At 38.4% G+C, this 144,179-nt stretch overlaps 5 protein-coding genes and 1 pseudogene across 6 annotated transcripts in view; 4 read left to right on the top strand and 2 right to left on the bottom strand.

The window, feature by feature from the left end:
* LOC146456265 (stimulated by retinoic acid gene 6 protein-like) overlaps nucleotides 1-6,948 on the top strand; it is a 16,938-nt gene extending 9,990 nt beyond the window's left edge. Inside the window, exons 12-20 of the mRNA XM_085093423.1 lie at nucleotides 486-600; nucleotides 1,049-1,124; nucleotides 1,669-1,750; nucleotides 2,555-2,603; nucleotides 2,877-2,997; nucleotides 4,102-4,203; nucleotides 4,436-4,599; nucleotides 6,022-6,186; nucleotides 6,698-6,948. Coding sequence (XP_084949549.1) covers nucleotides 486-600; nucleotides 1,049-1,124; nucleotides 1,669-1,750; nucleotides 2,555-2,603; nucleotides 2,877-2,997; nucleotides 4,102-4,203; nucleotides 4,436-4,599; nucleotides 6,022-6,186; nucleotides 6,698-6,948 — 1,125 coding nt within the window. The remainder of the gene's footprint in view (nucleotides 1-485; nucleotides 601-1,048; nucleotides 1,125-1,668; nucleotides 1,751-2,554; nucleotides 2,604-2,876; nucleotides 2,998-4,101; nucleotides 4,204-4,435; nucleotides 4,600-6,021; nucleotides 6,187-6,697) is intronic.
* Nucleotides 6,949-8,294: 1,346 nt separating this feature from the next.
* On the bottom strand, nucleotides 8,295-13,973 carry LOC146456264 (uncharacterized). The gene is made up of 2 exons (XM_085093393.1): nucleotides 13,791-13,973; nucleotides 8,295-11,408 (listed from the first exon to the last, which is right to left on the bottom strand). The coding sequence occupies exons 1-2, from the start codon at nucleotides 13,930-13,932 to the stop codon at nucleotides 8,692-8,694; spliced, it is 2,859 nt and encodes a 952-aa protein (XP_084949519.1). The 5' UTR covers nucleotides 13,933-13,973; the 3' UTR covers nucleotides 8,295-8,691.
* Nucleotides 13,974-31,118: 17,145 nt separating this feature from the next.
* On the top strand, nucleotides 31,119-108,648 carry LOC146456261 (MAM and LDL-receptor class A domain-containing protein 2-like). The gene is made up of 61 exons (XM_085093288.1): nucleotides 31,119-31,211; nucleotides 35,121-35,182; nucleotides 37,576-37,691; nucleotides 40,426-40,554; nucleotides 41,331-41,587; nucleotides 43,234-43,357; nucleotides 44,438-44,566; nucleotides 45,014-45,285; nucleotides 46,797-46,911; nucleotides 47,008-47,139; nucleotides 47,964-48,223; nucleotides 48,824-48,914; nucleotides 50,187-50,579; nucleotides 51,939-52,367; nucleotides 53,158-53,799; nucleotides 55,138-55,530; nucleotides 56,470-56,579; nucleotides 57,841-58,129; nucleotides 59,740-59,933; nucleotides 60,428-60,603; nucleotides 61,281-61,453; nucleotides 62,230-62,310; nucleotides 62,665-62,840; nucleotides 72,973-73,045; nucleotides 73,422-73,535; nucleotides 74,195-74,451; nucleotides 75,091-75,199; nucleotides 75,737-75,958; nucleotides 76,537-76,647; nucleotides 76,745-76,828; nucleotides 77,453-77,590; nucleotides 79,121-79,371; nucleotides 80,800-80,899; nucleotides 81,857-81,952; nucleotides 82,564-82,835; nucleotides 83,717-83,825; nucleotides 84,698-85,204; nucleotides 86,324-86,467; nucleotides 87,693-87,933; nucleotides 90,152-90,306; nucleotides 90,924-91,157; nucleotides 91,886-92,148; nucleotides 93,066-93,180; nucleotides 94,635-94,979; nucleotides 95,946-95,984; nucleotides 96,517-96,634; nucleotides 97,325-97,396; nucleotides 97,494-97,565; nucleotides 98,104-98,175; nucleotides 98,312-98,383; nucleotides 98,509-98,580; nucleotides 99,156-99,227; nucleotides 99,579-99,650; nucleotides 100,745-100,816; nucleotides 100,904-101,949; nucleotides 102,896-103,101; nucleotides 103,860-104,031; nucleotides 104,442-104,502; nucleotides 106,142-106,334; nucleotides 106,780-106,959; nucleotides 107,933-108,648. The coding sequence occupies exons 3-61, from the start codon at nucleotides 37,607-37,609 to the stop codon at nucleotides 108,053-108,055; spliced, it is 11,304 nt and encodes a 3,767-aa protein (XP_084949414.1). The 5' UTR covers nucleotides 31,119-31,211; nucleotides 35,121-35,182; nucleotides 37,576-37,606; the 3' UTR covers nucleotides 108,056-108,648.
* On the bottom strand, nucleotides 63,365-66,278 carry LOC146456263 (failed axon connections homolog; annotated as a pseudogene).
* On the top strand, nucleotides 66,946-71,711 carry LOC146456262 (failed axon connections homolog). The gene is made up of 2 exons (XM_085093287.1): nucleotides 66,946-67,415; nucleotides 69,442-71,711. The coding sequence occupies exons 1-2, from the start codon at nucleotides 67,003-67,005 to the stop codon at nucleotides 69,881-69,883; spliced, it is 855 nt and encodes a 284-aa protein (XP_084949413.1). The 5' UTR covers nucleotides 66,946-67,002; the 3' UTR covers nucleotides 69,884-71,711.
* A 35,009-nt stretch (nucleotides 108,649-143,657) lies between the features above and the next one.
* LOC146456260 (uncharacterized) overlaps nucleotides 143,658-144,179 on the top strand; it is a 23,353-nt gene continuing 22,831 nt past the window's right edge. Inside the window, exon 1 of one of the 2 annotated variants that reach the window (XM_085093321.1) lies at nucleotides 143,658-143,827. The gene's annotated coding sequence lies outside the window, so the exon portion shown is untranslated. The remainder of the gene's footprint in view (nucleotides 143,828-144,179) is intronic. The other variant, XM_085093320.1, reaches the window with a different exon arrangement.

Raw genomic sequence — 144,179 nt, 5'->3', positions numbered from 1 at the left:
TTTCAAAATAAAGCAAACCGTACTAAACGTTGCGGCTTTTCCTAAACTTTAACTGGGAACTATTTGGTGTAATAATTGATCACCCTTTTTTATGAGAAATTTCAAGCTTATTCTCAGAATTTTTACATTTTGACACCATTCTAATTCTGCGGTTTTGGAGATCGAAGATGGGACCTATATTGATGCCGATGTAGTTGAAGTTCAAAAGATTAAAAAAATGACAATAGAAGCAGGCTCTGCTTGTGATATTCTTACTATTTAAGAAAGTGAGGGGGAGGTGAGGTGAGTAACCCTTAATTGCTGTTTTGGCCGCCGGAGAGGTTGGTCGCATTCCAGGGTGGCCGCTTATAAGAGCGCGGGCACTTATTCGAGGAAATAAGGTACATCAGCAATTAGAGGTACAACCTTTTCTTGCTGAAAGTCTTGTATTCTTCCACTATCGAGACTGTGCTCAAAAGATCTCTTGTCATTCGTATCTTTTCCAGATTCTTATCCTGTTTTTCATCCTTGGAGGTGTGTTTCTAAAACTCCGTGAGTCCATTCCTGAAAACCCTTTTGCTGATGTAACTGAAGTCAAGCAGTGGATTCTTATCGGAGCAGGTCTGAATAAAGCTAATGATATGTTTTTTGATCAACCTAATTAAAAGGATGGTATCTTTGTAGTCACTCCACGTACACTGAACTAACAGTCAACATATAGAATAACACAAAGTAGCGTTCTTTATTCAAAGGAAAAATACACGCACGGCGCCTGTCGTGGGTATATACATTGATCAATCGCCATGTGCTCATTTTTATCCAATATGAAAAAGCGAGCAAGTTTCTTAGAGCAAATTCGAACACCTTTTAGATGTCAAAGCTTGCATAATTATTAACTAGAGACAATATGGCTGCAGCGCCTTCCTCCCTTAAAATATCAGAAGCAGATTTTCATCCGTCGACTCTAAGATCGTATATGGCATTGTCACCCCTTCTTCCCAGATCGCCCTCTGAATTTTCTACTTTGTTTGGTATGTCATTTACCTGTCTTTTTTCAACATGTCTGCAGTGTCCATTTTTGTGGCTGCTGTAATCTCTGGAATTTATAGTATAGTGCTGGTGGCAAACATGCTCTCTTGGTACAGGTGAAGAGGCTTTTTCAATACATGTAGATAATATCTCTGTATTCGTTATTAGATAAATGCCGTGCCTTTTTGTTTTGTTTTGTTTTGTTTTGTTTTTGTTGTCGCTGTTGTTTTTGGTGTTGTTGTTGTTGTTTTACAATTAAGATATTCAATTCTAAAACGAATGTGGTTACCCCATTTTTTTGCTGTTCTATTTTAGTTCAGTTCAGTTCAGTTTATTTTTTTGCCATAAGTTGTACCGTGAAAGCAAGAAAAAAAAACTAATTATTTAAAAACTAGTGGTGAGGAAGCCCAAGGGAAGCCACCGGGCTTATAAGGAATGGGCTCCCTCAAGTAACTCATCTAACTCAAGTACAGTAACTCATCTAACTGTACTAACAATTAAAAACGATCAGTAGTCAAATATTTTCACAATGTCACAATGCAGGAGATGATGAGATAACGTTAGTTTTTTGATCATGACAGCATCTGGTTGTAAGCTCTATTCTAGTAGTTTATGGAGTAATTGTCAGTCGTAGTATGCCATATGTTTTTCTATCCCTAGGGGCCATTTGCTACGCATTCAGCGGGGTGAAAAACAGTTTTTACCAATCGAGGTCTTCAAGCTTAACCCATCGTCTGTCACGGTAAGACATGTTGATCGATTATTTATAAATTGGAAAGAATCTATAGCACTAAAAAGGGGTTTGTTGCACCCATTGGACATAAAAGAAGCTTACTACCTAATCGAATTGTCCGCCTATTGTGGATGTGAACTAGTTTTGGGGTGTCCAGATAAACTCTGTATGATAAAATGATAAACCCAGAGGCAATCGTTAACGTTGTCTTGGCAATCTTTGTACTACTGGCTAAAACGTGTTATCAAAAATTGCTCATAATACTCGCATTAGAAATTTCCGTAAGGAAAACGTCATCTCTAACAAGCTGGTAAACAAATAATGCGTAAATAAAATTGAGAAAGTAAGACAGGAAGAAAAGAAGGAAGGAAGGAAGGAAGGAAGGAAGGAAAGAAGGAAGGAAGGAAGGAAGGAAGGAAGGAAGGAAGGAAGGAAGGAAGGAAGGAAGGAAGGAAGGGAGGGAGGAATGAGGAAGGGAGGGAGGGAAGGAGGTTGGTTGGTAGGTAGGTAGGTAGGTAGGTAGGTAGGTAGGTAGGTAGGTAGGTAGGTAGGTAGGTAGGTAGGTAGGTAGGTAAGGAGGGAGGGAGGGACGGACGGACGGACGCATGAACAAACGGAGCGACGGACGGGTTGACGAACTGGCGAACTTTGCACGGTCTTGTACGACTGAAGCAACTATAAAAATATCTTTTCGACATGTTGAAATAACCCTTGCTCGTAACGATAACTATACTCTTAGCCAGGTATATTTACTGTCGCATTTGAATGTTTCTTTATTTGCACTATTTTTTAATCAGATTGTATTTTTTTTAGGCTGCAACACTTAAATACTCAGGTTTCCAAGTGGCTTATCTGTGTTGGGGTAAGATTTTTCCTTTTCTATTTCGGAAAGGGATCCCGTGATGATGCGTAATTAAGGAGCTTGCCAAATCTGAATCTGATCGCCAATTCCAAACATTTGGCAAGAGTGTCTAGTGCCTTTAGAGTACATGTATTTTTTCCCCAAAAGTTCTATATAACCGTTGGTGTGTTGGGTTTCCACCGGCGTTCGTATCTAGTTAAATGTCTAAATCGTAATTCCTCAACATGAATTCTAGTGCTTAATTGGTACAGTAAAATTTTGTCTTCCTCAAAGGTTACACGATCACTGTTTTCATGTTGAGCTTGGTGGGATTCGTGGTCGGACAGCAGCTTATTTTGCCAATGGCGGATGGAAGTTTTGACTCCTTTTTTTGGTCAAAGCTCCAAGCTCTATGGTATGTCTTTGCGTACCGCAGAATAATGTAATGTGTACTATGATTTCAATTGTAGAAATAATTCAAATTAATTACCAATTTGGATATGACAGGAGGGAAAATTAGCAGCTAATACTATATGGTTGCCTCAATGAAATTTAAACTTAACAATATAACATAAAACTACAGTATGTTGCCCCTGTTCTTTGACCACATACTCTAAGCTTGATTTTCGTTGTTGCTTACTGGTTCATGGCTCCTCGAATTACTTGCATATCTTACATATCTGCTCAGAAAGCTAATTTTGGGGATGAAGATCTGTAATAAATGTTCTTTCTACCAGCGTAAAATATATTGGATTACAATTTGAATGTCGAACTAAAATTATGACTCGATAAATCAATGTTTATTCTTTCAAAAGTTCTCTAGCGTTTTCCATACTTACCTCGAGCAGCATGGCAGCAAAAGCGAATTTAATTTACTTAGAATGTAAAGAAGGAAAGGAGGATTTTCCTTTCTAAATCGAGTAGAAGACTGAGAAAATGAGTAACTGAGTAACTTGAGTAACTTGAGTAACTTGTCTGAGTGACTGAGTAACTTAGTGTTCCTTTCGCAGACAAAAGACACTTTCTTGATTTCACTCAAGGGCGATAAACGTTGTACTCAGAACAAAGTTTTGTTCGCTACTGAATTTTCATTTTCAAGTATGGAAAACACTATAATAGAATAAGAAATAAAAGAAACGAACGCAAATTGGTCTTGGAGCTAGTCACTTTTTTTTACACAAAGTAGCACTCAACCGCCCTTTTCGGTATTACAAGATTAGTAAACACAGTACAGAAGCTTCTGGCCTCCCACATGTAAGTTGAGGGATGCAGTAAGTTACAGACCAAATTTCAGCTCTTAGGTTAAATTAAAGACATATTCTCTGCTTTCTTTTCGTCCGGACTAGGGGACACATACTGTATACGTTTGTACAACACTGAATTTGTCGTGCCGCATTTCATACAATACGTTCTCTTTTGAGGCCTGGGGAAAGGTTTTCAAGCTCGAAATGCCATGAATGTTCTCTTTCAGCAGTTTAAAATTTGTTAACAAAATACACTGGATTTTTTTTTTTTTCAGGCCCGCTGTAGTGATTTCCCTTGTTTTCTATTGGATCCAATTACTGTTGGCCAAGTATGCATTTTTAATAGACAGGGAAACGACAATGGCCCTGGATAACAGGTACGGCAAAGTAACGCGGACAATTTTGGTTTGTGAAATTCTCGTCACCAGAGCTCCGCGGGTTTTTAAATGCTCTCTCAACCACTGACCAAAAAATAATGGGCACCGGAAAATTCTTCATTTTCGTATGCCCAGTTGTTTTTGTTGTTCTTTATTGAGCTGTTGTTGTTGTTGTTGTTATTGTTTTTGTTTATTTTTGTGTATTACCTTACCGAGCGTCTTCCCTCAACAGACGGCTCTTCCATATTTGCACTTTCTTCCTGTTTTTCTTCAACATCTTCCTGGGTGTTATCTCCTGCCTCAAGCGTGTCATCATCGGTGCTGTTCTTGGCGTGATGTTTCTGGGAAGGACGCAGAAAAGCGTCTTATCACGTGACTTTGAGCTCATGGATCCAGGTTTGACCATCAATTTTTGTTTGAAAAGCCATGAGGGGAAAAAAAGACTAAGTGAAAAGTCTGTACTCTGATGAAATTGTAACTAGGCCTCTACATTCAGAGCTTTTGCAAAGGTGACATTAGGGCATAGACATTGAAAAAAAAAAACAGAAAGAACCTCTAAGATTGCCACGTACAGTGTACTAGAAATTACTTTCCGAGCTGAATGCATTCATTTTTAATTAGAATAGAATTACTTAAACCGTTAAGAAAGATCATAACTGACATATAGGCTAATAGTTCGACAGCATATCTTCCCCCCCCCCCTCCCTCCCCGCCCTCCTTTTTATCCGCCCTCTTCCTAGATAGTGGTGTTAAACGAGCTACCTACAATAACTACAGAGCCGATACAAAGTTAACTTTTATCTCTTGTGTGCAGTAGCGAGAATGAAATTATGGGGTTAGGCTGGTCGTGTGATTATCAATGTGCTTCAGACATAACACGTCTATTACATTGTCAAGTAATTCTGCTATCAGTCTCTTAAGTTAATGCAAGTGATTTTTGTCTGCCTGTGCTACACTGTTCCAGACAGTAACCCGTAAAGCAAATTCTTTACTGTCCGTAGAAGAAATGGCATGTCATTAATTTAACAATTTAAAATGATATGGCGAAGTAGTCGAGGTTTCCACGGCATTACGTCCGGTGTTTTAACAAGTTATAGTTACTGCTGATAGTTAATGACGTGATACCCAACCCTGTGGTATATATTATCAAACTCAGAGGTAATCGTTGTAATTTTAAGAGGCGATAACAAGGTTATTACACCACGCTTCAGCACATACACTCAAACAGTTACAGAGGAGTGGTACGCTGGAACATTGCGTGCAACTACAACAACCACAATTTCAAATCTATTTCTTTGAAGGGGCAAAGAACGATGTTCTACTGAAGGAACTTAAATTTTGCGTCACGTCTGCCCAATCTTTACTAAGGACTATGACATCAGATTTTAAATTCCATTGGCTGCAGTTTTGATTTCAAATTTATGATAAGGAAATACTTAAGTTTTAAATTGGTGTATGCAGACTCGGCTGTACTTCTACAGATGTAGACCCACAAGTATATTTATATGCTTTAACTTGAACTTAAATTTATATGCTTTAACTTGATTGATTGATTGATCGATCGATCGATCGATCGATCGATCGATCGATCGATTGATTGATTGATTGATTGATTGATTGATTGATTGATTGATTGATTGATTGATTGATTGATTCGGACAAGTACCTAATCTGTTGCTAAATTGGTGCTTATAGACTACTCTACTATTATGGAAAGTAAGATACTAAAGATCTTCCATCATGTACATGTAGAATACGTTAATGATATTCATTTGCGCACCTGTCGAAAAAACAACGTTCGTTTCAATTTCTGGTCAGGTTTTAACGCGTACGTAGGTTACCTGCTTCTGGAACATGCCCACGCCAATCCAGTTCTGGTGACATTCTGCCGGCTTCTCATCAAGACGATGACTGACAGACAAATTGATCTTGCCGACGAAGAGTCCATTGTTGAAGCAAATAACCACGTTGTCGAGTGTGCCAGTAAGTTATTCTAAATACGCTTCATTTACATAAATATGTGTTTTATGCTTAGATTTACCAATGCCTCCATTTGATCATCACTATTGTCTTTACAATCAACACTATCACTGACGTACTCATCGACGACCTTGCCACTATTATCGTCATCGATAGCACCAATCCAATCTTGTTGCCACGGAAACATCAGGTCACATGAACAATGAAGTGTTATTATAGTACCAAATTAGGAAAAGTTACAAATTAACGTTTAATGTCTTTTTTTAATACTGTAAAAGAATGTTAAAACAAGCACGGGTACTTTGTGCGCTTATCCCGACGTCCCAATTTCAAAGATCGCTTTGCACTGCATTAGTTGTAATCGTCTTCTCTGTTGTATACCCATTGCTATTGGTGAGCATCTGCTTCCATTTTTGATCAGCACATTCTCCTTTTTTTTTTTTTTTTACTACGGTTTTTTAGTCAATTTGAATTATCGGGAATTATCTACAAAAATCGTTTGTTCTGTTTTTAGACAATCAAGTCAGCGTCGAGCTCAATAAGAGAACTTTACAACATCGTTATTCAAGACTAATTCGTAACCGATGGCTGCTACTTCTTACATTGCACAACAATCCGTCTCTTCAAGAGTACCGGCGACCAGAGATGTTCGTCGAGCGATCGCCATTTGCAGCTGTTGGTGTCATGATACAGAGAGGCGCGGATCAGTTAAACCAAACCGTGGAAAACGAACGCGATGACTATGACTACAACATAAAGCTGTGATTGAAGTTCACTTGTTTACTAGACTAAACAACTTGTAGGTTGCTACACAAGATTCCACAGGTCTGCGCTGAGTTTCTGGGTGACATAAGCGAAGAGAAATTTACAGACATAGCAGAAGAGAGAAGTCAGAGGAGGACTAGGCGAGGTTGTGCCAAATAACAATAAAACGATGAAGTTGCAATCCAGGATTTAGGGTTTTCTTTTATCAGAAACAGTAAAAACTTGTGGTAATCACAGATTATAAGAGTGCGTTCGATACCTTACATAGAACAAATTTAGCTATGGTGGCCCCTTTCCTATTCGTTTCAATTTGAGTTACTTCGTATTATGCAGCTTTTGTTTATAGCAAAAAAAATCATCACCATTATCATTGTCACCATCTTTACAAAATATTCGAAGTTTCCATATTAAAGGGGAAGTATCACGAAAATTTGCTGTAATTTCAAAACCCAAAAATGTTTGACTGTCAGCAGAAACAACGAAATAATTGTCAAGTTTGTTAAAAATTATCACCCCAGTGCAATAGAACTGTCGATTAGTGCCTCTGGCCAAAGACAGAGTAGGCCGGTTTGGATTGAGACTTGAAAAATATTAGGCTAATGTTTTTCAAGTTCTCGCATTTTTGTTTCCAAAATGCGCTAGACAGATCACGAGTTGTTTCTTTCAAGAATTGAGTTGATTTCGTTCCTCTCGTCAATCTAGAATTATTTGGCAGCTGATTGAAGGTCTTGTTTCATCATTTCTAACAAAAGATACCAAAAACCCCATGATACTTCCCCTTTAAGGAGCGCAGTTCTACTGCAGCTGCTTGCCTACCCTGTACACTCGAAAGAGTGTTTCATGCTATTTCCAAACGCCTTCTCGGTGTATGGAAATCGGATGAAACACTCTTTCGAGTGTTTGATATATTACGTTCAGGTTGCTAGCCCTTGAAGTTTGACTTTTGTTGACTTTTAAGTTTAACTACCGAAGCTAGTCCATTTGGAACAAATAAGTAAGTGCACAAATAAATGTTAGCTCATATATTACAATCTTTGTATTCAGGATTGGCTGTTGCAAGGATTGTTCAATAAATCCGGTGTTTGTTTGCATTTATTAATCAATCTTTTGGTGTTTTTTTTTTTTTTTTTTTTGCTATCATGACAGCGGTAGTCAATGCAATAAAGGTGAAATTGGGTAATAAGCTGTACAGAGCGCACAGCTTTCTGAAAGCAGGGCAAAACTGTTTCCTTATAATGTAACAAGAATGCAATAATATTGATAACTGTACCAGATAAAGTAAGAGGAAGCGCACATATATTTCCCATTATCTTCTTTATTTCGATTTTGTTTATGAGTGGCCGTAACAGTGAAATTCGACAAAACCTATTGTTGTCTGAGTACGATTTTTTATGATATGGTGGTTCACAATGTAACAGAAGTCTTACCAATACAGTCATGGTGATATCTTCTGACTTCACGCACTCACCATTCATCCAAGGTCAACGCTAAATTGCACACTGTATTCAAACTGTACACCGCGGTCTGTACGCGGGATCCGGATGGAAAAATCTGAACCACAGGAGCGTGCGTTATTAGCCAATCAGGTTCAAGAGAAAAAAGAGAAAAAAACATTACAAGTAACATATGAGAGTCACACTGAAGCTCCAGTGTGCTCCCGGCACTAAAATCAGTAATACAAGTACGTATATACAGATATATCGGTTATTATTCGAAGTTTTGTCCGTGCTTCTGTTGCAGCTGCTAAGCATTAACTTTCCAGTTCTGCCGTTCATGTTGCTTCAAATAGTTACCAAGGACCACACGTTGAGTAGACTCGGGTTTTGGCTGTGTGGCCGTATTTCCGTTTTCATTGTTCCTGTATCTCTCGACTCCTCCATTACAAAACAAAACGAGGTACATTTGCTTGACTCGCCCTGTAAACACAAACGCCAGAGCTACGTACACACCTTGAAGAGTCGTAAAGATGATAAAAGGGTATTCAAAATATTGTGAAACTAGGATCTTCAAAAATCCGAATATCCAGGTAAAGCCCATCAAAATGAAGATCTTGAGATACACGGTTGCAGTTTGCCGGTTCTGTGATTGATGCATCGCTCTTCTTGTCTGATTGTTTGTTTGTCTGATGGACTTTACAGTTAAAACAAAAAATACTGAATTAAACAATAAGAAAACGGCAACTGGCAGGATAAAAAAATACAAATTTGCATAAGTGCTGTTAATCCAACAGCCCTTGGCACCGCCATAGTGAAAAGCAACCACGTTAGACTGGTCAAGAGAGACACACACCACAACAAAAACTAAGGCCCCAAACCAACCCAATGCAATCCGGCGCGACAAATGGACACATTTCTCTCTTCTGGATGGATTTCCGCGTGGGACACGGATTTTGGAAAATACTTTCCAAGTTTCAAAAGCGATGATCGACATCCATGTGAAAGAAACTAAAAAGAAATAATGCAACAAAATGGCGACAACTGTACATGCTACTTTAGTTGCAACGTTCCCGGTTTGGAGATAAAACACATTCATTATTAACTGCGCCAAACACAGATTCAGTAGATAAAATCCTGGTAAAGTCCGAAGTTCCTTGAGTAGTGTGTATGTCCCTAAAACTAACACAAAGGAAAAAATGGACAAGGAAAGTCCAACATATGTGAGTATAACTAATACAAGGTCATGATCAGTTTTGCCATCGGGAGCATCTGTAACACTTTCTTCGTGAAATGGGGAGAAATTTGTGCACACCCAAATCGTACCGTTCATGGACTGGAACCTCGTAGGTTCGAATAGTTCCATCGAAATGTTTCGATATAATGACCCGTTTGAAAAAATAGCATACTCTTCCTTTGTTAAACCAATGAATATCCCAGAACAGTTTAGCAGTGGTTGTTTGCATACTGATAAAATACCGATGGGCACCAAAGAACCATTTATCCATTCCGTTTCGTTTGTGAAGAAGTCATCGTTTTGAAGCAACTCTCCTGTAGGGGTGACTTTTATCGCTTTTCCTTCAAAAGTATACTCGTTTGGGTAATAAGTTTCAATACGACTGCAACGAAAAGGCTTCACAACAACTTTAAACACGGTGAATTCGGCACCATTTAGTACTAATGAAAGATAGTTCATTGTTAAATTTAGCGTTCTCAACGTGGAGACGTTCGTCTGGTCGGCTGTACTGAAATTGATGTTGAAGACTACAGACGTTACCGGACCCAAAGGATTTCCAATAGCAATGCCAGAAACCATTGTTTCGTTTATCTTTAACTTTTTCGAAATGGCGTTTTTAAAGTTTTTTACAGTCACCAAGGGATTCCATGGGTAGCCTGCAAACAAGGAACGCATCCAAACATTGACGCTGAAGATTATGGAACGTTCCGAGGTTAGGTCAGTTGGTTTAAGTCCAGGACGACAAACTTGAAGGTGAAAGTCATAAACATGGTCTTTTCGGCAAGAAATCTTAAGCGTCCGAACTTTTGACTTTTCCATGGGGACCTCATTATCTGAAAAGTCGAGATCCATGACTAACGAAAACGGCGGTGCCACAGAAGTATCGCTGCCAATCTTGAACGGGCCTGGTCCACAACTGACGTTATTTGCAAAACTACAAAGAGCGCAATATGGATTGAAGAAATTGTTAGGTACCGCACCGCCTTTGTATACGATTCGTAAAGAGCCGTTCAGACACTTTTGTTTGACTTTTGTGGAAAGGGAGTCATCGAGACAATATTGCCTTGAGGATACATAATGGCAGTACCGGCGTGCTTTATCTTCCGGAGGAAGCCAGTGAGGTGCTCCACAAGAATAAAACAGGAATTTCAAAATCTCTGTCTTGGAATATCCATTCGGAATTAGTGTATCACAGTCAAATTTTAGGTTATAAAATGTTAGTTCACTCAGCGTTCTGCCGTGACATTGTGCACAATAAAAGTTGTTGTAAGTAGTTCCATTTTGATCAACAACTGGCAGGTGATCTTTGTAATCGATTTCGGAAAGGGTTACTCCAGTTTTACCACAGCGTTCTTTGATGATAGCATCAGTCCAGATTGTGGGACAAGAAGAAATCATCCATACGCCATAAGCTTTGTTCCGCGTCTGACCTCCGATACATTTCCACTGTTTTTTGTCCGGGGTTTCTAGTTCTGTTGATTTCCCGGATAAGGAACAATAATGGTCAAAGTCTGCACAGCAGTCTTGAAAAAACTCACAGCTGACATCACAGAAACACTGTAACCTCGCCACCGTTATTCCCAATTCTCTTTCTGGGGTGCATCGCCCTCTGCAAGAAAGCCAGTAATCTTCGCAGTTCATTGTGATGTTTATATCTGCATCATCAAAACCTTGGGAAGACGATTGTTGAGGAGTGGGTAAGGTGTCATATACATTGGAGCTCACAGTAGATCCTCTTTGTCTTGATTGTGATGGTGCGATATCTCGTCGCCTCCTGTTGTTTCTGTGACCTAAAGGAACACAAGTGCTAAGTCTTAAGGACGGTGCCTCATTTTGCAATTGCGAATACGTTATGAGCATCTCGGGAGTCCCTAACAATACAAGGGTATTTTTGCCTGGCTTATAACTACGCGAGAAAAGTAGATCTTAACAAGCGGTATTGGAATTCAAGAAGGAAACTTAGTCTAGGGAAAACTCTGCATTTGCCTCAATAATTAACATTTAATTTGAAAAAAGGAGCCTTTATTTAAAACTTGTTAGAATTATTGTTGCTTGAATATTCCTGAAAAATGCCTTTTTGCCCCAAATTCTGATTTTGGATTTCCATAGTTCTTGCTGAGATTTGCTTTTTTCCACTTAGTTAGAAGGGCGCAAAATACGTTTGTATTAGGAGGCACCGTTCTTAGGTACCGTTTCTAAATCCAGAACATTCGATATTTAAGGCGAATGAACATAGTTTTGAATTACCTGTGCCCTATTTGCTAAAGGACTAAAACCGTACATGAAGGTAATCTGCAGCTCTGCATTAAGTCAATTTCAAAATGACACATCAGGCTCACCAGCCCATCCTGAAGCCCAACTGCACAAGGCTGTTGCTGATATCACTGCCTCCATTCAGGTTTACAAGAGCTTTCCCAGTCATGGATTACCTCATAAATTTCAATCGAACTGTCATCAGGGTGATTCAGCGTACTCATCCAAAGTTAAAATCAAGTTGTTTAGTCATTCCTGGCGACGATAAAATGGCGAGAAACCCAATGCGGCCTCTCATAAATACAATTACCTCAAGGCAGCCAATTCTGGTCGTCAACAGTGACGTCAAGAAAGTCATTCTCGTTTCCACTCCCTTTAGTCGATTTAGCGCTCGACAATTTTAAGATCGCCCTCAGATTACGTTCGGATTCTCATCCTTACTCACTCATTAATTAGGGCTTGTCGTCCAAAAGTATTTTGCTAATTTTGGTTTTTAACGTTTCCTTTTACCGATTAGGAGTTTAAATGAATAAACAAAACAAAGCCATATTTTTGGCTCATTTGACCCGTAATTTTCTTTTTCAGGGTCAGGAACCTTGTTCTCAAGGTGTATGTATTTATTTTACGAGCGTGCACGAAAATTGGCAACTAATTCCGTCATTGCGCGGAATATAATATGAACAGATGTTTCCCGTTCTTTATAATTTATGCAGTGTATTCTATTTTGTAATGACGGTCTACTGTTTGTTAATGCTTTCAATCACAGTTCAAATACATCAATTTCATGTATCTGTGTTTCACTTAGCTTGTATTAAAATTCGACTGGGAAAAAAATATTATAGAGTAGAAAACCGAAACGTTCCATTTCCACCGAAAAGTTTCACGAGTTTTTAATTAACTAGGTCGCGCCTCTGGCGCCAATTTATAACAGCGTTTTCTGCTAGGACTGCCGGATGTTTTTCTTGAAGGCTTGGTAATAAGCTATAGTACAGTTCCATAGTATTTCAGCTCTAAAAAATATGACATTTAACTTCCCAAGCCGTTCCCTATGTGCGACAAACGTTTCTTTTAGTTTATAGCGGTTTCAGCTGGAACAATAGCATTATGACAAAAAGGATGCGCTGTTTATTTTAAGTGATGTACAATGTAAGGAATAATCTCTCCAGTTTGTTGATAAAACACTATATTGAGGAGAAAGTTCAAATCAAATTGAATAAGGCTGGACGAAATCAAACCGAAATATATGACAATCAGTTTCTGCCAACAGAATAAACATATATTTAAGCGTCTAAAATTTACGAAGTAAGGTTGAAAATTGCCTAAAACGCACTGCAGCATGTTTAATGTAAGGCCTCCTGAGTCATATCATTTCTATGTACACAGACATTTTCGCTTATATGATGAAGAGTCAAGGTGTTAAATTAAGCTATCTGAATCGGGTAATTTTAAAAGAGACACGGCAAAATTAAAGAAAAAAAATTCTACAAAATGGCCCGTTTACACAGCTTAAAAGGAGTTTTTTCGGAGGGATCGAGGCTATCAGAAGATCTCATGATCCTGGTCTTAAGTACTCAATATGGCGTTGTGTATGTAAGTGGTATGAATTATTAAATATGGCATTGCGAAATCAAATTTCAATTTAAGGCAAATCAGCTGAGGCACTTGCTGCAGGAAGAACTTCAAAAACAATCTCCTTTACTGCATTAGGCGATATATTCTACTCATGAATATAAGTGTCACCGATCTTTCTGTAGATTTCGTTAGTTCCTTATAATTGTTTTTATAAACCTACTAAAATAAAACCGGATTTAGTCAATTTTTTCCTCAATTCTGTAGATTAAAGGAAACGGAAGAAATACATAGAGAAGAGCAAGCTAAATTTATGGACAAAAAAGAAAATACATGCCATGAAAACGTACCATCAACTGCATGATTTTGCAAGACATGCAACTGTTGATTCCTTTGACTTGGGTCGGAAACACTGTTTTCATTATTTTGTAGCTTGGGTTGGCAAGTGGAAATATGACTTTGAAGCCTGGAGTTCAAACGGGTGTTTCCCATCGTAAAACCCTGCCAACCTTTATCTCTAGCATCTTTGCTAGTTTCTCTCGGGCTAGGGGAACAGTAGACAAAATCTGCGAGCGATGTCATGAATAATACCAAGCTCAAGGCGACAAAATAGGTAGACCTTTTCTTCATCCACATGTTGCCGAGGAGCTATAGCCAATCAATGTTACTACTGCGTTGTGTGGGGTATGGCAGTTTATATAAATGCTAGCTGTCACGATTCCCTGAGGCAGTAGTCAAGGAGAGGCGGGTCATAATTAATTCAGTAATTAACTCTTTGGGCTTTTAATGTAAAATATATTAAGGTGCTTTTAACGTTGCATCAAAACATGTCAAAATAATTTCAAAACCAAACAGGAAGGAAATCGTCATGTTAAAGCTAAATATTCTATCGTAACTCTCACGGAAATTTAATTTTCGTAGTTTTTTTATTTTATATTATTTTATTTTTTAGAAAATTAAATACCTTGAATTGTTTCCATACAGAAACAAGTGTTTCGCTCGCGGAATGCTCATGCGAGAATTGGAGAAGAGAAATCAAACAACACGGATAATAAGGATAACCGCTTCTCAATAGCTTGGACTGAATATAAAGGTCAAGCAAACAGCTGAAATAAATAACCTTTGCAATTGGCGAAAGGTTTCAGTTTTCCTATTTTCTTCTTTGTTTTATTAATTTTCAAGAAAAATAATATCGAATACTTAAAATTTAAAAAAAAAAAAAAAAAAAAAAAAGAATCCCAAGTACTATGTATCACGGCGTTTGTTCAAAAGGTATAAGAGGACTGTCATATCAGGATGCCGGCCATATTTAATAACTGAGTAGAGTTCCGCAAGGCGTGAACTAATGTGATACCATCGCTAAATTAAATGGCCGTATTCGCGGCGGCTTACCGGAGATAAATGGGCTCTTAACTTGTTTCTGAGCTTTCGGATTTTGTTTTTTTCTCCAAGGGTAATAGCTGGGTATAGTTAATGTGGGCTTCCACTAAACAATTATTTCAAACAACAGCTGGTTCACAGAACTACGAAAGAAACCAAGCACGTACAATGTATCTACGCCTGTGGGTGGTAAAAACTAAGTTAAATATAGCGGTTGGGAAAGAAAGTATACGACAGACTGAAAAAAAACTTCGTATTCTTGGTTCTAGTAATATATTCATGGGGTTCTTCCCCATCCCTGATACTTGCGCTGACAATTTTCACATTAAGCAAGCTATGGTAACTATCAATTATTCATGCACCAACGCCACAATACCTACACCTCGCCAAGCTTTTCACTTGCAAGACTGAAGAAACTGAAGAAATCTCAGTGTCACTATGAAAAAAATAAATTAAATTAAAGCGGAAAGAAAAAAAGAACGATTATCGAGTTTTGCAAGTAGCTTAATTCGAACGCCCATACTTTTGTCCGCACACTGATCAAACGATATATGTGACTAAGAAAACAGATAAAAGAATGACGTATGGCAATTGTAGGCTACAATTTATGGAAATTATATGGCAATGAACGCTTTCTTTCTACCCAAGCTTTAAAAGCCATATTGTCAAATGAAAAGAGTACGCGTCTAATTGACAGGGTGCACTCAAACTTGGCACAAGTCGACCTTCGACGCCAGTCTGTCGTCAGTTTCCTCGAGTGAATTAATTTGGATGGGGCCCCCCGACGAGCTTGCGATCGGTAAGGGATTTAATTCTTTTGCAGCGATCTGAATCGGATTCCTCCAATTTGAAGCATACAAATTACTCAATAATACTGTGTCAATTTCACGCGCCCACGCGTAATGGCCCAAGTCAAACGCGGCAGCTCATCTTCTTCCAAAGCATTTTGTAGAAATTTTCCTTCTCCAATTTCAAGAAAAATAATCATTTCCTGGGCGGAAAAATTTAGAACTCACAGAAATGGGGGAAACTTTTCATAACCCCAATTAAAATAAATATAAGCGTGTTAGATCATAGAAAGAGTGAATATTCACAGTCACTTCATATTGTTTACACTGCTCTTGAAGAAAACACCCTGCAGCAAGCTGGTAAAAAGTGTTTTAGCCTAATGATTTTTCCGTCAATTCACTAAATTAGCAGTTGTTGTTGACAAACTAATCCTATTTTGTGCGAGACGAAGGGGAAAATCACAGGCTTGGAAAAGCAATACCTTAAGGTGTTTGCATGTTTCGATTTTATAGCCTGTTCCAGGCTCCTAGAGAGACGCGCGAAGGAGAGGGCGAGGGGACGAAAGCGAGGGGGGAATGGGGCTCTCTAGGAGCATGGAGCAGGCTACGATTTTATAATTAGTTTCTTGGTGATCATTCCTAACGTTTTAAAACTCATTTTAAGCATTCTTCTCTTAGTCGGAGCAACCTGAAATTTACGTAAGTTATTGATTTTAGACTGCAGCTTTCAGGATTGACTTTTTTGATGAACAAAAACCATGTAATCAGTAAAACTTCAGTTCAAGCCATATTTCATTTAGAAAAGTCTAGGTACCAGCATTTTAAACTATAGTGTATGACAAATAATCTACAAAATCAACAGCATTGTGTTGTAAATTACATGGAAAGAAAATACACACCGCTTCAATGACATGCCTTCATAATATTGCCAAAAAGTCCTGAAGGTTTTGTTCAAGGCCACAAAATTTTTGTGGACCGTCGACAAAAATTTTCATGTGATCGTTTCTCTCTGACATAGTTCACATATGAGTTTTCTCGTAATTTTGGAATTTGCTCGCTTTTGCAAAAATATCAGGAACGACCGGCAATGGATTTTCCTCAGACTTTCACCACGCAAATAAACAGTTTTGTAAATAGTTATGTCAGAAATAGAGTTTATGGAACGCTTTTAAACTGAAGGATCAAGAGAATATATGGAACCAACTGAAGCGTTTCCGTTACAAATTCACCGTTGATAGCATATATGGTATTTCAATTGAAATCGAATACGACATTCTTGGATAATTTTTAGTTTTCACTTACACATTATAAAATCACATCGTATTAGAGCATGACCACACCCACACAGCCTAGCAGTGTCCAGTATTTTTATGCTCTATATATTCCATAGCCAGTATAAAGTCTGCAAAGTGGCGTGAGCTTTGGCGCAGAGGGAAATTGTAAGGTTAAAAGGTGCTAATTAGTAATCTATACTGAAAGAACGAATGGATTAATAGGAAACAGACAACAAGGAATATTCGCACTAAGCGAATCAGCCATTTTTTTTCTCACTTTTCACTTCCAGAGAGCAATTCTCCATATTTAGAGAGCGAGCCTGTGATCTTAACGCGATGTAATAAGAACAAACTGTGCTATTTCGTCCGCTGTCACTATATGATCGCCTGTGGTCCGGTGTAGCGGTTATCACGTCTGCCTTGAATGCAGGAGACCAGGGACCATATTTTCACATAGTACGTTATATCGTTATATTGAATGAATGAACGAACGAACGAACTAACGAACGAACGAAAGAAGGAAGGAATGGCTCTATCAATCGATCGCTTGATTGATTGATTGATTGATTGATTGATTGATTGATTGGTTGATTGATTGATTGATTTGGTTGATTGATTGATTGCCTCAACTCACGTCATGCTGCACATAGAAGTAAGAGCACAAATGTACATCGATGTCATCAGTGTGCACTCTTTTTCCATTTTCTACTGACAAAAACTATAAAATTTAAATGTGAAATCTGAAAATTCTTACCGGACTTAGCGTTCTGTTCAACAGGCTGAATTGTTTTGGTGCGAACTAGTTGCCCATATATCCACCCTGCTCCCTCCAAGAGACCGCCATTAAAACGTTCAGCAGTGCCACTCGACAGTTCACAGAGTCCTTTGGTGTAGGATGAGAGTTTGTAATTAAAAGACAAACATCTATCTTTCCGCAAACAAAGGTGTATGCATGAAAGCTGGCTGGTTGTCCACTGCCTTTGTATTACGTGGCCCTTTAGAAGCACATTTTTCCTGGTTGTCACAAGGGAATCCATATGCATACAAGAAGTGGTAGCCGCCAAAAACCCAATGGTAAACACGGAGGTTAAATGAACGTGGAAGGAGTTCATGTCTTGTTCTTTGCTGATAATAAATTAAGCAAGAAATGAATCATCACATTTAATAACGCTTTCCACTTTAATTTCAGACTAGATAAGATTTAGACCCTTCTATTTAACACATGGGCTCCGAATATATACAATATATAATTTTGTGAAAGAATACCTGTCGAGATAAACTAAACACACAGAGCATAAAAGATACAACAGTTTCAAAGTACAACCGACTCAATTCGACATTATATTTTCAAAGTTCTCCGCAAATGCACTTTATTTGCTGACTTAATTTGACTTTTCGCACGGATTTACTATCAGTGGCCAAATATTGAAAAAAAAATCGTAACGAACTAGAGCGAGTGTAAGTACAATCAAAGTCTATTTTGGCCTCAGATTCACTTTCAAAGTTTCAATGACTTGCGCAATCGTTTGGCCAGGGCGTAGCTGACAAGTTTTTGCAAAATTGACACAGAAGTAATAAAACACTTGAAAATTGTAGTTGTTTTGGGTCATTCTTTTAGTAAAAATATAAACAAACATTTTAGCGGCGGGCAAAATACAATTCGCAGTAAAATCCCAAAAATTTGACACGTAGAATCTCAGAAATTTGTTCAGAATCACTCAATTTCTCTCCAAACGGAAAACAGTTAAAAAAAAACAGTGTTTTGTTCTCATATACGGTTTGAGGTACAGAGAATTTGCTGTAAAGGCGAGGAGACCCGTCTCACGCACATTGACGCAATCGAGCTATGATCCGAACAACGAAAAATGCATTGCTAAACTTCGGTGTCTACAATCTTCACTTTTTACGCGCAAAATGATACTTTTCAATTGTCCCTTTCCATGTTCAACTTATTTACGGTGATATTAGTACATCTTAGACTTTCTTTTCCCGAGTGTGTTTTTTTTTTTTTTTTTTTTATAATCGAATATGCTTTTCCTTCCATTTCAGCTCTCTCACGGAACTAACAGGAACACGACAAATTTAGTTCAAAAAATGAACGGTAACATTGCGCAACTTACCGCATTTAAACGATTCCCCAAACCACAGATGCCGCAGACTGTTAATTCCTCTCTTTTAATTCCTCTCTCGAGTCGTTCCCCTCCCTTCGCTTTGACACAAAGCACTCTCTTGATTGATATTGCTTATATGTTTAAGGTAAAAGCTTTCTCCAAATTGATGCAAAGTGTACTGCTATTACTTTGTACATTTTGCCAGCAATGACAATTGGCGTTCTGTCGCTCTTAACGGCAATTGTCTTTTCTTATATGTACATGCTAAAAAACATATTGCAGTAAAGCAAACAGATCTGACGCAAGTACTCAATAGTTTTATGAACTTATGAAGTGACTGACAGAACCGTATGTATACCAAAAAACAAAATTGAATGCGAAGTGAGGCAGGTGTTTAATGTTAATTTAGATAAACAACTGCCAGAGGAACATTTCAATTAACTCATTCACCTCATTGTGAGAGTTTTGTTTTATAGAAAACGTTCATGTTTTTCAAAAGGTTCCTGTTGTCGTTTCCCATGCCTTTTTCAACGTAGCCAAACAGGAAACGTTTGAAAAATGCTCTGTCGTGATCGGGTGGTAGCTGGACAACATCAAATGCTGTTGCTGTAGTATGAAGTGATTAAGACCTGAGTCTAATTACTTGCCCTCAGATGGAATGTAAGTCCATCACATGGATACCCTTAACAATGATTAAACTTGACCCATAAAAAATTTGATTTGTTAATGCCCATTTACACAAAGAAACTTTCGCCCATTAAGCTATGTTGTCTGTTTGAAATTCTGGAAACTTTCAAGCCATGTCAAATGAAAAAACTTTTACTGTTCAGGTAAAGAGCCTTAGTTTGAAACTTGTCATCTCCTTGCATGTTGTTAGGTCAAGAAATTAACGCGTGATGCAAATCATGATGTAAATCCAAGAGAAATGTTTGTTTTAGATTGGTCATCTATCACATCTGATAGTACTGTAAGTAAGCGAGCTTCCCTGCTCGCTTGGTGCATAATCCCATCTTAATGATGTAGTCATATTTACTGATTTAGCGAGTACAGAATAATTGGGATTCTACAAGAAAGGAAGCTAAAGCGTTTTATGCCTTTCACAAACAATTTGGACAAATCACGACCTGCTAAGGCTAGTTTTACGATCATTTTACGACATTGTTTGTATTTAAAAGGTTTTCTTCCGTATTATACTTTCAAGCCGTTCATTACTTGCGCTTCATACGTTGTAATTCGTTGTCAATTTTGCAACAATGGCGTGCACGTTGGAGGGAATGTCAGACACCATCCGCCGTAAATCCGAAGATATCATGATGTAAGGCGACCGCCAAAAACCAAATTATAAGCCACAAACACTCCTTTATGTCGTAAATTGCTGTTTTTAACCTACACCGAGCTTTCCTTGATATAGGGTTTATATTTTTAGTCCTTTCATACTATTTATCGTTTCGTTCTCTAGTTTTGATTCACTTTCGGGTTTTGTCCTATCAAATGGGTCAATAAAACCTACAGTAGACATCGACGAGTCACAACTATCGCTGGGGGATTTTCTACCGGGCGTCGCAAGATCCTTCAGCCCAAACAAGCTTTCGCTGTCAGCGGTCGTAACGGTCATTTATTTTTAACGGTTTTTTTTAATATTTTTTTAAACAATCTCTTTACAGGTGTAACACACACGGGATCATTTATCATTTTATTTCAACAGCGATTTATTCAATACTGCTAATTTGGGGTGACTGTACTGTTCACAAAAAAATTTTAAGCTTTTTGCAATTTTTTTTTTCCGGAGCACAATTAAGACGACTTTGGCGTTAAGCATCAGCAAAAAGTTGGAAGTCCTAACGAAACAAATCGATGGTGATATCAAACGATTATGCTTGGGCTTCCTATGGACAGAGTAGTTCTAGCAAGATTGGAATGCAATTTCCCCACGCAGCTTCTTCAAAGCCTTTCTCCCGGAGGGAGAAATCCTACCCTGATCAATCGGTGGTAAACGGATAGATGACAGCGGGCATGGGCACATGGGAGAAGTATCTTGAGCGTTCAAATTCTCCAAGGGAACACGCCATACTTCTTCACTGCAACTGCCGCCACCAGCAACGTTACGTGAAGGCATCATCTTGGGAAAATGCTGGAAATGGCATTCACGGTGGGTATCTTGGATAAAGATCAATGGTTCTTCCCCTGGTATTTCAGAGGCAGGTTCAGACTGTTTGCAGTTGAACGGTTGGAAATAGTCTACCACCTGGGTTTCTTGGAGGTGGGTTGATGGTGGTAGGTAGGCCAATTCAGGGTGCAAAGTTAGCATTCGCCCATAGATGCGCTGCCAGATCTGTTCCGACGATGGTCGCACAAATTGCTCGTTGGAAATGGAAGATAAGGCAATTGACAAGTTTACGTTTGCCATTGGAATCGGGTGGTCAACCACTGCAATAAAACCATCGAATCATATGTTAACCTTAGAACACTCAGGTAAGCTATTTCCGAATTCGATTAAGCCTTCATGCTTATTATTATCCTAGCTATTGTTATCTCTTAATCATTGTTAATTAGGATTTAAAATACTGCTAATGTTAATTATTTGTGATAAGTTATTACATGTGTTGTAATTTAGGCTTATTTTAACTTTATGGTAACTTATATTATATCGAGGCATGTGCCCATTTAACACTGATGAAGTGCAGTTATAAGCGCGAGCGTTGTTGAAAACACAGTTACGAGCTGATTTCCCTGAAGCGAGAATAACAGACATCTTTGTTGGAATAAATTTGGCCACGGGTGTGGCAAGTTTAAATTTAAAATATCAAAATCATAACATAGCAATAAAAGTTAAAGTACTGTTCATAAATGGGGCGACAAAATCCTAACCAGTCAACAGGGAAAACGTTGATAGGTGGTGAAAATCAGGGGCGGAGGTGGGAAAGAGATATCTTGGGATCTGTTCAATTTGATGGCAAGATGAACAAGGAACACTACCTCGGCAAAATTTCTATTTTCTAACCACTAAAACCAAGCAGCTATTATTTCATTAAAAATAATAGGAAATGCTTAACATGTCGGTCCAAAGGCCCAAGGCAGGGAGAGGCTTTAGTTCAAGAAAGAAAAGCGACAGACATAATTATAAAGAGGTTTGGCTGGCTACTATAATGAACAGGAAGAAACACCACCCTAAACTCAGTAAAATAATTTTCTATCAGGTAAACAAAAGCACGAGTTTGCCAAGAGGTTAACCTATATTATTTGGCCCTATCTCAAATGCGCGTTTTTACGCTTTCATAACGAATCAAGATTTTGAAAAGCAATTTGCAGCTCAAAGAAAGGTTATTAAGGTATAGAAATGGCAAGAACATAAAATTGAGTTGTTGCTTTTCTTAGTCAAGAAACTCAGAAATTTGATTTTGTTGTTCGAAGATTCATTGAAATTCTATAAAACGAGTCAAACTATTTGTGTGTAGTACAGCTAAAAATATGTTTTGGCCGTGACATTAGCAATTTTTTAGCAAACTTCGTTTGTTCAGAGCATGATGATTTCAGAATGAAAGCGAAATTAAGGACATTTAAATTCTCCCATTACATCAAATGTGTTTATTTTTTTCTTAATTGTTTTGTTTCTTTAGTTTTTGAAATGACGAAAATCGGTTACGTAACATTTTTCCAATCAGTCCATTTTCATCGTTGCCAAGTGCGTTTGAGATGGATCACAATGATGACATTAATGGGTAAAACTAAGCAAAACATATTACAGCGAATAATTAAACCGACATTCAGGATGTTCATTGTATTACCTTGTGACTTACCGACATCCAAGTCACGGCTGGGTTTTGTTCCTCGCTTCAGTGAAATTGCCATCGTGAAAGAGCTAACAGTCAAACTGTGCGAACAAGATTCCTGTACCACCAAAAGGCCAGACTATGGACGTCTTCAGACTAAAAATTCACTTCTAAATTTATTAACTTAACATCTAGTTAAGACAGTGGTATTAATTCTTAAGTTTCTGAATGGTTATATCCTGTGACGTAAATAAAGTAGTTTTTAGGTTTGCTAGTTTGCTCTTTTCAAGTTCACAACCTAGACCGACTGAAGTCACAACATATATTTTGGTGTTTTTTTTTGTGTGTGTTTTTGTTTATTTTAGTATATTTTTGTCGCACCAGCTTGATGATTGTACTTATACTTGAAATGTATAACTTGCGGATCCAAAAAGAAATCATTTCAAATTTAAGCTTGAAGAAAAGTAATAAAAAGATTAATATTATTTAACCAATCACAAGAATGAGTGCAAGTAACTAAATTAAATTTGCATCTACCTGGAAACGGAAACGGGTAGAAATTTAATTGCGATTTCGCGAACCCATGACCTCACCGACTGAGCTATCAAGCCAATTAACTGGAGCTAACTGGGAGCTGGTAGAATACTCGTTTACAATAAAAAGAATAATCAAAGGCTCTTGCGAGCCTTATTTCTTGTTACAAGAGGATTGTTGAATACAAAATGATAATTGTTAGAAGTCTGGTTATCAATACACGGATGCAACCAGTTGATAGCTGTAGGTACAAGGACTGTTTAACTATGCAATTTTTTTTTTTTATTAAATGGTCTTTAAGTTAAAGGACAATGTTCATTATGTATATTGCGAGACTTGAAAAAAAGAAGGGCAACATATCTGGCTGAAAAAGAACAAATATAGAATTGTTACATTTTTTTATGATTAACATGTGCCGAATGTAAATCCAGGTCGCCGGCCGTAACTCAATATTTACGTGTGCTTAGATTAAATTATTTAACTTTTTTGCTCTAAAAAGGTGTTTCCAACCAAACATATTGAGCTCTACACTACCAGACATGATTTCGAAGATTTATTTCATGAAGCAATCACGGTTTTGAACGTGACAAGCCTCTGTAAATAGTATTTAATCGCATTTCAAGACGACGTATGTGTGAAAGTTTCACTGCTTGCTTGGCCTCGATTCTCCGCTCTCATTTTGGAGCTGACGGTCCAAATCACTCTCTCCACTATTCATTCCGTCTGGATCATTTTTGCTCTTCCAAAATCACGTTAACAAGCTCCTCTGGATCACTACACGGCTCACGCTCTCTTGAATACGGACCCATGAACGGAAAGTGATAATGTCCCCGTTGAAATTGTGGTCATTAAAGCTTCCAAGCCGTACCAGTAAAACATACCCACTAACCAACGAATAGAGTGTGAGCTCATAATGTAAAAAGAATGCCATCCAGCGTCTCAAAAGTTCTCATGCATAGCAGGGAAACAATACCCGCTAAAGTAAGTAATAATTCCGTGAGTGTGTCGGACATCATCGTGTTCATTCGAGCCCGCTGTCATTTATCACTAGCTGAGTGACCAAGTGAAAGTAGTGAATCCACGTCCATTCCTCCATTCGTTTTTTCGCATTCACTCGTAAAGCGCACATACGGACAAAATTTGTCCGCAAAATTTTGGACAGAAATAGGCCATTTTACAGTTGTGTGCTTAGTGACCTGGCCTTGGAATGGAAGCGAGGCTGGGGTGACCTTTTTGTTTTGATACAAACCTCACTGCTTTTCAAATGTAGATGCAAACTAGTTAGCGTAATAACAGCATGATCTACATATGAAAAGCAGTGAGGTTTGTATCAAAACAAGGTCACCCCCAGCCTCGCTTCCAATCCAAGGCTAGGTCACTAACCACGCAACTGCAAAATGGGCTATTCACGCACAAAGCTATCAGAGACAACTTGTTTATTCCTATACTAACATTTCCAAGATAATTCCGAAGTTGTATTGTTCCATTGTTGGTCAGCAAAACGCGCAACGAAGAATTTTGCCTCGTTTGCGGTACCCGTTGGATTGTAGTTCATGATAAACACTTATTATCACTTGACTGCTCCATAAAAAAAGGATGAAAAAACTCGTTGTTACAGATCTGGTTCTCTATGTTTTTCTGAGAGCACCTGCAAAGGAAACATTTTTCAAGACATTATTTCCTAAGAAAACGACGGAATTAGAATATGTATTTCCAAGCATAATATGCCCTTCAAGGCTTCAACTCATAGAATATGCTTTGCTATTTTTAAGACGTCAATATGATTCAAACTTTGGTTCAAGAAATTTGCCTGGTCGAATAATACAATAGATACGACATAAGGCGGTTGGAAGCGTATAATTTAACCTTTATTCGCCAAAGGCGAAGTAAATATTGGTGAATATTCCCGAGACGAATTCGAAGTCGAGGGGGATATTCACCAATATTTACTGAGCCTCAGGCGAATCATTGTTTTAGTAAAAGCACTTAGGTGATTATCAGAGAACAACAAAGAGCCTTCCAAAAAATGTCAATTTTATTTGTTTGTTTCAAATTGTCATGCGTCAGAAACGCGCAGTCTGTCAATCACATGGTCAATCGAAATCAGATGGTCAATAGATAAATTGCACACGCCTCAAGCAGAAAGTAAGTATTATCAATGGCCTTGACTTCTTTGCCGTTTTGAGAATATAAGGCACTGACTTCTTCAGTAAATGAGTGTTGGGTTTCTCCGACCTATTTACCAATTGAAAATACATGGAGATGAACCTGGCTGTTTGGTGTAAAACTTAAAGATCACACGCGTTAGCTATAGCACCTTGTCGCACAATTTCTTGTTGAAGGCTTCACCGGCCTGTTAGCGGACGTTTGAATTGCTCTCGGGGATAAGCTGTTTCAGGTAGGAATTAAGTGCCTTATTGTTCACGTTTGTCTAGTAGTTTTCTTATCATAAAAACTGCCGTCTTTTCTCTTCACCGAAACGTAAAACTTAAAGAAACAATTATTCATCTCGTTTACTTCCATACTTTTATGTCTTAAATTCGTTTTGTTGTTGCAACCATTCTATTAAATAAAGAACATATTGCACGAATTTAAGTTGTTGTTTTCATTTTAAGCTTATATTCGTCATTTCCAACTCAATTTGTTTCAGGTTTTTCAACTACAATTAACAAAACTTTCATATCTTGCCTTCAAAAAGTGTCACTCCGTACTTAGCTGTACTTTAAGTGCCTTTCGGAGTTGCAGTTTCTTTCTTCGTATTGATTTCTTCCACGGAAACATCAGCAAAAAACGAAGCGGCCACTTTGAAAATTAGTCTTCCGCTAAAGTCACCTCTCGCCAGGTGATTCATGCAGCATATGACGCAATCCTCGATTAACCAATGAGATCAATAGAATTTCTATATTCACCTGAGTAATTATACTAAAGGCCAGAAAATGCTATATTTAAATGTGAATGAAGAAATGCAAATTTCCAATTCTCAAGGAAGGCGCGATAGTTAATAATAATAAAAAAAGTATTGTCTACTCGTGGGCAGGATCATGGCTCTTTTGAAGTTTCACCTGTATTAACAAAACTTTTTCGACCCGCCAGAAGGCGATCGTACCTGTCTCTGAGGGCACAGTTTTTCCCTACCTAGGGACCTATCTAGGCCGGTCAATAACATGCTTTTTTTTAGTTTTTAAGATTATCGAGGCGAATTGGTTTGTCGACAGTCTACGCGAGCTTAATTAACGTTGCATTATCACTACTATTTATTGAAATTTTGCCTTTCAATAAAGCTGTGCGTAAGCCTCAGAGAAAAAGGCTAGACTAACCGATAAAGCAGACTTCAAATTTAAATACAACAACAACAAAGCGCGATGTTTTGTGGAAAGCAGTATAGAAATGAAATAAACGATTTTTGAAAATTTGGCACAAACAGGCGAATAAATGTTCTGCATAAGCTTTTTTTTAAAAAATGAAATCACACTTGTAATATTACATTCGCTTTTACCGAAAGTTCTTAAAAAAGGCTTCCTGTAAAAAATACTCGCACATCTTACTCTCTGCCTCTCTACCTTTCTTCTCTGTCAAAATTGTCACAAATAAATGCTAAAATTAAAAATGCATGCGAGAAAAACTTGTCAGTAGTTTAAGAGACAGAAAAATTCTTCTTCCTTCCGGAGCCAATCAGATTGTGGGATTTTCAGGATGCCACCCGCTCACGAGCGGATAAATAAATAATACAATAATATTGTCCCAATATACGAAAATCATTAAGTAGCCTTATTATTTGCAAAAGCTAGTGACTAATGCAGCCAGTTGTAATATGAAAACGAATCATGATTTTTACCATAAAATTGTCACAACGCGTCCACAGCAGCATTCATCACTTCATACAAATTGTAGTTGGAAACGTTTGACCGTAATTTTGTCTCAGATTATTTTAAAGACTCTTGTAGTTTTAAGCAATTTCACAGAAAGGTGCAATCTGATCCCACATTTAGGGAATTCAGATTTACTAGTGCATAAAAGTTACAAAAGTACATTTTGCAGCGTCATACTTTTACCTTTTTAACTCTAATTATCCATTCGATGTATTTTATGCATTTCTTTTTGTAGGTTAATTAGGCATTCGTTAGCTACACACGACCCCTCAAGCATGTAATGCTCATCGTGTTTAAATAAAGGATCATACTTACTTTCTACTAAGGTTCGATTGAATATACAGATTTTAATCTAGAACATTCTTTACACAGTGGAAGTTATTATTATTCGTAACTTCTTGCCATTGCCGTTCCCCATTCTTTATTACCTATTGGCCGCAGTCATGAACCTTTGTAGCAGTTGGAAGATTCTCCTCAATGTTCAGTCAACGCATACAAACTCCGAAAGATCTACAGCAGTACGATCGCCGACTGATGTACCCTCGACGAGGACGTCTTCGTCTCCAGCGCCGATGGCAAACGCTTTACGGCCTATGTTCGATAGCTCGTCAACCTGGTCCTTCATTATTGGCACCAATGGCGTGGAAATTACAACCGTGGAACGTTCTATGAAGTTCCACATTTCTTTTGGTATCCAATACAGCAACTGGGGGATCAAACTTTCTTCGAAACCAGTCGGTAAAAATTCCAAAACTATCTTGCTTTTCCGGCTACGGATTGTAGGCCAACCCCTTCTTTTTCCGCCTCTCCAAATTGGAAGCCAAAGGCTCAGTGTCATTGACAAATTATTTTAAAAACTTGCACCGCGAGACATTCAAATGATTCAATGTGTCAATTTGCTTTGCAAAGCTGTCAACAGCCATCTATCTGACCAATCAGATTATGATGCCAGAGTCTGGTACCATGGAACGGCGACATCAAAAGAATAGGGAGCTTAAGCAGCGACGACAGCAACGGCAACGCAAACGTCACCTGAAAATATAAATTTATCTCATTTGTGCTACTTCGCGATTTTTTCAACTCGCACAAATTCTACAGACATGGCGAACTATCCAGGAACCAAATTGGTGGGAGTGGCGTTCAAGTTAAGAAAGAAAATGAAAAAAATCACCTTCGTGTGCTCACGTTCTCCAAAAAACTTTTGGTCATTTCACGTTGTTATTTTGCACAGGACAGCAATGAAATGTACCAAGATGTAAAACGCGCGTGCAGAGCGATTGTTTTTGGTCATTAAACCTATTGTTTTGTGGCGTTGTCGTTGTCGTCACCGTTGTCGTTGCTTATTCAAGCTCTCTAATGTCCACAGGCTCCTACTCTTTCTTTCTCGCCCCAGACCGAGCTGGATGCGCTCCGCTCGCCGATTTTTCTCTTCACCCTATAACTCACTTGGGAGCCTGTTCGCAGGCTTTTAAAAATCCTGTTACATGTAATATAAAGTGAAATCGGCTGTGAAAAAAATCACCGTCGGATACCGTTTCTTCCATGTTTTACTCGCCATTGCATCCAGCAGAAGATTATTGAAATTTACTTTATTTAGGACAAACATTCAACTTTTGAAGGTACATAAATTGCTAAACAAGTCTTCACTGTGATTGGGTCATCATGGTTTACCTTTTTGTGAAAACAATGACCCTGGATTAATAGCTAGCACAGGATAATGATTCAATCAAAAGTTTATTCATAATCGTCCCCAATATTGACTCTAAAATTATTCAGAATTCATCGGCAATCAACCTTTTCGATAATAACTATTGTAGGTTTAGCATAGAGCATAAGTTTGTGTTTTTCTTGCTGCCCGATATCTGACATGGAGGGAGCGCTGAATCGCACAGCCTTAACTCAGTTCCTCTAATCAAACTGTATCGGCAAAGGACAGTAACTAAAGGTACGATTTTAATATATGAAGTTAATAACAAAAGACGTTTTAAACCATGAATCTTAATGAAAGATTTTTAATATATAAACTCAGTCACAAAAGACGTTTTTAAACCATGTAAACTCGGCATAAATCTTAACTGGCCAATTTTATCTTCCGCTGAAAGAAAAACTTTCCATTCAGAAACTTTATTATATTTTTTTTTGTTCGAGATTTGTGGGTGTAATGGTGCTTTTCATTCAACTTATGGTTCGGGAAAATTTTAAAAAAACATTGTAATTCGCTCCTATGATTTTCAGTCTAGCCCTTTGGGCACACATTTACAATCTAAAATTCCCTGTCGTATAGTGATGTCCAAAACTTTATTATCGTATAGAGTTAAAGTTTACTGAGTCATATTATAAAAACAGTAAACAGCCAGCCAGTTTGTCTATATAACCGACTAACATTCATTGGCGTTCATGGGAGGGCAAAATCCTCAATAAGGCTGGATCTATTTTCAGTGTCAGGATTTGTGGCACTTGCAAATAAATCTTAGCAGTGTTGTCAGATCTACCGTCGGCGAAAAATCTATTTTCAGCTGTGTTGATAAAAGCAATACCTCGCACGACCAATTGTGTCAACAATAAAACGCGTACATGCTGCAATTAAAAAAATGACCTTAAATTGTAAACGATGCGCCAGCTTCTCAAGGTGGGAAAAATTTGCACGGTTTGTTTTCCTACCGTTGTTCATTTAAAACCGCGTTATGAGAGATATATCTCAACTCACAAAATTCGCAAATAAGCCCTTAATTTTTTATTCCTCCCAAAACAGGCTTTTAAAGATAAACTCGTAGCTATTGTTTATACAGTAAGTAGATTGCGATTTGTTTCAAACTCTTTACCTGACAAAATAAGAAAATGAATCATTTTGTTGTATTGTAGCTTCTCTACAAATTGCTGCGTGTTCAACACCATTCCCACTTGAAATTAATAAAGAATAGGTTTTTAGTTAGTTAATGACAATGTTTTTGCAGCTTTGATTTTCCATTCATCTGGTGAATGAAAATACAAGAACTAAAAGTAGTACCCTTCTCTAAGGAAAGCTTTTTCCTCTATCGTTTCTGTACTGTTTTCTTCTAGCGTGGTATATGTGAAGATGAGAAGTTTAAATTTCGCGTTTACGCTCACGACTGAACCAACAACCGTTCTCTGAACCACCGTTATTTGACTGGCCACGTGAAACCGAATTGCAATTGTCAACAACTAATCTCAATAGAAGCTGAAAGTCACAACGTTGCATCTTCCAAGATGACAAGAGGCGAATGTTTCAAGAAATTAGAGGGCGTTAGTCATCAATATTTAACTAATTGCACTAAAAGCTCGTCCTCACTTGACTTCAATTTTAATTGTGATTTATGAATTAAATAATGAATTTTTTTAGTGGACCACAAACGGTGACAGTTGGCGTTAACTGAGAGAGTAAGTTGATGGAGATCATTGTTTCTGGAACGATATTTAGAACGGATGCTCATTTTTTAAATTGCTTAACGTCCTTCCAGAGAAAACGACAGCAATTCGCTGAGCATAGGATAATTATATAAGAATGAGCATAACAGGAACAAATGCACTCATTCTTATCTCAACAGAAGTATGAGGCAAGCCATGAAAAAGCACATTTTCTTTTTTTCTTTTATTTATTTATTTATTTATTTTATTTTTATTTTTATTTTTGTGTGTGTTTAATTTTGGTCCATTTATCCTGTCGTACGTTGACTTCAAATTATAATAAAACTTACTATGACGCAGGGAAGAAGGTTAAATCCGTGTCCAATCCAACGTAATGAACATCAGACAGGTGAAAGAATATCTTGAATTACAAATAAGTGCATGACTTATTTAAAATGTTAATTCGTGCCATTTTTGCGTGAAACAGGCGCAGCTTTGTTGAACTAACTTATTCACATCAGACGGAGCACCTCCGTAAAAATTTGTTCTGGAGACATTTGTTCACAATTTCGATTTTGTTACTCAGGCGTACCTGCTTCGCTATTGAGGACAACTTTAAAGCACCCTTCGATTGCATCAGAGGACCTACTTTGTTTCTCGTGCCGGCTGGAGCTTCTCGGTAAATGATTTCTTAATTTTGTTCTTATTTAGACTGAACACATTTCGTCTTGGTATATCTGAGCTTTTTTCACGGTTACCAAGGCTTCAACACAAATATTATTCTGTCATCTGAATTCTCCACTTTTTAATCGTGTATTTAGTCTTTAGATAGTTGCCGTTAGTATGTGCGATGGACTTGGTTTTTAAATCGTTGGGCAAGATTTTCGCACAGCCCCATACATTAATTATGTATACATTTTGCGACTTAAACGCTATTCACGTTCGCCAGTTTTGGAAGGAGGTTAGTCTGACAGTGGTGCACGTATCAGTAATGCATGGGGCTGTGCGCAAATCTTTCCCACTGTTTGTATATGACAGTGCTGCAATATAAATGTAAGAGGCTGTGCAGACACCTTTTAAAAGAAACCGTCAGATAACTGAATCCCCCTATACATTTTTATATAGATTTACGTGTTGCGTGCTCAGCAGTGTACGATTGCAAAATAAACACTTAGTTAACATCTTTCTCTTTCGCTGTATTTTGACGTGGTCATAGTGCTACTGACAACAAAGCAGGGAACGAGTTTCTATTTATCATGATTAGCGAATCAAGGCAACTGAGGAAACTAGAATAATTAAACCGCCGTTGCCGTCACGAATGGTTGTGCGCTTACTGCTTCTCTAGTAATTATGGTCCCATGAGAAATTTGTTTGTTTGTTCGCTCGTTTTGTGTGTGTTGTTTTTTGTTATTTTTCATAACGTTTTTCCCAACTAATTGACCCACACAACGTTGTTTTCTGAGAACAATATAATCATTCTGTTCTTTACCAATTTTTTATACTTTGCACAATTAAGCACCTGTACTATTGGCGAGATGGGCAAGCTTCGCTAATTTCCAATATATGTAGACGTAGATGTAAGAGATTACGCGTACGCTTTTTTATGAGGTTCCAACTTGTTTCCGTTTTTTAAAAGTTAAAACTTTGAAACATTTTTATTTAATAAATAAATAAATAGATATGCCGTCAAAGCAGGTTCCAAAAGAGGCTGGAGTAAAACAGGTCTCGTGGATTAAAATTCTACTACAAAGCCCAGATTAATTTATGAGCCAACTAGAGCCAACAGAGGTGTCCATCGCTCATAATAAACACGGAAGAGTAATCTGGCCAGGTTTTTTTAATTTACCAGAGAGCAGGAGGGAAACAGCAAAGTTAATATAGGAGAATGGTTATGAAGCCAAACAGGTTTCTTTGTTATATGTTTTTGTAACATTTTTGGCCTTCTTGACCGTGCACAAACCAAAATAGATTTTGAAATGCGTTGGAGCAACTGGCCAATAGAAACGTTCCTGTTAAAATATTCAGTTGCAGTGGGAACGTTAAAACACAGGATTGTGCACAGCCGCGGCCCATAAAACCTAAATTGCAGCACCATTGTTAACAACTTTGAACATGGCAAGGTTTCATAACCAGTCCCTCAATTAACTATGGAAACAGGAATGTATATTTAAGTGGTGTTTATGAAACAAATCAAAATACATTTTCTCTCCTGGCAAAATTAGGAATGGGCTATCAAGCCCAAGCAGATTGGTGAATTATTGTAATTAATAAAACCATCAGAACATTATAAAACTATTAAACAAAAACATGATGGGCTTCATAACTTCTAAGCTTTGCGCAGAGGCAGAAAGGCCCATCTCTTCACGTGATAATAATAGAGAATCTAATCATTCTAATCAATAAAAAACAAGTTTTCCATAAAACGTCGGAAATGATAAAAGGGGTCAGATTTCGGATCATAATTATCTCTCTTTTACCGTTGTTTTAGGCAAGACTTTGGAACACAAAAATTTTTTTTTTATTATTTGCAAAACGATGGAGATATTGTTTAACAAAAGTTCGACATGAAATGGCCAAAATGTAACTAATGATAAATTTGCAGTGAACATCTTTATCTTCAAATGAGAAACTGTACATCTGCAAGCCAATATCATGCAAATCCTCGCTGTTGCTGCAAATAGCGTACATTTCCGTGACATCAGCAAGATCTAATATTCTGTTGTCAGTCATTTCATAGTCTAGCTATCGTCAAGAAATATGACACCTTACAAACAGCATTGATTTTCATATAGGTAAGTCCTCCGGCCATATCGGCCATTTTTTTCTTTCGTTTTTCTTACCCAATTTTTCTAAAGAGAGATATTTCTTTTCTTTCTATTCGGAGCTTTTTCACTCATTAACTAGGTTTTGAACGTATATATTTTGGTGACATTAGTGAACATTTGAGGGATAACAGTGAGCAACTGGTTATGGAACGAATAACTATAATTGCAATCTTTCTCACACATCAGATCAGAAATATTATTTAAAGATGCTTTTTGTTGGTTCGTGTAGAATCGAAGCTAAATCGTAAATGAGAAAAAAAAAGTGAAAGAAGATTTACTTTTGACCGTAGCTAATATCAAGTAGAAAGCCTGAGAAACGGTGCATTAACTAATTTTATATCTCAAGTTGTTTAACGTAACAAGGACTTTTAAGTATATTAAGAGGTAGCGTGGTGAGAAACAACTGGGGCGCTTAGATGGATAACATGAAAATGTACTAACATCAACTGCAAATCCCAAAAGGAGCTGTAAAAGTGCATCACTTCAACAGGGAGCCAATAATTTATGAAGTGACTCAAATGAAACGACGCGCACCATTTGATTTCCGTGTAAATGATAAGCGCCCCTGGTCACGTGTATATCATCAAATTACCTGAAATTTAAATCAGCCTCGTCCCAGGGACTTCGCGATATTCAAAAGGGCAAACTTTCCGGCCGGCCGACATTTTGAATACCGCGAAGATCCTGGGGACGAGGTTGAATTCAAAGCTATGGCACATCGCCTAATGAGGCATTTTGTAAAAAGGATAACTAGCCAAAAATTAAACAACACGTTGCCTCGATTACCAGATGTTGAAGAGCAGCAAGCCATACACCCTTTCCTTTAGAACTGATTCTCATTCAAATACCACAACGTTTAATGAAATTAAAAAAAAGCTCGAATTTCTTTTGAGAAACATAATTTCACACGGCCCAAAATTTTTCACTCAAGGCGTTCTCGGCCGATCGTAGTTTTCGCAACGAGATAGTTTGATCCTATACGAACTCTTCAGCCAACCGAAATTTCTTTCGTTCTCTCAGAGAGAGGAAAACAAGAGCTAAAAGGGTTCATCCAAGCACTGAGGGCCTCTTTCCTCTTTCCAACAAGGACGGCTCTCCGTCTCCCTTATCAGGCACTTCCTACGCCGCCTACTAACTAGGTGATAGGGCAACTGTTAACTTCCAAAATAAAGTTAGCGTTTATAAGAACGCCACTTTAGAAGCTTATATTTAATTATGAATGCACAGAATCTGACTGACTTGAGATAGTGATTGTACCGGCAAAGAAAAGATTAACAGCGTGAATCGGACGGAAAATTGCTTTACAGCCAGTTGGGGGTATTCAAGAAGAACACATTTAACTTGCTAAGCATATTATCTTATTTTCTTTAACTCGTTTATTCTAATCATACCCTGTTGAGGACGGCAATTGGTAGCAAGATTTCCGCACAGCCCCATACGTTAATTATGTTTACATTTTTACACTCAAACTCTATTCGTGCTCGCTGTTTGTGTAAGAGGGCCAGTAACATGCATGACAGTGGTGCAATATAATTAATGTATGAAGCTGTGGACAGATCTTTCCAAAGAAACCGCAAGGCAGCTAACAACAATGTACGTAATTAACGTTTACTTTGCCGGCAAAATGTCTGTCTGCAAATTAGAAATTGTGCATCTGCAAGTCAGAGAGTATCACGCAAATCCTCGCTTTTTGCAAATAGCCTTCATTTTCGAGAGATCAGCATTGCCAAGCTTTAATAATGTGTTGTTTTTCATTGTTATAGGCTAGCTATCTTCAGGGAATATGCCACCTTACAGACAACTTGGAACTTGGATTTTGAGATAGGTAAGACCTGCGGTCAATGACGGGTTGTCGTTCCTTTTTTTTTTCTTTTTTTTCTTTTTTTTCCTCACTCATTCTTTCTGAAGATATCTATATCGGGCAATATTTAGAGCTTTTACTCAGTAACTATGTTTTGAACAAACTAACGTGCATACTTTGCTGACATTAAAACGCTATTTTGGTCTTCTTTTTGTAATTAAGAAGCAGAGGACATTTCCTGTGTTTCCACAGACTAATTATGGCTGCACATGCATGAGGGGCAACTATCAGACCGATTGTCCTGAATATTGTTTTTACTGTTCAGCATTAAATATTCTTTTGGACGAAAGTCAATAAGAATGGCTTTTCGAGTTGACTTGACCAATTTGAGCTTTTAGGCGAAAAGTTGAAATAAAAAAAGACGAATTTACAACGTACAGGGTAAAATACAATAGCAGCAACCTGTTTGTTAATGAGATGGAAGAAAAAATGGGAGTTTTTCTTATCGGGCGAGTCCTATGGCCATCCAGGAATTTTCGCCGGGTGGACGCTACGCGGTGTTAGTGTCTCCACGCGGATGAACACTATCTCTTCACATGATCAATTTATACCAATCAGACTCGAGGAAAATATAGTGAGGATTTTGAATATAATATCCAGGAATTTGTCTTCAATTTAAGCCTGAAATCGCCGTTGAAATTTCGAAATATGATAGTTATATATTATAAACTACGCTTTACGTAATAAAAAAATACTTTGTTCCTTTACTATAAATTGAACAGAAAGGGTGTTTACCGTCTTCAGGAAAAATCTGGAAAGTTCTGAGATTAATTGAATCTGGGAAACTAATTTCTGGAAAAATAAAGAACTGTTTAAGACTTCCCCTATTGCAGCAAGTATTCAGGTTTCAGTATTCCCCATTTCCCATTCATTTGTCCTGTTTACAGTCTCCTATCAAGGTAACGAATGACTGTTTGTTTTAATCAACAGAGTTGATATGGCGATTTGGCCACCATAAAGAGATTCGAGTGCAGACAGATTAGGCCTTCGTCAGAGCGAATCCTCTGACGAAGACCTAACGCTTGAAATTTCACTGAGCACTTGAATCTCTTTAAGTGGGCCAAATTAAACTCTGTTGATAAACTAAAACATTCGTTTCCACTCCCCACTGACGAAGCACCACAGTTTCTTTAGAAACTAACCCACTTATCCTATCAAGTAAGTCACGTGACATTGGAAATGGCAGGCACTATCATCTCTATCGGTTATCCTAACCGGGGTTGTCTGCAAATGTTAATGGTCACCCCATGGGAATATCCCCATAACATTCACTGATGAGTATAGGGAAAGGAGAACCCCCTTATCGAGACACGATTTGGCATTTCATATCTTTTCGTTGCTGTTGTTGTTTTTACTGTTATTATGATTGTGCTGTTTTCACAACAACACTTTCTCTGATTGTTGTTTGTGCTTGGAACAATTGCGGCGGAGGATCTCGAGTACTTCCCCCATTCCCCATTTCCTGCTATTTACCTGGTCAGAGTTCCTTTTGTTGGGCTGAAGAAAGCCGGAGTGTTCGACAATCTGTCAATTTTGTATGCTCGATCAGCCATTATTGTTCGTTACAGCATTAACAAGTTTTTAGAAATGTCAACTTTTGTAAAGCTGACAACACAGTTTCACTGACACATACAAAAGCTGGCTAATTTGAATTATAATGATAGGCGATAAAGTTTCGTAATAGTGGTTCCACAAACTAAATTGCATCTTTTACTTTCGTTGGCGTATGGCGTCAGCTGATGAGACAGTTTTCGTGATTTATGACAGAAGAATGCAGCAACTTTACTTTTGATAATTCAAGTAAAGGTTTTGCTTCGTGAAAAAGTGTTTCTATTGCAGTATATCTCCAACATACCGGCTTTTCAATATTACACATGTCAGAAACGATTATGTTACATTACTTAACATGGTAATTATTTTAAGTCTTTAATGAAAGCACCAGTAAAAAGCACTGCATGTAAAATTAAAGTGCTGGTACATATAATTATTTCAATATTGTTAACGGCCGTACCACTTATATTTCTCCTTGTTATGTACGCGGTTTTGTTCGTACTGATGAAACCACAAAGTGGTAATATTTAATATACCGCTTTCAGATGGTTTTGTTTGGTTCTGTTTGTTTTTGAATTATGGTAAATCGATTAGCTTTTACGACAGCCATGGCAATATATACACAGTACAAATTGGAAGTATAGCGTGCTTTGAGAAGAACGGAGACATCCTTCTTGTCTGAGTATAATTTTGAACCACTCTAGAAGATACTAAAAAGTGCTTCAGAATTCCTCTTAACGGGCTCTCGTCAATACCAAAAATAGTTTGTTTTCCATGATTGTCTTAAACCGGCATTGACTTTTCAGGCTGCGCGTCATCCAACACACAGGCAACGTGATGATATTTCACTGGCAAGCATTACTATTCTTCCTAACGTATGAATTATTGGAAATAAGAAGTTCTTCATCGCAAGTCCTTACCGGTAAGTTTTTTCTCAGTTAACGAACATTCGCCTGTTTAACGGTGAGTTATGACTAATTCATTTTCACACCCAAGGGGAAATTTTTCAAAATAGCATGTGTTGTAGTTCTTTCCTTTCGCACTTTCTTAATAATAAATAATGTTTATTATCGCAAAATATACGCTAGCACTTACTGGTGTGGTTTTCAATTTCATGATTCCACTTCTACAGCGGAAAGTCCCCGCAATTATCTGTGTTAGTAAAAAAAAAGCAATTTTATCATTTCAAATTTACAATTGTTCTTCATTATCCAAGAAATATAATATCGTAAATTCCATTTAATTTTAATAAAAAAATCTAGATAAAGGCAAACAGTTTTGCCTTTAAGCTTCTGGAAGGCGGTTTTTTTAATCTGACTTTTACCACGATAAGATAACCAGATTTAACGAAAGGTTGAATTTTAATTTTTTTTTTTATTTATTTTTTTTTTTTGCCTAAAAAAATAAATCGAGTGTATTTAATTAATTTTTGTTTGAGAAGCAAGGGCGATGCTAATTTTCGACTGCGATGGTAAATAAATGAAATGGTTAAATGATGAAATTCAAAAGCACGAATGCAGAGGCCATGGTTAAAAGAGTTTTTTATTTTACTTTTTTTTTCAGTTCCTTTCTACGCTGAAAATCACACCGGCGCCGAACCCCTTTCTTGATTCGGTCAAATTGCAAAATGTGTCATTTGATACTTGCTTTTGTTAAACCCAGCTGCCGTTTCTTTACACCTTGATAAACGGCTTAGATTTGTTTTCTGGTGAGCTGGGTTAATAACATGTTCGGCGCAAATACATCATAATTGAGATTGGGCTACTCAATTCACATATGCTCGTGGAAAGTTTTGGTCACTTCTCAGCCGTTAATAAACATATTCATCTACAATTTCTCGATTTGGGCGAACAGTTATTCTTTTATCTCAGCTAGCCCTTGCACGTTGCTTCACCGAACCAATAACACTTTTGGCCGGCGTGCTTCAGCCTCATTCTCAGGCGATTTCTGTGGTGAGGTCTCTAAACTTGAAAGACTAAGCACAAACTTATCAGTTATCTAGTTAACAGGCGAAGGAAGTCTAATCAGAAATGTATTAAACAGATGAATTGTCATGCAAAGTAAGTGACCTAAATTTGGTTCATCTGTAACCAACTTGTCTCCGGCGAAGCAAAAGGATACAGGGGGACGAACTCCCAGATGAAGAAAGTATACTAAACAAGTTCATTTTACTAATTAAAAGAGGTCATCTCCAAAAACCCTCAGATCGATCTCCATGGCAAGCAATTTTGAAAGCAAGATCGCTCGATCGCGTTGTGAGTTGCTCCATAGGAACACGACGGCGAGAACAAAAGAGAGAAATCATTAAAAAAAAGATGGAACAAGTGGTTCGGTATTATGACAGCACAGCCGGTCATCTGCACAGACATGAATCTCAATTCCCCGCTGAAAGTTTCTGGTTATTTCAAACACGTATTATTGAGAGCTTTGAATATATTCAGCATGGGAATCTACAGCAATTATTGGTGATCCGAGCATACATGTAATTCGTTTCCTGTATAATAGCCTGCTTTTGGAAGCTCCAAGACGGCGGTGAAGTCAGGAGAGCAAATGACAAAACGGTACTAACCTCGTTCCCAAGAGGACCAGGCAACGAAGTTATTTGTGAGCGGTCCTTCACAACTGCGCACTTTGATTAAAATATACTTATTTATTATTTGTTCGCTTATCGTAGTTCAGAAGGCCTGCATCTTCTCTAAGCTCTATTTTCACTGGACGCATAACTTGCAGCTCCATTGTTTTGTCTTTCGTTCTTTTGTCCCCTCGACCAATATTGTGTTACAATCAGCGGCCAGTCTGAAAGCAACATTATTCTTTCAAGTAAATCTAAATCGGGATTACAGTGTGTTACAGTGTATTACAGTGTACTAAACATAAATGCTGTTTTATATACATTACATGTAGTTATTGTTTCGATTTCTTAGGCTTCTAAAGCTGTTAAAGTTGTTCCGTTATTTTGTTCCAATGTACCTTTACATTTACAAGGATGATTTGAGTTCTGATAATCAATGTAGATATTAGAAGCTGGTCGCGAACAGTAATTGCAATTTAGGTAAATCACTTATTTTTCAGGGGGAGGAGGTCGTCTTATTTTACATTCTACGCGGCCGTGACTTAAGCGCATGGATAACATTCTTTCCATTTAGGCGGGGAATATGAGAACTCTCCGCGTTGAATCATAATTGCCAAGTCGAGATAAATGCGGCTTACAAATAAGGCTTTAAAGGCTGCACCTTTCAAAACATACGGACTCAGAACTTGAAAAACGCAACTAACGATGTGCGTGTATCCCTGTTATCAATGACAATTAGACGGTGACAACCGACTGACATCAAAAATGCCCACCCTCAGAAACCTACAAAGTGGGTCGAATTTCGCCAATCAAAGCGCGCGAACTTGACCTTCTGATCCCAATAAGCCAATAACCTTTGTTTTTTAACCATTTCAATGATTGACGCCAGTGAAAAACATTAACGGAATGGTCGAGTCTTGAACTTCAGAGTTCGCATGTAACCAAAAGACGCAGTAAAGCGCTGTACATTTTAAAATACTACTCCTGCAATTCAAACGCCCACAACATTTACATTAAGGAGTGAAGAACCATTCCTATTTCTCAAATTATTCTTCAACTGATTGGTTTGTATTTTTTATGTTAGGGGACTGCAACTTTGACCGTCAAACACTTTGCAACTGGCAGAATGAAAAATTCTTGGACCATTTTGACTGGCGAGTCTGGAAAGGAAGCACTGCAAGCCACGATACAGGACCTTCAAGTGATAACTCAGGTGAGAAGTTGTAAAGCTTTGATTACATTGCATCGCATTACATTTAATTGCATTGTATTGCTAGGCCTTGCTAATGATTATCTTGTCGACTGGAACAGTAACACATATTTCTAACTTTACTGATCAATTCATCAATTGTGCGGGTCGCGTTTAAAAGAGGAGGTTAATTGTCTTCCAAATATTAAGTTGCACTGCAAGACAATTGCTAGTCAAGTCAATCGTATAACAACGGCTTCTCTTTGTAACTGAACACAACACTTGTTTTCTTATAATTGATATGATTATTGTGTCTGTTTTATCGGGAAATGCTTTAGTTTCAATAAATATATAAAGGGTTCTCTTATTTTGTATTCGTTCTACCATCTATAAGCTATGAATGCTGTCTCTATGCTGTGCCCTGGTCTACAGAATGTGTCCAGCAGTGGTGATGTTTTGCAACTTCTGTGAAGAATTGCCTCGTGGAGAAAAACGTCTAATGAGTTAATCCCATCATTTCATTTCATTTTCTCGCAAAGCAAACACAAGCATGTTCTTTTTAGTCGGCGATGACACCTTTCTTTACGATACGAGGCTCATTTTCACACTGCAGCAAAACAAATCAAACAACCAAGCAAAAACAATGTAATAACTCATCTAGATGACCACTTACTAAAAAGAGTGAGTGAGTTTGAAGGCACTCCCATCCGGTTTGAGCATGCACAAATAGCGTTTGCTTTAAAACTGTGAGTCATTGCGAACTTCATTAAAACGTTACAATATATTAAACTTTTTTGTAGGAAATGGCTCATATATCTACATTGAGACATCCAGTCCTCGTAAATACAACGAGAAAGCCAGGCTACTCAGTCCTTGGATGGTAGGCCCAAAGCGGATGACTTTCTTCTACTCCATGTATGGCAGCTATATTGAGTCTCTCTCAGTCTATGCTAGAGTCAACGGCAGTGACTCCAGAGTCTGGAGTCGCCATGGAAACCGAAGGACAAGCAATTGGACACAGGGATGCACGGCTGTTAATTATTATGGGATATATCAGGTAAAAGTGTTTAAAAGGCAGCAACATCTTGCATTTAGGGGAAATTTGACTTCATGAATGTTAACTTGTAGAAAATCTTATTATTATATAAAATTTAGTGGTATACCGAGTGATAGCAAATCGATAAAAGCGCTATCCCGCCAGTGGCGATATCACTTTTATCCACACATGTGTGATATCATTTTTGACCAATCAGCTCGCAGTATTTTCGCGCGCTGTCAAGCACTTGTGGTTTTCCGAAGGGTTTTCCGCCGTTTCGCTGTCGTTTGGTCTTTTGGGAGTTTTGAGTTGGTCTTTTCGCGAGTCGAAGTTAAGTTTATTCCAAAATGGAGACAAGCACAAGCCGATTTGTCGAGATGACAGATAGGAAACTGATCGAATTCGTAGAAGAACAAGAAAATCCGAATACAAGGAGGAAAACTGCGTACGACGTCGCGTTGTGTGAGAGTAGTTGAGAGCAGCGATGAAAGACCAATGAAAGTCAGTATGTTCAGATTTACTTGTTACTGTAAGGCAAATTTCTAACCATATTTAATATGCTATTAGTTTATACCAGGGTCCTACCTGTTTATACGTTTTCTATTTTTATTTATTTTCTTTGTGGCCTTTTCGCTAAAGTCTTACTTTGTATTGACATAAATCGGCCTGGTTTACGATTGATACAAATAAACAACTGACTGTAAGCTTTTGTACTCAATTTCAAACCTTAGTTTTTGAAATAAAGAACAAAGCATATTTTGTTGTATTGTGAGGATTTTATATAAGAAAAAGAAAATTACATGGTCGCTTGGAGATGCGAAATTTCTCTTCTCATGTTGAAAAATATTTCACTCGTTCGCTGCGCTCACTCGTGAAATATTTTTCAACACTCGAAGAGAAATTTCGTATCTCCGTGCGGCCATGTAATATCCTCTATATATCCAGTCGGCAACCCGATGTCACTTTTGCCGGATAATAAGCTGTGGTGCATGGGAATTTTCATTTCGACTGGCCTATTATTCCTTATTATGCCAACAAAAGAGATTGGTAGGTGAAGCCATCCAAGTTATAGAAAATGTGTTTGCATGCCTTGAGACGGGGTCTTTTTAGATCATGTGCGACCCATGGTGATGAATCAAAGTACGAAGTAATTGTCCATCCTTATAAGAAAGAGAAGGCAACGTGGTCGAACAGTTACAGGGACGAGCTTGTAATCTCAAGTGCCCTTTTTGACTACTATCTGGATTTGTTCAGTTCCTGGCAGTCCCGTTTCAAATCCTTGGCCAGGCTTTGTGAATGCCAAGCCGGTAAACCTCCCTACCAGTTGCGACTTTTAAAGATTTTTTGGTTTAGTTCAATATTTTAGATGCTCTTCAATGCGTTCGACTCCCGTTGCGAGAACTCAGATTTTCTTTTTTCTAGTACACCTGAAAAAACTTTAAAAAAAATGCACCTAACATTTATTTATTTAATTTATTTATAGTATCCCCATTACCTTGTAATTTCCTTGTTAAATTGAGACATCGACTTCTATCTTTGAAAACAGATTTCTGAACTCTTGATTGTGGTGTATGCTTATAACAATATCAACGAAATTAGGTGTTTTTTTATACTATGGATTTCCTACTCCTGATCTTGCTGTTATCTCTTCTTTTTCTTTTTTGTAGATTATAATTGAAGGAGTGGCTGGCTTGTCCTACACCGCCGACATTGCTGTTGACGACATCCATTTTAGCAACAACTTGACTTGTCCTTCAGATGAAAATACAATGCCACTTCACATGTTTGGAGGTGAATAGTTCTAGATGATAGCTGGCTTGTCCAATGCTCCAGTAAAAAGGTTTCCCACCTTACCGATGGCAACTTGAGAACAGCTGAAAATTGTATTACGTTTGCCCCACATTTCGGGCAGGAAAACCTTCATCGGGACAATGGAAATAAAGGGTTTAATCTTCAACATATTTATCATGTTCATATTGATATGCCGGTTATGGTCGTTGTTGTTGGTTTTTCCTTTTTTTCTTTTTTTTTCTTTTTTTCTTTAATTTTTGTTTTGTTTATGATTATCGATTCCTTTTAGCTTACCAAGTTAAGTGTTAGTATTTCATTTCCTATAGCTTTTTTAGCTCTTGATAAAGGCTATTTTTGTCTCAGAAATATTGAACAAACTTAAAACTATTTTCAGCTTTTCTCAGAGCAACAATGCTTTTTTTTATTCGTTTTATTAGCATTATATCTGATCCTGATCTACACTGTACTTAGATCGATCCACATTTAACTATCCCGTGTTTGTTCAATATTGTTTTTACTTTTTGTTGTTGTTTTGTTTTATGTTTGTTTGTTTATTTGTGTGTTTTAGTTAATTATTCGTCGTTTAAATTTTCGATTAGTGAAATTCTCTACCCAATAGAGGGTGTCAAGGCCTGCATATTATATAACTGTATCTAATAGCTTTTTTCCCGTCATGTTTGTGAACATCCTCATCATCTTGTGACGAGAAACGAGCTTGCGTAACTGATCTTGATCCTGTATAGTAGATACCTACTTTGATGTCCATTGTCTATACAATGAAAAGCAACAATTTATTTATTTATTTATTTGTTTATTTATTTATTTATTTATTTATTTATGTACTTACTTACTTATTATTTCTGGTAAATTCCCTTTAAATGCTTCTGTCTGTATGTAATCATTTTGAACTCTAATAAATAGATTACCTATCCGTGTGTTTTTTTTTATGAGCTTATAATCAATTTGGTTATGCTTCTCTGATCCATAGTCTTATTTCATTATAGACGATTTCTTATCTTTTCATTTTTTTTTTCTTATTTTATTTTTTTCAATTGCATTTATTTCTTTATTCTTTACTAGCAAACTGTACCTTCGATCAGAGCTTTTGCGGATGGCGTAATGTTGCACCTCCTTGGGACCAATTTAACTGGTACGCGAGAAAGAGTGGAACTCCAAGCCAAGGAACAGGACCGAGTTCGGATCATACTGGTAACTAAGTAAAAAGTCTCATTTTCCCTCGTTTTACATGATAGTTTATTGCAGGTACTAAATTTTTTGCACTTCATCCAGTATCCAATGCTTAACAACTTCAATCAACGCTGATCGGCAATCATACAAAATGTTAATGGTTTGAGAAACTACATCAAACATTCGAAAGGGTTTGCCTCTCCTTTTTTCTTGCTGAGGTCATTTGCAACGGTCGTTGTCTGAATTTTCAGCGGACAGTTTTACTTTTCTGCGAATTTTTGCCACTCGCCAAAACAGTTTTCAAAACTTTGTTGACCAGTCACTCTGGTTGTACTCCGGACTCTGATCACGTGCGCCGGTCATACCACTGACTCAATGACTGACATCCGTGCGTCTGCCCCCCAATCCCAAACTCCGCTACACCAATGAAACGAGAGTTTAACGCCGTATAATCTTTTACTGTTTCAGGAGGTGGAAAATACATCTATATCGAGGCATCGTATCCGAGAATAGAAAATCAAACATCGAAGCTACTGAGTCCTTTCATACGTGGTCCTGTATGCTTTGGCTTCTATTACCACATGTATGGAAGTCATATAGGAAGTCTTGATGTCTCTCTTCAAACGTTAGAAGCACTGAAGATAAATCAAGCGGTCATGCTATGGAGAATTAAAGGGCAACGGGGAAACAGATGGAGAAAAGCTAGCATTAATATTGGTTACGCCGGTGGTGAATTTCAGGTAGGCTAAGTTTTATTTATATGGGGAATTTCTCTGCAAAAATGTTATAAAACGTGGCACATCTCTGTTGGCGATGGGGGATGGAGCTGCACCCCGGACACTAACAAAGACTTCAAGTTTAAATCCGGGATCCCAGATCACGCGTCTTGGAATCCAACCCTAAATTACTTTCTGGATGCATCAATAACGAGGAAGGACGTGTCGTGTGGGAGGTTTCTTGGGGGTCTTCTTGAAGAAGACAGTTATATGGTTCTCGTTGTGTGAACTGAAAACAAAATTTTCTTGGGATAGTAGAACAACCTTCAGTTCATTATAAAACTACTATCATGTTTGGCAAGATTCCTGATTAAAGGGAACTAAGAACCACGAAGAAATGACGACGACGGAATCTACGGCTAATTGTACTAAATGAATATCTAACGTAGTTGCTAAATAATTGTTGGACGTTTGAGGATACTTCCTATTTTCGCCGGTGTCCTTTAGCAGAAAATTGATTCGCGCGGATTTGAGAAAATTTAAATAAAATAAATATATCCATGGACTTCTAAATGAATGTAGTTTCTAACAAAAATGTAATTTTAGCGATATTATTACACTATAAAATACCACCCTTAAACTCCCAAACTACCGAGTCCTGTTCGATTGAATTTTTCGAGTATCGAACGTCATGGCAGGACTAAGGTAAGGGTGTCAGGCTCGGAGTAGTAAGTCATTAGTGAGATTGTGACACCTATGTGATTTCTTCTGTTGCATTTATTTTCCATTTTCGTGTAAAGAGCTGTATTAAATTAAGTTTTCAAGTTTTGTTTTCTCGAAATTTTTTATTTAACACTAAACTTTTTTTTGATCGAATGAAAATATTCTCTCGTTCATAGGAAACAACCTTAATCGGCGGGGCGGATTCTGCCGCAGCAACTTTAAACCTAAATAACTCTTTTCAATATTTGAGCAAACGGCCTGAAACTTTAGGAACTTTTAAAAACTTTATCTGGGAATAAGTTGATGCCATCGGTTAGTGTTCATTGACTTTATGTTGCCATGGCAATCACCTTTTGACGGGCCGTTTTTAAGAAAATGGAAAATCCTTATTTAAAATGAAGGAAACTTGCTTTTCTTTCTGTAACTTGTATGCTTTTAGCTCATATTAGTGTTACTTTATTGGTTCTGATTACGTGTCGCTCAGTTTTGGCGCTTTCCTGAAGTTTTGGAGAAATCCAGAAATCCAATTTGGCCGCCATTTGACAATCATGATACCGTTACAGCGTCATATGACGTCATCACTTCACGTTGCGGACGTCAAAGGAGACATCTTTGGACGTACTATCTCTCCTCCAAGTGTCATTGTCATAGCTTTTTATGCTTACGAAGCTATGGAGGGGGGGGGGGGGGGGGGGCGTGGGAGCGGAATCCAAAAAAACAAAACAGGGGCAAGGTTTAGATAGGGTTAATAGGGATTTTGGCTTGGCCCCTGAAAACCCGTATTGTTTATATAATATCAAATGCCATTGTAGATCGTGTTGACAGCAACTGTTGGCAAAAGCTTTGCGGGCGATATAGCTGTGGACGATGTAACATTCACTGATGGGATGTGTGTGGAACAAACGGAAAATGGACTGACTCCTCAAGGTGGGTGACACACTTTGTGTTTTGTGAAACGAAGAAAATTAAACCATCAAGTTTGCTGTATCGAGCTCTTTATTAAATTGCTGGGTTTCTTTCAAGGCAATTGCGACTTTGACCTGCACTTGTGTCTGTGGACGCACAGTTCTTCTATCGATTTCACTTTTAACTGGATGAGAAAGCAATACAGCACACCAAGCTGGAATACTGGACCAACCGGTGATCATACATCAGGTAGTGACACATTAACTGCTGTTGTTATTGTTGTTGTTGTTATTGATGTTTTATCCTACCTGACACATTATATTTTCACAATTTTTCTTATGATGTTACATTTTGTAGCAGTTGCTTGAATTTTCACATCAAGTAACGACCATTTTTTAAATCTTATAATATAAAGCTATCGCATTTGGTTAAGTCCTTGCATTTTATTTACAACGTTGCATATAATTCTTGTTGGTTGTGTTTTTTTAACAATGGTTTAATGCTTGTGTTATCTTGTAAAAGCAAACGCCGTAGTTTAAAATGCTAGACGCATTTTCAATGATGTCAGGTACAGAGTCCTTTTTCTACCCACCAAACCGTGTGTCAGTATTGTTTGCTTTGTTATCTTGGTATACTCCGGGCGGCACTACCCCAGGACTAGCCTGGGGGAAGGGGTGCCCAATAAAACTTCATATGGAGTGTCTCCGCTAGCTTTTAACTGGAATGGTACCCCATTGGTGTACAAAAAAAAGTACTTATTTTATTTACACTCAATTTTCTATTACTTGAGGATAATCCAGGGACAGAAGAAGATTCCCTGCCTTACCGATGCAGTTATTCACACTAATCTTTGCCTTATTTTATTTTCGTCCAAGAATTTCTCTTTAGTTTTTACTAGTAGCTAAATATTGAAATGGGTACCAAAAATTGTAGATACTACGAGGTTGAATGAGGCTCCTCGTTCGGGAGTAGCCTCGTGGAACTGCCTATTATAGCAATTCTAAAGCTAAACTTTCGTTGGCTTGGGGTTTCGTCTACCAGCCAATGCTTATAGCATTCCGTTTAACTCCTAGGACTTGGAATGTACATTTATATCGAGACTTCTAGTCCACGAAAACTGAAAGACACTGCCCGACTGTTGAGTCCATGGATGCGTGGACCACAATGCATGACGTTCTACTACCATATGTATGGCGCTACCATGAGTTGTGTTGTTATATACATAAGAAGTCAAGACTCAAACAAGTTGAAACCGGTTTGGCTTAAGTCTGAGAATCATGGTAATCGGTGGCTGCAAGGGCAAATAAGCATCAATGAGACTGGCATCTATCAAGTGAGTTAAATAGTTTTTGTTTATGTAAACTGTTCATATGAGTTACTGGTATCACGTTGTTAGTCCTTTGGCGGCAAAAGTTGAATGTTTTCATTTGTTAAACCTGCGTTTTGTGAAATTCTATGCAGTAGGTATTCTGGATTTACCAAAATAAAAATAATTTGTTAAAGACGTAGATGATTTACATCCAGAGCAATGCTATTTTTCTAAACCTAAATATTTTTCACGCTATACTTAGCATTAGTAAAGCAAACAGGATGATCGAGTGATTAGGACGTCCGAGATTCGGGCTCAAGTCTTTCTCTGACCGTTTGTTGAGGTTACTCCCTGTAGCCCCGGAGATTCCTCGGCCACGTTTGTAAACAGCCACCTGGTCTGCCTCCTGCCAGTTGAGATTTTACCCATGTTATGATACACTAATTTGAAATATCATTATCGGACCATTCCAATTCAAGTTTTTAAATGTTTAGTCTGGGGGTACAATTTGAGATTACGATCGTTCAAATCCCTATTCAAAATAGCTGACCACATATTTGATCTTAGCAAAGCTTCATGTTGGTCTGTCCCATTTTTGATTATTGATTTTTATAAATTTTTAAGGTAATTATAGATGGTGTTAGAGGCAACAGTTTTCTTGGAGATGCTGCATTGGACGACTTTTCATTCCAAAAAGGACCTTGTCATCAAACAGGTATCGGAATGACAACCAATTTAGGACAGCGCCTCCTTTTGCTACTGCTCATACGTTCTGCGCATTAAGGGATGGTCCGAGAAATAAGCGTTTTGTTAAAAGAACGGTGACTAGTATCACAAATGTATTTTTGCTCCGTTTATGAGTATGCGGGAAAAACAGAGCTCAGCAAGTGTTAATTGAATATAACATGGAAGTTAGGGGTAGCCTGTACACGCATTTCCCAGAAATAATTAAGCTTTAATTTGGAAAAAAAAAATAATATCACATATCGTTTTGTATTCGCTTTTTAGAATTGCTGTTGAAAAGTGCGAGATTACCCCCCCCCCCCCCCCCAAATTTTCTTGTTGGGTTTTAATAGTCCTTGCTAAGGCTTGCTTTTCTCACAGAGTCATAAAAAGAGCAAAAGTACCACTGTATTAGAAGATACCGTCCTTAATCTGAGCAAGGGAACTTTAATTGAGTCAATCGGTACGTCGGTTTAATCCCATTACACATACTGCATGCTTTTCTTAACGGTATTCATACAATGATTTAGCAACATATCAAGATCATTCCATATCAACTTTGACGTTAGTACTGAGTTGTATGCATCCAAACTCCTACAATTGGTAGATATGTTCCAGAGATTTGACTGCGATGCAATGAATAGGAAAATCCTCCAGCCCTTTGCTGCTACATTGCTCAAGTAACCAACTTGTTATTAGCGTTAGATATCAAGTTTTCCCCTAACTCTTGTAAAATTTAACATTTCTTCCCCTTTTGTTTCAAGGTTGTTGGGTTCAAAGCACAACATCGTTAATAACACCTGTCATGACTATCATTTTAGATGTCTTCTCATTGTAATGTGTTAATGTACACAGATTAAGCAAAATTTAGTTTCTAATCTGCTGTTTATATATCAATGCCATCTAACTTAGTAAAACCTGTTTCCCGTATTATTTTCATATAGATATTTCTTAGTGTCTAAGTTCCACCTTGACAATTTCCTAAATTAGGATTTACATCACGTTTCCTACATATCCAAATATGGAATTGTACAAGTATGATACCCTGAACTGGAATTCAACAATTCCTTACTGTCCTTACTTTACCTAGCTAATTTACCAAATAACACATCTTGCGATGTGAGTTCCACCTATTTACAAGAAGGAAAAAAATCAAAACGATTTAGATTCAATTCTTTAGAAGTTTGGTTGTAAAGAACATTCATAAAGTATGTGATACACAGAAGCCATTATGAAAACTCCAACATAGTTCTTTAATTTGCAGAAAGAACAAGTTACTACGTATCCTCTTTGAAGGGCCTATTCTTCCAAATAAGCTCGCGGCCCTTCGACCACAGTCAGTTCGTCGAGGAATTCCGGTTCAGTCTTGATCATCCAAAAGGAAATCCGAAGGAGGCAGCGCATTTCATCTACTCTAGAGATTACAGCAGACCGGGGTTTATAACATCGACGTTGGATCTTTATCGTTATGCAAACTTCCCGATTGGTATTGTTGCTCTAAGCAATGAAAAGAATCCGACACGGGAAACCAGGAAGATTTATGTGATCGGCAGGGATCGTTATGGGGCCATGATCAGCTTGAATGACCATTCGAATATGAATTGCTGCAGGAGAGATGCTATTTACGCCTTTGATGCCTTCAATGTAAGCCAGTCAGGTGAGAGGAATCAGTTAAACCTCCATAATGATATTGAAAGGAAATTTGGAAACCGAAAAAGCGCAGCCCGATATCCGTATTATGGTTGGTTGGTTGGTTGGTTGGTTGACTGACTGACTGACTGAGTTCAAGTAATAGAGTACTCGACTGCCACGTTGCCTCAAACATTAACTGATACAGACACTACATATTGATCAGCAGGTTACGCACTAGCGAGCCAGGGGACATTGTTGAGTTTCACACACTTCACAGTCCGCATTAGGGTGTGTGAGAGGCGACGTGCATTGTGCACAGGAATTCCTAGACAAACCCAAATACCATCACGTTGCTTTTAACGCACGTAAATTATCTTGTTATTGTTCACTGCTGTTTATTCTATGATGACAAGGACGTAAAGTCGAAAGGCAAAACTTTACAATGTCAACGAGCGCTTGGAAAAATGTGACAAGAAACTTTTCAATAAAATTAGCAGCGACAGTTCTCACCCGTTGTACCCTATGTTGCCCCAAGCTAAAGCGTCCTCCCTTAGATTAAGACAAAGTACTAGTCAGTTACCTAAGATAAACACCGAACGTTTTAAAAATAGCTTTTTTAATAGGCTTAGGTTTAGATACAATTTAGTATTATGAATTTCTTATTGTAAGCGCCTCGACTAACGTTTGATATGTATTGTATCGAATGAATAGACATTATTATTATTATTATTATTATTATTATTATTATTATTATTATTATTATTATTATTTAATATTTTTAACGATTATCTTTGACCGTTGCAGACTGATTTTCAGCTATACTGGTTGTGTTGGGAGAATTTACTAATTTTATTAGTTATGCCACTCAACCTAATTGAGGTCCGTTTTTCTTGTCTTGATTTATTGAGGTTTCATCAGGGCTTCGTCAGTGAAGTAAAAGATTGATTAGTTTTCAAAATCGTACTATAGTGTAGTAAGACATTGCTTAGTTTTCATTTAAGACAGCTGAAGAATAATGGTCAAGCTTGCTTTCAAAATACTATTCTACAGATTCTAGGTGGCGGGAACCATTGAAAAACGTTGTCAGCTACAGATGACCAAGATGTAAATGTGTAGTAGCTTAACAAGAAGTAGGGCCGACGGTTTTAAGCTCTTCTGTTGTGTCTCAGACCAATTTGGAGATAACTTATTGAAGTTAATTTTGTATTCCAAAATTTACTGGATTTCGTCTCATTGGCCACGTAGAAGGAATTCATGTATGAACAATTGAAAGCATTTTACTCCAAACCAAGCACATATGCCGAGGATAATCAAAAGACAGGATCCTTATGACATTGTCCCGGTATTAAAGTTGCCTATAACTCTGATTGATTCTATTTTGTAGGAAATCGCTCCACCTCTGACTGTGCACCCGGCTGGTACAAAGTAAACCAAGCGTGTTTCCTGTTTAATTTCCAGCTAGAGGCCAAGTGGGGCGACGCGCGGTCGTCCTGTCACAGATTGGGCGCTGACCTGGCTGTGGTCAATAACGCCACGACGTTGGAAGCCATCGCCAGTCAGAGAAAACAACTGAAGCTTGATGATCACGAAATGTTTCTTGGGTTGAGTGGCCAGCTAAAATGGGTCTGGTCGGACAGGTCAAACCTGTCGGCAACGCTAAAGCTGTGGGGCCCAGGCGAACCTAGCGGTGATGGAAAATGCGGTTCGTTATTGAATGCTATAAGTTGGGATTCTGCCTGGCAGGGGTATGGATGGCGTTGGAATGATCAAAAATGTACTAACCGTCAGGGCTTCATCTGTGAAGAGCCGCTAGGTGGGTTAAGTTTGCGGACAACTTAACATAATGAAAGAATCAAGCTCGCTGTTTCCCGTGAAACCAGTCGCTATCAGTCATTACTTGTTAAACGTTCTGGTGTCAGTGCAAGACCCGTACATAGATTTGAGAGACAGATAATAGGCAAGCAAATAGGCCATTTCAGAGTTGCTGTGAATCTCATTATGAAAGCGAGGCTCAGTGCAAAGTTTTTATAATTATGAAAATTAGTTTTCATTCATATGCAAACAAAACTAATTTTCATATGAAAAGCTTTTGCACTAAGCCTCGCTTTCATAATGAGGTTCACAGCAACTCGGAAATGGATTATTAGTCCAAAGTACAAGCCATCCTTTTGTTTTCCTAGGTCGTGGTACAGATGCACTAAGTAACCGTTGTCGCTTAGTTGAAAAGGATATTAGACGGGTGATGATTTATTATTATTATTATTATTATTATTATTATTATTATTATTATTATTATTATTATTATTATTATTATTTCAAGACGATTGATTTTAATTGTGTTCACGGCTCGGGTAGATTGATAAACTCGGTTAAATGTTAAACACAAAACAATGTTTTGAAAGATATGCCAAATAAACTTCTGCAAGCTCATGAGTATCCCATGTAGCATTGGTAATATCTTTAATGACGAAAGTGGAATCAGTTAAAATTAATTCTTCTGTTCCATTGTTCCATAAACGTATCTTGAGGAGATTTTTGCTTTTAACATAGTTGACCACATTCATAGTGAAAGTATTTTTCGACATTGTTCTTTCTCTTCCCAGATTTACCCCATCCCTTGGCCCTCTTTACCTTCAATGGTGCCAATGGAACCATAGACGAGAGTCCTCGTGGTCTCACACCCGCTGTCTCTAGGGGCATCACATTTGCACCAGGTCCGTTTGGAAATCCAAACGGCTCGTTCTTCTTCATTGGTAACAAGAACAGCTTTGTAAAAATGAAAAACATTGGGGAAATCGACGCCAGGTTTTCGATCAGTATTTTTGCATGGGTGTTTCTTGACAACTCTAGCGGCATAATTTATAAGTACGAAAAATCAAATTATTTTGGTTGTTTGATGAAAGTAATACCTACTAACTTGGCTATCCAAGTGCGGTATATGAATAGGAGAGGCTCTGCAAGCTCTGTACTTTATAAAAGCAACGTGCTGAAGGCAAATGCTTGGAATTTTGTTGGGACCACTTACGACTTCAACACGGGTTTAGCGACTGTTTTTGTCAACAGTAGCACCGTTGAACAGAGTAAAATTAAAAGGATGGAGTTAGCAACGCATTATAATCTAAGAGTTGGTGCTGCAAAGATCCATAACGCGTATTTCCGTGGAAGAATCGCGTGCTTGCAAGTTTATGATCAGGCATTATCGGAGGATCAAATTATGAAGATCAAAACAAGGTGTAACCAGACCAGTGAGTATAATAATTAGCAGCTGTCTTGATCCTGATACACCAGTCAATGGAGGGGTAAGGCGGGAGGATGGGAGCATTTCGGTATTTCGTTTTCTTATCATTTATATGGAAAGCCCTGGAATTCTGTTTGGGAACTAGTACACGAGAATGAAACTTTCTCGTTTATTTACCAGGCTTAAAATGTACCATCACAGTCATTTCGTTGCTCCAGTTTTCGTTGCTCCATTTGGAACGTTTCTAAAATTATGGACTACGATTTAAGAGGATGCACTTCTAATGCTGTTTTTCTGCGTTCCAGTCGGATGCACTTCTCAAATTTTTCAGTTTTGTCTGTTCCAGTTAATGCTGGTTCATTTTGTACGGCGTTGTATATCATCTATCAGGACAACCATTTAATGTACCAAACTGGGTGGTTTGTTCTCCCGCCTCCATAACGAAGTGTAGCCAAGATGTTGGCCCGATAAACGTATGGTCTCAAGATCTTTAGTTCAAGTACTTTTCTCCTATTACTTGTTACATTTGCTTCGCAACGGCCCTCTATCAGCCCAGTTTGAAGGACTGTATTTTTTCCATTCTGGTCGAGTACATTTGACATTCTAGAAAACTGACACAAATTGCATAACTCAGCGTGTGTGTGTACTATACGTACATTCAACAAGTAATATGATTTAATACAGGAAGTAAATGGCAATTTCATTGTGGCGTCACCAGAATCCTTTACTTGTTTTTTTCTCGTGTTAATTACAGCTATTGTTATTTTCCTCCCACTGGGATTACAAAATTTTAATTTGAAAAGGAAAACGAAATGAATACTGGTAGTTGTAGTCAATGACGCGAACATGGAAATGATCTTTACACTTTGATTCTAGAGTTGAAAGGTCTTCATAAGGGTCGAACAGAGGGCATATTCGATTCTTTTTTGGAATTTGAGTTGTACTGGATGCGATTGAAAGGCAACGTGTGAATAAGTGTAGGCCGCGGAGTTTCCCTGTAAACATCCAAAGAAAGACAGGCCCTAGCTACCAGTTGGAATTGCTGCAGGTTTTTCTTTCATTCACAAGAAAATGTATAGTCGTACTTGGTGAGTGACCGCCTCCAGCAAGCGGCCACTTTACCGAATTATTTCTTTTTTCTTTTGTTTTGTTTTCTTTGTCGTTTTCGGGAGCAAATGCCTCTTCGTGGCCATTTAATAGAGGTTATTAGGCCGTTGTATTTGTTCAACTATTTATTCACGTTCAGAACCTACAAACCAAGTTTATAGGCTGGGTATAAACAGTGCTTCAGCTTACTGAGCATCCATATCTAATTTCCTAACATCTTTCTATTCGCTGTTTACAGAGCCTATTGCGTGCAGTCCCAACTTCTCACCTTTTCGTGGTGGTTGTTATTCAGTCCAAACCAATTACCCACGCGTATGGAAGGATGCGTTGATACATTGCAATATCAAAGGGGGTACCCTGGCCAGGATATCTCGTGAAGGCCTCAGGTTTGCTTTCTCAAACATGCTTGATCAAAGGAGACCCAAGCCAAACAACTTGTTCTTTGGACTCCATACCGTGGACGACTGGGTCTGGATAGACGGCACCCCACTGAACGGTTCTTTGTGGATGTCGGGATATCCTACTGGTTACCATGGCGTCCAAAGCTGTGCTGTTATGTCAGCAGCTTCGTCAATGATCAAGAACGTTAATTGTGCGCTAAGGGAAAACATGTTGTGCCAAAAACAGCATGGTAAGTAGTCTGTACGAGGTGACCGTGCGGGTGAGATTAGTTCTCCGGCAAACAGAGTGTTTTGGTGACAGTTGATTTCGACAATGCGCGCAGAAAACATTTTCTAGATTGTGAATATCACTTCCTCTCAGGTTGTCGAAAGATCATTACGTGTTACTAACAACAGTCCTTGTCAGGATTACTCTCGCCCGGGAGATCTCATTAAACACATTACCGGAATCGTAGGTTCTGCAACCATTTAATATAAGTTTGTTAAGCAATTTCTCGAAATACTCTTTAAGTTGAGTTTGGTCATTTTGAAGTAATAACCGTAGAAAAACCCCTTTGACCCACCTAGTGAGGATGTACCATTTTGTAAACTGCATCTGTGGACCACTGGGAACGATCAAGCGCTTGAGGATCAAGGTTCTATTAACATCGATCTCAGTCAACTTAAGTACGCGTTATCGTTAATGCAAGGTTCTTCTTAAAGAAACTATGGATACCTAGAATCGGTTGTTTCGATATTGTTCGACCCTTATCACGTGACCATTTTGCTTCTGCGCTTATGGCGTACCTATGCTTATGTTAGTCCTTCCACGTTCTAACTTAGAAGCCCAATACACACTCTGTACGCTATTTATTTTCTCGTCCATTAAAGCAAAATGTCAGTGAATCAATGTTCGTGTGTCATATAGGTATATTAGGAGTCTTGAGCTCCCCTGGATGTATTTGTGGGTTGTTTTGACAGGGTTTGTTTTCTCAAAATGTTGGCCAGGGGGGTACTCCTCGCAGAATCGAATGTTATAGCTGAAGCTTAATTCAGAGGAATAGACATAGACTTTGCTCGAGTCGTCTTCAGTTTAGGAAAATTTAGCGTAACGCTAAATCTTTCTTTCAGTAAGTTAGTCATAAGTGATTAACATAAACGTCAACTTCATTTTTTTTTCTTTTTGTCAGTTAACACATTGACGCCCAGGAGTGTGACGCTGAGTTCAAGCGTTCTCTGGCCTGATCACCCCTCTCTCGCCATTGATAGATCATACACAACCTGTTTTCGTTCACAGAAGGTGAGAAATGCTACATTGTTGTCTATTGAGCTACTTGTACTGAAGCAAAAATAATTATTTGTCGAAAGACCACAAAAGTAAAAAAAAAAAAGTCGCTAACTTTACAATACCTCCCGATTATCGACGCCGCTTTTAGTTTGCGTTAAACAAGGCAGAACGTTCCAGGAGCAGTGAGGAGGGGGGTGAATAGGTCTACGGATCGGCGGATTTGGTGAATATTTTAGCCCGGATTCTGGATTCAGAGCGAAATTTTAACGGATCTGCGGATCCTATGATCAGAGCGGATCGCGGTTTTATCCAGTTTTTGGGCCCGGATTTTGGATTTTGGTTGTTAGGAAGTTCAAGTTTGTTCTTTTTTCTCTTATCTACAAGATTTTGTTTCGATACAGACGTTGGTTACATAAACATTTCGTTGATAGTCATCCTCAATGCTAAAACACAATGTCACGCAAGGCAACTCCAACAACTGAAGTCCCTTTGTGTCTCGCGTATCATCTAACGCGGCAAACAATTTGCGGATTCGGATTTAGTTGATTTTTTGAGCGGATCGACGGATTCAGTCATTACTTTTAGCGTATCGGCGGATTTACATAACCTTATTCACCCCCCTCAGTGAGCGGTGTAAGGATGGTGTTCAAGCTCAAGAAGGGGAAGAGATTTTCATCACTCCATAAAACCCTGAATTTGGCCATGTTTTGCAGACGATGACAAAGGAATGTATCTCGATAAATAGCGAACGTCTAGAGCCTTCGTTTTTTCTCATTAGACCGACTATGTTATGGCATTCCTGTTGCCGACACGTCGCCTTCGTCGTCGTTGCTCAAGTTCCCAGATAGAACCATTCAATCCCTGGAATGTTCATAAGGATGCAAACGATGTAATTAGCACTATATATTTCAGCTCAAGTAATTACGCTTGTGTCTTCAACAAGTTCATAAACTGGAAAGATGGCCCTCCTAACACTATTTTATAGTTTACTCTCGGTTTTACTTGACGGGTTTTACTGGTCTGTGTTGGCTATCTCTCATGTCAAAAAATGTAAATAAGATAGGGACTCTACATTTGTAAACATAGATCAGAACTCGGTCTCACTGTTTTTAGTTGTTTGTTTTTCATATTTGACTCAGTTTACTTGTTTCGGTACCTATTTTTCTATCTGATTGTTCGCTGCTAGGTCTGTTTATGTAAGTTATGAACGTCTATTTGCATGTTTATATTTTATTTTATATATTCAGTTCTCAATCTTTACATTTTCCGTTAGGAGACCAACCCTTGGTGGCAAGTAACCCTTGAAAAACCAATGTATGTCGAATCTGTCGAAATCACCGATATCGTCGATTGTTGCCCGCGTGACCGTGGAACGATAACTGTCACTGTTTCTTCCAGTCAAATCGGCTCCAACTCAACGTGTTCAACTTCCACAGAATATGGAAGGTCTGTTGAATACAAACTACATTGTTCTCCATCGAAACGAGGCAGTTACGTGACAATAACGTTCATTGGGAAGAATGTCACGCTCGTTCTCTGCCAGGTTGTTATCCGTACAATTGGTAAGTCGTATTGTAATCTATGATAGACTCCCCACAGGAAATTCCAGAAATCTGATTGGTTCTCTACTCAAGAGATTTGCCTGCGGTTGGTTAAAACGCATCACGTGACGCAATATGTCCCAACTAAAACTAAAACCTCAAGAGTTATCCCCACCTTTCAAATCTTGTGTCACTACAATGTCATGACATTCATTGGTTAGAAATTTAGAACATTAACTATTCAAGTAGAAAGTGGTGCAGAAATGAACTAAATTTTCAATTTTAGCAAGTATCCTGAGTGTGCCTTCAAGAAAAACATTTGGAGAATAATAAAACAATAACCGTATTTGGTGTTAGAAATTGGACATTTGTTCCGGAAATTATCTGTTACTCGGACCTCAAACTATTCCTCGAGCTTGCCTTTCAGAAATCTTTCTGAATTTCTGTTCCCGGAACAAATCATGCAATGTCTACACCGACAAATATCTGTAAATATTTCGCGCCAAATAAGTGTTGCTGTCACGACTTCTTTGGAAAGCTCACAAAAATAGAAAAAGACAATTTTATCTATTTGTCCTTTAACTCATTTTTTTTCTTTCGTAACTTGTGGATAGATTCGACATTTTCACAATAGAAGAAGTATCTCCTACTCAAAGAAACGCTTCTTAAAAACCCTTTCATTTTCACTGATTTGTGTGCGCCTTTGTGTGAATGAAATTCATTTTTACATAAAAAGCTGATAAAAGACACACTTAGGTTTAAAAATGCGGGACAAAGCTGAAGTCTCTGCCTACCCATACCCATGAAACTTCAGGAATTTGTTCTGATACAAATTTGTGAAAAATTGTCACTCCACGTCATTGCTAGGGCTCAAGTATCGCTTACTCGAAACAGATTAGGCTAACTGAATAAGTCCACCATAAATTCAATACAAATTGGAGAGTATAAATGGGGATTCATCTCAGATTGAAAGTCACCCATTTCAAATAAGTTATTTGAACTGGGTGACTTTCAACCTGACACTTGAGACTATTATTTGTTGAAGAATTCACGAGGAAGGAAAATTGTTACAGTAGTAACAATTTAGACCAATTCTTTTAAGACAGTATTGTTTGTTCTTTTAAAACGAGCCTCATTATTTTTTTTTTATTGTTTCATTGTTTTATGTCCTTTTTTTAACTTTATAAATACATATCATTGACATGCTTTATCATATTTTAGCGTTCATGACATTCTTCCCGATTTTAAATGTTTGTAATATAGAGCGTTTCATTCACGTGACTACTGGTCATATTGGTTTACTGACACAAAAGAAAGTATTTGCATAAAAATAGAATTCAGTTTCCAGAAGTTTAGTTTAGGACACCAACATGGCCGCCATTTCTTTGTTTTGGAACACCAACATGGCCGTTGTGACGTCATGTGAAAACACTCTATATATATTTATGCTAAGTTTTGTATTTTTTAGTCGCCTTTGAAAATTACCTCGAAGAGGTCGAAACGTCGCGACTTTTTGGCGTTAACTTTTATCACAAAATCTAATAACAAATTACTTAGGAATAACTACCAGGTAGTTAATTCATGTTTCTGATCTTTTCAATTCATTAACGATCTATTTCCGACCCTTCCAGAGTTCTCCAAAGATGCGCAAGGAGTATTACGAGAAACGTGGTATAACGTAAATTACGACTCCAAAAAAGCACCAACAATGCGCGAAAATCCCGCTTTTGATCCCCCATCTCAAAGCCAGATTATCCTGCGAGATTTTGATGCACCAATCAATGTTGGAGAGAAGTATGTTCAACGATTAACAAGCTACTTACAGGTAGGAAGTGCTTTAATTTTACGCGTTCGGATTTAGAAAAGTTTCACAAAAACTGAAATTTACGTTATTTATTTGTTACTTTCTCGCTTACATCAGGGCTTGCTTTGATAAAAGATGCTGAAGTCATTTCAGTATTAGGCCGCGATTGCCTTGGTGTTTTATTGTGAATGTCGTGAAGCAAAATGAAGGCGTTTAGCTCTCTGGTGAATGAACATGTTCTATGCATTGTCCTTCCGTTATAAGTCCCTGTACTTGACGAATTTGTTTGACTTTGTTTAATTTGATTTCTTAACCCGATTTCTTTTAAGAAATAAATAAATTAAAATTTATTTACAGTACACATCTGCATAATCGGCGCGGGGAATCCTGTCCTAGAACTAGTCAATCACTGTGTTATAATAATATGCTACAAAATCTAATAAGTATAACGTAAAAACTGTATTTATGCCAATCACACACTCTTGGTTATTTCATGTTTTACTATATTGTAATAGGTTCCCGAAAGCGGCAATTACACATTCTATTTGTCGTGCGATGACGCATGTGAGCTGTGGAAACATGACATTTTTGAGAGGGGCATTGAAGAGGAGAAAAAGAAGGCAGAGGAGAGTGCAGCGAAACAACCAATCGTCACCCTAAAACGATTGACTGGGCGTTATGAGTGGGACAGGTGAGATGATGAGTAAAGGTGGTTGTAAGAGAGAAATTTTACATTTGTCAAACTTAATTTTCTCGCGTATGGTATTTGTCAAGTTCTTTTCTTAACAACGTTTTAGATAACAGGTTTTCTATTCTCGTTTGCACGTGCATGACCACGTTTTACATCTCTTCTTTGACAAGTATCGTAGCCAAGCTTCTTAATAGTTCACATGAGCAAATACTACTGGTCAAAGATAACTCGGCACGGAGATGCTGTTCTAAAATTCCCCTTTGCAAATAAAACAACGCAAGACAACAGAATTTGTAGTCCATGAATATAACATTGTCAACAAGAACTCTGCTAATATTTTTCTTAGTAGTATTAAGATCATCGAAACAAGGTGTTTTTGTTGTCGCTGGCGTTGTTGTTGTTGTTGTTACGGCTTTGCTTATTTCTTGGGGTAAACTGGTACACAAGCATTTATTTTGAATTGAGATCACAACCATTGAACATTGCACTGCTGAAAATGTTTTTACCATTTTCTCCTAAAAATCGTTTCCAAGAAACTTTTTTTCGATAAAGAAGTCAACATAACGCCCTGCCTTTCAGGGCGTATTTCCAAATGAATTGTAAAAAATTATGTTGCTTAATTGTGCACTTTGGTATGCGTAATAGATAATTTATACACTGTTTTAAAACTTTTACAGGTACAATGAACAGATTTCGCAACCGATTTTTCTGGATAAATGTCGCCTTTATCGCGTGGAGGCTTTTATGAGGGAAGAAACGAGCATTGACCACATATCCCTGGGCATGCGCACACCGACTTTTGAATATGAACGCCCTATTCCTGGAAAGAGACTGTTTTGGACGCAACCAGGTAAGTTCAATGTGAACTGAAAGAAACGACGCACACTCGTTCCTAGTACCTTTCAATGATAACAGTGGTGATGGGGGTCTGAACTCTATACTTAGGTCGCTGTTTCTTGTGGAAAGTCCGGTAGGTGACTAAGCTTCATGACTCCCCGGAAGTTCCACTGTACCCCACTCCCACAGCATAGACAAGATATCATGACCTAGAATAGTACTGCAAATGAGGAGTTCCAATTAAGTTACGTCAAATTGTATTCCATCCAAATGCCACTGCTGCCTTTTTGCTGTTGGATGACTGGTCTTCATTAAGTACATTCGCGTTAACGCCGGGATTTATAGTGGATGAAACTGTTCAAACCAACCTCTTATAGATTGCGATAAGTCTCTTTCTTCTCCTAGCGCGCTTTGGATTGATCTGAAAGATACGAGCCATCGACCCATTACAGAGAAAACTTCGATTTCTTTCACCAACTTAGGTTTAGGCTTCCTTTCTTCCTTCGTCGGTAAGTCCATTTGTACCGTTACTCTCCCTTCATTTCATAAGTGCGTGGGTTTCCTTTGCTTATCCCTGTGGAGAGGACAGATATGTCGCCTGGAGTCGTTCGGTTGTAAAATAACACACCCCAACCGATCACCCAATACTTTAGGGGGTTTCCCCACCCCCTTTCCCTGGCCTTCATTGCGCAGGTCAAACAATCATTACTGTCGGTGGTCATGTTTTGCGTCAAAATCGTAATGTTTTCAAGAGTCATGCATGATTCAACACTTTTTATTTGTCTACAGGAACACGAAGATTGGAGGTAAAACTTCAGAATAACCAAACGTTGCTATCTGCCTTCGTTGGTTCAAATCTCCGAATATCAGGTTGGTCCCACAAGTCGTATTTTGATTGTTGTGTAGATCTAGGAGAGTACATGGATCGCACGGATACTGATACTTGTACAATACGGCGTGAGCACCTTTCTATATTTAAGGGTAAAATAAATATATGGTATAACCATCTAACTTTTTTTGTTATGGATCCAAATTTAACCAGCAGTATAGGTCGGTTCCGTATGCTTTTGTGCCGGTACAATACAATTTTACAGCGTAACCTAATTCAAGCTTCCAGCTTAAAATCTAACCGTGTATAAATAAATTTGAATGACTTCACTTTACTTTTACTTCAGCATGAAAATTTTAGTTGTCGAAACAATTCTTTCTTTTGTTGTTTAACAGGTTTTTATCAGTTTTGTTGTGACGGAGTCTACTGCCCGGATTGCCCAATGGAACTGAATATCTCAACTCTTAAACAGAACGTTTCAGTGAATTCTGCGCTCAACTTGTCCTGTGTGAACACATCATTTACGGCCACGTTTGAAACCAACAAACAACCTGGGAATTTTACCGTAAAGGTAAGCTGAGTCAGGCAGTTTTAGACATCGCTAACAATGTCTCATTGATTGGAAAGTGAATTTTCAGTGGACTGCGTTTCAAGCTTCGTCTGCGCTGGTGCATTTTTTTTTTTTACAATTAAAAGCCATTGATACGTTGTCAGTGCGTTATTATGGTTTTGCGTTTCGTCGACTGGAGAACGTTTTCGTCTTTGAAAACGTATAAATGCATTATTGCGTTTTTGCATTTCTTCCAATGGAAAAAGCCACTTGTTTTGAAAACGGGTAAACCTTGCTGCGTTTCCGCATTTCATCCACTCGAACGCGTTTTCGTTTTGGCAACGCATGTTGGTTTCACCATTTCGTTCAATGGAAAGCATTTTCGTTTCATTTAGCTGTAAAATGCATATATAATACAACGCTGTCCAATTCCATCCACAGGCATGCAAAATGCATATACCCGTCAACATTGTCCATTTGAAAACGCAGACGTGTCTAAGTGGATTGCGTATTCAAGTTACTTCAGACTTTTAGGAATAAGATTAGAGGAGAAAGAAGAAATCTTTCTCTTTAATATTGCAGCCATAAGTATTAAAACATGAAGTAACTTCTTCGAAATGTATTAATACAGCTTTTAATTGCTTAACGATCAATCTGTCTATACCGAGCGCTCACCGGTGAAAACAAGGCGATCAAACGAAAAACCGAGTGAACAAACTCGCGAAACCAGATGAACAGCTGAACGAACGAGTGGACAGTTGTTTTGTTTGCAGCCATAAGCGTTTAAAAAGGATCGATTTTCTGATTTTTTAATGGAAACTTATAATCATATATCGTTTCAGAATGAGTGAAAAACGAGGTGGCTTTACTGAGTTCTTTATATGCTTTAATGTAAACAGCCTTTCCTGGTTTTTAAGGGTGTCTGGTTTTTATTCAGATTTAGGTTTCCCTGACATGATTTCATCCCAGTCCGGATAATACAACTCTTTCATTCTCCGAGCGTGCTCCTCAAGATTCTTTGCTTTAGACTTGGTGACCCCAGCAATAGGGCATTCTGGGTATTCCCAAGTCGCGCCCACGATAAAGCCAAACAGAGCAGCGTCAGCTAGACAAGGCTTGTCGCCAAAGAGGAATTTCTTGTCCCCCAAAATTCTCGACACTGCTAGCAGGTCTCGTTCAGCTATTGCATACATCTCTTCTTCCGTGTGTCGCCCGATGCCATGCAACCATAAATAATTCCTTGTCTTTCTCTGACCTTTGTAAAGAACCAGATAATTCAGTGGTTGGAATATGTTACGGAGCATAACGTTCATTCGTACGGATGAGCCATAGTCGGATAACCAACGTGTGTAAACCAGTACCTAGGCTCGATTACCAGCCGCTGTTCGGGAAAATGAGCCCGGGAGACGGCGGAAATCGAGCCTAACCAGTACCCTGTATACAAATTGTAAAACAGGAATTATATTAACTATAAAGATTTGTTTAAATGCACGTTGCATTAACACAAATGACACCTTTACCAGCTTGCCCCCAGGTATTTAAAACCTCCCCAAACAACCTTAATGAATGCATCTATTAGTGTAATCAAATAATTTATAACTTCAGCGTGATCATTGATCATTTTAGGATGATCAAGTACATTTGAATCACGAGGTTTTCGTGTCTAAATAAGGTGATGATGGTGATAATGGTACGGTGACGATCACGATCGAGAGATATTACCAAATACAAGGCCACAATGTTGTATGTTACTGCAAATAGGGAACAGTTTTCTTTATAGATACTGTCTCTCAAACGTTTGTTTGTCTGTTTTCGTTGTTGTTGTGTTCGGTTTTACCGTTTTGGATTAAAATTGACTATATCTTTTAACACCGTTTTTCACCGAATAGGATTATGGACTTCAGGGAACTGGCAAAAATCACATTTTCTCTGGCATGAAGTCCACACTCCCAACCGAAATAACGCCCTGTACAGTACGTTGCTTCTTTTAAACCATTCATTCCTTTAATTTTTACACGGAAGGCAATGCCAGTGTTCGTGTTTAGGCATTTTTTAGTTGTGTGACACACTCTAAAGAGCGAATTTTCTTTGAATATATTTATTTTTACTGTCAGAAGAAAGTTCCGAAATTGCTCACGTTGCTACTCAAACTTGAGCAAAATAAAAGCCGAGTGTCGGGGAAATTTACATGTGAACTACAGTAAACTGAAACTCTAAATCGGCAGGGTAGCCATCCATTGGGGTCATCAAAAGTTTCCAAAATAATTAATTATTCACGGAAAACAACCCAGACAATTTCACTGTGGCTATATATGAAGAATCCTTTGGCAATGAAGCCACAAAATTCACTGCACCCATGAGTATTTTTTTGCACGACGTAACTTTGCCAACGTTTTTGTTACGATTTGATCGTCTTTCTCTATTTATCACCACACAGAAAGTTCTCGACTATTCTAGCCGGTTAATGCGGGACGATTGTCACACGGCAGATAAATAATATGAACCCAGTAAAACGTCTTACTCGTGACGAGTCTCAGTTACCGGCTTGGTGATTTAAGTATCTCACCAGTGTTACGAAAGCTGGTCATGGATTCAATGCTCGTCCTTCGTTCGACCACGTTCGTGACGTTACGTATGTTACAGCTTCTCATTTCATTATTGTAATTACGGTATTGCTATCGTGACCTCTAAGAAATAAGGAGGCTTCATGCAAAGTTAATTGCCCTGAGCTTGAAATAACCCTGTTCTTCCCTCCTTTTCTTTGGCTTTGGCAACACGACTGTAATATTTCGGCGAATTCCTTTTTTCGGCACTCAGTCATTTACATGTAACTGACGAATTCGCTATTCGCTTATTCCTTGAACCAGTGGAAAGCGTCCAGCAATGGAGCTTTGATAAGTCAACGAAATCAAAGGAGAAAAAATACTAACAAAATACAATAAGTACTGTATGTACAGACTAAAATCAATTCACCTACCAGTAAGTATTTTCCTCCAACATGGTGAGGATACCGTGACCAATGGCTCTTTCTGTGACGCTCAGATGTGAATCAACATCCACTTGAAATTCTTTCTCCAGAAACCGAATACAAAAATTCGAACCGGCGATTTCTTGCCCGTTGAACTCGATCCACGGCATTTTCCTCTTCTTGGAAAGCTTCGCCGAGCTGTAGTCATTTTCGTACGGGATTTTTGCCATACGAAGAAACGTTTGTAGTTTTAAACATGGTGGACAACCGCTCACCACGGTGAAGAAATATGGAGCGAGCTGATGTAGAACGACTGTGCCAGGCTCGGTAGATCCCTTGCCCTTTTTCCTTTGCAATTTCGTTGCTATGAGGTAAATGACTTTAAATAACAAAGCGGCAATGCCAAAATAGGCTAATACCTCATCTAGCATGGTCGGTTACCTGGGACAGTGTTGTGAAGCTGGGCAATCGACAGCCGTCTCCGTCTCCTGAGTGTGAGTACTATAAAGTTGGGGGTATCAAGCAATGGCAGTTGATAATGTACCCCCCCAAGAACGCGGAACTATTCATTTGCAACAACAGGGACATGAATATTACCACTCTCTCGTTGAGGATGTTTAAACGTCCTTGAGACGACTGAATTACAAATCTATAGCGACGGTTTAGATATGTTCCAAAAGTGCACTTATTTTAAGATTCGATTCATCATCTTGATCTGTGTGGTTCAATAAAAACTGAGTAAAAATCACCATTTGTCGTTTAATATTCATTTCAAACTTTATCGAACACGCAGTCCAAAAGACTCTTAAAAATCTGCTCAAGTGGAACAAATCTCAAATACCGCAATAAGCCAGTGCAGTTTGATTGAGCGACAAATTAAAGCCTTACATTGTTAAAACAACAATATAAAAAGCAAAGTACGTATTACGAGCACTGAGTAAGACTAATGTTGAATGCTCTCATAAGGAGTCTTTTTGGCTTAAACGAAGTCAAAGGGAGCCTTTGCCGTCGCTCAAGAAGGTTATTTGATTCAATCGACATGTTTCAGATGTTAGTTCCCTCTATAAACAATTCAGTCGATTCAGGGCCCTCCCGGGAAGGCCCTGAAGTAAAAAGTCACGCAATCCTATGTAAATATTTAATTTCTTGACATTGAATATTAAATGGCCAACTGCAAACAATTCTGCTAGGCCTGAACGACTCCAGTTATAAACCATGGAGATAACAGCGTATGTAGGCATCGCTGCCGTCACATTCGTTGCAGTTTACCTCTTCTCAACGAAATTACGTCGAAAAAAGAGCGAAAGATACACGAAGACCGGCACAGTTCTCTTACACCAGTTCAGTCCATATGCCTTCACTGTTGTGAACGGATCTCCGCCATGTTTGAAGTTAGAAACCTTCCTTCGCATGGTAAAAATCCCGTACGAAAATGACTACCGTTTTATAAATTCCAAGCAGGGTAAAATGCCGTGGATCGAGTTCAACGGACAAGAAATCCCGGATTCGAACTTTTGCATTCGGTTTCTGCAGAGAGAATTTCAAGTGGATATTGATTCACATCTGAGCGCCACAGAAAGAGCCATTGGTCACAGTATCCGCACCATGTTAGAGGAAAACACTTACTGGTAGGTGAAATAAGGTCTGAGCCTCTTTCTGCTCGAAAACGGACTTTGAGAAAGTCTAAATGTGAACTTAAACGGGGTAACTCTCTGCGTTGGACACTTCAGTAATCGGAATTAATTTTCCTTCTCCTCATAGAAAAATATTTCATGTCAATAACAACCTTTCAGCAAAATTCTGCTTCAGCCCGGGTCTGACCAACGTAGCTAATAGGTCAGTCGAGCTTCAGATGAGACGAAATAAATTGCAATTTGAGTCGAGCCAAATTATAGACTAATTGGGTTAAACGGCGAACTTAGTCGCGATCTTTAATTGCGTCGGTCATGTGAAGTTTGACGTTTGTCCCGGGCGTTTGTTACACAAGGCCGTCGTTGTTGTTGTTGTTGTTTTTGTTTTAATTTGGCGACCAACACTCCTTTGAAACCTGCTAAGAACTTGAACGGCTTGTCGGATTAAGGTTTGTTGGCTTGGGAAGTGATTTGGAAAGATTTATTTGCCCAAATAACTTCAACCTAAGCGTCAAAAATCAATTAATTTTCCGCTGCAAAATTCAGTTATCAGGTTAACTACATAAATAGGTCTTATCACGGTTTTTCGACGCCATTTTGACGGGTAGGCAAACAGGCTTGAAATAGCAGTGTTTGTATGGAAATCCGATGTCAAATAATTTTCATAAAACATCGCTTCAGAAAAATTCATGAATTGGAAACTTTTGGCACTAGGAAAAGGATTTTAAGAACAAAATTGGAGGGGTGTAGCTGTGACAGAAAATGTCCAGTCGTGTTTTGAACTTTCCATACATTTGTCTGTATAGCGAACCAGCCGTGAACTGTAAAACATAGTTCGCGGGAAAAAATACAGGAAAATGTATGGAAACTTTAAAACACGACTGGACGCTGTCTGGCACAGCTACATCCCTCCAATTTTGTTCTTAAAATCCTTTTCCCAGTACCAAAAGTTTCCAACTCATGAATTTTTCGGATTTCCATACAAGCACTGTTATTTCAAGCCTGTTTGCTTACCCGTCAAAATGGCGTCGAAAACCGTGATAAGGCCTATAATCGTGACGGTTGGGTTGTCCCGGCTAGAGCTATGTCCCGGATTTACAAGCAAATGGTTACCCCGCCAACTAAGGGAACCTCCTTGCAAACAGGCGGCCTTAACTTGTTTCTAGGTTGCCGAAACATTTTCTGGCGTATTTACATCACGCTTCAATAGATATTAACCTCCAATTAATCAAAATTATGTAAATTTTGGCTTATTTTCTAATATATTTTGGTCGTGAAAGAAATGTGATGTTATACATTTTACGCTTGGTGAATAAATGTAGATGTATTTTTTATCTTTTCTTCACAGGGTTCGACTCCTGTTGGGAGCCGAACTCGAATTTTCTTTTTCCGAGTGTCCATTCAACAGGCTGGGCTTAAAAATATAACATCACATTTCTTTCACGTATTCCACTCATTGACATTAAAATTCAAGTAGTATACAGGATGTTTCTCACACGACCCTAGTTTAATACCCTGAGCTCCCACGAGTCTCCTGTCGCTCAGCGGAAGAGCATCTAACTACTAATCGGAAGATAATAGGTTCGTCTTCTGTTGGGAGAATTCGGATTTTTTTATTTCCTTTTTCCGAGCGGAGTGTGTCACTTACTGAGAAAGTACATCTATATTTTGGTTATGTGTGATGAAAACGATCAACCAAAGCTCTTTCCCGTATCAAGATTTGAAAGCGCCTGTCTTACACCCCCTCTCCACCCTCCAAAAAAACATAATTGTTTAAGGGGGGTGGAGGCTAATTTTCGGCTGCTTAATTTAAAGAAAGTTAAAGGATGGATATTACTAGAAGCGGCGGTGACCATATCGATGGTCCCTTAAAAAGATACTCATCTTGCACCCAGACATTCGTTACTCTGGTAGGGCTCCCACAACCTCCCCACCCCCCGTCCAAAAAAAGGTCGGATATCAGTGAGATGACTACTAAGATGTTAATAACAGTCTGTTAAGTCTTTATTGTGAACGCCAACAGGACGCTTGTTCACACACGCTGGTTCAGTGCCTATGGCGCAGGCTCGCGAGAGAGGATTTCCGCCACTATACTTGGCCATCTTATCTGGCCACTGAGGTACTTAGTGGTTACCTCCTTAAAGAGGACGTTGAAGAACTATCTGTGGTCGCACGGGATTGGCCGACACACGGAGGAAGAGCTGTATGGAATAGCTGAGAGAGATTTGCTCGCAGTGTCGGAAATTTTGGGTGAGAAGAAGTTCCTGTTTGGGGACAAGCCTTGCTTGGCCGACGCTGCAGTTTTTGCCTTCGTTGCAGCCTGCGCTTGGGATATGCCAGAAAGTCCTATTGCTGAGGTCACTAAGTCCAAAGCAAAGAATCTTGACAAACACGCTCAGAGAATGAAAGAGTTGTATTACCCGGACTGGGATGAAATCATTTCAGGGAAACCTAAATCTGAATAAAACTATTGTGTCTCTTGTTCTCACCATTTTGGTACAATACAAGCCAAACTTTGCTTTTGTTAGGAGTTACTGTCCATTTGGAAATGGTATCGTACTTTGTAATATAAGGGCTTAGGTGAATGATTGATTTAGTTCATATATATTTCACTCGGAGAGTAATTTGTGTGTTTTAATGGATGTAACTTTATTTCTCTACCTCTGTAGCGTCCCTCCAGGATCTATCTTGGAGACTTGATCATTCCTACAATGCATTTAATTTCCACAATTTCGAGTTTAATTAATCCTCTTAGTCCCAAATAGCACAAGAAGTCATTACTTATCAATATTGGGTTAAATCGTATTCAATTTGGACGCCAACCAGATCTTGTAAACATCGGTACATTGGAAACACAAGAATAGTACCCCTCCCATACATGATTAACATGATTAACATGATTACATGATTAACCACCCCTCTTACAGTTTTAACAGTCAACATTTGACAGGAAAGTATGTACTGCGATGTTCAAATTAAGCTGTAGTTTAGGGGTATACCCAACAAATACGAGAAATGAGATATCGTTTAAGACAAAACCTTGGTATAGGGGTTGACAGTTGCCGTTTTACAAGAAAAAAAAAGGTATTTCTCCGTGGGACTGAAAGGGCTAAAATAGATTTCATCCGTTTGCTGATGGCACAAACTTGTACGTCTCTAGTAAGAGTTTACTGAAGTCTCTTAAAACAAACTTTTAATGAGGTGCTTTGAGCACCCAAAAGATAACTCCATGTTCAGTCTACTCAAAAAGGTTGAAACCCAGTGAGTGATTTAATAGTAAGCTGGATGTTGTACATATTGAACTGTCAGGAGGGAAAATCAATATCTCACTGAGTGTGTCTAGTTTTGAGTCTTTGGTTATAAGACAGCGAATTGAATTTTGGATCGTTTTTGCACATTTCAAAAACAAACCATATTTAGCTGTATACTCCATATTTGGCCGAATTTGGTCTGTGTGTATGCTTCCCCTTCCCGCTTTCATGCAACACCTCAGGTGTTCATTATTTTTCTCGACGGAGAACGTCGAAATTTCAGGTGGAAGGGCACGAAAATATATCAAACATTTCACTGTTTTAGCTAAAAAAGGGACTATATCAAAAAGTGGTTGCAGCCGACAGTAGTTATTCAAGGTAACAACTCAACCGCTTTACACCCGGACTTGAATATGATCAACCACCGGTCACTTAAGAATGTGTTACGTAAGGTTAATAGTTTGTTTTCGTTTCATTTAACTTCCGTAATGAGTTCCGCTCAAAATTGCGGGTTCCTGAGTAACTCAGTAGGAATTTAATTAACAGTCTGTAAATTTATCGATTCAGTATTGAGTTATTAGAGTTCTGCTGCCTACTTGTGGTTCAGTTATGAATAGTTTAGCTGCCTTGATAATCTTCAGTGGTATGACTAACTTTAAGTACTTAGAAGTAGTTTCTTTATTTAGTTACCATAAAGCGGTACGAGCTAACTTTAGGTTAACAACTTACAAATCTTTAACTATCTGCTCTGTGTTTTGTAATTTAGCTTAATTAAAGACATTTCCTGCTAAATAACGAATAATTTCGATAATAAGCATCCGCATGAGATGTATTTCGCTATCTTTAAAGGACGTTCGGTTCCGTTATGATTACTGTTCACATCCTTATGTCAACGTATAACAATAGCCGCATGTACAAATCGTGTATAAGCGACTCAGAATGTAACACTTCTTGATTACATTCTCGGCTTCAAGACGATTCTATTTTCTATCACACGCTCAGGTTGGATTACAAGCATGAATAAAATGCTGTTGGAACCAAAGTCGAGTTGTCGTTGTTAATTCTGCTGTCCAGTTGTGGTTAGATCTTGGTACCTCAAAGGAGTGACGGCCCTTTCCCGCGAGCCGGTCACCCGTTCGACTTAATCTTCCTCAACTATTTCATGGAAGTTTTAATTGAAGTCCAGTAGAGCTCGTAACGTCCCGTTTGTTTAGAGTGAAAAAATATTCCGTCCAAGAACAAATCACCTCCACCAAATATCAAGGAATTACATTTGATTGTAACCTGACTGAGAAAAAGCAAATCCATGAACTTTGTGAACATCTGTTAATGAGTCTTGGTGTTCTATCCAAAATTGTGAATGAATACTTCCGACTGACGTTATAGTGTTATCACTGTGAGCGCACAGTGTCTTTTTGGAGAAAATGCTCGGGTGGGTGTAGTACTCGTCCGCGAGAAAAATTGTTACTTGTTGTTTTAATTCCTCTTATCGTGTCTCATGATCAAATAAATATTCTACGTTGACAATGGTGTCGTGTACCTTGACAAATACAGTTGTTGACTTATTTCAGTCATAAAGCCTTCTATTTTTCTAGTGATTAACTTCATTGTAGCCTGGAAAAGCTTACCGCCTAAACTCCCGACGTTTTGCTCATTATTTTGAATAAAAGACGCCCCCGGTCCCCTGCTCGACTGTCTCGTTAATCAGCCGTTCGAGAACTGAAGGACCTTTTGGCGTGAACAAAGGCGAAATTTAAGATGGAAAGACTCAACTTCGAACTGAGAGGAAAGAACCAACAGCAGCATTCATTTCTTCCATCATCGAAGTGTCTTATAACAGATAACCGTGCATGTACGCAAGATTTGATTTATAAGCAGATTTATGACTCGTATAACAACTTCCGAGAGACTCAGTAACGTCCAGATTCTTTCAAATTAATGCTGGATTGTTCGTACCTGTCAACGTTTAGTAGTTTAAAACAGAATCAGTTGTTGCCATCACTATATATCGTCTGGCCAACAATTAATCGATCAGAACTTAGAACAAACATGTGCAACCGGTGTGAAACTCGGCAAAAAAGCTAACTCGCGAGTGCCTGATTTTTGATATGCACTATTTGGATAAAGTGGCTTTGAAGTTCTCTGACAGCCTATCTCGCATAATATTGAAGCAATCAGAAAACGCGTAACAAATTCATTTGATTCTTTTTTTCAGTTTTTGTTGTTGTAGTTTGCTTGTTTGTTTGGTTGTTGTGCTTTTGCAAACGTCGTCCTTTTTTTTCTCTTTTACTTTCTCACTTCAGATCAGCTATTCCTTTGTCAACAACTCGGAGCAACTCGTGGATGAGAGAAAGTTAGGAGATCTGCATCTTCAAGGTAGTTTTGTTCTTCGTCCACGTTTCCCCTTTTTTGAGAGGGAGGTGGAGGGGAGGAACGAACCACTCCGGAATTTAGACAAAATGTCTACAATTTGTTTGTTAGATATGTAGGTCCAAATTACAGAGTTAACCGTTTGCCCTACTGTATTTCGTTACTATCTTGGTCACTATTGGTACTGTACATGTATTCCTTACTAGCTAGTGCCGTGGGATATCTATAATATGCCTTGTTCTTGCAGCTGCTCTTTGGACTAGGATTTTGTTGGAAGGCTTGAGAACTAAAAGTTAATTGCAATCAGTTCTTTAACAGTGATCTTCAGTTGACAAAAAAAAAAACAATAGCGACTATCGCGGGCTGACTTATTTCTTTACAGCGGTGGTAATAAAGAGCTGCAATTTCCAATCTGTATATTGTGACTGGATGACTTCTGGAGACGAAGAAGCCAAGTGGAAATTGTCAACTGAGAAAAGCTTCATAGAATATCCAGGTACGGAGGAAAATATAAAAAAAAAAAAACGTGTTAACGACCAGTTGCTTTGATTTCATATCTTAAAGAAATTGGCGCAACCATGCTTTCATTTTTACGTCGTCACCATCATGTGTTTAAAGAAATTTCGCAACCCTCGCGCGTGCAAAGTTCTTTCATGTTTCCTCTTCAAGATGGCGATTTTCATCACATGAAATAGTCGCAGATATGTTAAGGTCAATTAACGTAGACGGGTTGTCTGCGCCACAGTATGGTTTATAATAGCTGGATCCAAAAGCTTCATATTGGTGATGAAGTTTAAGGAAAATTGCATAGAGTAGGTTGGGATCCTTTTACCGTTTGAATTGTTTAAACAAGACATTTCTAGTGAAATAAATGCGACGTTATGTTTTAAGCCTTGTGAATATATGATTTATATATCCTTTTTCAGTCAGTGACACTGGCTAACTCGGATAAAGGCATTACTCGTTCGTCATCTTGAAATGAATGAAAACTATCGACCCCCACCCCCTTACTCACTCTCATGCAACTAATGCCATGCTTTAACGCACCCTTATCCATTCTTGTCCTCGACTGTTCCAACACGGCTATGCAGGCTTTCAATGAAAAAAAAGGGAAGTACACTTTTTCTTTATTGAATAAAACAACTCTGCTTGCAGGTTATTTTGCCTTCATTGATGGGTCCTACAAAGCTCAAATGAAAAGTCCTATGTTACCGTGGAAACCATTCCATCAGATAGTGGGCTTGTGTTTGCGCTTTAGATATCTCCTGCTCGCTAATTCCAAGTCAACTCTCAAGGTATTCCTCAAAGAACAAAACCAAGAAAAGCAAGTGTTGGTATGGCAGTTAAGTGGTTACCACGGTGCGAAATGGTCGGCGGCTCAAGTGACTTTGTCAGGCGCAGTAGCAGTTCAGGTGGGCGGAATAGCTTGCTAGTCGTATCCTTTTAATTTGTATTTCACGAAAAGCGCGGGTGTAATAGCCATAGGGAAGCAGCTCTTTCCCACTATCCCCTGCTCACCTCGTTCTCCCGTTCTTTCGAAGTAATACGCATCATTTTAGGAATTTTACGGTTTCGAAATTGATCTGTATTGCGTTCGGAATGTCCCCTTCGCCGTCTTGAAGTCTAACCCTTTGTGAGATCTACTCAGTGGCTAGAATTAGTTTACCACATGCACCGGAATCGTCCGTTTCCAACAGCCTTCATATTTTCTGTCCCCCATTAATGATTTTGTCAGCTAAACCACCTCTGATAGAATAACTGCCCATATTATACTTTGGATTGAACGTTTCGGAAAATTAGACTGAAATACCACCTTAATCAGCATATTAAACCGAAAGGAAAAAAGTAAGATGGGCACTTGTGCTCGGCTATCCAGATTTGAGACTTAAATAAAGTTGTTGTTGTTATTATTATTATTATTATTATTATTATTATTATTATTATTATTATTATTATTATTATTATTATTATTATTATTATTATTATTATTATTAATAGCAAACACAGTATGAACCTGACATACATGCGTGTTCTTTTTGTTTTCCTTGTAGGTTGTTTTCGAGGGAGAAGGTTTTGTTGATAAGCAACTCAATATAGCAATCGACGATGTCGTTATAACCACAGAGACCTGCTCCTTAAGCCCTTATTTTGCCAAGCCAGGTGACTTGTAATATTTATTGTTATTGTTGTGTTTCTATGAACGAAAAGCTAGATTTTTTGTCTAGTTGCTGTGCTGCCTTTGCCATTGTTATACAATGACCACAGTTGGGACTTCAATGAACTCAAGACATGAACGTTTCCCTCCCTGCAGCCATTTTACTCTTAGTCTGAGGAGAAACGATATATTATGATTCAAATTGAATACTACGCAGCTAGCAGTACTTTACTGTAATCTGTTTGATTGTAACGTCAAACGTCTGTGGTTTATGGATCAAAATTCTAAAGTACTAACGATCAACTGAAAGCTATCGGACAGTTCTTTCTTGTTTCTTCTTTGCCAACATCTTACTAAATTACAGCCCCCCCCTCCCCCCCCCCCCCCCCCCTTCAACCTTTCTTTGAGCTAGTTATGAAAAATGGCCTTTTGCATCTATCATGATTACTTTTCATTTTGGTGACCTTATACGAAACCTAATCGAAGATACTGGGGGGAGGCTTTAACGGATTCTTCAAACTAAGTACCATTGTTTAATTCAGGTTTCAGGTGCAGTGATAACCAGTTTAGATGTGCCAATGGCGAATGTGTGAAGAAAAATCTCCTTTGTGACGGCGATCTTGCCTGTATAGATGGCTCCGACGAAGAGAACTGCGCATGTCCTTCCAGCAAGTTTGCCTGCCAGGGTGGAGGCTGCCTGCTGGCGACTTCTTTGTGTGATGGCACCAAAGATTGTTCTGAAGGAGATGATGAAACAAACTGCCGTATGTTGGCATTTTGAATACGTTACCTTACCTAAACTACTCGCGTATCCAGTGTGATTGCAATATTATCTTATTCTTAAAATGATGTTTTCTGTACGCCGCAATATAGATGTCTTTAGCTTTGGGCGAATTTCTGTATTACCGGAAAAATTTCTCTTGTTTCCGGACGAAATACCAACAAATTTCGCGCGTTAACTGTAAACTACTGAATACAGTTCTTTGAAAAACGTCCCAAGAGGTCGAGGTACCTCAACCTACACAAAAAGGAACAGTAAATTATTTCGCCTTACATCAGAGTAACGCTGTATTCAGTTCATGTCACGCTTTCCCTGCTGTTAAAATGATGGTAACGACAGTAAAAGCTCACTCTGCCATACAAAAATACATCGGAGTGCAGTGCGTGGCATGTATATCTGTTGTAATAAGAACAAAAGTTAATTGATGCTGGTTTCTTGTGTAATGTATTTTCTTGCTGATAGTATGTCATTGTTGTAATGGAATGTTGTTGCTAAATAGAGAACCGATGTTTAAAAAACCCACTGGATATGTCATTCTATTGAAATAACTATTTTTTTCAGGAAATCCTTGTCGGGATCATCAATGTCTGGATGGCTCATGCATTGCCTGGTCAAAAACATGCAGCCAAACGTCGTTCTGCCAAGATGGAACGAACACACCGTCTATATGCGGTAGGACAATTTACTCACGTTCTGCCAACTGGAGTAAGTAAATATGTTCCGCTTCTGTCGGATTTCTTCACTCATTTATTTGTTAATATATTTGTAGGATCTGGCAAGTGTCATTTGAATGATTTGGCGTGTTCCTCCAATAATCAATCATCCGGCAATAAAAGATGCAGATCATTCAGAGGTAAGACGAGATTAGAAGAGATCAGTGAGCTAGGACGTCACGTGACTTACTTTTCGCCTTGTTATGGGATGTGCTTTAAAAGTATGAAAATCTGAAATGATATTTCAAAAACAAGTGTGAGGTTTTATGATGGTTTGAATGTTAGCAAAAATTAAAGGATTTGTGCGGAAGAAGTCGCCAGAAATTAAGAACTTGCTCTTCAGCACCTTTCTCGCAACAAATTCCAAATCATTAATGCCCTCAAACTTGGCCGTTTTGTTTTAGTTTATGGCGCTTTTGTATAGTTTTGTGTTCTTTAAGTTATGGTCAACATTGTACAGATGTTGGTTAGAAATATGTCACATTATAACCCTAGCTACCGTGTTCTGTTTGTTTCACTCCAACGATGCAAGTAAACGCAGAGCTAATCTGGTAAACTTAACCATTCTTAGGACATAAAAATGAGGATGCCTGTCCTTTTTATGGACGATGTTAAAACATATTTACTGCTTAGTTCTACAACAATCGTTCTTAGTTTCGGGAAATGGAGACCAAACATCTCTTGTGGCAAGGAATTTCAAACCTTGGATAACTGATCATTCTTTAAAAATGCACATGGACGAAATATTTTGCTCTTTTTCTCAGGTTACTGTAATTTCCAAAATGGTAATTGTGGATTGAAACGTGATAAGGATGCCACGTTTCATTGGACCGTGGGCTCGGGCCAGACACCAACGGAAAGTACTGGACCGAGTTACGATCACACCTCGTTCAGAAAGGATGGTAAGAAAACAAAGGAACGCTAGACTAGACAAATTAAACTGATAATAATTGATCTATTTTTTTTTTTAATTTCCCCTATGTCTTAAACCCTCTAACCCCTAAGGCAAAACGACATTTTCTCCAGGTCCAGTACTACAAACTCAATATCCATGTATGATACACCACTTTAAAGCTACTCATGAGTGTATTTCATGACTGATAAGTTATAAATAAGAAAGGTTATGGCTTTGAAAAAATTCAAAAGTTCAAAAACGTCCCAGTCCTTGTGTATATATTAGGTGTACCCCTAAACTATAGCTTATTTTGTAATTCTTTACTGAGAGAGATGTCTTAAGACCCACAACTGCGAGGAGGAAAAAGTTGAAAAGTTATAGGGGTGGTCAACCATATCACATAAGGGAGGGGGTTAAGTTTTCATCCTTTCAATGAGTAGATCCTCACAAGACCATCTTGATGTCAAAATTCATAGAAATCTGTCAAATATTGACAGAGTTATGGCATTATGTGCCAATTGGCACTCTTGGGGATTAAAGGGTTAACCCCCAGTATCAAAATGCTTCTTCTCTTCACTTTTCTCCATGTATTTTTTGATCATGAAGTAATATATCACACACGAGCTTGAAGGGTGTTTCATCCGATTTCTAAATACTGAGAAGCGTTTTCTAAAGCTACTTCGAGGTGTTTGGAAATCGGATGAAACATGAGTGTTTGATAAAGCTTCTCAAATCATAATAATTCTTGGAGAAATTTAAAGCAAAAGTTCACAACATTGTCCATACTTCCCTCACGGTAGTGATTTCTTTATATGTTTTCTCTTCATAAATTGTTAATGAGTTTGAGAACATCCAATCATTTTCTTCATTCTCGTGACTTCCATGTTTGATCAAGCAGTAAGGACGTAAGGAGAAATTATTTCCTGGTCACTATCAGGGCTTAAAGGGTTAATAACCAAAAAGTACTGATTTGGTAGCTCTTTTGGGTAACAAAAAATGTACTGCTTATCGGCCAGTCCTAAATAAAACAGTACTGCACAAGTAACATGAAAATTACAACGACAAGTACTATCTAGCACATGTCTTGTACGTTCCGCCATGATGCAGTGTTTTTTAATGTAGTTGCTGTTGTCGTTGCTGTTGCTGTTGTATTCATTTATTGGTTGTCTGCACGTTTGCCCTTCGACTTAATTGCGAAGCGTAAAATAACCAGTTGATAGTTTGCATGTGACGTTATGGCGGTCATGTTGGTGGACAGGAACAAGGAGATTTTTCTCCTCTGGGAGTTACCTGCCATTTTTATACAAGCTTTGTGAACAAATTTTCTTTAGTTTTGTCCACCAACATGGCGGCGACGCAAACCACCTATTAAGCCAAAGCTGACCTACTTCAATAACTGGCGTAAACGTGGAGGAGAGAGGAAGCAGAGAGAGGAAAAACAAGAGAAGAGGCTTCCTTTTGTTTCATCACTTCTCCTTTCCCTTTCTTACTAATCGTACAGGCTACACACGACCCACTCCTTTTTTACTTTTATCAGGCGCATACATCTTCATTGAAGCATCTCAAAGGAAACGCGGAGAGCAGGCGAGGCTCCTGAGTGGCTGGATAGAACCCAGTGAGACAGTTTGTGTACAGTTCTGGTATCACATGCATGGGGCAGATATCGGTAACCTGAGCGTGTACCTAAAAACCAACCAATCAGAGTACCTTGTATGGAGACTGTCTGGAGATAAAGGAAACCGCTGGAGATTTGGACAGACGGCTCTAAGTAGTCCAAGTTTTTATAAAGTAAGGTTTTCAGTGAATGAAAGTCTCACTGATTCGATGAAGATTTCCTGATGTTCTCAGCCAAGTCGTTATAGCTATATCTGACGGCGTTCCGGCCTTAATTATTAAATGTTGTTCCTATCAATCTCAGTTTCTGTGAAGGGGAACTACATTTTACGAGTTGAGCGAGTTGGAGTAATTATTACGCAGTAGATTAAATGTTGTGAATTTCTATTTTAATTAGAGTGTCGTCGTGGTTCTTAAAAGTCTCTACTTAATTATAAGAGACTTGAGCGGTGAAACACCAGACGGTTGTGCTTTTGCTTACTTGCTTTTGCTCCTAATTGGCATTTTAATAAAACGTTGTCTTAACTTGTTCAACTGAAGGTGTTTTCAAGGTAGCCGTACGGTTACGGTTGACGTTTGATGAGAGAAAAAAGTTTCTCTCTAGGTGTGCTGTAAAGCATATTTTTTGCATTCTACGCGGACCGTATACACAGCAAAAGCACAAAATTACCAAACCTGCAGTTTTATATAGAACTTCATCACAGGACAGTGAATTTCCTTTTATTTATTATGTACTTGAATGCCTTGCGTTTGAATTCAGCTCGTTGGATAGTTCAGCCACATAACACTCATTAATCGACGAACGTTCATTTTAATTCTCCGAGACACGTTTTCGTCGGCGCTGTAGCCGTGGTTGCGAAAGATATTTAGGCACCTACATAAGCAGCTACGATGGAGACGAAAACGTCCTAAAAAATAGGTTTGATGATGCAAAAAGTGACTCTATATATGGTACATTTCTTGGCATTTGATTTAAGGAGCTGTTTACATGGAGGGAGGAAGATCCTAGTACCAGGAAGATCCGAGAAGGCGGATAATTTTTTCTTTGCTTTAGATGCAGAAATTTCGGCCGAAGTGGTTACCAAGTGGACAAGGAAAAGAAGAGTGACTGTCGGCCTTGAGCAGCTGAACACCCGGCTACCGCCATGTTCTTTTTGTCCCTAGTACTAGGATCTTCCGAGCGAAAGTAGTTTACATGGTGCTACGATTTTCCTATCTCTCAGCTAGGAAGTTCCTATCTCTAGGAAGATCCTAGCGCTAGGGCCAAGTACAACTTTTTGCACGTAAACTGAATAGAGAAAACATATGGCGATAGGATTTTCCGCCCTCTAGAATCTTCCTAGTGCTAGGATCTTCCTCCCTCCATGTAAACAGCCCCTTAATTCAGCGTCTCATGGGGAAAGTGAATATAGGTTTGTTACTTTCTGGTTTGCTTTGTGAGATTAAACGCCGCCCCTGAGAATTACGTTTGTGGATATTTCAACCACTAGTACTCATTTAAACTGAATGTTATTGAGTTGCCGTAGCCGTCGTTCTTCGTTAAGGTCGCTTCGGCCCGGAGATAACATAACTTTATGCATGTGTTGTTTATTTTTAATCCAGTTTGTACTGGAAGGAACAGTTGGTGGCGGAAATCAGGGTGACATTGCAGTAGACGACTTAACTGTGTTAGATGGAACCTGCGACACAATTCTAGAACAAAGTACGTATACAAGAAATAACTTAACTTGTTAGAATGCGAATTTAAAATGATGGAAGAATGAGTGACGGTGGGTTTTTACAAGTTTAATTTTTTTGCACCTTAGTGAAATTGTAAGCTATTTAAAACTTGATTTTACTTGTATGGCCTTGTTGCAAGTTTAAACGTAAGCTGTCGTAGGAGTAAAGGTTATCTTCATTTGCCCATCCAACCATCCCTGCCTTCACTCATTCCTTCATTCCTTCATTCATTCAATCATTCATTCATTCATTCATTCATTCATTCATTCATTCATTCATTCATTCATTCATTCATTCATTCATTCATTCATTCATTCATTCATTCATTCTTCCTTCCTTTTATTCATTTCTTTCTTTTTAAGTATTTATCCATGGGTTAGTTCATTCTTTCATTTTTCTCTGCATGCACCCTGTCGTTTATTTATGCACACAATCAACCATTCAGTCATCCCTTTATCCATTCATTTACTTTGTGTTTCTTTCTTTCTTTCATCGAAGTCTGCATGATTGTTATCAAAATTTCAATGAGTGTATCATTCTAACGGAAACCTCATTTCTTAATGGAAATTGACATTAAATTGTTCGAAATAGTATATCGTCCAATTTCAAATTCAATAGGAAAACATTGAAGAGATATATTAGTGTGAGACAAAACAGCATTTGATTATTGCCATGCGATTGCTTTTAAATTTCCGCGGACCGCTATAGGGGATTTCCATGTAGTCATTTGGTCGCTCAAATGTTTCATACAGACGAACTTCTGCTTCAACGGAATGACATCATAAAATCGTAATGACGGCAAGCAGACAATTTGAAGGCGAAATAGGGGATAATCATATCCATTTTTGTCGACTTCCAAAAGTTTAAAGTCAATTTGTTGTAAGAGCAAAAGTTCCCTTTAAGTGTGGAAATTCTTTTCCTTCTGTTCCATTATAATTAGCGAGTCCAGACTGTCATTTTGAAGAAAGCATGTGCGATTGGCGAGCCCAAAAGGGATGGAGGCTTGGCACATTCCTGGAAGGATTGGAGAAGTCGGGTAAGACGCGTTTATATTAAAATTATAGCTTGGGTTGGGGGTAGCCAAGTTAAAAAAGTTTTTTCACTCGTTCGTTTGTTGTTGCTTTTGTTTGTCTCTCCTTTCTGTTTGTCTGTTTGTTTCTTTATTGGTTTGATTCATACAGACAGACATCGTTCATTGAAAAAATTACTTTCTTTGAGTATAATGATCTCCAGTCAACAAATGATGAATGTCAACAAATTGAATGAAATAGAAATGAAAAAACGCTGGTTCTTATTTCACTCATATCAACGCATCTCTTATAATTGTTTTGTCAATCGATAAACCAACATGAACAAAACAAAAGTGCACCTTTTCGAAGTTTCTCGTAGACTTTAAAAGACTGCGCGTGGAGCGAGAAGTCTCGAACGAGGAAATGGAGATTAGTTTGTGCGCGAGAATCTCTGTTTTCAGCGATCACGTTTTGCGCCGTGAATTTGAGAGCAAAACCAACTGTTCTGCCTTCTATATTTTCGATCTATTAGATCTTCTCTATTACTCCGTTTAGGAGAGCCAGGAGATGTGGCCTCTTTGTATTACACAGAGCTTTGAATAATCGATATCTATTGACCCTTCTTTTCTGGTGTCAGGTGGATTCGTCTCACTTTCCGGTGGAGCCTCGAAGCTGCCCACTTCTCTCTTATCTCCGATCATCAACACGCATGCTCATGAATGGAAGTGCTTCCGTTTCCGGTTCATGATTGGCAATGATCTTGTGCACAGTTGGCACGCAGTGTCGTTCATGGTGTTACTGCGGGAAATAACATCTAATAAAACCAAGCAGCTTTTCTTCGAGGATAAAGTGACAAATAAGGCGCGGTATATACAAACACCTTTGACCAGTAACTACTCCAATGCGAAGGTAGGTGCGCTCCAAAAACTAGGAAGATGTGTGTGCGTGAAGTTATAATGTAACAATGAGGCGCGGTATACGGTTTAAAATAATAGAGAAATTTAAAATCGCGTTTACGGCAAACGACAAACGTGAGATTCACGTTTGTGTATTCTTGATAAAATAAGTACATAGATGCGAATCGTTTAAATTAATTCTGGCCCTTAATGCGAACTCAAATCTACTCAATTTTACTGAGAAGCTGAAACAGCCCAATTAGACTTCAATACAGCTTCGATTCAAACGCAAAGAAAGAGCTAAACGGGTTTTAAGTTTTATTAACGTGTAAGATTATGTATATGATTGTTATTACCTTTAATGCATGTTTTTAAACTTAAGTTAGGCACAAACCCACTAGCAATTCTGTTGCTTCAACTACTATCGTGTTTAAATAAAGGATGTTGTTGTAACAGCGAGCGGCAAAATATAGGATAAAATGGGTTCGTGGTCATTTCCGCCGTTTGCGCATTGCCGTTTGGCGTAAACGTAATTCTTAGTCTCAGCCTCTAATGTTGTCGGAAAGCCTACCTGGCAAGGCCACAAGGTGACATGGGCAATTAATAAATTTACCAATCTCGGCTATTGCTCACCCCTAAAGAAAATAAATCACAGAGGAAAATGTTTTCTTCTCAGCTGCTGTGTCGCCCGTACGAAAATGACCAAACTTGGTATTTTCACAGGGTGCTGGCTTACAGGTAATTTTTCAAACATGTAGCCGCGGGGAAGAGTATATGGCGCTTAGAATTTCATTCTACAACTGTACCATAACTCCTGTAATGTTGCTTTACAACTCTTCGAGAATTAAAAATTGAATCCAAGTGACAAGCATGTTTTTTTATTATCACGTGCAGATTGAATTTGTGGGATACAGCCCAGCATTCGTTGGACCATTTATCGCCATCGATGACGTGTCCTTCACCAAAGAAACTTGTGAATACATTCCTTGGAAGCCTGATGCAGGTGAGGAAAGGGATGTGTATTTTGCAGTACACTCTATTAGTATAGCAAGTTTGTTCACGCAAAGTTAAGCAGTCCAGCTAACTGAGTTTATTAGGAGTTAAATTATTCAGCTAAATTATTCTTGAATTTTGTTTGGGAGAATTTTTTTAGCAACGAAAGTTACTTGAGCTATCTAGACCGGGAAGGTGGGGGGGAGGGGGATTCTGCCCGTTTTGGACTTTGAACGTGAATAACTGTTTTAAATATTTGAGCAAACGCCCTTAAACTTCAGGAAATTTATCTGGGAAAAATTCCATGTGGTCGGTTAGGGTTGATCGACTTAATGTTACCATGGCAACCAATTTTTGACAGGCACTTTTTTTCAGGAAATAGAAAATACCTTTTTAATATGAAGAAAAATCACTTTTCTTCCCATAACTTTTGTGTTCTTAGCTCATTTTAATGATCCTTTGTTAGTTTTGATTACTTTTCGTTCAATTTTGGCGCTTTCCTCAAGTTTTGGAAAAATCCAGAAATTCAAGATGGCTGCCATTTGGCAATTATGACCTAATTACCACGTCATATGACGTCATCACTTCACAATTCGCATTTACTATGTTTCCCTACGCAAGCGACAGAAAAACATTACTCGTGAACGAGAAGTATCCGGTTTCCGCCCCCACTCCCCTTACAATGTTGAGCCCAGGTTTTCGTCTGGGGGGTGGGGTGAGTTAGTAAGATGGGCTTCAAACAAAAAACATGACTTCATTGGTCAATCACACTAAATTGGTAGTTAATAGCAGTACTTTGTAACATTTGTCCCAAGACCTTTTGTCCTTGATTGTAGATAAAGTTAGAATAAATGACTTATGTTCATTATTTTTCTTTTGTAGAAGAAGCATGTGGCAACTTTGACTTCGAAAAAGGAACCCTCGAGGGATGGACAGCACGAGGATCAGCCTTCCGCTACCAACCCACCCTTGGGGACAACATCCTCGCACGAACATCCGGGTCTTCCAAGACAACGTCCGGTCATCAGGGGAACTGGTGGATAGGAACTTACGAAAACCGATCAAGTGCAGACATTCCAGCGGGCAACATTCAAGGGGACGCACCTACCGGCACCATTGTGTCATCGCTTATACGTATAACAGGCCCAAATGTTAATTTCTTGGTCGGTGGAAGCTGTAATAGTAGCGCAAGGGTATATTTTTGGGTGGGCTCCCGTCTCTTACCCTTCTTCGACACCCTTAACTGCAAGGAACACATGGAGAGAGTCAGATTTCGCGCTTTTGATGCATACATAGGAAAAGTTGGTCGGATAGTACTTACGGACTTCGACGACAGCCCTGGAGGACATGTTAATTTTGATGACTTCCAAGGGGACTTTATTTGTCTTGGTAAGTTGGTGAATAGCTTTCCAATCTTACCTTTTGGCCAAACAGTGTTATCGGAAATCTGATTTAAACTGCAACGGTGTCGGTGTTGTTATTCGGCTTTTGGTTCGAGAAAACCGGATGCGGTAGCAAAAGCAGGTTAACCGCTAGCATGCCGCAAAGATAACTCGATTAAAATGTGTGTGTAGTTTGAAAACTAACGAGCGTTTTAAAGTTAGATTTAAACTGCGCTATTTTATACTTGCCTTTTATATTCTCTCTTGCCCCGGACATCTCTTCCCGTCATGCTGTAGTTTTAGTTGGGATGAAAACTTATTTCTTTTTTCAAGTTTATCACATGTTAGGGTGAATGGTTGAGTTTCATTCATCCAATTCTAACTTTTTCTAGCACCCCTCTTAGAATTCTACCTCCCCACCCCCCTCTTCCGAAAACAAGGGGGGAGTGAAAAGTGAAGGAAACATTGGACGTCAAATTAACATTCTTTCCTCTTTCACTGTAGGAAATTGTTTCAATGTCCAAAGGGCCATCTTAAGGTGGGAGTAAACGTGAATATTTGAATGGAATTTTAAGAGGTTTGAAGAAAAGATAAAAGAAAGAAAATGATTTTTGAAACACCAACAGACAGTTGATACCCACGCAAGAGCACCCCAGGTTTCTAGTGGACTAACTTGGTATCCGTCTATTAATTATTAACCACAAATTCTAATTTTAAAACTTCACTAAATCTTCAATATTTCTTATTTCTCTTAATTTTACCAATCCTTCTAGAAAAACTATCTCCTCCCAAATATACCCAAAATTCACCAAAAAATTCACAAAACGCCCCACAACATAGATTCACGGGATAAGCAGAGAGTTTTTGGATTGCTTGAAACGTGAACGAGATATTTCCATTAAACCGATTTTAAGCGGCGTGGAAACGGCTTTCAGGTTTATTCCCGCCTTAATCCTTTATTTTCAAAGTGACTCCTCTTTGAAACATCATGATCTTTTCGCATGCCTCCCTCCCCCTAGCTAGACAAACACAAGCACACAAACAAACCTCGAATGCCAACAGCCAAGCAGACCCCGTAACAAAATGAATTGCCCCTAACGTCAACATTGTTCAACTGACAATCTAGACGAGCCACCTTGTGACATAACAAGAGACTGGTGTGGATGGAGAAGCATACGAGCCTGGAAGAGGACCAGATACAAAGAGAGTGACGAGGCGAGTCAGGAATTTCATGACGCAGATCCAGATGAGAATAACACTGGTGGACGAGGTAAGTTAAGGACTCTAAACACGGTGTAACTGATTTCCCGCGCAACTTTTACGTTGGCGGTCACCACACCATGCCGCAGTGCCGTTCAACATGTCTCATATACTCGCGTGCAACACGTAGTGCAAAAATATGAGCAATGTTAAACTACGTCTTACACGAAACACGTTATGATTGAAACTGCCCACGGAAACTGTCCGAGACATTGCCATTGAAATTGTACTTTTATTTAAAACACGGTTATGTTATCAGTTACACCAATCTACACCGTCCAAATACAAAGTATGAAACAAATTAAAAACAATAAACGAGACGGGTTTGTTTCTCAAAACTCCTGCAGAGTTTTTTGATCCATTTTCCTGTCGATTGGTGGTAGCTTTTTCTTCAAACTATCCCAATGCGTTTCTTTATCTTGTAAAGCTAGTTTTCAGTGTTTTAGCTTCCAAGCTAAGATTTCTGATAACGAACATTGGGCACTTTAAAAAGTGCCTTCCAGGACCGAATTGTTACTGGCAGTTTTGAGAAAAGAGCCAAAAAACTTATTTTGTTAATTGAGTACCGGAACGGAATTTCAATCGTACTTTTTTAAATTTAATTTAATAGTGGTCGGCCAAAAACGGAAAGTTACTTCACAAAGGTGCACACGTTGCAGATAGTGAAAATACGTTGAAAAGCTGTTGTTCGCAGTGCTGCGGAAACAGAAGCCACATTTCTGCAGATAAAAAATTAGGGTAGGCACACGGTGCATTGCTCGTAATGTTCCTTTTCGTGTTCGAGTATTAACAATTTGCTTTTTGACACACTCTTCTGAAATGGTTGAATTGCACCTTTAATCACCAGAATGCCCGAACGTTGACGAGAATCGTCGAATCTCGGGCTTCCAAAGATTCGACAACATTCATAAACACTGTCAGGTTTCACTGTCACTGTCAAATTATTCCCGGATAAATCTCAGGAGAAGTTGTAAGGTTGATTAGAGGTATTGCAGTTGTCCAAAAATCCGTTCGAAAAGTTTTCAAACTGCCCGTTTCGACACTACTGGACTTTAGAGCGCCTTTGGATGGAGCATCAAGGGATTGTTGCATCGTACAAATTTGAAAATGTCTTGCCCCCTTGCTCTTGTAATCTAATAAAACAAATAAATATACTTAAGGTAAACCAATGGAGTGTTAAAACGCCCTTTAAGTAAGTATTTTTATCCGCTGTTTTATGTTCGTTGATTTTGCAGTCAGGGGATTCTTTGAGGCAGATGACTATGAGATCCACCTTCCAGAGGCCAACATTAGCGATGTGTCTTTCTCTGACATTTCACCTCTTAGCTTTGGCTTTACTCTGTGCTTTTGGCTAAAGACCTCGCACGCTGGCTTCTTCATCGAATACAAGGTGGCGTCCGAACAAGGCGAATCACTTTTGTTGGGTTTCTATTCTGGAAACAACACCTTTAGGGTTCACCTCGATAAAAGAGCAAGGTATCGTAATTGTTGTCGTGTTGTTGTTGGTGTTTTTGTTGTTGTTGTTGTTGTTGTTGTTGTTGTTGTTGTTGTTGCAAGTAGTTTAGTATCAATGTGTGTTTTAGTGAGCTGTTTCATCATTTAAGGGTTTTATTATCACTTCTGTATTCTTGTCATTTCTGGGAAGCAATCAGCTAGTAGAGTGGGATTTAGCAGGAAATAATTTTACTCGCTCGCTCGCTCGCTCGGTCAATCGATTCCTGTAAACGTTTTTAGCTTGTTCCAGCTGACAAGTGGATAAGGCCGGGCTTGCGTTTATTTGATAAGTTTTAGGGGCTAGAAGAAAGACACCTTTAAGATATTGCAAACGAAATGATGAACTTCACGGTCGCGGCTGAGACTGCTTAACTGTCAAAAACGAGGACATTGCGGATCTCAGATCAAAGTGATGAGCTGATCTGTCGCATTTGGAGCCCTTCAAACCAAAATATTGGCTTACGTGGCTTAGAATACTCAACCACCCACAAGGAGGATATTGTTAATCTCAGTTCAAAGGAATGAATACTGCCGGTCTGGAGTCCTTCGATTCAGGTTCAAGACACAGGCCCTCGAAAACTAAAGCGAAACCTCGGACTTTACACGGGTTTTTAAATTCTCAAGACCTGGACTCTATAGTAGGGTAAGGTTGTTCTTAAACGCCGCTTGCAGTATGCTAAATTTTGTTTATTGATTTTGATTTAATTTATATCAATTCTATTAACTTGTGCACTTCGACGTACAACGAAGGTGTAAAATTCCATCGACCGATGGATCATATATCCTTTTCGTGCCTCGTGGCACATAGGGCCTTCTCGACCGATGGATACATACATATAAATGCATAAATTTTCTTTTCACACGAATTCGAGAGTAGCTGATAGATAGTAGCGATGGATGGGATGGCTTTGACAGTTTTGAAGCGAAGCATTGTGTAAAATTGATTAATATCACATGGAGAATTTCACGCCCGGGAGAAAATAGATGCAACGACTATACCAAATAATATATCCTATTTTATTAAATTCTCAGCCTCGGATATTGCATTTCTAGCGTATTAGTTCGGTTAATCCCGGTTATCAGCTCATACACCGTAGTTTGACCTTATAGGGAAAGAAATACCAAACAATGCCATCTCAATATAACAACAATAACGGCCACAAAGTTCGGTATGACACTATTTAATGGTACGTATCTCTGAAGTTTCCTTTAAAATCAGAAAATTGCACGATTTTACAATTTAGATCACATAACAACAACAACAATAACAACCGATTACCTTCAAAAATTTCAGGATAGCTTGCAAATCCTGGCGGTAAGAGGTTAGAACCGATCGAAGAAATTCCTCAACTGAGAAGAGCTTAATGCCTGCCGTTATGTTTCTACGCATTTACGAGGACTCCAGTTACAATAGTACACTTGAACGTTTCTTGAATTTGAGAAGTCCGGCTGTGTCCGACTTACTTCGCTCTCGATTTTTCATTCAACTCCGTTCGCAAAGAGCTGCGCGTGTCATGTGATCATTACGTTGTCGCTTTGGTCGGAAGTTGCCTCAACACCCCGTCGTTTTAATTTGAAAGAAATTTTTACTTAAAATAAAATTCAGCAAACTTCAACAGCAATACCCAAACGCGGAGAATTTAATAAAACAACTATTCCATTCGCGCTTGTTGGATATGAGATTGCTACGCGCCTCGTTGGCTATTTACCACCTCATATCCAACGCGCGCTCATGGAATAATTGGTAAATATCCTTACTCATGAAAGTGATGAAACTATCATCAGCCACAGTAATTGATGTTATAGTTATGGATGATTCTTTATAACTATCATAATTCATCATTTATTATAATATTAACAAAAGTTGAAGTACAGTACCTACCCGAATGCAGCGAAGCTAATCGAGTCGGGTGGAGCAGACTTTTAAAATCAGAAAAAAGGAAAAGGAAAGGAAAATTAACTAACTAATTAAGAGGAATCACTGGTGTAATCTAGTAATATTGTTAGCTTTATGCCATAAGTAGATCTTCAATTGTAAGCGCATTGAGGCTCGGCAAAATGCGCATAGATTAACTGTAAATTAAATTAAATTAAATTAAATTAAATTAATAGGACAGTATGGGGAATATACTCACTTATGTCAAATTAATGAGTCATACTTGGCGTGCATTAAATCACTTTTTTTTTTATTTCTATACAGTGTCATCCCAGTGGTCATGGTGGATGACACGTGGCATCACATGTGCGTCACGTGGGAGAACTTTGATGGGTTGCTGGATGTTTACAAAGATGGAGAAAGAAAATTTCAGTCTGCTGGGTTTCGTACAAGCTTACTGCAGAATTTAGGGATTCAGGGTAATGTTACTTCATATACAAAAACTCTCTAAAAGTTGTTTTTTTTTTTTTTTTTTTTTTTTTAAGTAAACAATTTTCGCTTTTGACTCGTAATTTCTAACTAAGGTTATCTTATAGAGAATTGTTTGGTGGTTTGGTTGTTTGGTTGGTTGGTTTCTTTGATTATCTGTTTGTTTCACTTGATCTTACCTTTGACCTTTGAATTTCTGAAGCATAAACATATACAACGACGAATAATGCTCACTAACGAGATATTAACAAAATTAAGTCTCCTAATTTTCAGGTATTTTTGCGTAAACAAATTGGGGGCAACGAGGAATTTTTCATTGATAATTAAACAACAATAATTCCAAAAAGCTGTAAGAGGATACACAACAATGTAGGGCATTGTCTTCCAAATTGAAACTTAATTATCTCCGAAGAAATACATGGTTAGCCCCAATTTCCTTTTTGAATTCTAATCTAATCTACTTTTCCGACATACTGTAGTCGTGAGCCTCGAAAAACATCTCGAGATGTGCAGAACGTAGCGCAGTAGAAAAAACAGGCAGCGCCCTTGAATCGATTGGCTCCATTTGTTATAGTTCGTTAACTAAGCCTTAAACGTGTCTTCATAGGAGGAGGAACCATGACATTCGGTTTTAGATCTCCAGGAGTAAATTCACCAGTTATCCTGGGAAAACTGAGTGGATTCAATCTGTGGAGTTATTCAACCAAAGCAGAGGAAATACTCCGCATGTCACATGGATGTGGGGGTGAAGCGGGAAACGTGAAGGCCTGGGAAACAGTTAGAAAAGGTTTGAAGACAGAAGTGATGGTAAAATGGAAGAGATCGTGCCGTGATCGAAAAGGCAAGTCATCTATGAAGTGAACGTTTTAAAGGTTTAAGAAACTCCGTCGGTGCTATTGAATCCGAAAAGATCTCTGATGAACAGCTACCTGCAGGGCGGGGAGAGGGGGGAGTCCAGGAACTAACTGTCCCTTTCAAAACTTGAGCTTGAATCAAAATGTATTTGTGTTAGAGAAACCAACACTTAACACCTAGCATAGTGCAGACCAGTATTCAAAGTAAACTTAAGGAGTGTGTGGAAAGTGACCGAAATTTGTTGTTGTTGTTGTTAATTTTTTTTTTTTGTTTTTTTTGTTTTTTGATGGTTTTTGGTTTTTGTTGTTTGTTTGTTTGTTTGGTTTTTTTTTATCATCATGAATACAAGTCCTTCAGACGACGATATAACTTGGCACATCAATATACATCATGTCGTTGCAACTGACATCTTTAATACGGCAAACGGCAATCAGAGAATACCAAGTAGAATTTAAAAGATTCATGCTCTTCGAACTAATTTCGTTAATCGTGGATGTAAACCAGTGCAATGGCAGAGAGAAATTATTTTACATTGAATTCATAGAAAACAGCAAGGGTGGGGTAAATAGTTTTCTTTAAGATTTACTAGGTGAAATTTTCCACTTGCATTCCTGCTCTATAAAATTCCTTGATCAGTCGCTGAACTAAGAGCTGTTTGTCCAGGTAGAAAATGTTTCACTTCTTTTCCAATGTGAAAGGCTTTTCCCTCTTCAGGTGACCGAGTTGTGATGGGTAGCAACACTACAGTTTTCAATGAAACCGCTGTCCTTGTGAGCCCACCGTATAACAGGTCACGTGACTGGCATACCAAGTGTCTAAAGTTTCGTTTCATGATGAGAGGGCTTGGGAAGAAATCAGTAACAATTTATCAACAGCGAGATAACTATCGGCAAGTACCCATCTGGTCTTGGAAAGGGAGCACTGGTCACAACTGGATTTACGGACAAGCTCCATTGAGCGCCATATCGGCTTTTCAGGTAGGGCCGTGTATAACAGCTCTCATAATTAAGCGTTCTTCGAAGTAACATTAAACGCCCTTTCTAAACTGAAGGCGGTGTTATACTTGGCAATGTCTAGTGCAACTTACCTAGCAACGTTAAAATTAAAAATAACGCGTTTCGGAATGCGCAAAGCGAGCAGGGACGTAGCTTAAAAAACCTCCTGCAGCGTGGCCCCCATCTTTTCGAAAAGTTGAAATTGCTACACTGGAATTAATTTTTCAAGCTTACCCAATGTTTCTTTTCGGTGAATATCTGTTCAGAATATTCCAATTCGTTCTCACGAAATCAGATTGAAGTGTAATGATAAAGTGGCGTTTTCTTCGTAACGTGGAAAAATTAGATCAGTTTGCTTTCAAGGGGACATAGCAAAGAAGTGTCCTTTAGAGTGTGAAATAAGGTTGGCTGGGATTTTCGAAAAGCCAACTTCAGCTTCAAAATTCGAAAAATGAAAATGTTTTTTAAACTTTTCTGCAAATAACTACCGGGTGATAGTTGCCCCGGCCTGATAAGCGAAGCTTCGTAGGCTTATGTGCTAGTTTTAAGAACATTAAATTTCTACTAAACCGTGGTAACCTGATAGTGTCTCTCTGTGGATGAATACAATGTGTTCAGGGCGGCCATATTGCAGGAGCGAAACAAAAGAATTGGAAAATAACTGTATTTTTATGCAAATATCTTTTATTATTTGGCTCCTCCAACATGGCCGCCATGAAAACACTCTATACTTTCGCGTCACTTGTTCAGGTTTAGCCAATCAGAATCGAAGAAAATTTATTACTGAACTGTAATATTATTTTAGATAGCCACACGAAAAGCCACACGAATTACTGCATGGTGCAACACCGTCTTTATGGTCTATCAGGGTACAGTTCTAAATACGTTTTACCAAATAGGTCTTCATAAAAGGTAAAGCGGAAAAGGTGGAGGACTTAATTGCATTGACAGGACTATATGTTGAGGAGGATCCAGCTGGATATTGCCAGCACAGTCCTCAGTTGGCGAAACAAGGTAAAATAATGTATATTTTGCATTCAACGAAATACAATTTAGAGAGCAAATAACCAGAATAGCCGTTTTGGGCGGAAAAGGGAAGAATAATCAGTTCGTGTGTGTGTAAGACCTCAATCAAGTGATATCCTTTCCACAGACTCTTTCGAGTGAGTTCTGTACATAAAGTTTGCAGTAGTCAAACTACAAACTGCAGTCCCATACACAAACGTCGGTTGCTACAACAGTTTGTTGCGAAATCTCGATGTCTATAACATGCAGTAAAGAGAAAGAAGGAGATAGAAATATTTCCTAGTTCTCTGTAATGTGCTTGTTTTAACCACTGTGTTATTTAAAGGGGCCGGCTCTACGAACCAGAAAATAAAAATAATGTTTCATTACAAAGATAAGTAAACAAGCAAACGTCCTTTCCAGCTTACTTTACGATTTCTTCGTTTGAATCATCATCACCATCAACATTTATTTGCCTTACTAAAAAAAAGAGAAATCATTCAATTTACAAGTTAAGGTAATTTTTTTTTTAATTTCATTTATTTATTTATACAGGAAATCTGGTTTAGCATAGCTAGTTTAAACAGAGTCCTAATTAAATAGGAAATAAACAAATAACAGAAAATCAATACAAAATAGCACACTAATGGCGAGGAGACCTCAAGAAACCACCAGGCTTATGAGAGAGGCCACCTCGGCTGTCATTAATAAACAGAAAATTTGGTGCTGCGTAAGAGCCGCTTGATCAATTCATGAGTTTACAGATAAAAACTGCAACATTTTTCCTTAAAGGTGAAAAAACTAGATGAAGAAGTAATTGATATTGGGAGAGAGTTCTAGATTTTGGGACCTTGGTAAAGGACTGTAAATTGCTTAAGATTTGTGTGACAAGAATGCGATCTATAGTGGTTTGGCTGTTCTCGTTCCATACTTATGCACTTGGCTACTTGTTAAAAACAAATTCAGAAACATGAATGAATGAATCTGAATCGGAATGAAGTGATCATAAATGTTAACTTAGACCCCGTTCACACAAATCCGGACACATTAGAAAACGCCATTTTCGCCCCCAAACCGCGTCAAATATCTTCCGTCCACAATATCGTTTTCGTATCATTTTTGCCGTCCACGCTAAAGCTCCCTCGCCCTCCAAAAAGCTTAATTCGAAGTTGTGGCGTCTACGTTTTAAAGACTAGATGACAAATTTAACCACGCTTTAAAGCGTTTTCAACAAGACATTCTTTCGGAGGTCAAAAACGACTCTTTAGTATGAGTGTGATCTTAAAAATTTAGTAACTTTTAAAGACAGTTGCAACAGAAAAAAATAGAAAAACTGGGCTTGAGTTATAATACTTTTTGTTGTATTTGTTTGTTTGCATTTTTGGCTTGTTTGTTTGCAACGGCGCAGATTGCTATCTCTGTTTTGATGGTCTTTCATTCATTAGACTTTTTTTCTTTTCTAGCCTGCAGTGAAAAGTTATCCAACATGTCAGGATATTTCTTCTCGCCCTCCTTCCCTGGGTTTTACTTAGACGACAGTTTTTGCACGTGGCAAATCACAGTACCAGACCGCAACATCATTCGCCTCACATTCCTAGAATTCCGCCTGAGGGACCACCCGACCTGCGAAAACTGCTTTCTGGAAATTTTCGATGGTGGCGACGAGACTGCGCCCTCGATAGGCAAGGTCTGCGGTTATAGCTATCCTCCGGTTTTTGTGTCTTCCTCAAGCTACTTGACAGTTGTCCTTCGTTGTCATGGTAGACCACCCATAGCAAGATTTAAAGCCTTTTATCAATCTGTTGCAGGTAAGCATTTCTTCTTTTCTTAGTCTGCTCCTTCAACATTTCTTAGTCAGTTAAACATGGTATAGTGTTTTAACTTTAAAAGGCCCCAGTCTTGAACGAATGGATCGTACATGTGCAGTATACTTAACTTTTTCTTCCTCTAAACAAAATCATCCAAACGTTCCAAGATGGCATATTTCTTCCGCTTTGTTTTGCAAATCGAATCATACTACAAAACCCCAAGCTATAACTTTTCAGGCTTTTATTCCATAGCTGTTTTAGTTTGCAATCTTTTGGGTAGAATTAGGTTTACTTGAGAAAGCAAAATACTTGGAATAACATATATGGGATAATATAATATGAGGAATTTCGGGACACATTGCATTCATTATTTTGGTTGAGTTTTTGTTTTATTTTGTCGGTTAGGTAGACGCAACGTAAACGAAAGTTGGCCATCGCCTTTGTTTATTATCCCCGTTTAGCGATATCAGACCGACTCAGGAAAAAAACGTTGCTGGTTGCGATATTACGTTTCCCTGTAATAGCTGAAACTATAGAGAAGTGGTTCCATAATTTCTGTGCTGGAGTTTGAACCATTGCAGGAGTTCATTGTTTGAAGAAATTATGAGCCACATCGACTAAAATTAAACACGGTGCATACCTTTAAAATACGAGCAGGAACTTTCGCGACAAGTTATACAACTAGTAGTAATCAAAGATTGAGGAATGCGTTCGATGATCTCAATCCCAGGCTCTCTCTCCTTTGCCAAGTTGGTGATGATGTCATCCACCCCTGCAAAATCTGCGGGGGATGTCAGATACGCGTCCCAAGATTCATTCATTTAATCAACGTTGTCCCATAAAATCTCGACTCCAATCTGTAATAGGGGTGCATTCTTTCTACGTCGAACGCAATAAGATATATAGTTATAACATTTTCAGAGTTTCTAGAAGCTAACCCAAGGTATTCATCATTTCTGTCTTTAGCTCATGATGATCAAGGAGACTCTTGTTCGCGTCAACAAGGTGAGAGGTGTAATCCGGGAAGAACCAGTGGTTGTCAGTTGAGGAACAAAAGCAATTCAATTTTTGTTTTCTATCACGCTCTTTAATTAACTTGCTAAAACCCGCGCAGTTTAGTTCTCTAACAATAAAAATCAAAGCTAAATCTAAGCGTGCCGGCTTCCAGCGCTTGGCACCGGTTACGCATTAATGTTAACTGCAAAGAGTTATTTTAACTTCAAAATTACAATCAAATTAACCCCTTGGAGGTATCTGAATTCCCTTATTTAAGTCCAACAAAGAAGTAAATGACTCCTGTTTTCGAGTAAGGATAAATCCAAATAAAATGCTTTCTATTGCAAAGTAACAGAGTTAATGCCATTTCCGTCCTGACATATATTTTTTACTCCGAGTTTGTTGGTTGTTTGCGTCTTTGGGGATTGGCCTCAATAATTGCTTTAGTGTTATTCAACGATTTTCGTTAGTGAAGTGTTTTACTTGCCTTTCAAGTAACTAACTTGATTTGCTAATCAGGAATTTGCACACGTGTATCTAGGGTGTCCATCGAGCTGTAAATGTGAAGCGTTTGGTGAAGGTAAAGACAAAAGGATTCTGGTGACAGGAGAAGACTTGCTGACAGTACCTAGCAACTTTCCTTTCAACACTAGAGCAGTGTAAGTTCAGGATCACCAGTTTAAAAGTACTGTTGCACTAGGCAATTTTTTTGCAACTTGTCTTGCAATTTCGTCGCACCGTTGCAACACAAGTTGCCCGAATCGTTGCTTAATGTAACATGCCCTGAAATGAACATGTCTCGCAACGTTTTTGTTGCAGTCACTGTTGTGAGAAGTAGAACCGACTTCTACTTCTCGCAACGATTGCGGCAACAAAAAAATTGCGAGACATGTTCATTTCAGAGCATGTTACGTTTGGCAACGATTCGTGCAACTTGTGTCGCAACAAAATTGCGAATCAAGTTACAAGAAAAATTGCGTATTGTAGCAGCGCCTTAATCTTGTCTAACATCTCAAACATGTTTTAAAAAATTGTCTAACTTGCCTTCTTCAAGGGGTATCGAACGGTTCCTTTGAAGTTTCCAATGCTCGTAAAATTTGGCTTCCGCTCGAATACATTTCAAAGTTTCCAAGGGCGTTTCTTGCCCGTAGTCGCATGTTAATTTTCGTAAGTGCTCGCAGGCTTGGGTTATCGCAATGGTTGTTAAATTTCTCGAATTCTCCTTAGCGTGTTGGTAGATAAATACATCTACCTCTGGAAGATTTCGGACATACTTTTATAGCTACATTAATAATAAAGAGTAGAATAGTAGAAACATTACTAATTTTGGCTTTATTTTTTTACCGCAGGTTTTTTAAAGAGAACCGAATATCTCAAATACGTGAGAAAGATTTCGCAAATCTCACAAAACTGGAGCATATGTGAGTATAAAACTGTACTTGGCCTCGAGGCAGCATCAAAGCGTGTACACTATCGTGGTAAACTGAATGCTTTTATTTTTCTTATTTTTGTTTCAAGTGACATGAGTTTCAACATCCTTCTTCGCCTCGATGGAGACTCCTTCCAAAATGTGTCGTCTGTTAAAACATTGTAAGTACCCAAAACACAAAATTAGACTTCAATTCGTCGTTATTTTCGTTACACGTAGTAGCGATAATAGAGTGATATTTGAGTAATGAGCAACAAAGCTTAGAGCCGCAACAACTGAAGCGCATTGTGCGAATTGAACCTCGCTCTCTGCAGTTCGCGACCTCATCGCTTACTTCTCGAAGATAGCTCTATTTTCGATTTTATATCGCGCCCGAGGGAACGAAATGACAGCTACTCTCTATCTGTGAATAATTAAAGTGGCATGCAGGCACACCCGCCTCCACTAGTTCCACTCTCTTAGCATCAGGGAATCGCGGATTCCTTATCCGTAAAATGCATACACAACATTACAGCTAGGTGTGAGTCGAATATCCCACAATGCAATGCAACCAAACTGATGGCTTCATGAAGAGAATGCAAGATCGTTTTCAAGGTCTTGTTGCAATCCAATGCGGTCGCCACTTGCACTACAGTGCATCAATTCCTTGTATGCGACTTAAGGCTTCTTCTATTTTTTATTATTTTTTTAACGTTGCAGGAGACTCAACTCCAACTTTTTTCGCTCTCTCCCTGCCGGTGGTCTCTCTGGACTTCCTAACCTTCGTGTTCTGTAAGTATCACAGGAATGCTGGAACATTTGACTAATATAATATAATGTTGTCTGAAGAAAGAAAACTTCATACACGCTATGCATGTAATTGAGATAGAAACTAGAGCATTTTAATTTTACTTCTTTTTTTTTTCAGCGATTTGGGAAAGAATCTTCTTCGCAAAGTAGATAAGGAAATGTTTGATGGCCTATCACGCTTAGAGGTTTTGTAAGTACAGACTTGTATAATGTGAATATCAACGACAAAAGGTCTTTTTTATTTACTTATACGTGATGAATGCGTTTACTAATAAAATTTCTATCGTAATTCGGACGTTGTTGTTCGATGTTTAGGAGCCTCCGTTCAAACCAAATAAAGGAGATAGAATATGGCGCATTTGACAACAAAAGTAACTTAACCCATTTGTAAGTACTGGCATACTTAATTCTTTGTACTCTAAGTTTTGTTTCATCTTTGTTTTGCTAAAGTTTTTTTTCCTGTTTGTTTAAACCTCCTGTCCGGTTTCACATTGCGTGATCTCGTCTCTCTTTAATCTGTTTGAGGTAAGTTTGGGGAAGTAGGTATGGCGCAGTGGTGAGAGCACTCGCCTTCCCCCAATGTGGCCCGGGTTCGATTCCCGGACTCGGCATCGTATGTGGGTTGAGTTTGTTGTTAATCAGGCTCGTCCCTTGTGCCGAGAGGTTTTCTCCTGGTACTCCGGTTTTCCCCTTTCCACAATTCTAATTTGATATCAGTGGAGAGTGTTCGCAATTAGCTCTCTGCGCTAGTGTACACTTAAAGAAAGTAATTTTTGTTATATCCCAGAATGAAGATATCATCTACAATTAAAAATGCTGCTGCATATCACAATTTCTGATGAAGACATGCACCGTCCTCAAAACAAATGTGGTGTAGTTGAGACTTTAAGACTGAAGAAAGAGTGCCAGTGCATTCTCGTTAAGTCAACGTCTCCTTTTTTTCTCTTTATACTATAATTTAGATACCTTCGGGACAACAAGATAACAACGTTGCCAAATGGCCTGTTTGCGGATCTTTCGAAACTGAAGTTACTGTGAGTATATGAGGCACCAAGATCTACACTTTATTTTAAGAAGGAACAATGACTGTGTTAACAAAATTTGAATCAGTCCTGGGCTCGGCTTTTCGAAAGCCGGGGTAAAGTCACGTACTCAGTCATGTTTCCCTGTCTCTTGTTTAAAAGTGTTTTCACTTCTTATTTTTGACTTCCAGTTTGTAGTAAGTAAAGGAAGAATTTTAGCAGCATGTCCTTGAGCTACTGACAGGAGAGTTGGCATAAATGATTGATCAGTCGTAAGGCATATTAAAAAATAAAAATCATCGTTCTTCCATGCGATTGACTGTTTCCTAGCTAATCATATTTTGTCTTTACTTGTTTTTCTAGGGACCTAAGCAGCAATGAGCTGACAACAGTTACAAAGGACACTTTTCGTGGACTAAAGTCATTAGAATATCTGTAAGTCTTTTTAAAGACCATATTACAATATAAAACCATATTAAGGACGGTGCCTACTATTGTTACTGCGCATACGTTCTGCGCATCTCGAGATATTCGGGTTTCCTGTGGGTGGTGCCTACTAATACAGGAATATTTTTGCGCGGTTTAAAACTATACGGAGAAAGCAGAACTTAGCAAATGCTTTTAATATCTCATAAGAAAATTGGGAGTCACCATGCATTTTTCAGAGATAATTAAACTTCAATTTAGGAAAAAATCCCATACATTGCTTTATATTTTGGCGGTTTTTAGAGATATCATTGCTTAGCTATCTCTGAAAAATGCATGGTTACCCCCAATTTTCTTTTTGGATTCCAATAAACCGGACAAAAATACTTCGGTATTAGTAGGCACCGTCCTTAAAATATGATTTCTGGTCATTCACTCTTGGGTCAGGTCACTAACACGTCACGTGACCATTAGACAAAGAGAAATTTAGTTGTAAGCTATTACAAAAAGTAACGTGTCGTTGGGTAATGCGGGCGCTCCTTCGGCTTATATGTTTGTTTGTTTGTTTGTTTGTTTGTTTGTTTCGTTGCTTTCAAGTGGCTGTCAAGAGATGGTTCATGTACAATTTCCTTGTTTGGCCATTCACAAATGATAAATGCACAAGAGGCAAACTAAATGTTAATACTACAGGGCAGGGATTTTTTTTCAGGGGCTCTGGTTTGCAAATTGGAGATTTTTTGCGTTACTGAGATCTAATTTTTTTCTTTCTGAGTTAGAGATTCCCTGTAAACTCTAAACACATGGAAACGTGTTGTTTGTCGCACTGCTGTAGCTCTTGTGTTCTTTTCACTTCAACATTCTTTTTTTAAAAGGAAAGAGGCGTTAAAGTAAATATCTACAAGTTTAATTTTGTATCAAATATTGTTACTTAAAAATTCCACCTAACATTTAGTTTTGCGTGACAAAATTCGCGGGAAGCGGGAAGTGGGAAGTAATTTTTACGTCTTTTTCAAACAGCAATCGTAAAAAGTTTATGCCTTGTGTTAAATTGCCTCTTTTTTTCCTTAGCTTATTTATATTGTCCCGTTATATTTTCGTCGCAGGTACCTGGATCAGAACAAACTATCGGAAGTACCGTCTGATACATTCAGTCAACTGACTAATCTTAAATCTCTGTGAGTAATTTTGATGACATTTTAAAATAGTCTTCTGACTAAATAAAATGCGTCTCATCGTGAACATTTCTCTTATTTCCCACACAGAAAACTCGACCGCTTCATCCTGTGCTGTTACGCGAAGAAATCGATCGACGGCGTTGACTGCGATTCCCCAGTCGATGAATTCTCCAGCTGCGACGACCTCATGAAGAACAACACGCTTCAAATCTGCATCTGGATTCTCGGTATTCTCGCCTTCCTTGGTAACCTCCTCGTTATAATATGGCGCTTGATCGACAAAGAAGAGAACAGGGTTCATTCCTTCTTACTGACAAATCTGGCAATCGCTGATCTCTTTATGGGCGTGTATCTACTAATTATCGCCATTATGGACGTAAAATGGCAAGGGCAGTATTTCAAACATGACATCAAATGGAGATCTGGCCTGGGCTGTCAAATCACAGGCGCTCTTTCCATGCTCTCCAGCGAAGTCTCCGTTCTGATTTTAACTATGATTACACTGGACAGACTCATATGCATCGTGTTTCCTTTTCGATTCAAACGCCTCACTTACAGAGCCGCCGTGTTCAGTTGCATAGGCGTTTGGATATTTGGTGCAGTGATAGCTCTAATCCCCATCACTGGAATAAACTACTTCTACGATGAGAGCGGGAAATTCGGTTTTTACAGCCGCTCTGCTGTCTGCCTTCCATTGCAACTGTCCGCAGGGCGACCAGCCGGCTGGGAATATTCAGTCGCCTTTTTCGTCGTATTAAACTCCATTTCTTTCATTTTCATCCTGGTCGCGTATATATCCATGTTCTGGACAGTAAAGCGCGTTTCCCGCGCAGTGCGATCCACGAATCTAAGCAAAGAATCCGCCATGGCAAAACGTCTTGTCTTCATCGTGATGACCGACTTCTGTTGCTGGATGCCCATCATTATAATTAACATTTTATCCCTAACAGGGAATTTTTACGATCCAAACAAGATTGCCTATGTGTGGATAGCAGTGTTTGTCCTTCCACTCAACTCGTCCCTGAATCCTATCCTATACACGTTTTCCACTGAGAGGACTAAAAGAAGCTTAAACCGGAAGCGGAAAAGCGTCACGGGTTTGGTCCTCAAGTCGCTGGAAAGTCGTATGCCGGGTAGGTACAAATTTGCGTGTAAACTCCAGCGTCGGTTGCAAAAAAAAGTGTGAGTTTTCTGCAGTCGTTCCTTCCCTTCCTCAGTAACTGACCTTCAGAGGAGTGATCGAGTAAAGAGCTCGAGAAAATCGTTCGAACGCAGAGAAAGTTGCATTGCTTAGGGAACTGGTCATAACAAGTTTGTTCGAAAAGGACCCACCTTGTCTGGGGTAGAGTGGTTATCGAAGACACCACCTGTCTCATGAACATTCCCGACAAAATTTTACTGGCTTTAAAATTAGAGTTGACACCGAAACATTAAGGACGGTGCCTACTAATACAGAAGTATTTTTGTGCGGTTTATGACTATGCAGGAAAAGCAGATCTTAGCAAAGGCTATTGAAGGGGTAACCACGCATTTTTCAGAGATAATTAAGCAACAATATTTCCAAAAAGCGCCAAAATACAAAGCAATGTATGGCGGTTTTTCCTAAATAGAAGCTTAATTATCTCTGAAAAATGCATGGTTACCCCAAATTTTCTTTTTGGATACCAAGAGCACTTGCTAAGTTCTGCTTTCTCCGCATAGTTTTAAACCGCGCAAAAATATCCGTGTATTAGTGAGTACTACCCATAGGAAACCCGAGTATCTCGAGATGCGCAGAACTTATGCGCAGTAACAATAGTAGGCACCGTCCTTAAGCTAGCAAGAGTCAGCATTGCTAGATAAACAAGAAAAGTGAGGTTTGAATCTCATCATAAACTTTAACTGTTGTATAGAGAGGTGGCTGTGCAATAAAGACACCATCTTTTGAGGTTGAAGAAGGTGGGTACAGGCAGCGACCATCTTCTATTTTATGGTTTGGTGGGCCCTGTTCGAGTATAGTAGTTTTGACAACTTCCCTTAGAATTTAAGCGGCTTCTCCATGAAGAGATACACCTAGATAGTGCTTCGATTTATTTTCAGGTCGAAAACAATCGGTTGACTGGCTGAAATCGTCTGATGACCTCACTTTAGTGACTAACGTTATCGCCAGTTCCAGTCCTATCCCGGACGTGAGGGCACCGGAGACATGGGAACGACACTATCAGCAGGTGCACGCTCGCGCTAAACTGAGGTTGATTGAAGAAGTGGATATCTTGCAAGATGATATCGCAGGAAAACGTTTTACGGTAAGTGGTCCCCTGAATGAAGAATTGCCAGCTTACAGCAGTGAGTGTAGTTGCGATTTATATTCAATGTAATTAAGGCGCATAAGGTTGCATTGGTACGTCAATTGATCGTTTGCATGTAACGTCATGTCCGGCACGTTTGGTGGACAAGAACAATAAGATTTTTCTCATCTGGAAGTTAGCTGCCATTTTTATGCAAATTTTCTTTTGTTTTGTCCACCAACATGGCGGCAATGCAAACCACCTATTAAGCGTTACCCTTAAGATTTCACCAAGAACACTTGTGTTTTTATGCGAGAGAGGTTTAATTTCTCCATGACGTCCTCAAACATGATTGGTCAATCGTTTTGAAGTCGTTTTCCTACAAACCTGAAGCCGTTCCACTAAAACTACCGTATCAACAGCCATCACAAAAAACTTCTGAAAAGAACGAAACGAGAAGCACCCAATAGCAATGCCCCATTTACAGTTATGTACTTGGTGACCTAGCCTTTGAGTAGAAGCGAGGGTGGAGTTGTTTTGGTTTGTTACAAACCGTTCAGCTCTTACGAGGAAATGTTAACAAGTTAGCTTGACTCACTAATAAAAGAGCTAGAAGGTTTGTATCAAAACAAAACCCAGCTTCAAATGATGCGACGCCTGTTCCATTACTTCGGTGATTTTGTTCAAGTTAATATAGCGCAGTATTGGACTGGGTAACAATTCTTAAGTTACCTTACGTCTGCACGATGTACAATCTGTGTTCCTTGTTATTTTAGGGTTATGCTCTAGCCTGGTGCGAAGAGGAAAGTACGCTTAGTATGGTGTTACTAAAATACTTTCCGAAAGAATCCAAAGAGGACTGGAATCGAGAGGCGGAAATAGCGCAAAGCCTGACTTGTAGTGGTGGACCGCCCAGCAACCTACTTCGGTACCGCTGGAACTCAAAAGGCAAGATAGAGATAGTGTTTTCTACGTATGACCACCTTTTTTTATATATATATCCTTCATTACTCTTCTTGTACAAATGCAAGTTAAACTGCCTGTTGTTTAAACCCTCTAGACGTTCCTGGCTGTTAGGGGGCCTTCGTACAAACATCCCTAGCGGCCAGCATTGGATAGCTCATCCTATTGGCAGGGTATTTTTCTATACATTCAAATCGTAAAGTATACAGTTTTTGTTCTCTCTCTAATCTTTTAAAGCCTTTCGCCGCCTTCATGTAAGCCATTTTTATAGCACTGGAGTTTCATTCTGTGACAAACAGGTTGCAATTAGAGCGAATTTGAAATGTTTCAGTATTGCGACGATCATGTTCATGTTAGCGAAGTAAGTTGTTTATTTTTCTGTTCTTGTTCCTCAGCTCGCGACCAAAGTATCGAACATGGGAAAAAGAAGATTCGTGATTTATACCCAAACAGTTTGTGAGTTCTTTTCAACAATTCTTTTTTTTACTCATGTTTTCCAAGCAATTGGTTTCAAGCAGTTTGTCCTTGATGTAATTATGTGTCGTATAATTTGTTTTTTTCTTAGCTTAGCTCTATAACTGCCTCAGAAAGCTCACGTCATGTTCTCTGATTAATCAATACAGATATGCTTTTTACATCCAATCGAAGATAAATAAAAAAAATACTTGACTCAAATACCTGCTGTTTGTTCTAATTTCTAATTGGTCCTTTTAGTTAATAGGGTGTTTTGTTGTTTCTAGACAGTCTTAAGGACGTTCGCGCGAAAATGTTTTAACATTGATTTTTTTTTCAAACTTCTGATGCAGTTAGTCTATGAATTACTTACATCTGAAATGCAAAAAAAAATGGGGGTCACCGACTTCATTTCGGAGATATGACATCTGCAAGTTTGCGCTTATTTTGAGAAATCGGTCCTCGTCACTCGATATGACCTCATCGGTTGTTGAGGCAAAATTTTTAAAAACGAATCGCTGGAGACAAACTTCCATTGCCGAAGTTTATTTCAGAGGATCTATTAAACAAATAAATTCCACTTTTATTATCCCTAAAGCCACAACTAATCTTTAATAATTGTATTTCCACCCCAGAAGTGGCACAAAATGTGCGGAGTTCGATCGCGCGTGGGTAGATAAATTTAAAAAAAATAAACTTCCCACATTGATTTTTCTTTCGTTTGACGACAGTAAGCAGATATCTGTCAAAGAAGGTTAACCGTCCAAAAAAAATTGGGGGTCACCGACCTTTTAAAACCGCAAAATCCAGTTGAAGTTGTCGAAGATGTGAGAAACTTACGGAAGTCACGTTTTTGCGTGACAGGTCGGAGAAGCACTGGAACCTAAACAGGATTATCTATCCCATAATTCACAGCTCACAATGGTTGCTCGATCGTTTTTTGTTTTCGTGCGAGTGTGCTGTCAAACCTCTGATCGTCTAAGTTGTTTATTGTTATTCTACCTTCAAAACTTAAACAGCTGTTTAGCCAATGACAGGAAAATGCATCTATAGCCGTGTGCGAGGCGAAAATGTGAGAAGTAAGCTTATTTTTTTACCTAGAATAGGTATGTGGAGATTGATTGTACACGGGATTGGTGATCAATAAAATTGCTTTCTTGTATAAGGGTAAGACTTTCTCGTTTACTGTCAAAACTTAAAAAAGCTTAAGGTGACTTCGATTGACGAATAGACTAAATAAAGTATTGCATTTCAATTATTTTATTATATCGAGAGTCAAGTAAATATATTAATCTCTTGGCGCGAAATACCCGCAGGTATCGATGCCTTTTCTTGGACTTTTTGTTGCAACCTTAACCCGTCTAATCGTTTCACGTCGATTTTTCGTTTCAAAACTGTGCAACGGAGATGAATTTCCCCCTTTTCCCTCTTTTTAATGCTGTCACGTCGGCCGACATGTGTATTTACCTCCGTCTTCCTCCGTGTATCGTCAACCATGAATTGCGCGTGACATTGCTTGGCGTGTGCGTTACCTGCGCACTAAAGATGCGCATAAACAATTAGCGCGAACGTCCTTAAGACAATCGTTCCTTTACAAAAAATTCAGACAAAACATTCAGTGTTTTTCTCTCTTTTTCACAAGGCTTATTTGTTATGAATTTGTGTCAAGCTCCACTTTAGAGGATTTCCTTTGCGACAAAGGAACTGTTCTTAACTTCGATACAGTCTGCGCCATAGCCAGTGACGTCATCAGTGCTATAGAGCGACTTGAGGATCTTGGGGTACTTCACAACAACATCACAGCAAACAACATTCTGATTGGTCAATACCAAAGGGTAAGTTGACTAGGTTGACTCTTTTGCACTTTAACTGTTTTCTTCTGTAGTGTTGTTTGACTTCGCTACCGCGTTCGAAAAAATTAAAATTTTTTGATTGGCTGCTCTGTATAAGCTCCGTAACGGCTTCCATTGTTTTACCGAAGAAATCCTGCGGTAATAAAATTCCAGTACCCCAGAGTCTCTCCTGGCGCCCATCCGCTGACCAAAAAGCCTGAGGACTCTGGGTAGGGCCCCACTGAATATCACTTTCGTGATGTGGGCTCCCTGTATAAAGATTGTTATTATTGTTATTATTATTATAGGAGATTGGTTCCCCAGAGTCTCTCCTGGCGACCAACCGCTGGCCAAAGAGCCTGAGGATTGACCCAACCATCGCTCACTAAATTTAACGCTGCACTACCGCGGGTTAGCATTTACTATTATTTTTTCTTTCTTAATTTAGCTTCCGCCCATTACAGCAGTATTGGGTGGATTTTCTCAAGTATCCAAGGTGAATGAGCGCGGCGCCTTTACAAACTGGGCGGTGGATGAGCAGGTCAACTACAGCACGGATATTGAGCAATTTGGACAATTGCTGGCTACCCTATTGGGGCACTGCCATGGCTCTAGTGAGTACACTCAGGTAAGAACGGTTTTTATAGCCATTTTAAATTGCAGTGATTGATACAGGGGTTCCCTCCTCCTCTCCTCTCCCCCCCCCCCCCCCCTCCTCCTCCCTAATTTTTTCAACCAAAACCGAGGCTTGCGGGGCGAGGTGCCGATATATTTCGTTTCACAAAGAGAATCAAGTTGAGCGTTCGGTCCTACAATTTACCTAAAGGTGTGGATCCACCACTGAATGGTTACTATTAAACTTACTTGTCCTTTTTAAGTTTAAATTTTAAGTTTAATGAGTACAATTAACAATTGTTTCTCGAGTGCACGTTCGATATGAGATGAAAGATAGCCAACGAGGTAGCGCAGACTTTATTCACAATCAAGAAATATTGCTAGATCTTGTTGATTTCACTTTGCAAAAACGACTAGCACATGTGCATTACATGCATGTATTTATGTACTGAGTCGTTGCATCAATCTTGTTATTTGAAAGATGAAGACAATGACAATAATAAGTATGATGATGCTTTTATTTGTTTATAAAACTACATATAGAAAAATTCAGTGGCCTTAATGACTTAATTTACTAAATGCGTTTACAAATACAGTGTTACATCGTCATCATGCATTACATACATCACTGCTAAAGAATGTCTTCTCAAAACGTCGAATGTACTTCAACAAAACTCTTCTTGACTTTGTGAATAAATTACACTGAAGGTAAAACATTGAGAAAAACGATGAAATTAAGGAGCAAACTCTTACCGATTAGAAAGGAAACACGAAACGCTGGGAAATTAATTAAAGCCCGAAATAAACCCCGTCAATTATCAAGACATGGGATTGTCCTAACTCTTGAGAGTCATGACACAAACAGGGAGTTCGTATAAGACCTTTTCTTATGCAGCTACAATGATATGATCCCTGTTAGATACTTGAGACTAGTTGCTGATTTTCTATATCAGTTTTACTACTTTTGAATGTTTTTTCTTCTCCAGCTGCATGAAATTATGAACCTATGCTTCCAGGAGACATTGCAGGAAAGACCAAAGGCGTCTTACATCCGGGAACTACTGGAAGAAGCTTGGTTTTCAGTGGGAGTCTGGGATACTTGTCTTTAAATCAACTCGTTTAAAGTTTTATTTACAAGGGACTTGTATTGCTATGCTAGTATTTCTAGCGATGCTTAGATTAATTTATTTGGAAAATTATTTTGCATATGGCTAACAGTTTAATTAATAAAGATATTTACATGAACAAGGCCACTTTGGCAAGAGCACCGCTCTAAATCCTATGTTTGAATTGGCTTAAGTCTATACAACGCAACCCACTAAAATGCGAGTGTGCTCTTTAGAGAGCTTTACTGATAGTTTTTCATTTAAGACTTGTTTTTTTATGTAAATAATGTACAGATCGTAAAGTAAATCGTAGAGTGAAAAAGTAATAGCACACATTCCTTCCAAAGCATAATTCAAGTATTTTCTGTTCTATCCGTAGCTTTTAGAGAACTTAACTAGTGATTTATTGTCATTTTTCAAAGTATGTATAAACATCTTAATTTCAGTAGATTAAGTACCAGGTTACATTTTGAATAAAGTATAATACGACAAATGTTTGTCTAGCGTACCTGTAATCGCGTAAGGAAATCAATGGAAGTCATTAACGACAGTGCCTCCTTTTTGCTTCCGTTTCACGGGAATAGCCGAGAAACCGTACTATAAACTTATTCAAAGGTTTTTTGCACGATTTATGGCTATGCGGGAAAAGAAGATCTTAGTAAGGGATATTTGAAAACGAAAAAAAAGGAAGAAAGAAAGAAAAAAAGAAAATTGGGGGTAACCCGCATTTTTTAGAGACAACCAAGCCTCAATTTGGAAATTAAATGTCATAAGTTGTTTCTATTTTAAAGTGTTTTTTTTATGTGTGTGTTGCTCAAATACCATCTTCTTTTTGGATTTTAATGTGCCTTCCTAAGCTCTCCTTTTTCCACATAGTGTTAAACCGAGCAAAAAATACCTCTTTATCTGGAGGCACCGTCCTTAAAAACACATCACCAGTTGTTCATACGAAGACTTTTTAAAAGGGGAAGCGCAACAGGGATTTGGTGTTGTTTCAAACTTAAAAATAATGTTTCATTTTTGTGATGAATTACCCCCCTAGTTTACCACTGAAGTCTGTGGCCACAAATAGAATGAGTTGTGATGGATTGCAATAAAAAAAATGTTAGGCAAACGTTTATTAAATTCTCGTATTTTCGTTTCCATAATGCGCTACAACAGATCGTAAGTTGTTCACTGAAACACTCCCCACTACAGAAAATTTGGGGAGATTGGTACGAGTGAGAGATTATGGGATCGTTTGTGTAGACGGATGGAAATTGCACCGATGAATAAGTGTATTTCTCGGCAGTCAGTTAAACAGCAAAAATCTCTTAGGTGAAAACTATTTATCAAGAGCTACGCTACCCCTAAAAATGCCGAAAAATGCACTTAATCGTCGGTGCAATTTCCATCCGTTTACCCAAACGATCCCACAGTCTCTGCGCTGTAACTCAGTCTTCTCAGAGATTCTGAAATGGGGAATTCAATTTCAATAATTTAGTTGGCGTCTCTCTCTATTGGTGTTCCAAAAAGGCTGTTCCTTGAATTGATACCCCAAAACAATGCTAGACACCTTATAGTGTTTGCACTATGTAATACTGTTAATCATGATAGCCCTGATGTAGAAGAGAACTGGGCCCGGTTGTTCGAAAGCCGATCAACGTTAATCCCCGATTAAAAGTTAACTGAGGTTCTCATTTCGCTCGTTAAAAATGTCTTAGCAAGCTAATTTTAAGCTAATAGCAAAGAAAAGGCCAAGTCAAAATTGAAGGACAAAAACCTTTCCGTAATATCTTTAATGACTAGTCATTAAAATCGAATGAAAGTTCACGTTAACCCAGGATTAGCTTAATCGAGCTTTGAACGACTGGGCCCAGAAGCCCATTTGCTAGGCAAACAACTGAGACATTAGAGCTCCATTTAGGCGGGGAACGTCCGTTTTGAGGTTTAGCACTGATCAACTCATTTAGGCCAAAGCACTGATTTTATAAAAGGTTAGTTGTCATCTGTTGCCATGGCTAACTCTGTAAAATACGTTAATAATTACCACTTTAGTCAGCTATCCCTCTTTGGTCTGGTGGAAATTTGATAATTTTTAAACTTCTTTCACCCTTTGAAATAAGATTTTTGTTGTGTAAAACTCATATATGTCCAAACTTGTTACAACCGTTCCAAATATGGAAAAAATCCTCGTGACACTTTCCCTTTTAGACGTATTTCTTTTCTTTTCTCTTTCTTTTCTTTTCTTTTTTCTTTCTTTTCATTTATTTATTTATTTATCTTTTTTTTTACATTTGAAAAAAAAACGGTTAATAATGTTTTTTTATTCCTGATGGAATCTTTTGCGTTAATTCTGATAAGCAAGTTAGCAAGTTGTATGAAAACAGGTGAGATCAGAACCCGTGGAGGGAAAAAAACCCTTTTTATTTTATTTTTGTTCCTTTAGATTTCAAGACGATAAATCTCCTAAAAATGAGTAGAATGGCAATACCTCATGTTTGGTCTCAGGAACCATTTAAAAAAAAAACACTGAGTTAAGACTAAAACATAAAGTTTCCTTTATATGCGATTGAAAAATAATCTACCGTACGGAAAAAAGATGGCTGCTGTATCAGTTTTACCACCATACCTTGCGAACGTAACACAGCCACTAGGCACATTGTGAATGCTAGGTTTGACATTTTTACACATAATATAAGAAAGAGCAAGGCTGATTTTACGATCGGGGAATATATTTTTCCAATATTTCGAAAGGTAAGGTCTTTGTTCTTCAGGGTATTTTTGAGACTCATTTAATCATTCACTAAAAAAGTTTCCAGGCTTTTAAAGTTTAGAATCTTTCTGTGTGTTTTTATGAGCGTTACTTGGGATTTATGAATTATGGGTAAATGTACCAGTCGCCGTTTTATTTCGGTACGGTGGAATAATAATAATAATAATAATAATAATAATAATAATAATAATAATAATAGTAATAATAATAATCAACTTTATTTACAGAGGGTAACACACATTGAATGTTATAACATCTGAACTGTTTGGGCTGGACCAAAATGAGGAGTCTGCAGGCTAAGGAAAGCCTGGCTCTTCCAAGGGAACTTATTTGCACATGATCGTTTTTCATCAATGTAAAATATCGCTGCCATGGTATTTGTACTCAAGTTTGGAGTATTCGGAGTGTTTGCTGGTTTTTGTTTTTCTTTTCCTTTTCTCGAGCGACCTTCTACTATCTTCTCTTTGGGTGCTGTCTCTGTGAAGGAGCAGGAAGCGAAAGGGAGTGGAAACGAACCCAGTGAGGCTTCACCGCAGTCAAACAAACAAAAACAAAGATAGAAAAGAGTACGTTAAAGATAAGGTTTTCCTTTGAGAGCTCAAAGCTGAGGAGTTTTTTGTGAGTCTGTGAGTTAAACAAATTATTTTATCATTTATAAGAAAAGTTTCAAGTTTTTTAAAGTGAAGCATGCGGAGACTGATCGGCACTGTGTGTCTGTGTTCATTGTATGTTCAACATGTGACATACTTAAACCTTGAAACATTTTAAGTAAAAGAGAAATGATTCAGTAAAGTGAAAATCTTATCTTTAACAGACTTTTCTTATTTTTTGAACGTTTGATTGCAGTTAAGGCGCTGATCAACTAAGTGAAAGCTTAAGGTACTTAATACTTAAAGTGCAGTAACCCTCCCCCCCCCCCCCCCATTTTTTTTCCACTAAACATGTTTCCCTAATTGTTCTGATCATTTGTGCGAAAAACGTTTTGAGATTACTGGCGTTTCTACGGCCTTTTGAAGTTTGACTTTCTTGACCCGCCGCCGCGTATTTAGGGACCTGGGTCGAGTTATGTTGTGACATCATCGAAGGAATAAACACGAAATGTTTCGCAAGCATTTGACGGCGCTTCAATCGAACCGCGAATTTCTTTCGCATGTTTCATCCCCGTATTATCTTCGAAAGTGTCAAGATTTTGACACAACGTAAATATTATCCTGCGCTGTCACAACAAGTCCTTCGATGATGTCACAGCTCGTCACAGCCGAACTAGGCTTATTCTTCCTTTACGCGCGGACGCGGGTCAAAGAAGCGCGAAATTTTCCAAATTTGAAAATTCATGAAAAAAAAAAAAAGAGAGAGAGAGAGAGAGAGAGAGAGAGAGAGAGAGAGAGAGAGAGAGAGAGAGAGAGAGAGAGAGAGAGAGAGAGAGAGAGAGAGAGAGAGAGAGAGAGAGAGAGAGAGAGAGAGAGAGAGAGAAAGAGAGAGAGAGAGAGAAAAGCTACGGCAACATTTTTTTTTTTTTTTTGCAAAATGATCAGGCCAATAACGAGAATATGTAAAGCGTAGTTAGTTGGACTTAAATACACGTGGCCCGCAAGTAGTAAGGCAGCGGGGACATTGTAGAGTCACAAAAACAGCTTAATCCGATTAAACATTGTGCCTACTAATAAGGAAGTATTTTTGTGTCGTTTATGACTATGCGGCAAAAGTAGATCTTAGTAAGGGCTATTGAAATCCAAAAAGAAAACTGGGGGTAACCACGCATTTTTTAAAGAATTTTTCTAAAATAAATGTAAAATAGAAATCAATGTATGCTATTGGATTTTTTTTTTTTTTTTTTTTTCAAATTGAAGCTTTATTATCTCAAAAAAATGCATGGTCACCCCAAATTTTCTTTATGGATACCAAAAGCACTTGCTAATTTCTTCTTTCTCCGCATAGTTTTAAGCCGCGAAAAATTATCCATGTATTAGCATGCACCACCCATAGGAAACCCGAGTATCTCGAGATGCACAGAACGTATGCGCAGTAGCAAAAGTAGGCACCGTCCTTAATTAAATGCATCTATCAATCAGTCATGATTCAATCAAACTTTATTTACAGAGGGAAACATAGTACCATAAACTCATGGCCCTCATAATACGAACTAAACCTTAAGATTGAAACTACCCTAAAAATATAACGAGACTATTACAATTCAATCAACCAATCATCCCTTATTTTTACACGATTGGTAGTTAAATTATAAAATTATGTCCGACGGGTCGCGTACAGCTAACACTAACTAAAATCACTTGAAAGAACAGGTTACAAATAACAGATACCCACAGTAACTAAATCATGATCACTTTTCCCTTTAATTCCCACCACAACCAAGTTCCAAGCGAGGAAAAACTCAAAATAGATTTTTTTAAAACATTGAAAGACTGCAAAAAAGACCATAGAACATTACTCGGTACCTTTTAGTTATTTGAGAACTGGTAGTCATATTTTAGGATTTTATCCCCTGGCGTAAAAGTTAGAACTACCTGATTTGAACCAAGTGGTTCAACTCTCAGAACGAAAGAATTAATTTTAGTCATTTTTTTTTTCTAATCCCCAGATTATTCTACAACTCTTGTTCTTTCCGCATACTATGTAATAATAATAATGATAACTTTATAAATGTGTCGATGTAATAAGTTAAACTGTAAGCTACAGTTGAGGACACCTAGCTACTACAAACCAAATTAAGATACTAAAACTATACATACATAAATTAGCTTTATTCTGTAAACATAGATCATTTAACATCATAAACAGACGAAATGGAAGAAAAACCAGACTAATTTATAATTGCGACTACTAAGCACACCGAGAATGACCTCTTCACGGCTCCAGCTATGGGAATGATAGTTTATTACGCACTGAAGTCGCATGATTCAAATACACTAATTAGAAAATACATAACAATTTAAAGTATTACTCAGACTATAAACCCTGTTCGCTGCCTGACGAGAAAAGCCAAAAAATCCAAATATAGGAGCACCAACGCGGAAATCGAATAAAAGCTGAATTTCGGGGGCTAAGATCGATAAGTACGACGACATTTATTTTCTCCAAGACAAAATACATTTATCTTATATTATTTATTATTTATATAATACTTTTACAAGCGGTGGAAGCCTGCGAGCAGTCGCCATTTCTTTCCCCAAAGATCCTAGAAGCCAGCCCAAATGTACTGATTAATTGTGCAAGACAGTAGAAAAAGGAGGAGGGATTTGAGCAATCTCCCTCCACTCGATTTCTTGCGGCTCGTGGTCTAACCACTCCCTAGGTCCAGTTCGCTTTAACTAAATTAGGAAAAAACGACTGCTCGCATTCTAAGACAAGTAAAATTATTTTGAAAAACAATATCAAAAATCTGTTTTAAAAGAACTTTGCCTGATTATAATTGATGATGAAGGCAGTATGTCAGGTTATATAAAAACGAAACTTGTACACTCCCCAAGGCTGTTTTAGATAGAATAGTTAAATTTGTTTCTACGGAACATTTTAGTACTAGCAATTTCGCCGATTTTTTAGCTCCAGTTTCAGCTAATAGTGCAGTATAATTAAAGCCTCAAAATTGCTGCTCGAATTCTTAAGTGAATTTGATCGATAACCATGGTCGTTTCTTCAATTAATGTTGTAAGCATTTCGGGAACTCAGTACGAGACCAAAGCACACTGCGCTGACAGCTGTCTAAACCTATCAACACTAACTTCGTACCATAACGGCTGTCAAACGCTAATTCTAACCCTAAATCCTGACGTAATTTCTAGCCCTAACCCTAACTCTACTAGTTCTAAGACTAACCTCTACTGAACTCCTTCCCTACTGACACTAACTCTCAATCCTGACCGTAACTTCTTACTCCAACCTCACAGTGTACATTTTTCCCTCACTGAAGTTCCATGTAAAACTTTTAGCTACCGAAGAAAGGAAAGTTCGGTTTGCAAATATTTAAAATTGGCTTGGAACACCTAGAACCCCTCCTGGATTAGTTTACTGGTGCTTTGTTAAGGTTATTTGGTTATTTTAGTATCAGCTCAGATTAAAAGCAAATTAAGAAGAATTTAGGTGTTCCAAGGTCACTAACTTTATTTCACTCATACTTCAAATCAGAATTTGGGTTTCAATTTAAAGGCGGAAAAAAATCCGAAACCTGCGAGTTTTTGAAAGTCTTTTATCAGAAGATTGAGTCAATAACAAGTAGAGAAACCCTAGTTTAGGAATGCGCTATTTCTATATACACAACTGCTCCCTTCCTCTTCGACGCGAATTTAATAAGCAAAAAACATATTGCCTTCAACATACCTTGGTCTTCATCGTGGAAACGATAAAATTTATTTAATACATGACAAGAAATCCACACGGCGAACACAGCTTTGTTCTAGTGATACCTTAATTACGATGTTTGAAAGAGTAAAGAAAAAAGTTTTCTAAGCCTGAAGAAATGTTCGACGAGGTCATAGGTACAAAGATCAATTATCGCGATTATTAAAAATGAGGAAATAAACGGGGTTTTAAGGCATCACTAAAAACATTAGGTAAACAAACAGGTAAACTCTAATTCTTTTTTCCTTTGCAGCATTACTGAACAAGGTCTAGATTCTCAGAATGTCTTGATTAAAAAAAAAATTAAAATATGAACTATTCCATCAATATAGCATTTTCTTGGAAACCTATTACTAATCAATCTCTGCTGCACAAGAAAAGCCATAAACTGAATACCAATGTGCAGTAACGTAAATTAATTAACCTCGTGTTTCTAGTCTGTTACCCATCGCGTCGTATTTTGACTACAGAAATGTTGGTTCATCCAACACCGATCGACTAAATTACATGCACAAAATGCATCCTTCTTACAGTGAAATAAACACCAATTACAAAGCAGAACTGAAGTAAAGGTTTCATAACTTGGCAGAAAAAAAGGTAAAAGTTTTGTAAGACTGTGATTTGTTTAAAATTCTATCGTGAAGTCCTCTTATGATTTCTACCCGGCTTATTCTCGCCCCTTCCTGGTCAACATGCATTATTATCATTTTCGCTCTTTTTCTGCCACACTTAGCCTTTTTAATACTTTCTTTGAACAAATATGTTTCCATATCAGCTGCTGACTTAACCTTTTAACTCCCGAGAGTCAAATTGAAAACCCAAAAATTTCTCCGAACCGAATTTTAATTTGACAACGCGGTATTGAGAAAACTTAATCGTTATGTAAGACGAAACGAGCTTTGACTCTGGGAGGTTCAGTGAAAAACCTTTGTTAGCGACCACACCTTAACGGTAATAAAACAAATTAAAAACCGGCTACTGACCAAAACAATTTAGTCCAATTTGATGTGCACAAAATAGTTGATAACCAAGATAACCTATGCATACAAAGCGAGTCTAATTAATCAACGAGTTACAAGTATAAAATTACTAACTTCGCCAAATTAGATTCTACAAGTTCTGAAGCGCTTCGATTGCAAGTACCTCAAGAAAATGCCAAGGGAGGAGGCTATGAACATTTTTCTGTTTTGAGCTTAATTATGAGGGACTAGAAGTCAATAAATTTAAAATGGATAATGCCTGCTCGAATAAAGTCTGTTTTGAGGAACCAACTCAGTAATTGCTTTAGTCTACATGTGTTTATACAGGTTATGTGAGTGAAAGGCCGTTAGAGCAAAATGTCCTTGTGAAGGTTATGAACACATAAATAAGATGCAAATAAGGCCTTTCTGCACTAAGGCCTTCAGTCACAAGATCAAGAAGCCGGCCCCCCATATTTCCCTCGTAGCTCAACATGTAAAAACGGTTGGTCAAATCGTTCCAAAAACGATAATTGTAGAATTGTCTGACGCATGAAAGAGCGGCATTACCCATTTGAAGTAATCCACTGGCAACATGAAGGCGAGGGATTATGACCACATGTTTGTAAGCAAATGAAAATAAAATAATGATCTCATGTACATAAACTTATGATGAAACTTGAACTTGAAGGAGCAGGTAATGATAGCTAAATGACCTCATACATAAAATTACTAAGACAAAGTAAGTCTAATGGTCTCATGTTTATAAACGATCCAGGATATGGGTGGGGGAGGGGTGTGTATGGCAAAGAGGTATCTTCTTGAAGCACAGACAATCTGATGCACAAATTGAAAATCTAATTTTTTGGAATGAGTTACAATAATTAAACGCCCAATTTTGTATCTTCTTTGGTAGACAAGCAGTGTAGGCATTTGGCTGTCGATCATATATCTTAAACTTGCTAAATATTTTGTATCTCTGAATAGTGACTTGAGTAAAAATAATTAGGTTGTCCGTAATAATTGTGGCAAAGATGGTCGCTAACAAAGTTGCTTATAAAATACAGTTACTTTTGCTTTTCTACTCCCCAATTGCGTCTTCTTACTTTCACAATTCATTTCAAAATACAAAAAGCTTCCCTCACTAATAACTTACTTGGAAATTCTTTAACCTTTTTACTCCCCAAAACGCCTCGTTTCGAAAGTAAGAAAAAAATACTGCGCCGTTCACTTATTGAAAAACTTTTATTGGAACTTATAGTCGAACGATCGCATTCTATACAAGGTGTCAAAGCTGTTCGAGATTTAACTTATTTAACTGTTTTGGGGAGTAAACGGGTTATAATTAAGGGAAATAGAATTAACATAATTATAAACCTCTGGCATGGACGTTTATGAGGCTTCTGATTGGCCAGTCCCATTCTTTATCCTTCTTGATGCAAGTCTTTTTACTATCCAATCTTGATCATGGGAACAGCTTCTTGCTGTACTGTGGTCTTGAGTCCAACGTCCTTAACAATCCTACACATGAAAATAAAATTAACATAAATGATGGAAGTATATGTAGGGTGTTTCGCGAACCATGATTTGCCCTATATAAATTTCTGCGTTCGAAGAACTGGAATTATATGAAACGACTGTTTTGGTGAAATTTAATATCTGCTGTCTTCCCCTCCTTATTTCCCCTCGACTCCATCATGAAATTAGTACTCTGACTCAGGGTGAAAATTATATAGGCAGTGTATAAAAATAAAAAAATATCATATTTAGCAGACGCTGGAATTTGCGGCGTAATCATTCCTAAGGTACTCCTAGATCTTGATGGCCTGTCACTTATAATAATTGAAATTTTAAGTTGCGTAGGATGCTTACCTTTTCGATTCGGAACAGACGACTACATTAAACTAGAATGAAAGCTTCTTCGTCGGTCAATACAATCTCGATTTTTGTGAAAGGTAGTTGAAACGGTCTCCCATGATGCATTGGCTGGTAGTCTTCCTGCGTACTGAAAGCAAACAACAAAAATAGCGAAAGTTAGTTGTAATTTCATGAATTCACATCATATTATTCTGAACAATTCGTTGTTTCAAGGCAAAAAAATGAGGTTCTACTTCTTGTCGCCATGGAATCTAGAGTTGTGTCATGTTTCGAGTCCGTGGATGCAGTACCAACGCATATAAGTAACGAAAGCCATACTTGGGTTTTTATTTTAAATAGTTCAACGAATGCAAACTGGTTTGTGGATACCGGGGATAGAGGACGTGAGGTAATGGAAGCAGAAGACATAAACAACACAAATCCAAAATATGACTAAAACACCATACATCACAAATTAGTATGGTTAATCAAATGGTGAAGAGTGAAATTAGGAAATAATTTCACGCGCGTTTTGTCAAAATTCTAACAATTTCCCTCCCCTGCGTAATGCACAGCTTACCGTTTAGTAAAAGTTAGCACTGCGAGCCAATGACGGTCGAAGGTCATGAGCAGGATAGGCACCGTGATAAAATGAACACGCACATCATCTAAGCGCATGATATGAACCTGAAAACGTTCAAAGAACACGAGGATAAAGTGGTTAAGACTACTAACATTTGAAATGGCAAAAATTAAATTCTACGACATATGCATTTCAAGACTTTGATCCTAGAAGGGATGTGATTTTTAAAAGACAGTTTTATTTGTTTATTTTTATTTTATTTATTAACGTTTTCTGCAGTATTGGTACAAGTTAAACTTGTTTATTTTCGTAGTTGTGTCTCTAAATACTTTAGTCTGAACAACAGAATACCTTAATCATCTTAAGGTGAAGGAAAATTAATTGTAATTCATTCCTTGAAATTTCCAGTGAAATTGTAGCCTGCGAACGCAGACGTATTTCCGACTGTCGAGATTCTCTCTGCCGAAAAATAAGTTATTTTTCGGCGGAGAGAATCTCGACAGCCAGAAATACGTCTGCGTTCGCAGGCTAGTGAAATTGCACTGTTTACCTCTTTGGATAGACAACCACGTGACAAGGATGAAAGTTGCTCTTCATTCACTGATATCCTCACTTGGGGAGTGTTTATACGTACCAAATCTCGCACCAACACTGGAGACAAAATGACAAGAGAGCAGTTAGACCAGATACTGGAATGACATCCTTTCCTGGGCAACTTCGTATCCAAGTTAGAAGGATTACAAGTTAACTTCCTAATATGAATGCCTTCTTTCGGGCGATGTAGCAGCTGTTGTGATTGGCTTGCAACCCTTTTAGAAATCAACAGAACAATCAACAGAGCAATACCAGCTGCTACACAATTTTAAAAGACATTTACTAGGAGAGCTGTTGTTTTAGTGCTTCTTTCTCAAGTCATTACACCTATAATCGTACTTTGTTTTCTTTAGTAACGTATTTATTTCAGTATTTTCGTGAACGAAGTCCTGCTTTCTGATACGTCACACATGGATTATCCTCATTGGAAGTTTGGCAAACAGTCATGATTTTCTAGCTCCTGAGTGTTTGTCTGGCTCTGGTCAGTTATGTTATCTCTGGGATAAATCCCAGGTTATTCTCTACGCGGCAATAGCTTACCTTCATTGGACCCAATGCAAACAGATCAGTAGAAGGAAACCAGCAGGGTAAGCCTGTACTGTGAACCTGAAGAAAACAAAACAACTGATTGGTCATTGTTAATTAAAATTAGAGTATGAAAAGAAACATGGTAACTGCTTTTCAAATCGATTTCGATTTTTGGTGGGTCGTGCAACACCATTCCCAGCTTCACCATTTGATTATTTTTAGTTGAAAAGGGTAGCGTTGGCAGAGAGGTGAGTTTAGAAACGGTTGTTTGGGAACATACACTCCCCTACATTAAATTTATTGGCGTGTTTTACCCAAGAGTGTATATGTGTCTTATAGCCATTAGAACGCATTTCTCCCAATACATCTGTAGCCCGTTTTTGGGTTCAGAACAAAAACGATTCAGTGATCATCTCTGAAATAGGACATACGGGGATATATGGCTTTGCTTGTTTGGTCTGAAAAAGGACGTAGGTAAGTGATTCTATAGTCCCTTAATGATTCTGTATGCTCTACTTGTCTGATTCAACATTTTGACACAAATATTATTCAAAGAAACAACTAAATGCTTATCAGATCTAAAAATTAAAAAAAATTAAATGCATGCCTATACCTTAAGGAGACATCTGTCTTAAGCAGTGGCGTCAGTAGATCATTTAGTCAGCCTGAGGTCCAAAAATTCTCAAAGTCGGACCAATGTCGAGTCTGTGTGTATCCAAACCTCCGTCAGTGGCTTGCACTGAAAGAAAATAACAACAGGGCCGTAAGCTACTCGGATTAAGATCATTCTGAATCGGTTCGGTTCCCTTACTAAATATTTCTTCTACCAGTGCACTATTACAAGCAAGCTTCATCCATTCAAACAATAGTGTGGTACTAAGGAATATAATCAAGCAATTGATAAAGTGTATTGAGCAGGTCTTTTCTTTGAGACCTTTGTTTTCGATGCAGTTTTTCCATGTTTTCCGAAACTTTTCTAGCTTTTAGGTTTGTCCCTCTGACGAAAAAGAAAACAACGTAATTTAAATATGCGAATTAATCAGCAGCCCTATTGATATCTGGGAGAAAAAACCGAACATTTCTTCATTGTGCTCACGTAGGCTGTGTTCCTCAAAATAATTTTTTGTTAGTTCTTTGACAGGCTATTGGGCAAGTCAACTGTCTTCAGCCTTTGACCACCAAAATGTTTTACAGTCTGAACACTGGATAGGGGAAAACAGTAACTGGTATGAATCGCACTCAGTTCATAAATCCAAGATTCAATACACTAAAACCGATCTAACATTCCTAACCTTCTATCAGCAGACGCCAGAGTCTTATTCAGACGAACAGTATACTGATTGGTTACTGCAAACGTGGTCCTTGTTCACTGCTCTTTAAATCCCCAGGAGTAGATTCTTAGCATGCAGGCCCTTGTACGTTTAGGGCTTGTCACACCTTCCTTACACACAGTGGGGAGGCAACGCCTGAAGAGGCTAAGACAGGGGCAGTAGATCTATTGTTGTGTTTACAAGACTGGGCTGCACCTCCTTCACAATATCACCGGCGGATGACATCTATGGCGAAAACTCATCACAACTTCAAACCACTAATGGCAATGGTGCAGAACCAGTGAGGTGCATCACCAGGTTAAGAATAAGGAATCCCCTGAAAAGATATCGCTTAACATAGAATAATGTTAGTAACTTTAAGAGGGAAAATAAAACAAGCCTGACAAAATTATTCTTCGCACACAAAATCAACTACTTGCATCAGAGCATCTTCGCTATTCAGATCTGTGCTGAGAGGCAATAAGCAAGGTCTAGTCTGAATGTGGCAGTCTCCGACCTACTGTCTTTCTTAGTTAAATTCTAAAGTCATTGGGTTTGAATCCCATTCATGGTGCAGATTTTACTCTGGGCACTGTTGACCTCTTCCGTGCAGATTACTTAAAGTAAAATAAATTTCTTAGTCAAATTCTAAAGTCATTGGGTTTTAATCCCATTCATTGCACAGATTTTATTCTGGGCTTTGTTCACGTCCTCCGCGCAGATTACCTGAAGTAAAATTAATTTGTTAAGTTAAATTCTAAAGTCATTGAGTTTTAATCCCATTCATTGCACAGATTTTACTCTAGGCTCTGTTGACCTCCTCCGCTCAGATTCCCTAAAGTAAAATTAATTTGTTAAGTGAAATTCTAAAGTTACTGGGTTTCAATCCCATTCATGGCGCAGATTTTACTCTGGGCACTGTTAACCTCCTCCGCGCAGATTACCTAAAGTCAGGTAAATTTCTTCTTAGTTAAATTCTTAAGTCAGTGGGTTTGAATCCCATTCATGGCGCAGATTTTACTCTGGGCTCTGTTGACTTCCTTCGCGCAGATTGCCTGAAGTAAAAAAACTTTCTTAGTTAAATTCTAAAGTCATTGGCTTTGAATCCCATTCATGGCGCAGATTTTACTCTGGGCACTGTTGACCTCCTCCGCACAGATTACCTAAAGTGAGATAAATTTCTTAGTTAAATTCTAAAGTCATTGGGTTTGAATCCCATGCATGGTACAGATTTTACTCTGGGCTCTGTTGACCTCTTCCGCGCAGATTACCTAAAGTCAGGTAAATTTCTTCTTAGTTAAATTCTTAAGTCAGTGGGTTTGAATCCCATTCATGGCGCAGATTTTACTCTGGGCTCTGTTGACTTCCTTCGCGCAGATTGCCTGAAGTAAAAAAACTTTCTTAGTTAAATTCTAAAGTCATTGGCTTTGAATCCCATTCATGGCGCAGATTTTACTCTGGGCACTGTTGACCTCCTCCGCACAGATTACCTAAAGTGAGATAAATTTCTTAGTTAAATTCTAAAGTCATTGGGTTTGAATCCCATGCATAGCGCACATTTTACTCTGGGCTCTGTTGACCTCCTTCGCGCAAATTACCTAAAGTAAAAGTAATTTCTTAGTTAAATTCTTAAGTCATTGGGTTTGAATCCCATTCAAGGCGCAGATTTTACTCTTGGCTCTATTGACTTCCTCCGCGCATATTACCTAAAGTAAATAAAATCTCTTAGTTAAATTCTAAAGTCACTGAATTTGAATCCCATTCAAGGCGCAGATTTTACTCTGGGCTCTGTTGACCTCCTCCGCTCAGATTACCTAAAGTAAAATAAAATTCTTAGTTAAATTCTTAAGTCACTGGGTTTGAATCCCATTCATGGCGCACATTTTACTCTGTGCTCTGTTGACCTCCTCCGCGCAGATTACCTAAAGTAAAATAAAATTCTTAGTTAAATTCTTAAGTCACTGGGTTTGAATCCCATTCATGGCGCACATTTTACTCTGGGCTCTGTTGACGTCCTCCGCGCAGATTACCTAAAGTAAAATAAAATTCTTAGTGAAATTCTTAAGTCATTGGGTTTGAATCCCTTTCATAACGCAGATTTTACTCTGGGCACTGTTGACTTTCTCCGCGGAGATTACCTAAAGTAAAATAAATCTCTTACTTAAATTTTAAAGTCAGTGGGTTTGAATCCCATTGAAGGCGCAGATTTTACTCTTGGCTCTATTGACTTCCTCCGCACAGATTACCTAAAGTAAGATAAATTTCTTACTTAAATTCTAAAGTCACTGGGTTTGAATCCCATTCATGGCGCAGATATTATTCTGGGCTTTGTTGACCTCCTCCACACAGATTACCTAAAGTAAAATAAAATTCTTAGTTAAATTCTTAAGTCACTGGGTTTGAATCCCATTCATGGCGCAGATATTATTCTAGGCTCTGTTGACCTCCTCCGCGCAGATTACTTAAAGTAAAATAAAATTCTTAGTTAAATTCTTAAGTCATTGGGTTTGAATCCCATTCAAGGCGCAGATTTTACTCTGGGCTCTTTTGAACTCCTCCGCACAGATTACCTAAAGTAAAATAAAATTCTTAGTTAAATTCTAAAGTCATTGGGTTTGAATCCCTTTCATGGCGCAGATTTTACTCTGGGCTCTGTTGACTTCCTTCGCGCAGATTACCTAAAGTAAGATAAATTTCTTAGTTAAATTCTAAAGTCATTGGGTTTGAATCCCATGCATGGTACAGATTTTACTCCGGGCACTGTTGACCTCCTCCGCGCAGATTACCTAAAGTAAAATAGAATTCTTAGTTAAATTCTAAAGTCATTGGGTTTGAATCCCATTCATGGCGCAGATTTTACTCTGGGCACTGTTGACCTCCTCCGCGCAGATTACCTAAAGTAAAATAAAATTCTTAGTTAAATTCTAAAGTCATTGAGTTTGAATCCCATTCATGGCGCAGATTTTACTCTGGGCTCTGTTGACTTCCTTCGCGCAGATTACCTAAAGTAAAATAAAATTCTTAGTTAAATTCTAAAGTCATTAGGTTTGAATCCCATTCATGGCGCAGATTATACCCTGGGCACTGTTGAATTAATCCGAACAGATTACCTAAAGTAAAATAAATTTCTTAGTTAAATTCTAAAGTCATTAAGTTTGAATCTCATTCATGGCGCAGACTTTACTCTGGGCACTGCTGACTTCCTCCGCGCAGATAACCTAAAGTAAGATAAATTGTTAAGTAAAATTCTAAAGTCATTAAGTTTGAATCCCATTAATGGCGCAGATTTTACTCTGGGCACTGTTGACCTCCTCCGCGTAGTTTACCTAAAGTAAGATAAACTTCTTAGTTAAATTCTAAAGTCATTGGGTTTGAATCCCATTCATGGCGCAGATTCTACTCTGGGCACTGTTGACCTCATCTGCGCAAATTACCTAAAGCGAGATAAACTTCTTAGTTAAATTCTAAAGTCATTGGGTTTGAATCTAATTCATGGCCCAGATTTTACTCTGGGCTCTGTTGACTTCTTCCGCGCAGATAACCTAAAGTAAGATAAATTGTTAAGTAAAATTCTAAAGTCATTAAGTTTGAATCCCATTCATGGCGCAGATTTTACTCTGGGCACTGTTGACCTCCTCCGCGTAGTTTACCTAAAGTAAGATAAACTTCTTAGTTAAATTCTAAAGTCATTGGGTTTGAATCCCATTAATGGCGCAGATTTTACTCTGGGCACTGTTGACCTCATCCGCGCAGATTACCTAAAGTAAGATAAACTTCTTAGTTAAATTCTAAAGTCATTGGGTTTGAATCCCATTCATGGCGCAGATTCTACTCTGGGCACTGTTGACCTCAACTGCGCAAATTACCTAAAGTGAGATAAACTTCTTAGTTAAATTCTAAAGTCATTGCGTTTGAATCTAATTCATGGCCCAGATTTTACTCTGGGCTCTGTTGACTTCCTCCGCGCAGATAACCTAAAGTAAGATAAATTGTTAAGTAAAATTCTAAAGTCATTAAGTTTGAATCCCATTCATGGCGCAGATTTTACTCTGGGCACTGTTGACCTCCTCCGCGTAGTTTACCTTAAGTAAGATAATTTTCTTAGTTAAATTCTAAAGTCATTGGGTTTGAATCCCATTCATGGCGCAGATTCTACTCTGGGCACTGTTGACCTCATCTGCGCAAATTACCTAAAGTGAGATAAAATTCTTAGTCAAATTCTAAAGTCATTAGGTTGAGAACCATCCATGGCGCAGATTTTACTCTGGGCTCTGTTGACTTCCTCCACGCAGATTACCTAAAGTAAAATAAAATTCTTAGTTAAATTCTAAAGTCATTGGGTTTGAATCCCATTCATGGCGCAGATTCTACTCTGGGCACTGTTGACCTCAACTGCCCAAATTACCTAAAGTGAGATAAACTTCTTAGTTAAATTCTAAAGTCATTAGGTTGAAAACCATCCATGGCGCAGATTTTACTCTGGGCTCTGTTGACCTCCTCCACGCAGATTACCTAAAGTAAAATAAAATTCTTAGTTAAATTCTAAAGTCATTGGGTTTGAATCCCATTTATGGCGCAGATTTTACTCTGGGCTCTGTTGACTTCCTCCGCGCAGATTACCTAGAGTAAGATAAATTTGTTAAGTTAAATTCTAAAGTCATTGGGCTTGAATCCCATTGATGGCGCAGATTACCTAAAGTAAAACAAAATTCTTAGTTAAATTCTAAAGTCATTGGGTTTGAATCCCATTCATGGCGCAGATTTTACTCTGGGCTCTGTTGACTTCCTCCGCGCAGATTACCTAGAGTAAGATAAATTTGTTACGTTAAATTCTAAAGTCATTGGGTTTGAATCCCATTCATGGCGCAGATTTTACTCTGGGCACTGTTGACCTCATCTGCGCAGATTACTTAAAGTGAGATAAACTTCTTAGTTAAATTCTAAAGTCATTAAGTTTGAATCTCATTCATGGCGCAGATTTTACTCTGGGCTCTGTTGACTTCCTTCGCGCAGATTGCCTGAAGTAAAATAAATTTCTTAGTTGAATTCTAAAGTCATTGGGTTTGAATGCCATCCATGGCGCAGATTTTACTCTGGGCACTGTTGACCTCTTCCGCGCAGATTACTTTAAGTAAAATAAATTTCTTAGTTAAATTCTAAAGTCATTGGGTTTGAATCCATTTCATTGCGCAGATTTTATTCTGGGCTCTGTTGACCTCCTCCGCGCACATTACCTAAAGTAAGATAAATTTCTTACTTAAATTCTAAAGTCATTGTTTTGGAATCCCAGTCATGGCGCAGATATTACTCTGGGCTCTGTTGACCTCCTCCGCGTAGTTTACCTAAAGTAAGATAAACTTCTTAGTTTAATTTATAAGTCATTGGGTTTCAATCCAATTCATGGCGCAGATTTTACTCTGGGCTCTGTTGACTTCCTCCGCGCAGATTACCTAAAGTAAAATAAAATTCTCAGTTAAATTCTAAAGTCATTAGGTTTGAATCCTATTCATGGCGCAGATTTTACTCTGGGCACTGTTGACTTCCTCCGCGCAGATTACCTAAAGTAAAATAAATTTCTTAGTTAAATTTTAAAGTCATTGGGTTTGAATCCCATTCATGGCGCAGATTTTACTCTGGGCACTGTTGACTTCCTCCGCGCAGATTACCTAAAGTAAAATAAATTTCTTAGTTAAATTCTAAAGTCAGTGGGTTTGAATCCCATTCATGGCGCAGATTTTACTCTGGGCTCTGTTGACTTCCTCCGCGCAGATTACCTAAAGTAAAATAAATTTCTTAGTTTAATTTCAAAGTCATTGGGTTTCAATCCCATTCATGGCGCAGATTTTACTCTGGGCTCTGTTGACTTCCTCCGCGCAGATTACCTAAAGTAAAATAAAATTCTCAGTTAAATTCTAAAGTCATTAGGTTTGAATCCTATTCATGGCGCAGATTTTACTCTGGGCACTGTTGACTTCCTCCGCGCAGATTACCTAAAGTAAAATAAATTTCTTAGTTAAATTTTAAAGTCATTGGGTTTGAATCCCATTCATGGCGCAGATTTTACTCTGGGCACTGTTGACTTCCTCCGCGCAGATTACCTAAAGTAAAATAAATTTCTTAGTTAAATTCTAAAGTCAGTGGGTTTGAATCCCATTCATGGCGCAGATTTTACTCTGGGCACTGTTGACTTCCTCCGCGCAGATTACCTAAAGTAAAATAAATTTCTTAGTTAAATTCTAAAGTCAGTGGATGGCGCAGATTTTACTCTGGACTCTGTTGACTTCCCCTGTTCAGATTACCTAAAGTAAAGTTAATTTATTAGTTAAATTTTAAAGTCACTGGGTTTGAATCCCATTCATGGCGCAGATTTTACTCTGGGCTCTATTGACTTCGTCCGCATAGATTATTTAAAGTAAGATAAATTTGTTAGTTAAATTCTAAAGTCACTGGGTTTGAATCCCATTCATGGCGCAGATTTTACTCTGGGCACTGTTGACTTCGTCCGCATAGATTATTTAAAGTAAGATAAATTTGTTAGTTAAATTCTAAAGTCACTGGGTTTGAATCCCATTCATGGCGCAGATTTTACTCTGGGCTCTATTGACTTCGTCCGCATAGATTATTTAAAGTAAGATAAATTTGTTAGTTAAATTCTAAAGTCATTGGGTTTGAATCCCATTCATGGCGCAGAATTTACTCTGGGCACTGTGGACGTCGTCCGCATAGATTACCTAAAGTAAAATAAAATTCTTAGTTAAATTCTAAAGTCATTGGGTTTGAATCCCATTCATGGCGCAGATTTTACTCTGGGCTCTGTTGACTTCCTCCACGCAGATTACCTAAAGTAAGATAAATTTGTTAAGTTAAATTTTAAAGTCAGTAGGTTTGAATCCCATTCATGGGGCAGATTTTACTCTTGGCTCTATTGACTTTTTCCGGGCAGATTACCTAAAGTAAGATAAATGTCTTAAGTTCAATTCTAAAGTCAGTGGGTTTGAATCCCATTCATGGCGCAGATTTTACTCTGGGCTCTGTTGACTTCCTTCGCGCAGATTACCTGAAGTAAAATAAATTTCTTAGTTGAATTCTAAAGTCATTGGGTTTGAATCCCATTCATGGCGCAGATTTTACTCTGGGCTCTGTTGACTTCCTTCGCGCAGATTGCCTGAAGTAAAATAAATTTCTTAGTTGAATTCTAAAGTCATTGGGTTTGAATCCCATTCATGGCGCAGATTTTACTCTGGGCACTATTGACCTCTTCCGCGCAGATTACTTTAAGTAAAATAAATTTCTTAGTTAAATTCTAAAGTCATTGGGTTTGAATCCATTTCATTGCGCAGATTTTATTCTGGGCTCTGTTGACCTCCTCCGCGCACATTACCTAAAGTAAGATAAATTTCTTACTTAAATTCTAAAGTCATTGGGTTGGAATCCCAGTCATGGCGCAGATTTTACTCTGGGCTCTGTTGACCTCCTCCGCGTAGTTTACCTAAAGTAAGATAAACTTCTTAGTTTAATTTCAAAGTCATTGGGTTTCAATCCAATTCATGGCGCAGATTTTACTCTGGGCTCTGTTGACTTCCTCCGCGCAGATTACCTAAAGTAAAATAAAATTCTCAGTTAAATTCTAAAGTCATTAGGTTTGAATCCCATTCATGGCGCAGATTTTACTCTGGGCACTGTTGACTTCCTCCGCGCAGATTACCTAAAGTAAAATAAATTTCTTAGTTAAATTTTAAAGTCATTGGGTTTGAATCCCATTCATGGCGCAGATTTTACTCTGGGCACTGTTGACTTCCTCCGCGCAGATTACCTAAAGTAAAATAAATTTCTTAGTTAAATTCTAAAGTCATTGGGTTTGAATCCCATTCATGGCGCAGATTTTACTCTGGGCTCTGTTGACTTCCTCCACGCAGATTACCTAAAGTAAGATAAATTTGTTAAGTTAAATTTTAAAGTCAGTAGGTTTGAATCCCATTCATGGCGCAGATTTTACTCTGGGCTCTATTGACTTTTTCCGGGCAGATTACCTAAAGTAAGATAAATGTCTTAAGTTCAATTCTAAAGTCAGTGGGTTTGAATCCCATTCATGGCGCAGATTTTACTCTGGGCTCTATTGACTTCCTCTGCGCAGATTACCTAGGGTAAGATAAATTTTTTAAGTTAAATTCTAAAGGCAGCGGGTTCGAATCCCATTCATGGCGGAGATTTCTCTCTGGTCTCTGTTGACTTTCTCCGCGCAGTTAACCTAAAGCAATCCGCTGGGTGAGAATCCTTTTCCAGCGCGGAACTTTACTCTGGACTTTTGTTGATCATCTCCAGATTGTAGACCTAATTGTAAGTGAAATAAAATTAACACGTTGATATGAGTCAGATTTTAATACTTAAAAGTATTGAGGTATCAATGAGTTTGAATTCCAGTTAATGTGAATACTTGGTTCTAAGCTTTGTTGACCTCAACTGTGTAGTTTGAAGAAGGTGAAAGGAAACTTTAACTAGAGCAAACGTTGATATGTCTTTGGGTTTTGCCATCCTAGCAAAGTGCGCAGATTATACGTCGCTTGTATTTTCTGATGTCTTTTGTCGGTACTTCGAATTTGACTTTTATAGAATGGATAATTAAGCTACACGTAGATTTTTAATTTGTTATACTTACGGGTTTCCGTCGAGGAGTAACGCCGTTTCTGAACTTTTCTGCTGTGTACTTCCTTGGTATCATGGCTGCTCATCATTGGAGCCCCTGCACTCACTGTGAACTAAAAAGTAAACATATGCCATACACTGTTAGAATGAAGAACAAATGTTCTTGGAAAACGATATACATATGCTTCTATTTTCTTCTTAATGTCTTCGCCTTTATAGCTGGTGTCTTCCTCTCTTCTTTGACCTTCGATGGTTATCTATGCAGTGTGCCAATGAGTGTCGATTGCTAGACAAAAAAGTGCGTCTATTCCGTGAAATTTACCGCCACCTCTTTGCCATTCGACTTCACATGTGCTGATGTCGGCTTGCTGTCAGATCTCTTCAAAATTCGATGATAGCCAAAAGAGAAAAAAATTTGCATCCTTTGAAGAACGTGAAAAAATGAAGAGCTGAAACTTAAAGGTTAGTTTTGTAATAACAACGCAAGACGCGAATATACCACTCTGGCAGCTTCTATTTCTTAAAGTTTTATTGCTTGTATATATTCTTAACAATGTGCTGCTTTTTAGGTTAATTTATGTCCTTACTTTAAGCAATTAAAGTTCTTAAAGCAATATAGACACTATTAAGACACAGACAATTTTTTTTGTATATTTTATTATTAATATAATTGAGCCGTTACAAGAGTAATACTTTCGTGCTATATTCTTGATATGCGTGCGGCAGAGAGCGATGGAAGTCGTCTGAAGAGTCCAAGTAGAGGTGAGGAAAAAAGAAAAGAGGATTCCAAACCATCGTTGTCGTCAAAAAAGGTTTTATCGGAGAAAAAATACTGTGTCCATGTAGAGGCGAGGAAAAAAGAGAAGAGGAGGCCAAACCATCGTTGTCGTCAAAAAAGGTTTCTTTCGTAGAAAAAAATACTGCGTCCATGTAGAGGCGAGGAAAAAAGAGAAGAGGAGGCCAAACCATCGTTGTCGTCGGAAAAAGGTTTTATCAGAGAAAAAATACTGTGTCCAAGTAGAGCCGAGGAAAAAAGGGGAAGAGGAGGCCAAACCATCGTTGTCGTCAAAAAAGGTTTTATCGGAGAAAAAATGTGTGTCCAAGAAGAGGCAAGGAAAAAAGAGAAGAGGTTTCCAAGTCATCGTTGTCGTCGAAAAAAAGGTTTTATCGGAAAAAAAAATTAGTACACTTCTTTTCTGAAACAGAATCACTGGGTTAGCATTTTCCCTGAAACAAAATCTTGCCGTTAGCATTTTTAGCTTAGTCTTAAGTTAAAATAAAGACACAAGACACAGTTTTCCTTATGTAGATTTATTTTTCAAAGTATCTTAAGTTACATCTTAATTAAGCTCCATGTCGAAGAAAATCGCCAAAGGAATGCGGTCCTACATGAAAAATTTGCCACCAAAAGAAACCGAAGAGAGCTCCTGTGTCCATAAAACCTGACACTTACGAAAGGAACTCTCCAGGGTCCTCCTGGCCTTACGCAGAGGTGTTTAACAGCTTGTTATCGAGACTTTGTCGATATCAAGCCTACACCTATGCTCTCGGAAGTGTGTAGCGGAACGAAAGCCGAATTCGATAGCCGAAAAAATATCGAGAAGCCGAATCGAAGCGAAATATCGAAGTTAGGGCCGAACGTTATATATAGAAGATAACACCTATCCTAGACCTTTGCTCTCTCTTACGACAGCCTTACGATGCACCCGACGTTGATCAAAAGTGTTCGACCGGAGAATCACTGTACAGTTTAAGCAACGATCTGGGATTGCTGTTATCTTCCAGCGTGATACAATGTCGTGGTTGTATCACGAGGTAAACCAAAATACCTGTTTCCAATGGCAACCTAACTGCTGGGTTGTCATGTTGCTCCATACTGGTGCAGGCTCGGAAGTCACAGGTGATTCGAACGGACGTACAATCAGCGTTGACATCTTGACCAGTCGATGCAGTCTTACCCGGAATTTGGTGCCGGCCGGCCAGTTGTACGTTTTCACAACAGTGTGATTGGACTACAACCAACAAAATTCTTTATGCTTTCGCTCGGTATGCCGCTACATTTGGCTAAATTGTGAAAATATCTTCGATTGATAAAGTGAAATTCGGATGTTAGACGAATTGTGGCAGCTGTAACCAACTTTCACCATTGCGAAAACGTATATTGTAGTACTATTTATATATAGCTGTTCCAACAGTTGCTGCTGGGCGTTGCCTTCAATGAAGGAGCCAAAATACGACTAGAAATACAGGTGTAAAATAGTGATATATTGCGAGAGCGCGAAATTGTCAAAACATAAGGTGCTCCTTATGTTTGAGAAAACGTTTTACTCCGCCCTTCAAGTAGCTTGTCCATTAACATCAGTTAGAGCAGCTGAATTTATAATTTTTGCTATCTGCTATCTTCTTTGACTACTCTTTTTCCTAATTCTAGCAACAGGTCATTTGCAATAAGATGCTTGTTGGACTTCAGCTCCTACGTGATAACTCGGCTGTGATTTGCTTTTTGGTTTATTATTATTTTTTGCGGCACCAGTTGCACCTATAACCAATTTTGTTTCTTCCATTAAAGGCCACAAAAAAATTGCGGCAGTGGTAACTAATAGCATCCAAGCACAAACGACCTGTTCTTTGTCGCATCCAGCTAGGTCCAGGTCCTTTGTTCGCCGTCTTCCTTCATCGCCGCTATGGCAGCTTACTCGCCTACTTCCACTGACTACTCAATTTGCCTATGGCGTGACTTGAGTCTTTGTTCTTCGTTCTTCGGCCGACCAGTACCAGTGTTAATCCACTGACCAGACTGCTCCGTTTGCACTAGTGTGGCTTCGCTGACCAGTATAACCGGAGCTCCGTACTTTACCAGTCTCCATAGGTTGCGAAGGCTTCCTACGCCTACGATTTGTAGACGATCTAAGCTCTCTCGCCGCGAAGTGCAATGCAGGCCTCTCTTGTAGAGGAGGTTTTTCCCACAAGGCAAGATCAACAAAGAGACAATCTACTCAAGCTCGTCGACCATCCCTAGAATCCTTCGCAACCGACGGGGTCGCCGCGCAAGCGTGACGATCCAATTCGCCTGCGAAGGAGACTAGTTGGCCTGAGTATCAACTTGAGGACATCTCAGTGTCAACACTGCCACAGCAAGAAAATCCTCCCAAATGACTGTCACTTTCTAATAACGAGACTATTGGACTATCTTTGCTGACTCTTCGGCTGTCTATGGTTCGACCTCCAGTGATTGTCCAATGATTCTGCGTCGTAGATTGGTCTCGAAGACTACGTACGCTTACGATTTGTAAACGATCTAAACTATCGTGTGTGCGTTGTCCCATTATATCCCGGCTAACTACTGAGTCATGATTTTTCTGACGCTAAGCTACGCTCACAGATTTGGTGGTAGACGATAACCTCTCCAATTTCTCGAGTTTTCGTGCCTCTTTGCCTTTTGGGAAATCACGCGTCGGAAGAATTTGTTTTTCGATTTTTTTTTCTTTCTTTTTATTTTTACACGCCAATGGTGCGCCTAATCTAAAAAGGTTGTTATCCACCAAACTTGCGAGCCTGAGTAACTATATACCTGTAACTAGAGAGACCACTAAACCTGTGAGGAGTGGCCAAATAAGGTCTCCTTACAATGGTTGAATGGCCTATAGCCTCTAGTTTTCTAACATTGTTTTAAATAAATGTCTGGTTGAACCTCACGAAAGAAAAGCTTCACTTAAATACAGCGCTCACGCTGTCAAGTGAAGTGTGTCATATCAAATTTGCTTTTGCGCAACGAAGCGGTTGATCCGATGACCACGACGTCGACGAAGGAGAAGACAGTAAAGACAGCGACGAAGTGCTCCGAAATGCTCCGAACCGAAAAAAGTCGAATTGAAGCCGAAAAAAACCGAAGAAAAATTTGGCCTAATTTCGACAACTGACCGAATAACCTGCAAAGGAACCCACGGGAAGCCGAATGGGAGCCTAGGGGGAAAAAACCATCCAACCCAAGGGGACCCATCGTTAGTACAGTTAAGTTAAGCCGAATATGAAGTCCGCTGACTTCTGGCCGAACGTGTGTGCATAAAGTGTGCTTTGTAAGGTTCATCCAGAGCTCTTATTTACCCCCCATTCCCATCCCACAAGAGACTAACCATGGGCTCCTGCCCATATTGAAGATGTTTTCTTTGTCTTCGGGTGGTCGAGGCGAAGCTGAGAGTGGTACTGCTGGTAGGAAGGCGGTAGAAACTAACTGAACGGGGTTGCGGCGGTCTGATCTGACTGGGTACTTTGAAGCTTAAGGTAAGCTGGGGTTCTGTAGTTGATTTGTGCATGGGAGCACTCTGGTCTGAGGCTGAACGCTGTGTACTGTGGTTAATTCTGAGGTTCTGAGGCTGGTCGTTGGGGATGCTGTGGTGCTGGACGTTTACATTGGACTGGAGCTACTGTGATGGAAAGCTGGCCGAGGTGAGTCATCAGAAAGTCAAGGAAAGCTGAAAATAATAATACAAAGCAAAATCAAGACTCGATACTTGATCTACCTTAGGTAGTTCGCCATTTCTGTTTTAGTTGAACGAGTTGAAATAATCGTGAAGTAGCACAAGTGAAATAAAGTTATATTTTCAAGTGGCGTTTTCGTTGGCGTTGCCGTCATCGCTGTTTAAATTCCCTGATACTTTCAGGGGACATTTTAGCATTAATTTCAAGTCATCTTTTGAAAGAGTTGTTTATTTGTCGTTCTATTTATGTTTGGGGACAAGCCGTTCATTCTGTTATTTTTCAAATAAATTGTTGTTGTTGTTGTTGTTTGCCATGTCAGCAATACACTTAGAAACGCTTCTGCGATTTGTAATTAATTAAAAATCAAACATACGGAATTTTTTCATTTTTATATATTTTATTTGCCACATACCTTAGTTCCTTGATATTAGTTTTTTTTATTCAAATCTGAAACGCACAAAATTTACGACTTCCGTTTTCGAGATTTTTCTTGTTTATCATCGTCAATCTAACTAAATATTGATTTTACTAAAATATCAATCCTGACAAACTTTAACTCAAAGCCAACAACTGGTGTAAATGTCACGCCGATCGGTATCGGAGAATACTCAACAATTTTTATATTATTCCACGAGTGCGCGTTGGATATGAGATGATAGATAGCCAACAAGGCGCGTAGCGCCGAGTTGGCTATAATCATCTCATATCCAACAAGCGCGGGTGGAATAATTGTTTTATCAAAAACAATCAAGTAATATTGGTAGGCCTTGCTGATTTCCTTTTCAACCAGAAAACAGTTTGTGGTCGCTACTACTCGGGCATGGTATAATGGCTCATATACCATGGCCGCTAAGCTGGAATTGCATTATACAATGATCCAGTTTTTAATAATACGAAATAGCCGGTTAAAAAAGCGAGGTATGGTCCCTCTTGAACTGCATTTTGAAACGCCGTTTATTAAAGAAAACAGTACAGAATTTATTCTGATAGAAAAAAAATGGCAAATTCGTTCACTCGTTTCTCCTAAATTAAAATAAACAAAAACTAAATACGGCTCAGTTGAAATACGTTTTTTCCCAACGAATAAAGGCAAACTGCACCAAACTATATGATGCCGAGCAGCGTTTGGTATAAAAATTGCTTTTCTCTGCCGGCTGCGCACGTGGCTCAGCACCTTGCAACTTGTCCGCGGTACAACTTATGCAAAAATGTCGGAAGATGATAAAGTTGTTGAGTTTGAAGTGGAAATTTAAATGGAATTGAAACTTAAAAACGTTTACGAGTTTTTACGGCAATTTTCAAAGATCATGGTTCCGTGGTTACTTGTTTAAGAATTTTAAATTAACTTCTGCGAAGACAAACTAGCGAATTTTCAGCAACAAATGTCTAATAAGTACCATCTATATTCCCTTAATGTGGAATACCTGCTTTTTAAGACGCAAAGCTGCATGAATGAAATGACCTTTTATATTGAAGTGAGCAAGGTTAAGAACAAGAAGTGGAATATTTCATTTTGGTCCCGTTGATCCGTTCAACCCCCAGAAAACCGGGAAAAATTCCGCACACAATTCGTAAACTCTACGTACTTTGAGAGCGGACTGGCATAAAAGTTCAACACAATAATGATTCATTTCTTATCTGGAAACGAATTGAGATATTACGTTTGAATTAGGCATAAACTACATGTTACATCAACATGTACAGCCATACTCTTCACCGCGTGTACGCGGTTTGTCAAACATTTTTCGAATTAAAGAAAAAATATTGATTCTGAGTACTCTACCCAACACTCGTCTGGTGTTTTCGAGACCAAAATGTATATCGTAAACGTAAAGAAAACCAATGCTCCCGAGAAACATTCCACAAAAAAGCAAGTTCACATAATTTTCGCATGATGCAAATTTGTCTAAACTTACATGACCAAACTTCAAATGAAAGAAAGTAGATACTTTCTTCCTCCCTTTCAAACTTTCCCTCTCCACAATTGTCTTCAGGATGCTCGGTACAGTACGCTTCTCCATTAATACTTTTTGTTGAAGAAGGAACATTGGTTTCTTCCATTTTCCATGGCTAAAGCGTTGAGTTGCTCGTCAAATTGTAATTAGTTTGAAAACTGCGCCTCGACAAATCACGTAAATCTTGATACAGTTCTCTGATTGGCTGGTGGATTGAATCGCTCGTGCTGATTAATGCAAATAAAAACGTGGCGACAATTTTTTTGCAACATGTACATTTTCACGCTGGCCATGTCATTAGTGTTCATTAGTATGCATTTTATCAGTGGTGTAATTTTGTGACTTGCATATTTAGCACTCTTTGGCCAACTCGTCATTAAAGGCTGGTTTCCATATGATCGCAGATCGCAATAAGGTCTGCGATCATATGGAAACCAGCCTTAACGGTTGAGGGCAATCAAAATAATGCATTACGTTGTCAAAATTATCTTTAAAAAAATTAAGTAGCTTGCGCTTGGGACAAATTTCACTCCTTGTTTGTTATTTTTCTTTTAATGTTTTTTTTTATTTTTAGTTGGAGTGGCGAACACTTTCCAATCAGGCAGCTGGCCGCTTTGAGGCTTAAATTTGCATCTAAAAAGTATCAGCGCTCAAACGTTACTTTACTATGAAATTATAAAAAAAAAGCTAGCTCAACTGATTTTAAAATTATTTTTGGCAAACGTTAAATCATAGAATCAAATTCTGTTATAATAGACCCATTCACAGTGAAACCCTCTGTTCTCGGAAATAGGCAATCGATGTCAAATAACCTCTATAAACAGATTTGATATCTTAATGATTTCTAAACCTTTCACACTTGATCAACTGAGAAATATAGATTGTACAGTGGCTAATATGGAGTTTAATTTCAATTACTATTTTTTCAATTTTTCATACGTTTGAAAATTTTTTTTAGCAGAATTTGTCGAGTTTTACCTACAAATGCATGGCAAGATTTAAAATCGCGATAACCACCCGCGTATGGGCGTTGTTTTTTTGGTGGCAAAGAGAGAGAGTGGGAGGGGGGGGGAGGGGGGGGGGGGGAATGAATTTTTTTTTTGCCTAGATGAAACTTTTCTCGCATGAGTACATCTTGACCCTCCCTGTTTCACAGTGCATGGCCGTTGTAAACGTGAGGTTGATAGCCGGGTCTACTAATATAACACAGTTACGAACCCTGTTTAAAATTTCAGGCTCTAAAGCCTCAAAGTCTTTCTTGTTCGTTTCTCATGTCTGGTTCTCCGTTCTGCGCTCCCCCAAGCGCTTTCTTCCTCCCTGAGTAAACATTTCAGAGCTTGATTTGTACACAACTCTATAATCTGACCTCTACTGTATAGGAAAATAGAGGGCCTCGTTTTTTAATCAAATATTTAACTTCCCAGGCTCAATCATATTGCAAGATAACTACCACCAATCCGTACAAAACTGATTTTAAAAATACCTTGTTGAATCCCTGTGATAAGCCCCCTAGGGTATAGGCTTAGCTATTTGTAAACAGAAATTTTATCCCGGTTACAAACCTCCCAGTTATAACCCTCCCCCTTCTTCCGCTTATAGCCCCATCTGTGTGCAAACAGCCCCTCCCCACCCCTATCTAAGGCCTTATCGTGGTTTTCATCCTCCACTGACTAGATCTCGTCAGTTCCCGGCCTGAATACTGCGGGACAATCGGGGTTAAACTTATATCACTCTACAACAGGTTTGTACACTTATTCTTGTTGGATGGATGGAAAATTTTGAATTCCTGTAGGCTATTTTCATCAGCAAATAATTGATTCTGCGATCATTTTTTACACAGCATGGGGTTGTATTCCTTCTCTCGATAACAATTGAAGCTAATTATCTTGAGTAGAATTTGGTACCCTGAATACCAGACGAATATTGGCCTGAATGGAACAAATTCTTTGTCGACTGGGGGGTCGGTTTGGTTAGCCTTTCGGCGCCGGTACAGCACGTCTATGGCGATTAATTACTTCAGTTCTCAAAAAAATCTTTTGCGGTGGAAATCACTCATGATCGTCTCTTCCAAATCTTAAAAGCTACTGACGAAACAAAATGTAGTATACTTAGAAGCGTAGAATATGCTATCTGTGATTTAAGGCTTAAACCTGGGCTTCTGTACCTTTTATATTTGTTAGTATTGTGACGTAACTTGATGAGCCACTATTTAAAACAAACTCAAGGTCGTTTTAACTAGTTGCCTATAATTTTAATCATGTTTGCCATTGTTACAGTTTGATTTGTGGAGAAAGTGTAAGGTATTTGTTCATAGCCAAGCTAATCCCAGTTTAATTACCAATCAATAAAGATTCTTAAAAAAGATTTTTGTCCCTCAGTTTTGTTTTAGACTTTTATTTACCATGTAGCTTAAAATTAGCTTTGAAAAACATTTTTAACCTTTAATCGTTGATAAGCGTTTTCCCGCCTTCTAACAACCGGGTGCGCGGGTCCTGGGCAGCATTTCGACAAACGCAGAAAGGAAGCAACTCTTATTTTACACAAACCCCTGTCTGTTTTATTAGTGAACCATTGCATGCTATAATTTCAAACTGATTGTTCACTCACTGGTAGAAAATAAGGCAATTTACTCTTCGCGAATTTCCGCATAAACTCTTGATCATTTTCGCTGTTTTCTAGTACATCCACATTTTGTCGGTCTAGAAAAATAATGCTAGACTTTCTCTCATTACCTCGCCTCTCTTTTCTGGTTTTGGAGGTCCGTTGAGGTGGGACAGTTCGTTTACCTGGTAAGAAACGTTCGAATGTTGACTTGTGACCTGAAACCTTGCGCAAATCTTGCCAGTTGATACATGTCGGTTTCTTGCACTATTTGTGTAATTCTTCCCCATTTTTTTTTTTACCCCTTTTTTTTTTCCACGAGCCCTCATTCTCATCCCCAGGTCTCTCTCGGCTTACAGTTGTCGCTCGATTCAACTGCTGACCAAAACTCGTAATGGCACTGGTAATGAGGATCCTCAACCTTCCTGGACTGTTATTTTAACTCTATCTGGTCGGACCGGGCTTTTTTCGTCTCTGGGGCCGGGGAGGGGGGATAGGGGATGGGGAGGGTTACGTCCCCTCCTCCAGAACTCTGAGACTATGAAAGCTATGGTAATGACACTTGGTTAAGACAGGGTGGGGGATAGGAGTCCATGGATGCGGTATAATTGTCTGTAAGCACTCGAATCACTTTACAGTGGCCAAATTACTTTATCAGCTCTGTTAATAAAACCAACTATTTTTCCGTATAGGCAGGGTAAATAATAAGGCAGGCAATATAATAAGCAATTCAAATTATCAAATAGCGTGTGCGTAGGAGTCAGGCAAGCCTGTTCAGTGTTCGACAGCTCACCAACACTGGCGTCTTCCCAGCTGGGTGTCCATTTGTCCCACTGTTATCTGGGGGAATCCTTGCAATTTTTGGTGGGAGGTGTGCGGCTCGGTTTCTCAAACTCTGACCCTATTTCAGACCAAAATATGTAATTTTCTCTTTCTCCCATTTTCAGATCCATTCCCGTTTCTGTAAAGTCCACACCTGTTTTCAGACTTTCAGACCAGGCTCCAGTTGTTCAACACGGAGCGGATAACTCTATCTAGCGGATAAGTCGCTATCCAGTGGATAAAATATACTCCAATCAATACATTTTATCCGCTGGATAGAGTTATCCGCTCTTTGAACAATCAGGCCCAGGACGGTTAAAATATGTACCCTATTTCAGACCCAAACGGCTTAATGAAACTGTCTGTTTCATGCTACATATTAATTCGAATATTCAGTCGCTGTTTGTCGATTATAAGTGGTGAAATCAGACTCTCCGTGTTGAGTGAGCGACCCCGTGATCATAGTGATGCATAAGAATAAGCTGTGCTATTTCGTCCGCTGTCACTGTAGGTTCGCCTGCAGTGCAGTGGTTATCACGTCTGCCTTGAATGCAGGAGACCGGGTTTCAGTCCTCAACGCTGAACCATAGTTCCATATAATATGTCATATCTTTTTTTTTTACACTTTCAAAAACCATACGGTTTGGGGCCGCACATGCCTATTTAACTTACATAGGAGAATACCCCCCTCCCTCTCCTCCCTTGGGTTCTGCGGGTTGTTGTTCAGGCGCTATAAACAACAAGCAAGGTCATTTTATCGATTTCAGCCATATGTCACGCCTACCTGCCTACAGACGTCACCTGACAAAGATAGTTACCCCGGAGCATTTATAAAAGCCGGCACTTGCCGTCGCGATGACGGTATACTTTTTTAAGCCAACAAATAATTGAAAAGTTCGAATTTTCAGAAGTTTAACCCCTTCGTAGCCCCAAGAAATGAGAACAATTGTAGCTGTTGTAGCTTAAAGCCGCGGACACCAAGCCTCCTGAAGTTCCAGTATCCGGGAAACAACCAAATGAAGATCGCGGTCATTTGGTATGTTTTCATGCAGTAGACGTAAAGATTTAACTTTTTTTTTTTTGGTTGGGTCAGGGACAAAACAAGGCTTAAAAAAAGACTCTTAAACCCTTTGAGAAAGTTAATGAGTGCTACTCGCCATTTATTTTCTTTCCAGTGAAATTTTTTTTTTGTTTTGACTAATGCCACTTATATAGACGTCGGTTGCCGGTTGGCATAAATCTTTTAAAAGGTAGATATATTGATTGCTGCTGTTGATGTAAACTGGCTAAAATTTGAAAATTTGCTCACTTATTTCTTTCGGCTCTATTGCAAGTGGGTTTAAGTTACAGTTTTATTTCTAATTTCAATTAACGAAATATGCATATTATAAAAAGAAAAAATAAATAAAATGAAAGTAGACAGCAACAAAAATTATTTTCCCGAACGGAAATTTGGCTATCATGATTCTTAGGCTTAATTGAAACCGTGTCATAAATTTTCAGACTGTTGAATTTTAATTTGTTGTCAACTAAGACAAAAAAATTATATTTGCTAAATTCGATGGATAGTGTTTTTGTTTTCTTGATTCGTCTAATCTGACGTGCATGTGTGAGGCTTTTTTTGGTCTGCGTCCGGAGCAAGTAATTTCGTCGCTTGATTTGGTCTGGAACCGTTAAAAAACGCATTTGCGTGAACTGAAATCCAAACAAGAGCCAAAAATTGTCAATTTGTCTTTTTCACGTTTTGTTTTTTTAAAGTCTGGACGGTGAAACGAAAGAAACCTGAATTTTATTGTATGCACGAAAGATATTATGGTGAAAGTAATCCGCACACAACGCCGGGAACCGTTAGCTAGGAGACGGGAAAGAGAATCAGCGACCCATTCATCTCATTTCCTTCCTATTTTCCACGCATTATGAAAATTTACATATCAGACGAACGTAAACAAGGGTAAAACGCCACACAAGCCGAGAATCAGACTTTTAATCGGTGTATAAGCTACCACTAGGAACGCGTGGTTCAAGGGCAGGCGAACTCTTCGTTCCTATAAAAATATTAGCGTTTTCTTTAAAAAAAAAAGTTTAAATATATTTTTTATGCTTGTTTGTCACGGACCTCAGTTTCTTGCTGTCAGATGTTAATACGGTAAAGATTCTGAATCATTTCAGCTATTTTCTTTTCACTTTTTTCTATAACTACACGCTACTGGCTCAGTGGGTTGGATCACGTACGATGTTTCTCGGGTTATGAAAGTTTAATATTTAACAAGGAACTCCCTTGATAAAGGTGCTAGAAACAAGTTTTTAATTGCCCTTCTTTTATTTGCCTAAAGCTGATTTAACTTTCACAACCTGCTAGGATTGTCAACTTGCCAGACGTTTGGTAGATCGCGGCGCCACAGATCGGACAAAAAGCAAGAATAACAACTTTCCGCTTCAGTCCATATTGCGGAAATGAAATAGAGACGCGTTTAAACCGTAAGTGCGTGTTCCTCTTACGTTTCTCTGTAATTTTCACAGCCCAAACTATACTGCCACCAGTTTTATTGCTCTATGTTTGTAAACAGTTTGACAATCTTGATATGCAACTCTTCCCTGAGGCCCTTGCGATCCCTGTAAACCATTAAAAATCTCGCTCGCGTGTTTGCAATCAGCTATATTGATTTCACAGAAAAAAAAAACCGACGCTATGGCGCACGTACGTAAACGTTGATCGGCACTGGCTGAAAAGCTTTTCCGATACTCCATAAAAGTACGTTAATTCAATTGAACATCTTATAGCCTTGGTTGTTGAACATTAGATGTTCCCTGTCCAAACAATGGTTTCAGGGAAAACCAATCAATTCTTTTTGTTATGCCCTTTGGGTCCGTTTGGCGCACGTGTGTCAATGTGTCGGTTATTGTTCATGTAGATATTCCAATCGTGTTTTAATATTCTTTAGCACGACTTTTTTTTTAACTGGGACCTTTGTCAGGGTATAAAATAGGGTCACGAATTAAGTTCTTTTTGTTTATTCAGGTGGACAAGAATCGGCCAATATTTATATGTGAGGTTCTGCGTTATACTTTGTCTTGAAATAAAAAAAAAAATAATCGGTGAGTTTCAGTTCTGTATAACGTAAAAGTAGCTACATTAAAATTACTATTATTATTATTATTATTATTATTATTATTACTTTTACTATTATTTTTACCATATTACTGGCTATAATTTAATAAATTCGGTGTTTGATTTATTGGAAATAATTTTTAATTGTTATGTTTTTTATCAGAGATGCCCTTATCGCATATATCCACAAGCGTTTGGAATGAATTTGCATTTTAATGTTTTTATCATTCAAATAAAAATGATAAGAAATACGTTTACAGTTGAAATGAATTTCGCCCTATTGTCGTAGCTGTCAACATTTTAACTTTCCCTATCTCAGCTGATTTTATTTCGTCGAAAAAGCCTAATTGGTTTGTGAGTGGATTTTAAGGAATATTGGCTTTTCAAAGTTCAGGTCAAGGGCATCTTTCTTAAAGCCCGTGTTATTAATTAGTCAGAAACTACTTTATATGGTTATAGAGGAATGTTATACTCAAATGCCCCTGAACAATAGTGTTTTGCCTGGCGCAAATCCAGGATGAAGCATCAGGCAGTACTTTTTAACATCAAGGTCACACCCCTGAAGTGCTGTGCTGTCACCCCGGCTGGCAGATAATTTAATTTTTGCCCGCAAATACGCGTCAACTATTACTGGGATACCACAGAAGAAACAAATTACTTCACGTCTGGATGTTTTAATTTACAATTTTCGAGAACCAAAGTATGAGTTTTTATTTTATTTTTTTTGACAGATTTAAGAGCTTCCTGACTTTCAATGTTAAAGTTCGAAGCAATTGAAGCTGCCATGGACCTTTGAAAATTTACCGTCTGAAATTTCCTGCAGTTGCTTCAGTTTTATTTTGTGATTGACTTAAGAAGTCGCTTTCTAAGTGAAAAGAAATGCTTTTGTTTCAGCCAAATACCATTTAAGGGAAAGAAAAAATAGTCCTCTCGATCGTTGCAAGAAAAATATACAAATTCGTGTTGTGTGTTATTTAATCGATGTCGCCTTTGCGCGTGAAGCGTGACAAGGTAATGGAGCTCTCTGATTGGTCAATTCAGCTGCTGATTGGTTGTGTGGCTCAAATCCCGCCCGATCCTTTTGTAGCGAGCATCTTTTTTCAATCGTCCCGTTTAAAACGTCGTAAAATCTTCATTTGTGGACGGAAAACGGTACTGTTGCTGCGATTAGAAAGGTAGTGAGCAGGGCTAAGCATTTCATCCAAAGGAGGGAAGTTTTACGAGGTTTGAACCACATTTTATGTTTTTTTATTATCTCCGTCTTGAGCCAATTGGTATTTCAAGCATCTTTGAACGTGTATGGCATGAATTGTAAAATCGTGAAGAACTCAGGAAATCGTGAGATTCTATCGGATATTTTTTCTTAGATGGTTCTCTGTTGCAATTCTCACGCTTGGGCCTTTTTGAACAGCATTTGCTTTCGTTCGAAAAGCGAAAACCGTAATTTTACTTGAGTGATCGTCGCCTATGTAATGTTATGAATAACAAACATAGCTCGGCTCGCATTTGAATTTCTAATTTTATCACTTTCGTTGAAAGACTTATATATTGCTTTATATCATCTAACCAGAATCGA

The sequence above is a fragment of the Pavona decussata genome, unplaced genomic scaffold, assembly GCF_977016875.1.
Source record: "Pavona decussata unplaced genomic scaffold, jaPavDecu1.1 SCAFFOLD_260, whole genome shotgun sequence".
Lineage (NCBI taxonomy): Eukaryota > Metazoa > Cnidaria > Anthozoa > Scleractinia > Agariciidae > Pavona > Pavona decussata.
This window is presented reverse-complemented; position numbering and strand designations above follow the sequence as displayed.

What these genes read in the sequence shown, in the direction of transcription:
- LOC146456264 (XM_085093393.1), bottom strand. Translation starts at nt 13,932, where the DNA reads ATGGGAAACACCCGTTTGAACTCCAGGCTTCAAAGTCATATTTCCACT. An exon ending in GCAAAATCATGCAGTTGATG is followed by an intron (nt 11,409 to 13,790) that starts GTACGTTTTCAT and finishes GTGTTCCTTTAG; the next exon opens with GTCACAGAAACAACAGGAGG.
- LOC146456261 (XM_085093288.1), top strand. Translation starts at nt 37,607, where the DNA reads ATGATATTTCACTGGCAAGCATTACTATTCTTCCTAACGTATGAATTA. An exon ending in ATGAGACTGGCATCTATCAA is followed by an intron (nt 48,224 to 48,823) that starts GTGAGTTAAATA and finishes TAAATTTTTAAG; the next exon opens with GTAATTATAGATGGTGTTAG. An exon ending in GGGCGTTATGAGTGGGACAG is followed by an intron (nt 60,604 to 61,280) that starts GTGAGATGATGA and finishes AAACTTTTACAG; the next exon opens with GTACAATGAACAGATTTCGC.
- LOC146456262 (XM_085093287.1), top strand. Translation starts at nt 67,003, where the DNA reads ATGGAGATAACAGCGTATGTAGGCATCGCTGCCGTCACATTCGTTGCA. An exon ending in TTAGAGGAAAACACTTACTG is followed by an intron (nt 67,416 to 69,441) that starts GTAGGTGAAATA and finishes GAACGCCAACAG; the next exon opens with GACGCTTGTTCACACACGCT.